A 144,179-nucleotide genomic window follows, 5' to 3' on the forward strand; every position below is an offset into this window, starting at 1 on the left:
CCAATCACCCACTTTGCTGCTGTCAAGAACATGCAGACGAGGTAAAGGGGGAGGGCGGTTTTTCATGCTCCCGCTCTTTCCACCTTGAGCTGCCCACGCTTAGGAATTCTATCAGCTCTGTAATGACTCCATTTTAACACTGAGCCAGGTATGTGCGGCTGCTGCAGGAGAGAACGAGGAAAGCCAAGGGGGAACTTTTGTTCCCCTCTGGGCTAGAATAGTCAGCAATTCAAACCACCCACATAATGCCCTGTCCAGGCCTCGCAACAAGTCCAATACTGACAGAGCAGTATTCGCAATTCTGGCACACTTGGCAAGAAACTCTGTCTCCCCTGGGCTGCTGGACAGGGGTGGGGAATAGAGGGACAAAATTGAGGGGACCCTGATTAACCTGGGGAGATCTGGAGCCATGCAAGTCATGGGCCATTTATGCAGGGTCAATTTTGATGGTCGTTCAAAGCTTTTTTTTTAAATGTGACCTTTATAATGCCTATTCACGGTCCCGATGCAAAAGGAGAAATTACACCCACCCACCCCCACTCGCCTGCTCCTTTGTTCCTGTTTGCATAGCCATTAGCAACCCCCATGTGCATAGCTAAAGTGCGGCTGTAATTTTGCATGGTTCCTTGAGGGGATTCTTCGTTGCGAGGGCGGAGCAAACACAAAAGGTTGCGTTAAAGGGGCTCTTAAGAAATGCAAAGCAGGTATGCGCCAGCTTCGCAGTCACTTCCTGAGTGACAGTTCAGCGTGAAAAACTCAAAAAAATATGCAGGGCAATTCAACCTGGAATGCGCTGCAAATTATCAAGCATAAATGGTCATGAGGTTGTGGCTTTCTTATGAAGTATGGGTTGACTGCCCTGACCTGGATAGCCCATCAGATCAGGCTAAGCAGGGTCGACCCTGGTTAGTACTTGGATGGGAGACCACCAAGGAAGTCCAGTGTCATGACACAGAGACAAGCAATGGCTAGGGCTGCCAGGTTCTCTCAGCTACTGGCATGGGGTGGCGGGGGGTGGGGGGTGTTGCCAGATCCAGGTTGGGAAACTCCTGGATTTGGGGATGGAGCCTGGGGAGGACAGGGACCTCGGCAGGGTACAGTGCCACAGAGTCCACCCTCCAAAGCATCCATTTTCTCCAGGGGAACTGACCTCTGTGGCCTGGAGATGAGGTGCAATTCGGGGGGTTCCCCAGGTTCCACCTGGAAGCTGGCATCCCTAGCAAAGAAAACCACCTCTGAATGTCTCTTACCTGGAAAACCCTACAGGGTTGCCAGAAGTCAGCTGTGACTTGATGGCACACAGAAAAGGGTTGACTCTGAGAATTATGAGGGATCTATGGGCCTATGACGGTGCTCAGCAACCTTAGCTCTGACGTTGCCAACTCTGGGTTGGGAAATTCCTGGGTATTTGGGGGTGGAGCCTGGGGAGAGGAGGGAACTCAGCAGGTGATCCCATAGAGTCTACCGTCGGGAGCTGACATTTTGTCTCTGGAGATCAGTTGCAATGCCGGGAGAGCTCCAAGCCACACGTGTAGCATGGCAGCCCCACCTGCCCCCCTCCCAGATAACTTGTGTATGTGTGTAAAGTGCCGTCAAGTCGCAGCCATCTCATGGCGACCCCTTTTTGGGGTTTTCATGGCAAGAGACTAACAGAGGTGGTTTGCCAGTGCCTTCCTCTGCACAGCAACCATGGTATTCCTTGGTGGTCTCCCATCCAAATACTAACCAGGGCTGACCCTGCTTAGCTTCTGAGATCTGACAATCAGGCTAGCCTGGGCCATCCAGGTCAGGGCCCCAGATAACTTACGGAGGATAAATTATTCCTGAGGAGCACGTATGTCTGCAGATGGTTCATTGGCTCTGCACTACGATCACAACGAAGGTTCCCACACTCTTCAATTTTCCTGCACCTCTGAAGAACCTTAGTGTCTGGCAGAGGATTTAGTTTAATCCAGTGGTAGTGGAGAGGAGCGGCTAGAATGGAGTACAGTGTCTGGCATAGAACTAATAGTTATTATCTACATTAAACACCACAGCTGACAGGTCGGAATTAATTTCGGTGCTGCAAGAGATGAAAGTCCCCCATTTTTCAGGGACATCTACACCATGCAAGCTGGCTAAAGAAAAATAACTTAAACGTGATTAAAAATGATCTCCATTTTATTAAAAATAATTCTAATTTATCTTCTCTACCAGCCCCTCCTCTTTCCTAGGAATAAATCCTAGGAATTGGAAGCAAAGACAACTCGCCGCGAAGCGGAGTGGATCCGCTGTCTTGGGACACAGTTAATCATGTTTAATAACCAGCCTGTACCAGTTTGTGGCACAGACAGAGATGTGCAATGCTTTCCTGCAGTGTCAAAAATCATGCCATAAAGCTGAAATGCGCTAAACACACCATAGAGGGAAGGGGTAAAAGTTCCGTGGCAGGGCATATTCTTTGCACGTGAAAAATCCCAACGTTAAACACCTGACATCTCCCATTACAGAGTCTATCTAGCTTCATAACCACCCTGTGGAGCAGGTTAGGTGGGGAAAGACTGGTTGGTTCCAGTTGGGATTTGAAGCTGGTTCTCAGATCCTGGCCCAACACTCTAACCCAAGGGTGGGGAACAGGCCCGGGGGCCGTATAAGGCCCGCAAAATCATTTGGTCTGGCCCTTCGTGGGTCCTGGCAGATCTCTAGCTCAGAAGGATCTAAGACTGGCAATCCGCCCCCTCCCGCAGCCAGGAATAGCCTCTATTCAAGGAGGATGTTAGTTTGTTTTGCTGAGAAAAGGAACCTTCTTTCCCCCTTGCAGAAGAGTCATTAGCTATGAAGCTGTTAGGACCGCCCAAGAAACTATGTTAATCCTTTCCCACCTGGGCTGTGGAGAAATGTATTTCTTCTGCACTACAAGTGGGTTGGGGGCAGAAGTGGCAACAATGGAGGGGTTAAAGGGGGCAGGGCCAGATTGTGCGGCCCGCGAATGATGTTATAAATATTCAAATGGCCCTTGGCAGAAAAAAGGTTCCCCACCCCTGCTCTAACCAATACCAATACCTTTAATGGCATAAAAAACACTCTAACCACTATACCACACTGCCTCAGAGGTAGCAAGGCTGACAAGGACCTCCACTTGAGCCAGCTGGAGCAGACAGTAGTAGGCTTTGTGTAGGGTTGCCAATCTCCAGGTACTAGCTGGAGATCTCCTGCTATTACAACTGATCTCCAGCCGATAGAGATCAGTTCACTTGGGGAAAATGGCTGCTTTGGCAATTGGACTCTATGGCATTGAAGTCCCTCCCCTCTCCAAATCCCGCCCTTCTCAGGCTCCGCCCCAAAAACCTCCCGCCGGTGGCGAAGAGGGACCTGGCAACCCTAGTTATGTGGAATGTCTCAGTAGCAGCTTCATGTGTCCATGTATTGGTAGTATATGCACAAAGCATACACAAGTGTAGTGTCACACTGCGCCTCACAGATGTTTCCACATTTGTGGAAGCTCCTCCCCTTGAATCTAAATGCGAGGGTGCTACTTAGGGATTGTCTGTCGAGCAGCGGGAAAAACCACTTTGCAAATGCCCAGGGGCACCCTTCATACTCTGCATAGTCTAAGCCCAAGCCAAGCATGGAAAGAAGTTTCCAAGATTATGCTGATCTTCGAAATAAACCTCTGTCCAAAGGACAGCTCATACAGTAAGCATTATCAAGGGGTGAAGCCTTTCCAGGAATAGATCTGTGTGGGCAGGGATGGATCTGGTCAGGCAATGTCTGAATGCTTCCCCCATGAAATAAAATCTCTGCACGCAGAAAACTAGTGTGTCAACATGCTATCTGACTCTGGTCCTGATTCTGCTGGAGCTTCAACTTCTCACATGCTCATCTGCCTACAACTCAGCTTCTCTGATATTATTACAGAAAATAATTAGAAGTGCCTGCAGAAAGCAATGGCAGGGAACGAGGAACAGTCCTTTGCCAGACGGTCCCCTTACATATGCAAATACCTTTTTTATTTTTACGAATACGCTTCCTGTTATCCCTTGGGGTGGGACTCAATGGTAGAGCATCTGCTTGGCATGCAGAAGGTCCCCAGTTCAATCCTCAGCATCTCCAGGCAAAAGAACCAGGTAGCAAGTGAAATGTCTCTACCCAAGACTGTGGAGAGCTGCTGCCAGTCAGAAGATTCAATCCTGATCTAGATAGACCAAAGGCCTAACTCAGTAAAAGGAAGTTTTATGTGCTCATTTCCCTTGTAATTTTAGACAATATTCTAAAATTTATATTAGGCACATGTAACTTGGGGGGGGGGGCTGTATCCACCAACATGTACGTTAGCTAGGGTTGCCAGGTCCCTCTTTGCCATCGGTGGGAGGTTTTTGGGGTGGAGCCTGAGGAGGGCGGGGTTTGGGGAGGGGAGGGACTTCAACGCCATAGAGTCCAATTGCCAAAGCGGCCGTTTTCTCCAGGTGAACTGATCTCTATTGTCTAGAGATCAGTTTTCATAGTAGATCTCCAGCTAGTACCTGAAGGTTATCAAACAAGAGGCTGCAAGTGCTAAGCAGGAGTGTGGAATTCAAAGAAATAGCAGAAAGAATAATACAACCTAACAATAAGGCAATAAGATCACTATTAAATTGCTATTAGGAAAATATATTGAGGAAAAGACCTCACAAAAACAACCTCAGTTGTAAAGCAAATCAGACAGCAAGTCTGGTGTAAACCAAGTACAAAATCGCATGAGCGTTATCAAAATCAAGACGCAACACAGTGCGTTCACAGTATAAAAGTCCGTATATCAAAATTAACACAAAAAAGGAACAGAGATTCTCCGTTGCTTTATTATATTAATTTTGATATACGGACTTTTATACTGTGAACGCACTGTGTTGCACCTTGATTTTGATAACGCTCATGCGATTTTGTACTTGGTTTACACCAGACTTGCTGTCTGATTGCTTTACAACTGCGGTTGTTTTTGTGAGGTCTTTTCCTCAATATATTTTCCTAATAGCAATTTAATAGTGATCTTATTGCCTTATTGTTAGGTTGTATTATTCTTTCTGCTATTTCTTTGAATTCCAGTACCTGGAGGTTGGCAACCCTAAAGTTAGCTGCAAAAAGCAGCCATGCAGGTGGGGGAGGGGAGCAAAATGGTTTGGAGCCGTGGTCCTCGGGAGGGGGGAATTTAGCTAATCCTCCTGCACTGTTTTCCTGATCAAAAATGCTCCCACCCCAGACTGCTTTATGTTCTAGTAGGGGAAAAGGCAGGCTCTTGAGATCTTGTCAATACCAGAGATAACAGCATGCAGGGGGGAGGCTTAATACCACCTTGCCCACCCCTGATCCATATTACTTTCCTCCCTGCTAAATTAGATGTCAAGAGATCTCATCATGGATCCCCAGCATTGCATGCAATTTGGCCCTTTAAACTAACAAGCACAACCAATCCCGTTTTGTATCCAAGGAGGCTGCGTTACCTAATAGCCACCACTAGAGAGGGACAACGCACTACGTCCTCTTGGTTGCTTAGCAACCACCAATAGAAGAGGCTGTGTGTCGCCTAGCTACTCCCACTTTAGGGCAACAAAGTGCCCCTTGATATCCCACATCGTCACTGCAAAAGTACCCAACGCGAGAACCTTAGTCAACATTTTGGATGCAGATTATTTTTAGGCTGCCCAATATCTTAAAAAAAAAAAAAAAATCCACCTGCATTCTTAAGGGCTCTGCCTTTGAAATCCCAACTCCCTTGCTCTTTTGAAAGTATTAGTCCTTTGAAAACCAAAAGGAAGGAGTCTCTTAAAGTCTCTTGCCCATCAGAGAAAAGAGAGAGAGGAAAAGAAATCCTTAGGTCTGGGCGAGATGGAGTTACATGTGGGACCAATTTGACCCAGGGAGTTTAAAGGCCAAATCGACTTCACTCTCTTTTTGTGAAGTTAATGCACCGAGACCAAAAAAAACTGTATCTCTTTCCCCCCTCTTTGGCTTTCAGATGCAGAGATAGAAAAACCCCTTTTGCTGGAGCGGATAAGGCTTCTAACAAACTGCCACCAGCGACCCAATAGAAGCCCATGTGTCGCATCAAAGGCTCGGCAATGGCACAAACAGAAAGCGACACCCAGGTGTGACACCGAGGACGGATGCCGCAAATGATTCCCTCGAGTGACATCCTACACACACATACACACACACAGCTTCCCTGCTGTGCATGTGACTGTAATTCTGGGCGGTGCGCAGAGCTGGTAGTTCTGTCCAAACAAACAGAAAAGGTAACGGAGAAGGAAACAGGTTCATCATGTGGCAATATTGGGAGTCGCTAGACATCTAGAGCTGATTGGAACCGGAGCAGAAATCCATTTGCTTCCAGGGGGGAAAAAATCCTTTATGAATGCCGATGCCGAATTTGTGTGGGATTTTCATCCACTACTCACCAAAAGGATTGCTGTCGGTACTTGAACATCCGCTCATATTTGATTTCAATATTTGACGGTCGGTATTTGACAGCTGACATGCAGTAGCTTTTTGTCATTGACAACTGACAGATTTCACGTTGGACGCTTGCCACAAAAACAATCTAGAGATGCCAGCAAACAGTCCGAGGTTGAATTTCAGGAAGATTGCATTTTAATTTCACAGGACAAGGATAAATGGCAACATTTTGAAATTTTAGATAAATTTCAGACAAGCGCTTGCTTGGAGCTGTTTTGAATTGCAAAATGAAATTCAGCTCAGCTCCTACAGTTGCCAACCTCCAGGTGGCACCTGGAGCTCTCCCTCCAGGTGACCAAGATCAGTTCCCCTGGAGCAAATGACTGCTTTGGAGGGTGGACTTTATAGCATTATACCCTGCTAAGTTTCCTCCCCTCCCCTCCCCGCCCTGCCCAGGCTCCACCCCCAAAATCTCCAGGTATTATCCAACCCATAACTGGCAACCCTATCAGCTCCCCGCTCCGGGATGAGTCCACAGCCTCAACTGCTCAGGCCATTGCCAGCCATCAGGGACATGGGAGGGAAATGGTATCTCCTCCCAGGCCTGTTCCACTTGTGGCCTGGTCCCAGCCCAGGCCTCTGTGGCAACGCAGGTGCAATTTGCTCAGGTCAATAAGATACCTTGAAGCAGCCCCTGCTAGGGTTGCCAACCTCAAGGTACTAGCTGGAGTACTCCTCCTTACAACTGTCTCCAGGTCCCTTTTTGCCACTGGTGGGAGGTTTTTGGGGTGGTGCCTGAGGAGAGCGGGGTTTGGGGAAGGGAGGGACTTCAATGCCATAGAGTCCAATTGCCAAAACAGCCATTTTCTCCAGGTGAACTGATCTCTGTTGGCTGGAAATCAGTCGTAATAGCAGGAGATCTCCAGCTAGTACCTGGAGGTTGGCAACCCTAATCACACAAGCATGCCTAACTCTTTCCCGGGCTTCTCCTACATCTCCGTTCAGTGAGCTTGCTGCGTTCTGGCACCTCTTGGCAGGGTGGGATGCTAACGGACTGTGCCGCTCTCCCACCCCCTCCGTTCCCCATCTGTGGCCTCCCACGACTGATAGCGCCGATAAACTGAAGCGGCAATGAAAAAACAGGCCTGTCTCCCCCAATTAGTGGCACCAGGTAGAGATTCCACTGGAGTAAACTCCGGGGCAAAAGGCGATCGATGGCAACACATAGGAGAATGTGGGTATCTTCAAGAGCCTGCCAGTGACTTAAGAACAATTCTCTCTCTCTCTCTCTCTCTCTCTCTCTCATTCCCCCCCCCACACACACACACAACACATACAGCCTTCTTAATTCTTCTAGGTTCAGAGGAAAAACAAGGAGTCTAATCCATAGCGATGCTGAAGGATGTTGCACTGTTGGACTTCGGGCTTTGGTGCAAGTCCTGGATGGAGCCGAATCTGTTTGCAAAGAATGGTTCTCTCTGAACGTGCATGTCAAATGATCAACAGACAGCTTCTGCATTTTCAAATATTTGCAGAATCATATCGATCGCATTTGACATCCGGTTGTAGTTCACTTCTATATTGGATTTCGGTATGTGATATTTCATAGTATTTAAACACCTGAGAGGGCGACGGCATTTAGTTGGAGGAGAGAACATATGAAGGAGAAAATTGCCTTCAGACAAAAGTAGAAGAAGAAAACAGAAGAGTTGGTTTTTATATGATGACTTTCTCTACCACTTAAGGGAGACTCAAACCAGCTTACAATCACCTTCCCTTCCCCTCCCCACAGTAGACACCCTGGAGGTAGGTGGGGCTGAGAGAGCTCTAAAAGAGCTGTAACTAGCCCAAGGTTACCCTTCTGGCTTCGTGTGTAGGAGTGCGGAAACAAATCCAGTTCACCAGATTAGCCTCTGCCGCTCATGTGGAGGAGCGGGGAATCAAGCCTGGTTCTCCAGATCAGATTCCACCGCTCCCAACCACCGCTCTTAACCACTATACCATGCTGGCTCTCCAGTAGCAGCAGCCAGCCAAGAGGCTCATGGGAAGCTCAAAGGCAGCTCTTATGACCCCCAGGTCCCAGGTCCCATTGTACCTCCCAGTGTACCTCTGGCACTCAGAGGTACACTGCCTTTAATCATGGAGGCTTCATCTGGCTGAACTTTCCCATCACTGTACCTGGCAGTTCACACCCGTTGAATTTCAGCCTGACAGGCAGCTGTTCATGCTGTTTATGTAGTGCTTTTCCAAAATGGTCCAAGCATTTCGTACACATCATTACCCCTCTATCACAAGCACATAGCGAGGGTTGGGAGAGTCTTGCCTAAAGCAGAGGTGTCCTGCCAGACTTGGCAGACTTGAAATGGGAACAGGAACGAATGGTCCTTTCCTTCCCCGCCCCCCCCCCCGCCCCCCAGCCAGATAAATATTTCAAAAGCCAGGCAGACGGGTTAGGGGCTGGTATTTGAAGGCTCAGCTGGTCAATAGAAATGCAGTTTTCCTCTGCTGAAGGCAGGGCCCCCTGGAAAAGGTCATTCCGCCGGATAGCTTGTGAGTTTATTGACTCCCGCTCGAAACAGCAAAATAATTGAAAGGCTTAATATCTCAAATCAATATGAGGTAGGAAAAGAGGGCAAGCCAGGGAGATAAGAGAGGCCTCAGGTGACATGCGTAGGGTTGCCAATCTCCAGGTACTAGCTGGAGATCTCCTGCTATTACAACTGATCTCCAGCCAATAGAGATGAATTCCCCAGGAGAAAATGGCTGCTTTTGGCCATTGGACTCTATGGCATTGAAGTCCCTCCCTTCCCCAAACCCCTCTCTTCTCAGGCTCCGCCCCAAAAACCTCCAGGTATTTGCCAACGCAGAGCTGGCAACCCTAGACGGACGGCATCCTCTGGAGACTCCCATGCCACAGCAGGGCTGGCAAAAGCCCAGCCTCACCTGGAAAGCATTTTGGGTGTCTTACTGTGACCCAATTTGGGTTGATGACGTTTGTATAAGACGGATTCCAGAGACACAGCCGTGTTGCGGTAAAAACAAAAAGACTTTTAGTACCTCAAAAATTGCCTGTGGGCAAAGCCTACATTTCCAGCTGGTGGATTATATACGTGGGTACACACACACACACACACACACCATCAAAAACAAAGCAGCCCAAAGGCCATGAAGCACAAACGGCCTACAATTTCTTGCAACTGTACCGGAGATGTGAAGGGAACACTGGAGGGAAACCTTCTTTTCCATTTTTCCATGATGCTGCCAAACGGCTTTGCCGCTTCGACACTTGGTGTCGGGTTCACAAATATGTGGCTCCCGGTTTCCTTGTGCGGAGAGAGCGTTGGGGAGACTTAAAGCACTGGCTGATGTTTATTTCTTCACAAATATATACCCTGAGCACTGAGAACCAAAGCACTCGGGGAGGCGGGGGGGGGGGGGGCGCGAAGCAAAATCAATTCTCAAAAAGCCACAGGTTGCTTGCCGGCCGGCCGTTTCGTTCACCAGCCACACCGCGACTGCTCCCACTCACGTCTGCGTGGCCTGTTGCGCTTTAATAGCCAACCACCTCATGGCCACAGAATAGAAATGGCCAGCTGGCCACCGGTGTGCATTAAAAAGACTCTGCATTCTTAGAGGCCCCTCGGTTTTCCATACTTTGATCCTGCAGGCAGAAGCTCATTTTGCCTCACATGTAGGTAGGGTTGCCAACTGCCAGGTAGTAGCAGGAGATCTCCTGCTAATTCAACTGATCTCCAGCTGATAGAGATCAGATCACCTGGCCACTGTGTGAACAGACTGCTGGACTTGATGGGCCTTGGTCTGATCCAGCAGGGCCTTTCTTATGTTCTTATGTTCACCTGGAGAAAAACGGCTGCTTTGGCAATTGAACTCTATGGCATTGAAGTCCCTCCCCTCCCCAAACCCCACCCTTCTCAGGCTCCGCCCCAAAAATCTCCCACCGGTGGCGAAGAGGGACCTGGCAACCCTACATGTAGGGTTGCCAACTTCCAGGTACTAGCTGGCGATCTCCCACTATTACAGCTGATAGAGATCAGTTCACCTAGAGTTCACCTAGGGTAAATGGCTGCTTTGGCTATTGGACTCCATGGCATTGAAGTCCCTCTGCTGCCCAAACCCCACCCTCCTCAGGCACCGCCTCCCAAATATCCAGGTATTTCCCAACCTGGAGCTGGAAACCCTACTCACATGCTTCCCTGTGGCCATTCCAAATAGCTTTCCCAGCCCTCAGACTTGAAGGGGACTCCCCTTTTCAACCCTCACCTACCCCAGCATTTAACTTCTTCCTTGGAGCAAGGTGGTAAAGGGCTATCCTCCCTGGCCACCCTTCCTACCCCTCTGAACACCAGGCCACGCTCGCTCCTCCGCTTGCTTGCAGAATGCCCAGGCTTCTCTCCAGAGAGGTGCAGCTTCCCCAACATCTTGGCATCTGTGATGTGTCCCTTGCCTATCACAGTAGGCCCAGCCACTAGGGTTGCCAACTCCGAGCTGGGCAATTCATGGAGATTTGTGGTTGAAGCTTGGGGAGGGTGGGGTTTGGGGAGAGAAGGGATCTCAGTGTGGGGTAATGACCAAGGCTCCACCCTCCAAAGCAGCCACTTCCTCCAGAACTGATCTCAGCAGTCTCAGTTGCAATTCCACGAGTTTTCCAGGCCCCACCTGGAGGTTGGCAACCCTACTAACCACCAACAGGCCTGATAGATGGAGGAACCCTGCAGGGTTCTCATCCCTTGGAGATGGAGGGATGGCTCAGGGACCCAAGCACTTGTTTCCTTGCAAACTGAAAGCGCTCTTCTCCTTACAAGTGAAACAGTGGGGAAGCTATTTACTATTCCTACATTAAAATTCAGAAGCGTCATCGGGGGCAGACAGAATTGCCCCGGGGAACCAGCTGTGACCTGCCAATTACCAGTTGGCCACCCTTGGACTACATGAAGGCTGGTTATGTCTTCACTTAATAAAATGCTCTAGCATTCTGGTTACAGAACTTGGGTCGTAGTTCAGAGTCGGGCTACTTATGGGGATTTCCTGCTGAATGGACAGCAGTGTGCCCCCATTTTTAAAGGGAGCATACACTTGCCATTGAGTTCCTTCCAAGCAGAACGTAGAGGACTCTGCAGCCTTCTACCATCTGAGCTAAATCAAAGGAGAACCTTCCTCAATCCAGCTCAAGGGAGGAAGTATGTTGTGGCTGTGAGCTCAGCATCACCATGGACACTCTGCCCATAGTCAATCTGGAGAGGATGCAGAGCATCCACACATCATTCCCGAATCACCGACTGTCCATTCCAGCCCCACTTTGCTGTGATCTTTCTCAAAATTGGTATGATCTTTTTGCAAAGATCGCAGTCAAAGCAAGTCTGTATGCCATTTTTATAAGCCCATTGGCCCACATTTTCTCCCATCATCAGACAGCTTTGCAAGCTTTGTTAAGGACAGCTGACATGTTGCTATAGTGTTATAGCATTCTAATGATCTAGGTCCTCCGAATTCTCATCTTTCTTTCTTTTTCGTCTCTACCCTTTAGATCAGGGCATTATGCCTTTCCCTTATATCTCTACAATGACAGGGGACAGAGACTTATTTTCTTTAAAAAATGAAAGCAGGAAATTCAGAGGACCAAGTAGGTAGATCATTATAATAATGCTATAGCAATTTGTCAATTGGCTTTAAAAAAAAAAGCCTCTGGTGGTTTGGGGGAATTGGCTATCACAGTAGTCTGAGGCAAAGACTGCTTTCACACATGTTGGATAATGCACTTAAGTGATTGCTTGCATTTTCCTGCATGAAATAAAATCCACTTGCAAACAATTGCCTAAGTCAGTGGTCGGCAAAATGTGACTCCAGAGCCGCATGCAGCTCTTTGGCAGGTTGAGTGCGGCTCTCAAGGAGGAGGAGGAGGCGGCACACTGCTCCCCCCTGGCTCACGGCCCTCCGCCAGGGGGCGGAGGTGCGGGGTCACGGCCCGGGCAGGCCGGGCAGGCTGGCTGGAGGAAGGGCTGGGGAAGCACGCCCCCTGGAGCCGGAGGGCGAGGAGCCGCGGGGAGTCGGCTGCGGCCGAGGTAGGTGCGGGGCAGGGAGGGGACGCGGGGAAGAGTGGGCCGGGGGCGCTGCCTTCTGCCCTGCCCTCCGCTTCGGAGTCTCCCTCGCCGCAGCCGGGCTGGCACTTAACACACACACACACACAGATGCACATTTCCCCCCAACCAAATTCTCAAAACTCTGCAGGGGGGCTTAATTTTGAGTTTGGAGGACGCGCATGGGGGAAGATGTGCACCTACGGAGCGGCAAAGCCAAGACAAAACCTCCCGTGCACTCGGTGAATAATTTTGGGTCTGAAACTTGTCAAAGTGTTGCGGGGTGTGGCAACGGAAACGATCCGTGAACACATAAAGGTGCCTTCTACTGAATCGGAAGTCAGTATTGTCTACTCAGACTGGCAGGATCTCAGGCTGAGGTCTTTCGCATCACCTACTTGCCTAATCCCTTTAACTGGGGATGCCGGGGATTGAACCTGGGACCTTCTGCATGCCAAGCAGATGCTCTACTGCTGAGCCACGGCCCCTCCCCTAAAAGGTCAGTGTTCTATGTTGAACATATAAACAGTGTACCTACCTATATAGTTTAAGTTTAAGAAATTTGGCTCTCAAAAAAAATCTCAATCATTGTACTGTTGATATTTGGCTCTGTTGACTAATGAGTTTGCCGACCACAGCCTAAGTGCATTGAAAGTACATTGCTTAACGTGTGTGAAAGCAGCCAAGGAAAGTCAAGGGGAAATCACCATGAGGATGTGCCACTGTGTCTGCAAATGACTCTGCCATTTCATTGCCATGGGCATTGGCAATGAAAGCGACATGGAGAATTGCCACCATGTGGAAGCATCTTATGTATAAGGCAGCTGCATGTGCATTATGTGAATGCAAGCTTCTTTGTAAAAAGCCTGTGTGCAAATGTGTTCAGGAGCGGTGGGGAGGAAAGAGACCAAGCCTCTGCTCATGTTCCCTTGTCAGTGTCAAAGTTCAGGTCTGTAACTCACAGGTTGCATCCTGGGAACCCTCACTCTAGATCCAGGAGGAAATGCATTCTCTGTATGCTCAGAGGAACACACATGTTCCAAGGCCAAGTGGTGGCACAAAGATCTGATCCCCAAACTGCACCCCCTGGTTTGTATTCTGCCCTACTTTATGCCTCCTTCCTTGCATGCCAAAACTTCTCAAATTCCAGGCTTGAAACCCCACCCCCTGCCACACACACACACACACCGCGTTGAACACTCTGTTGGAAAGCTGATGGGCGCCTACCAAAGTCAAATAAACACCAAATCCAAAAGATCCCTTCCTTGTTTCTTTTGCAGCATCCCCTGAAATGCTTCTGTACGACGCGAGAGTATGATATTAAGAAGAGTAAAATTGCCGCCCCCTCAGCGCGGCGGCAATGTTATTAAACCCCCACACAACCACTTCTGAGTTCAGGGTTTTGAAGACTGGTGTGTGCTTGTGCAGCTATAGAACGCCTTCACCCGCCGCCGCCCCCCCCCCCAACCCACAGAAATAACTGCTACTCAGTTGTTTTATGATTGTTAATTACACAACTCTTCTGTTTTGCCGGATTACGTTGCTCTTAATTCGCACTGCTTGCCGCAGGTGCTGAGTGGTATTATTAACTTTTTAATGTGGTGCATTTCGACTCCTCGGTTTGTTTTCCCGGCTGTTGATGGAGATTTAATTGGGGAGCCGTGGCTAGAGTGGAGGGGCTATCCAGGAGGGATCAGATGCAAATAGGATGTTTGAATGTGTGTCTGCTGACACTTGCCAAATCTTTTAAATAAACATCAAGAGCCTCCCCCTAGTTTTTCTTCTGAGGTTGCAAATGGCCCATCTTTACAGTGGGAGGGGGGGATTGAGTGTGGAAGGAGGCTTTTCACACAGATGGAGGAGGGGAATTGCAAATCGCTTGGCACAAAGATATACCACCACAAGCACCCAAGGAGCCCTGTGGCACAGTGGTAAGCTGCCATACTGCAGTCCAAGCTCTGTTCATGACCTGAGTTCGATCCCGACGGAAGTTGGTTTCAGGTAGCCGGCTCAAGGTTGAGTCAGCCTTCCATACTTCCAAGGTCAGTAAAATGAGTACCCAGCTTGCTGGGGGTAAAGTGCAGACGACTGGGGAAGGCATAGTCTGCCTAGGAAACATCGGGATGTGACATCACCCCATGGGTCAGTAATGACCCGGTGCTTGCACAGCAGACTACCTTTACCTTTTACCAAGCACACTGAAGAAAGCTGATAGGAAGAAAGTAGATTCCTTTGAAATGTGGTGTTGGAGGAGAGTGTTACGGATACCGTGGACTGCCAAAAAAACAAATCAGTGGGTTACAGATCAAATCAGGCCTGAACTGACCTTACAAGCTAAAATGACTAAACTGAAGCTATCATATTTTGGTCACATTATGAGAAGGCAAGAGTCACTAGAAAAGACAATCATGCTAGGAAAAGTTGAGGGCAGCAGGAAAAGAGGAAGACCCAACAAGAGATGGATTGACTCAATAAAGGAAGCCACAGCCCTCAATTTGCAAGATCTGAGCAAGGCTGTCAAAGATAGAACATTTTGGAGGACATTGATTCACAGGCTCGCCATGAGTCGGAAGCGACTTGATGGCACTTAACACACACAAGCACCCGGCATTGGAATTTGTTTCACTGTTAGAAGGGGGGCATATTTTCCCCATTGCAAGGTTGGCCCCAAGCCTCTCACTTGTATGGGAGAAAAGGATGAAACTGGTGGGATGTAGAGGGTAAACTAGGGACAGCGTTATGATTCTGGGGCACAGGAGGAAAGCCCATGATGGGGTCCCAGATTCACTGCTGCTGTCACCGCCGCCACTACTATCTTCCTCTCCAGGGCCAAGCCAGGAGTGGTCTTCACCACATACAGGGTGGGTGGGAACTGCTGCCACTGGAAACCAGTTGCTCAAGTGCCGGGGGGTGGGGGGATGTGAGTGGTGTCAGAAGGCTGCACATACCCTTTCCCCCCCTCCTTCAGGGGAGGCAGGGCCATGAGGGATCAGGGCCCCTCTCAGCATGGTGCCTGGACAGCTTTCCCAGGAGAGCCAGTGTGGTATGGTATAGCAGTTAAGAACAGCGGACTCTGGAGAACCAAGTTTGATTCCCCGCTCCTCCACATGAAGCCTGCTGGGTGACCTTGGGCCAGTCACAGTTCTCTCAGAACTCTCTCAACCCCACCTACCTCAGAAGGAGCCTGTTGCGGGGGGGAGGCGATCTAAGCCGCTTTAAGTCTCCTTACAATACAGAAAAGCGGGGTATAAAAACCAGCTCTTCTTCCCTCCCTGTCGTCCACTGGCAAAGCCCGCCACTGCTGGCGTGTGGAAAGAGGGATCCTCGCCTCACCCACCTCAATGATGTCCCGAATGACATACGTTCATTTTGTCCTAAAGAAACATTCAATGGGAACTATTCAGAACTGAACCAATCTTCATCTACATTGCTCCACCTCTTCATCTGCATATCCCCGCTCTGGATTCAGTTCCTTAGGTCCAGTTCTCACATGTATGGGTTAACCCTACTTCAGACTGCAGGTAAGGATTCACATGACTCCATACAAAAAAAACCAAAACCACACACACAAGAAACCGGAGAAGGTTTACGGCACAGCTTTCTCTTGAACATGCTAGATTTGTAGGGATCTTTTTTTGTGTGGGGAGGTTTGCCATTCTGTGAGCTTCCGCCTGCAGACTGAAGTAGTACAATGCTGAAAAACACTTCCCGTCTCATCAGACTTTATGTAGGCACAAGACATCGGTGTGATACTTGGAGTTGCCAAAACTTCAGCATGACAGAACGTTCAGAACCAGAAATGACATACAAGCTTTTAACAGTCGTACTGTGGAGCAGCGGGAGAATGGCATCAAAACCTGCGGCCAATTTTTCGGTATCAAACAGAATTGTCAAATGACCAGAACTAAAAAAAAAAAAAAAAAATCCTTGCCTGCTCATGTTCCTTTAGGCAGGACAATGCTGCTGCCATCGTCTGGATTGTGGGCTTCCTGGAGGCACCTAGTTGGCCACTGTGTGAGCAGACTGCCGGACTTGATGGGCCTTGGTCTTATCCAGCATGGACTTTCTTATGTTCTTATGTATCAGTTCCAACTGCAGGAAAAATCCAGAGGTGAAGCTTTCCATGACACCAATAAACATCGCCATCTGCTAATGTCCGCCCATCACATGGTGGTTTGAAGTACTGCTTCAGGAATAAGTACTATACTATTTTTGTGGCTATAACAATGATGTCTTACCTATGAAGGCCTTACTGACATGCAATAGGTTAGGAAGAGAAGCCAGAAATTGTGCTCCATATGATTCAACTGTCTAAATTTTCTAGGGACAGCCCCAGTTTGATGGTGCCTGCCCATATTTTCTTTTGGAAAGCCATGGCAATATGTCTTTAAAAGGAAACGCGATAGCACGCATCTGCAATGATTTCATTTTCCTTCCCTGGATCTCTAGAGGTCACCGTCTACTCTTAGCTGAATTTTTAGATGCACATCTAGTTGATGCCCACAGTTTCTGACCCAGTAAGTGATCCTCACACAGATATCATTAGTTGGACTGTGGACTCTCGGCTTGGGTCTCGGTACCACCTCCGTTCAGAATAAGGGCCATATGAGACTTTCACGTCTGGAGTTCTGACATCAGATTTAAGATATGTGATCCCTGATTGGCTGGGATCACCTATCCAGCAGGAAGAACATTGTTTTGAAAATGGCACTGAAGCAACTGCCAGGAGAGAACAAGCACTAAACAGGTATGATTTGGGGGGAAGGTGGGTTGTTGAAGATTTCTGAATGGTTGGAAGCCATTTTTTCATGCCAGAAGTGCTCATTTCCCCAAACCACAGGACTAGTTCTGAAGCTTTTCCCAGGCCAAGTTGCCTGGCATCCCCCCAAATTTAGAGGTAGCTTCGAGGGTTCCAGGGATTACCTTTGGTGAACCCCGTTGCATATTCAGCCCCCTTGATTCAAACGAAAGACAGGAATAACAGCCGAGAGGCTTTCCCAGCTCCACTCCCATTTACACAAATGTCCACCCCACCCTCCCCGATTTCCAACCCAGCCCACGGTCATTTTCCTGGTATCGCTGCTCTTCTCCGGGGAGCTGTTCAGAGTGAAACATATGAGGCCGTTTGTTTTAATTAGACAGACCTAATTGGCTGCATTCTAAGGGGGGGAAATGATTCTTGGGGATCGATACACCTCTTGTTCCTCTCAACAACATTGATCCAACTCAGATAACTCATGCTGGGCGAGGAAAGGTGTGGCGTGAGTACGGCAGTCTCAAGAATGGGATACGAGATGGACCCCTCACCACCATCCCCCCCTCCCCAGCTATCTCCTCAGGACAATTTTAGGTGAGTAGCCCCACTGGTCTGCAGTAGAAGAGCACAATTCAAGTCCGCGGCACCTTAAAGACCCAACAAGATCTCCAGGGTATAAGGCTTAAGCTTTCGAGAGCCAAAGCTCCCTTCTTCAGATCTGACAAAGGGAGTTCTGACTCTCAAAACCTTGCATCCTGGAAATCTTGTCAGTCTTTAAGGTGCCGCTGGACTTGAACACATGAACACATGAAGCTGCCTTATACTGAATCAGACCCTTGGTAAGTATTGTCTACTCAGACCGGCAGCAGTTCTCCAGGGTCTCAGGGAGGGGTCTTTCACATCACCTACTTGCCTAGTCCCTTTAACTGGAGATGCCGGGGATTGAACCTGGGACCTTCTGCATGCCAAGCAGATACTCTGTCACTGTGCCACGGCCCCTCCCCAAGACTTGAGTCTTGCTCTGCTCAGGACAAGATACCCCTTTCAAGTTTTCTATTAGGAGCCCCGTGGCGCAGAGTGTTAAGCTGCAGTACTGCAGTCAAAAGCTCTGCTCACGACCTGAGTTCGATCCCGACGGAAGTCGGTTTCAGGTAGCCGGCTCGAGGTCGACTCAGCCTTCCATCCTTCCGAGGTCAGTGAAATGAGTACCCAGCTTGCTGGGGGTAAAGGGAAGATGACTGGGGAAGGCACTGGCAAACCACCCCGCAAAGAAAGTCTGCCTTGGAAACTTCGGGATGTGACGTCACCCCATGGGTCAGGAATGACCCGGTGCTTGCACAGGGGACCTTTACCTTTTACTTAAGCTGGCCCCACCCAGTGGGAACGTCTTCTCTGCATGCTACATTAAAAAGAGTTACACAATAGCACATGTTTCTAGTCTTCATGGAGGCAGGGGAAAGTTTGAAAAGGTGGCATCAAACTGTTGGTATTATTAGAAGGGGAAATTAAATGTTCGCAAAAGGTCAGGAGGCCAAAGAGTTTTCAGATTTCACTATCCAAATGTTTTGCTCTTAAAACATTTGGGTTTAGGACTGAAATCCAACATCAAAGAAAAGTGGTTAATATAAAAAAACTGCTATATTCTGTTGCAAGTCTGCTGTCAAATACTCACTGCTGCTGCATGTGTATTCTCATGTAAGGGCAGGACCTGCCCTAGTCCAGGCTCAGTGTGGCAGGGGAAATACTCCTTGGAGGGAGAGGCTGGTTCAGGACTTGCTTTCACCCCTACAGTTGAATACTGAGTGCTATTGCATGTCATACCAGCTATTGTTAAATACTGACTGCTCCTACTGCAAACAATTTGGATGTCAAATGCAGGTGGTAAATCACAAATGTTCACCAAACAATTGTGTACCTACAGATGCCTTTGAACTGCAGATTCCAGGGACTGGAGCCCAGGACTTCAGCATCTTAAAATACAGAGGTAAAGGCCTTGCAACTTCTAATGCTTCAGAGTCAAAAGACGTACAAAACAAACCAACACTTCTTATATGTGCCACTTGTACAATTTCTGTGACCACCTCAAGATTTCTGAACAGATAACCCAAGGGAAGTCCCCATCTGTTCTAAGCAGATTGTCATCAAAGAGAAGATTCTTAAGGAAGCATATACTCCAAACTAGGGATGCTTAAACACTTGCCAGTTCAGCTCATATTCTGTTTGCCAGTGGTGAACAGGAAGCCAATTTTTCAAAAGACTGCTTCTCTATTCATTTGCCGGTTCAAGACTGTTTGGCAGGTTGCTCAACCCAGTTCCTTCCTAGCAGTGCAGTACAGCTCAATCAGCTTTTCACACATGCACATTCTCACACAGCTGAGTTCTACTCAGCCACCCCACACACCCCACAGCAGAGCTGCTCCACTCAGCAGGCAATTGTTTAACTAGTTAACATAGGGCGAAAACGCATGGTCGCTTTATCCTCCTTTAATCCCTGTTTCAGCCAGGATTCAGGCAGGATCAAACGCGTGCGTTTCGCCTAATGTGCGTTCGATCCTGGCTAAAACAGGGATTAAAGGAGGATAAAGCGACCATGCGTTTTCACCCATAGTCACATATCATATACATTAGTCCTAAATAAATGCTCTATTTTTCTAGAAAATCCTCTTGTTCAGTGATAGTCTAAGCAGTCCTTAGAAAGATTAATAGCTGCCAATCTGTTTGGGTCAACAGCGTTTTTGCGCAGGTGCAGTTTTGGAAAATCCCAATGCAAATCTGTTCAGCAGGCATTCGTCATTTGGTGCCAAACTGAACAGACCTGGTGCTTACCTCTGATTGTCGCAAACACGTGATGCAAAATTCACAACAAAATTTGCACTCAGAACACGTGCCTTAAGAGACCCTAAGTAGACACCTTTGTCTGCTAAATATAAACCACATCCTATAGAGAGATAAAGATATTTTTTTAAACTGACATTAACTTATTATCTGCACAGGTAGATTCGAATCCAGCAGCACCTCAGAGACCAAGTTATTACCTACACAAACCTCCAAGCAAGACTGAAGTTAGCTTGCTCTGGCTTACATGAAGGAAGAGTCACCAGGTGTTTCAAACTAATTCTACTTGCTTGCTATCAGAGGTCATTTACAGGTCACCTTATTCCTGTATAGAACACACCAGGGATCACAACCCAACCCTTGTTCATGTAAAACTACTTGCAAGAACACCTGATTTCACCAGGGGTTGATGACTCTCTCCAGCTGATGATTTATCCCATAGCCACGGAGACCTAGCCTGACTTAGTGGGCTAGCACAGCGCGGACACAAGAAATGTTGGTCCAAACCCCGGCTGAACCATGAAGCTCACCAGTCAGTCATTTCCTCTCAACCTCACCTTCGTTGCAGGATCGATTGGAGGATACAATAGGGGTGGAATCTATATGTGTAAGGTTGGATCCAGACAGTTATCGGAGGAGGCGGCCCAGAGTTGACCACAAATGCCCCTCCCTTCCCTGAAAATAGGAAGTGAGGGACACACATGACCCAACCATGAGCTGTGAGCATGGGCTGGACCTAGGGTTGCCAACCTCCATGTGGTGGCTGGACTCTGGAGATCTCTCGCTATTATAACTGATCTCTAGGCAACAGAGATCAGTTCACCAGGAGAAAACTGCCACTTTAGAAGTTGGACTCTATGGAAGTGTACCTCTGCCCTCCCCAAACCCCACCTCCCCCAGGCTCCACCCTCAAAATCTCCAGGTATTTCCCAACCTGGAGCTGGCATCCCAGCTGGACCCAAAAATGCTGCTAGACCAGTGTGCCCTCTGGGACATAACTGTGTGCTCTAGCTGCTGCGGTGGTTTTCACAGGCCACTGTGAAGCTTCATGGAGTTGCTTCCCTCCTGCGCCTTACTTTCTCGATGCTTCATTTGCCTGTGAAAACCCCCACATTCCTTCCACCTCTTCCTCTAGGGAAAAAAAATTCTTCTCCCAGAAGCACGTCGCTTCCAGCCTGGCCACATTTACTTTTGGCCAAGCCACAGAACCACCACACTGTCCACACCACAGTGGCCTAGGATTAAACCAGTAGGTTAAAGGCAACTCCATGGATCATCATAAAAAAATAGCCACCCGTGTGAACAAGAGGGCCTCACTGATATACACAAAAGAGATTATGTAAGAAGCAGTGGCATTTGGGAATCCTTATTACCTCTGTAGAGAAGAACAGCTTTTCTTAGGTCACCTACGGAGTTTGTTGCGGAGGTGAGATTTGACCCACACCAGCTCTCAGAGCCAGCATGGTGTAGGGGTTAAGAGCGGTGGACTCTAATCTGGTGAACCAGGTTGGTTTCCATACTCCTCCACATTCAGCCTGCTGGGTGACCTTGGGCTAGTCACAGTTCTCTCTGAACTCTATCAGCCCCACCTACCTCACAAGGTGTCTATTGTGGGGAGAGGAAGGGAAGGAGATTGTAAGCTGGTTTGATTCTCCTTAAAAGGTAGAGAAAGTCGACATATAAAAACCAACTCTTCTTCTTCTTCAGTTCCAGCATCCTCTAATCCTGGGGCACGCTCCTCCCTTTCTGCCACCCCACACAACCTGCTCTCTAGTGTCAGACTGCTGGGGCTTTCTGGCCAAGAACCCCAAGGTCAGGTACTAATTCCATGCGCTTGCGCCACTAGGACTTCTGGCCAGAGAAAGGAACTGCAGATAGTTCAAGGTGGCACACACAAGTACTCTAACCCAGAATCTTTCTGGAGTCAGGAATCAGATGCAGTCCTAACATAAGAACATAAGAAAGGCCCTGCTGGATCAGACCAAGGCCCATCGAGTCCAGCAGTCTGTTCACACATTAGCCAACCAGGTGCCTCTAGGAAGCCACAAACAAGACGACTGCAGCAGCACCATCCTGCCTGCGTTCCACCGCACCCAAAATAATAGGCATGCTCCTCTGATACTAGAGAGAACAGGTGTGCAGCATGACTAGTATCCATTCTAACCAATAGCCATGAATACCCCTCTCCTCCATGAATATGTCCACTCCCCTCTTAAAGCCCTCCAAGCTGGCAGCCATCACCACATCCTGGGGAAGTCCTGCTTCCCCGCTCCCTATAAAGTCCCTAGATCTGCTGTACTCCTGGTTCTGGGACAGCCTCACTGGGAACCCCAGCTAATCTCTCCTAAGGGAAAAGTCCCTGGACCCCTTGAGACCCCTCAAGACCTCTCAGCCTGCCTGCCTTCGAAAAGGCAACTACAACGGTATGAGGACCAGAAGCGAGAACAGCCCCCTCACACCACGAAACAGCCTGCTATCCAGTGGCCAGGAGCATCGACGCCCAATAAAAACAGAGCCAGAAAATCAATGGACAGCAATTCCCTCTCCCGACAGGGAAGGGGAGGACGTTTGATACCAAGCACGTCCCGGCCAGCGATCATCAGGTACGCGAGGGCAGCGGCGTGCCCCCAGCACAAGGCAGAGGAATCCATCAGCCGGCTTTGGTTTAATAAAGGAGCTGTCTCGTACGTTTCCAGAGCAGTCGATAGGCCTGCAATTTCCCATTTACTTCCTTGATGCTGTCAGCCTTCAAATACTCACCCAGAAGGGAGGCAAAAGAAAGAGCAGGAATGCTCGCAGGGGCACAACCTTCAGAGGTCATGCTCAGGGTTGGGCCTTTAGACCTTAGGGTTGCCAACTCCAGTTTAGGAAATTCCTGGATATTTCAGAGGGTGGCGCCTGGGGAGGACAGAGAAGGACCTCAGCGGGGTCCTCCGTCCTAAGCATCCATTTCCTTCAGGGGAACGGATTCCTGTACTCGGGAGATCAGTTGCAATTCTTAGGAGATTTCCAGGCCCCACCTGGAGGTTGGCAAGCCAACTCCCGACAGGCCACAAGGGGGGGGGCATTTTTGAGGCTCCAGGGCAGCTGGCTTTTTCCGGCTATATGGTTGGCTGGAAACTAGGATTGCCAACCTCCAGGTGGTGGCTGGAGATCTCCCACTATTACAACTGATCTCCAGTTGATAGAGAACAGTTCCCCTGGAGAAAATGGCCACTTTGACAATTGGGACTCTATGGCATTGAAGTCCCTCCGCTCTCTAAACCCCACCCTCCTCAGATTCCACCCCCTCAAAAAAAATCTCCAGGTATTTCCAAACCCGGAGCTGGCAACCCTACTAGAAACAGAGGGCTGCAGGGCTCCGTTGGAGCCTGGGCTTAGCCCTTGAATCTCTCCAGTGGTTACCCTGCATAGGCTTGAAGACACTCTTTTCTTCAAGTTACTACTTTGCATTTAGGGAGAGCCAGCCAGAAAGGGCAGCAGAGTCAGGGATGCGGCAGAACCTCCGAGACTAGCAAAGATCCTGCCCTCCCAGCTGCCATGCGTGCTTTGAGGCAGCAAGAGAGGACTCTCGGTATGCGCGCCTGTCTTCTTCTCAATGAACGGTGGCCCCTCTCCTACAATTGTCAACTCAAGGTTGGGAAATTCCTCAGGATTTGGGGGTGGAGCCAGGGGATAGTGGAGTTTAGGGAAGGGAGGGTGTCGGGGAGATGTAATTGGATAGAGCCCACCCTCCAAAGCAGCCACTTTCTTCAGGGGGACTGTTCTCTGTAGCCTTGAGATCAGTTGTAAGTCTGGGAGACCTCCATGTCCCTCCTGAAGGTTGGCAACCCTAGCAGTGGGAGGCTCAGCTTTTGCACTAAAACGGGTGCTGGAGCTAAGAACATAAGAAAAGCCATGCTGGATCAGACCACGGTCCATCAAGTCCAGCAGTCTGTTCACACAGTGGCCAAGCAGGTGCCTCTAGGAAGCCCCCAAACAAGACAACAGCAGCATTATCCTCCCTGTGTTCCACAGCCCCTAATATAATAGGCATGCTCCTCTGATACTGGAGAGAATGGATATGCCTCATGACTAGTATCCATTTTTACTAGTAGCCATGGATAGCCCTATCCCCCATGAACATATCCACCCCCCTCTTAAAGCCTTCCAAGTTGGCAGCCATCACCACATCCTGGGGCAGGGAGTTCCACAATTCCCTGCCTCGTGCACCCCTCTCTGATTTCTTCCAATCATCCACCCGCACAGTCACAAGATGTATTTGGGGTTTTACAGATTGTGCTCAACGTCAACCCAAATATACCTGGGCAGGGTTGCGCTTGCCAGCCTCTTTGCCCCCATGGAGAGAGATTGACAGCTGTCAGTGTTCTCCTCCTAGCCGCTCTGCCTCCCTCCCTGTGAATATTCATATGTTTGTGTCAGCACCGAGGAGGCTTGGAGGGGGTCTCTTGATGGGCACCCGGCCCATTAACTATTCATGGAATACACCAGGCTAACATGTAAATACTAATTACGTTGGCAGATCGCTGGCTTATTAAGTAGCGATTTCAAGCGTTTCTCAGACAATTATGGCCCGGCAGTGAACAGTCTGGCAGGCACATTTTGACGCCGACACAAAGCCACCTTCCTCCGTTCCCTTCCTCTCCCACGGATGCAATTTTCCCCCTTAGATCCAGAAGCAAGAATATGGCTCGCCACACATGCGCTGGTGGCACAGAAAGTTTACTTGGTACCTCACTTGACTTTAGCCTCACTTGACTTTGGGAGGGGCCGTGGCTCAGTGGTAGAGCATCTGCTTGGCAGGCAAAAGATCCCAGGTTCAATCCCCAGCATCTCCAGTTAAAGGGACTAGGCAAGTAGGTGATATGAAAGACCCTGGAGAGCCGCTGCCGGTCTGCGCAGACAATACTGACTTTGATGGACCAAGGGTCTGATTCAGTATAAGGCAGCTTCATGTGTTCAGCCTTGGGAAATGTACAGTAAGCATAAAAAAGAGGGGCCCCAAGCATGTAAAAGAGGGGCCCCAATCGCCTTTCTGATGCCACAGAGTTGGCCACAGCCACACACATCTAGAATTAGGGGTAAGGCGATTAGGGTGCAATTTCCAAGAAGTGTAAAGTCCCCAGGAGTCATATGAACACCCCTGTAAGAATTCCATTCTTGATCGTTTCAATGAATAGAGGCATGATCGTTTGAGAAAGCACGGATTGTAGTGGCATGGAAAAATCTTTGTTCACGGCATGCAGGGCTGACGGTGGAGAAACGTTGTTCACCTTGGTCTAAATCTGTGGTCTTGACTGATTTGTTTATCTGTTCCCAAATGAGCTCTGTCTCTGCCTACCCCTCCCTTAAGAACATAAGAAAAGCCCAGCTGGATCAGACCAAGGCCCATCAAGGCCAGCAGTCTGTTCACACAGTGGCCAGCCAGGTACCTCTAGGAAGCCCCCAAACAAGACGACTGAAGCAGCACCGTCCTGCCTGTGATTAATATAATAGGCATGCTCCTCTGATACTAGAGAGAATAGGGATGCATCATGACCAGTATCCATTTTAACTAGTAGCCATGAATACCCCTTTCCTCCATGAATATGTCCACTCCCCTCTTAAAGCCTTCCAAGTTGGCAGCCATCACCACATCCTGGGGCAGGGAGTTCCACAATTCAACTATGTGTTGTGTGGAAAAATACTTCCTTTTATCTGTTTTGAATCTGTCATCCTCCAGCTTCAGCAGATGACCCGCGTTCTAGTATTATGGGAGAGGGAGAAAAACCTCTCCCTGTCCACGCTCTCCAAACCATGCATAATTTTATAGACCTCTATCATGTCTCCCCTCAGCCGCCTTCTTTCCAAGCTGAACAGCCCTTCTTATATTATATTATTATCTTGTATAACAGAGACAAGGGAGGATAGGTGGCATGGTATAGCCCGCTCTGGTCAGTTCTTGGAAGTTAAGTAGGGCCAGTACTTGGAAGGGAGGCCACCAGGGAAGGCTCTGCAGAGGAAAGCCATGGCAAACCGCCTCTGCTTCTCACTTGCCCTGAAAGCCCCTTGCTGGGGTCACCATAAGTCGGCTCTGACTTGAAGGCACTTCACACACACGCATAACTGGGACAAACAAGAAGTGACTCAAGCGAGGGTTTGGGGAGGGGAGGGACTTCAATGCCATAGAGTCCAATTGCCAAAGCGGCCATTTTCTCTGTCAGCTGTAGATCAGTGTAATATCAGGAGATCTCCAGCTAGTAGCTGGAGGCTGGCTAATCTCCTATTAAGGAAAAATATCCCAACACGCAGCCACTTCCAATTCTTTTGTTATTTTTATATTTTTTCCATGCTTAGTATCTCTTTAAATACCAGTTCACAAAGTTTTCATAACACGATTATCAATACTAAACCACCATAGACAAAATAAATAAATGTCCACAATGTCCTGCAATCCAAGTCCTCAAAGAGAAATTACAGATGTCTTGCTGCATCTGTAATTTCTCTTTGAGGACTTGGATTGCAGGACATTGTGGACATTTATCTATTTTGTCTATGGTGGTTTAGTATTGATAATCGTGTTATGAAAACTTTGTGAACTGGTATTTAAAGAGATACTAAGCATGGAAAAAATATAAAAATAACAAAAGAATTGGAAGTGGCTGCGTGTTGGGATATTTTTCCTTAATAGGAGATTAGCCAGCCTCTATATACAACACGCTCTTATTTAGTAGCTGGAGGCTGGCAACCCCAACCCAAAGCCCCCAAGTTCTCTCTCAGCCACAGGAAACAGACCTAACACGGCTGCCTTGAAATCTTCGTCTACTGGCCAACTTCAAAGGGTAAACTGATCTGTTCTTCTGACTTTGCACCAAGGTGAACCTCTGCACGGCCAAAGAGATCAGCTGTCCTGGGCCAGGTGGTCAGATGGCCCGGCTGCTTTGGAGGGCGGGCTCTATGGCATCGTATCCTGCTGAGGCTCCATCCTCAAATTCTCCAGGTATTTCCCAACCTTGAGTTGGCAACCCTGCTCTCAAGCCTCCCTCCCACAAATGAAATGACTGGGGAGGGGGTATTTGTCCCACTGGGAAACTGTACATGCAGTCGATCAGTACCCATGTAGCCAATCGGTACACATGTGCTTTCCCGACAGGACAAATACAAGCTCTCCGGAGCTGTTTCAGCTCAGGAAAATGGTGTAGAGAAGCTTGGGCCTCCTATCCCTGCGTTCCGTGATCCCAACCCAAACCAGGTCCACATTTGCCTGGGAATTACATTCCGAGTATAGAACTTGCAGAGCCAGCGTGGTATAGTGGTTAAGAGTGGTGGTTTGGAGCGGTGGACTCTGATCTGGAGAACCGGGTTTGATTCCCCACTCCTCCACATGAGCGGCGGAGGCTAATCTGGTGAACTGGATTTGTTTCCCCACTCCTACACATGAAGCCAGCTGGGTGACCTTGGGCTAGTCACACTCTCTCAGCCCCACCAACCTCACAGGGTGTCTGTTGTGGGGAGGGGAGGGGGATTGTAGGCCAGTTTGATTCTTCCTTAAGTGGTAGAGAAAGTCGGCATATAAAAACCAACTCCTCTTCTTCTTCTGATCGCCAGGATCTGTGGAGGGTGCAAAGAAACTGTGATGGGTAATTATCCCCCAGTGGTCAGGCCACAAAGCTGGATGGGGTCTTCCATTCTAAGCTGAGTCACCAACCCAACGTCCCACATAATTTTGAGTGGGTGCCAATAAGCCTTAACTGACCACACAGGGCTGGGTATCACGAGGCTTAATTAACGTCGGGGAGGGGGGAATGTTTGGATAGCTTCGGCGGAGCAGTTCAGCAAAAATGCAAACAAAGAATTACTGTTAAATCAGCAAGAGAGGCCTCTTCAAAAGGGGTCCCCGGGGAGAAAATCCAGCTCACAAAGACAGCGGTTGCTTCAGTATGCAAAAGGTGACTTCAGAGAAGCGGCAAAAGGGGGGGGGATGAAGGAGGCCAATTCTTGGTCTCTAATATTCAAAATATTCAGCAGCATTCAAAGTCATTGAAAAACCAGGCAGTGGCTAAGTCTGCACAGCACTGCCCCCTAGTGCAACCTGACACTCCCTACAGGTTCAGGTGGCAACCCCCCTCCCCTTCCCCCCCCCCCATGCCAAGGGGCCTCCCACTTTCGGTCCTCTCTGCTCCACCCTCCTTTCACCTTCGTCAAACCAAAAGCATTTTTGGAAAGAGCCCCAGTATTGTAAAGGCCAAAACTAGGAGGGGGCTTCTGTGTCCCCCTCCCCGTCGCAGTAGGTGCTGACCCAGAAGCCTCTGCACACCAGCAGCCTTTGTCTGTGTGGCACGGATCAGGTCCTCCTTTCCTTCTCATATCTCCCCCCTGCGGTCACAATTTAGATTGTAAACTCCGTGGTTCAAGCACCCACTTTGACTTTGTTTTACTCGGTAAAGCACTTTGGTTCATGGCACTGTTGGGGTTACCAGTAGGGATGCCAGCCTCCTGGTAGGACCTGGGGATCGCCAGGAATTACAGCTCATTTCCAGACTACAGAGATTGGTTCCCCTGGAGAAAAATGGATGGATGTTGGTTCTTGTAGGTTATGCGGGCTGTTTAACCGTGGTCTTGGTATTTTCTTTCCTGACGTTTTGCCCGCAGCTGCGGCAGGCATCTTCAGAGGAGTAACACTGAAGGACAGTGTCTCTCAGTGTCAAGTGTGTAGGACACTGTCCTTCAGTGTGACTCCTCTGAAGATGCCTGCCACAGCTGCTGGCGAAACGTCAGGAAAGAAAATACCAAGACCACGGTTACACAGCCCGGATAACCTACAAGAACTAATGAACTCTGACCGTGAAAGCCTTCGACAATGGATGGATGTTTTGGAGGATAGACTCTATGGCATTGTACTCCACTCAGGTCCCTCTCCTCCCCATTCCCAAATCTCCTGGAGTTTACCAACCAGGATCAGGCAACCCTACCCCCCACCATCCCCCACCAGTGGCCAGGGGGCACACAGCAACCCTAGTAGGGCCTGGAGTTCCCTGGAATTACAACTGGTGTGTGGACTACAGACATTAATGCTCCTGGAGGAAATGACAGCTGCTGAAGACAGACTACCATAGAGTCTAGGAGAAATGCAAGTCCTAGAGTAACATCACATTCCCACTGAGCTCTCTCTCCAAACTCTGCTCTCTCTCTAGGCACCTCCTCCAAATCTCCAGGAATTTCTACAGTAGTGCCAACCTCCAGGTATTAGCTGGAGATCTCCTGCTATTACAACTGATCTCCAGCCAATAGCGATCAGTTCATCTGGGGAAAATGGCTGCTGTGGCAACTGGACCCCCATGGCATTGAAGCCCCTCCCCTCCCTAAACCCCGCCCTCCTCAGGCTCCACCCCAAAAACCTCCCGCCGGTGGCAAAGAGGGACCTGGACATCCTAGGAATTTCCCAAGGTGTGACCTTATATTTATTAACAACATGTCAGCAGTTGGTTGCAGGCAATCTGGACTGAAATCCAGGACAACGGTTGAGTGTTTAAGTCAAAGGAGTTGGCTTTGGTGGATAGCAAGAGCTGTCTCGTCACAGCCTACTTATGGCAACTTCAAAGGGTTTTCAAGGCAAGAGATGAACAGAGGTGGTTGGCCATGGCCTGCCTCTGTGTAGCAACCCTGGACATACTTGGTGGTTTCCCATCCAAGTACTAACCAGGGCCGACCACGCTTAGCTTGCAAGATCTGATGAGAGCAGGCCAGCCTGGGCCATCGAGGTCAGGAGTTTTGGCTTTAGTGGAACCTAAACTTGGGATTGCTGTTCTCCAGATCAGACTGTGCTCCTTACCTTTGCAGTCTCTCAACATGGAGGAAATTCCTCAAATTGTCCCCATCCCATCCTTCCCCCTCCCCCGCCCCCCGTCCCTCGCTCGTCTTGAGTAATTGCTAATCCCAAAGCAGGCCGATCCAAACAGACATTTTGGCGACCGCATCAGCAAAGAACGGCAGCTGCTTTTTAGACATTTCTCCCAGCGCACTAATGATGCGATGCCACGCGCATTTTGGAAACCCTTTGAATCGCATGCGACTCAAGGCCGCCGAGATTCCATTAACAAGCCTCGGCGAGATAATTAAACATCAGTTAGCGAAATGGTCGTTTAACGGGAGCGATAAAAGGAAGCTGTCAGCTGCAGTTCCCCCACTCCCAGCCCCCACCCCTTCAATGCGGAATCCCAGAATCCCTTAGAAAGGGTGCACTCAAAGGGAAGAAAATACCGGGGGAGGGCAGAAGGGATCTAAATTGGGTTACTGTTGCAGGCATCTCTGCAGATTTCCAGACTGTGTAACGTCTGCAGAATGAAAGCAGACTGAAGATAGGCCCGGCCCTTATCATAAGAGAACAGCCCTGCTGGATCAGACTCCGACCAACATGCTGTTTCCGGAACTGGTCAGCCAAGGGCTTTTGGGAAACTTAGAAGCCAAGTGTGAAATGCATCAGGCCATGCCATTCGTCCCCAGCTCAGTGGTACACTGCTTTGAAAACGGATGCTCCATTAAGGTATCATGACTTTGGGTCAAGTTAGCCGTGAACAAATCCCATTAAAAGGGGAACGGTAGTCACATGGGTCCCAGATTTGGAACGGGGAGGCAGGGCTGGAGGAGAGAGGATTTAATTCCAGCAGCAGCCTCTGTGCAGTTTCACCAGGGCAGACTGGGACATTCAAACAGGCCCGAAACAAGCGGCGTTAACCCATGCAGTGCTGGCTGTGCCACGGGGGCTGCTTGGCTCAGACCACGACTGCAGCAACCACGACGGTGGATCAAAGGCATCATCCCTGCAGCCCCTGGGGCACAATTAGCACCACTGGTAGGGTTGCCAACCTCCAGGTACTAGCTGGAGATCTCCTGCTATTACAACTGATCTCCAGCTAATAGAGATCAGTTCACCTGGAGAAAATGGCCACAATTGGACTCTATGGCATTGAAGTCCCTCCCTTCCCCAAACCCCGCCCTCCTCAAGCTCCACCCCAAAATTCTCCCACCTAATCATTGGAGCCACCTAATACTCTTTGCTCTTAGCCACCAGAGGTCTTCCAGGACAACAGCCTACCAGGAATGTTGCCTGTAAATTCAAGGCCCAGTCCTCCCCTGCGTTTCACCGACTAGGACAGATCCACATGCGCCCATGTAGCAATTAAGAGTGGCTGTTTATTGGTCCCTCTTTGTTAACCCGACAGAAATCCCTGCATGGAGTTCAGTAGAGAAAAGCAGAGCAAGTCGCAAAAATTCGTGTAAGCACGGTGTAGCGGTTAAGGGTGTCGGATTAGTATCTGGGAGACCGAGTTCAAATCCCCACTCGTGCCATGGAAGCTCGCTGGGTGACCTTGGGCCAGTCACACACTCTCTCGGCCTCACCTACCTCACAGGGTGGTTGTGAGGATAAAGTAGAGGAGAGGAGAAGGTTGTAAGGCGCTTTGGTTGCCCATTGGGGAAAATGGCCGGGTGCAAATCAATCCAACAAATAAATAAATGAACTTGTGCCAGTGTCAATAATTGCAGACCTGCCTCTTTTTAGCTGGCTTCCATCCAAGGAAACAAGTCATGTGTGAAGGAGGAGGGAGAAGACCCTCTTCATCCCCCTTAGTGGCTGGGACCTCTCAAGAGGCACAGTATGCACTTCTCCTAGGAAATCCTGGACAGCTGGGGGGTGGGGGATGCATGAATCTCCATACCTACAATCTGTAGTGGCCACCATCCTGGCCTCACCCCAGCTGATGACCCTCCCCTCCAGATGCCAACCGCCATTGATGAAGCAAACAAGAGGAATGTAGTAAGCAGACAGGGAGTAGCCAGTAGCTTCTCCATCATGCCTGCCCCCCCTCCAGCTGAGATCCTCTCCCTGTCAGGTTCCTACCACCACTGGTGGAGCAACCAAAGGGAAGCCAGGAAGCAGCAAGAGGGTAGCCAGGAAGCAGCCAGGTACCTCTCCATCTTGCCTGGCCCCTGCTCTAGCTGAGATCCCCTCCCCTCCACGTACCTACTACTATGGATGGAGCAATCGAAGGGAGGCAGCCAGGGAACCGCCAGGCCCCTTCCATCATGCTGGGCCCCAGCTCCAGCTGAGAATCCTCTCCCTGTTGTATTTAATGTTCATTGTATTTAATGTGCAATTCCTGTGAGCCTCTTTGGGAACAAATTTTGGCTGGAAAATGGGATCTCTCTCTCTGATAAAGTTGGTCTAGACTATATTTCCAGTGTTATTTAAAAAAACTATATAACGAGGGCTGAGTGGAACATTGTCCCATTACAACTTTGAGGCCAAAAGCTGTAATTTCATTGAGCGGCAGAATAAAATTGCCCTACAAAACACCTTGAGGGTGAAGACATTTGCCCTTTTTTTTTCTGGTCATGCCAAAAAAATGTCCCTGAAAGCCCATGAGTCAATTGAAGCCCAGCACTCCTGCAGAGAACATGTGGTTTTTAAAGCAACATAAAAAGGACGTCTCTGACATTCAGCACTCCATAGTTTAGTGCTGACAGATGCAGTTCAAGTGTCCACCGGCATCTCTGCCAATCCACCATCCGAGAGGAATCAGCTCTCCCTTGATGTCTCCTGCTGCCCCTCTTGAGGCCTTGAGAGCCGTGAGCCTCACTTTGTGGGATCTCATTCTTGCACTGGCGCTGACCCTCTCGGCTCCTTGTGGTGGCAAATGAGACCAGTCTCTTAGCAAGGGCAGTCCAAAACATCGGCTGCCCATCAAGCTTCTCAGAGCAACTCCCTTGACTGCCTCTTCCTCCCTGACAGCCAGCGTGGTGTAGTGTTTAAGAGCGGCGGACTCTAATCTGGAGAACTGGGTTGGTTTCCCCACTCCTCCACATGAGTGGCGGATACTAATCTGGTGAACTAGGTTTGTTTCCCCACTCCCACCCACATGAGCGGTGGACTCTAATCTGGAGAACCGGGTTTGATTCCCCACTTTTCCACATGAGCGGCGGAGGCTAATCTGGTGAACTGGATTTGTTTCCCCACTCCTACACATGAAGCCAGCTGGGTGACCTTGGCTACTCACACTCTCTCAGCCTCACCTACCTCATAGGGTGTCTGTTGTGGGGAGGGGAAGGAAGGCGATTGTAAACAGGTTTGATTCTTCCTTAAGTGATAAAGAAAGTCGACATATAAAAACCAACTCTTCCTCTTCTTCTCTGGGGTTTCCTCTGCCAATTGAGCTCTGGAGGTATGGTTGGAATGGACAGGCTTCCTTCCCTGAGTGTCTGCCAGCCAAAGAGAAATGTGTTTGCAAAAGTGGATCTCTCCCCCATCTCTTTATTCTTAACTTTACAGAAACCACGGAAGCAAGAGCACTGGGGCTACAGGATGCTTAACCCTTCGTTTTTGCAGGGGGTGGTGGATTTCAACTGGGGAAATGCCTCATTAGAAACGTGATCCACTACGTTTTTATCCCACCATTCCAGAAGGGAGTTCAAAGCAAGAAACACCATTCTCTCCTCTCCATTTTACCCTCACAACAACCCTAGGAAGTAGATGAGACTGGGTGAGTGACAGGCCCAAACTCCCACAGTGAGCTTCAAGGCACAGTGGGGAATTCAACCCACGTCTCCCCAGTCCAGGGGCAGCCTTCTAGCCACTGTACCTCACTGCCACCCAGTTATGCCCTCTTCTCTTCTCCTGCCACACCTTCAACCAAATATGGATCACACATATCAAACGTAAGATAATAATAAAGAAGAAATCTCGGGAGAGCCGCTGTGTGTGTCTCCCACCTCCTGTTTGGCTTGTTCCAGAACCAGTGCAGCAGCTACTCAGAGCTCTTTTCTCTCCACCTGGTCCCAGTCAGGAATGACAAGGGGCATTATGGAAGGCCGAGTGGTTTTCTGTTGCCCCAGAAGGTCGGACCAGAAACAACGAGTTGAAATTAAATCAAAAGAGTTTCCGTCTAGACATCAGGAAGAACCTTCTAACAGTGAGAGCGGTTCCTCAGTTAAACAGGCTTCCTCGGGAGGTGGTAAGCTCTCCTTCCCTGGAGGTTTTTAAGCAGAGTCTAGATTGCCATCTGTCAGCAATTCTGATTCTATGACCTTAGGCAGATCATGAGAGGGAGGGCATCTTGGCCATCTTCTGGGCATGGAGTAGGGGTCACTGGGGGTGTGGGGTGGGAGGTAGTTGTGGATATCCTGCATTGTGCAGGGAGTTGGACTAGATGCCCCTGGTGGTCCCTTCCAACTCGGAGTGGATGAAGACATCTGCTGTAAAGCTGCTAGTGTGACCCCTTTACCTTCATCTTGAAACCAAACGAAGCCAAAGCCTGTGTGACTGCTGGGGCTGCCATATTCTGCCCGTGGGTCCTCCCAGGTGTACACTCACTTGTCTGGGCTTCCTGTCAAGTTCACGGGCTCCTCTCTAGAGACGGTTGTTCGCTAGCTGAGCCATGGAATTCACAAACACTCCCCACACACACACACACACACAACCAGCACCACAATACTCTGGCAGCCTTCACTCTACCAACCAACCCTTCCTTGGTCCCTTCCAACTCTATGATTCTATGGGCGACAACGCACGTGTTCGATCCTGGCTGAATCCTGGCTGAAACAGGGAATAAAGGAGGTGAAAGCAAACATGTGTTTTCGCCCTATGATTCCAAGGCCATTAGGGGATGCCACAGGGCCACTCCTCAAAGTCACACGTACCCCCTGCATTCAATTCCCTGTCAAATCCGGCACACACAACTTGGTCTTCCTGTGGAAATCGCTGCACAACCCCGATCATCTCCAACTGACCTTCTCCGAACTCTTCCTAGTTCAGCTATATCATTTTTAAGACTGGCAGAAATGGAGACAGCAGGCAGAGTTTTTATTCCCCGAGGGGTGTTAAGTACAGACAGGAATTTTTCTATCTAGCGAGTTCTCTGTGCACCGAGTGGAAGAATGGGCCACCGCGAAGGCAGCCGTTGCTATAGAGATAACGGCAGGCTGCCGAGGAGACTCCAGAACCAGTCGAGGAGGAAAGTTGCCCAGCATTGAAATCAAACTATTACAATTATATGAAGACATGCTCAGTCACGGGGATTTCAAAATGGTTAAGGGGCTTCTCCGTGATCTTGAAATCTGAAATGCAGTGCACGCATCATGCAAGGCACCCCGGGTCCTTTTAAAAAAACTCATAAAATGGGGCACGTGTCCCTCCTCCTGTGAAACAGAGAAAGTACTGCCCATGCAGAAATTTCACACACACATAAGTCAAGAAGATTCATTGAAAATCGGGAGGGGGGGAGTTGGGGGGTGTTGGATGGGAAGGACTCAAACTGAAGAGAAAACCAGTGTTTTAAGAGTACTGGATTAGGACCAGGGAGACCCGAGTTCAGATCGTTAGTTGACATGAAATGTACTGGGTGATAGGGTTGCCAGGTCCCTCTTCGCCACCCGCGGGAGGTTTTGGGGGCAAAGCCTGAGGAGGGTGGGGTTTGGGGATGGGAGGGACTTCAATGCCATAGAATCCAATTGCCAAAGTGGCCATTTTCTCCAGGGGAACTGATCTCTATCGGCTGGAGATCAGTTGTAATAGCAGGAGATCTCCAGCTAGTACCTGGAGGTTGGCAACCCTACTTGGTGACCTTGGGTCAGTCGCTCTCTCTCAGCCTAACCTACCTCACAGGGTTGTTGTGAGGATAAAATGGAGGAGGGGGAGAACTATATACACTGCTCGGATGGAGCTCCTTGCAGGAGGGCTGGGATAGGAACGCATTGAGTAAATGCTACCAAACAGCTAAAGGGTTTCCACCCACACCTGCAAATTACAGATTTGGTGCACACACCATCCAAGACACCCCAGCTACAAGAGGAGCCTTGCACACGCTGGTCTCCAAAAAAGGGAACATGACGTTTACTTCCAAATGATTAAAATGCTTCCATGTGCCTTGGGAATGGCATAAGGGGCCTGGATGCAAATCCAGCCCAAGACGCACCAATTGTGAGACATGTCAGACCGGCATGCTCCAGACACACCTGAGGACCCAGAAGCCAGCACTCCCAGAGGGGTAGGGTTGCCAGGTCCTTCTTCGCCACCAGCAGGAGGTTTTAGGGGTGGAGCCTGAGGAGGGTGGGGTTTGGGGAGGGGAGGGACTTCAATGCCATGGAGTCCAATTGCCAAAGCGGCCATTTTCTTCAGGGGACCTAATCCCCATCGGCTGGAGATCAGTTGTAATAGCAGGAGATCTCCAGTTTGTACCTGGAGGTTGGCAACCCTACAGAGGGGACTGCTGGGCTGTTCTTCATTCCACACTGGAAATGAGAGACGGGACTTTCCACCAACATGTATATGCCCCCTGCGCTTGGAGCTACCATTCCAGCTAGAGTTGCTGACCTCCAGGCGGGGCCTAGAATTACACCTAATCTCCAGACTGCACAGATCAGTTCCCCAAGGGAAAATGATTGCTTTGGGGTGTAGATTCTATGGCATTATACCCTGCTGAGCTACCTCCCCAGGCTCCACCCCCAAATCTCCAGGAATTCCCCAGTCCAGAATTGGCAACCTTAATTCCAGCCAGCATAGAGCTTGACCGAAACGTGACAACTGGCCAGACCAACAGACTTATCCATGAGGTTCTGCCTTGCATGGCGCAGCGGAGCAGCTCAGTTTCACGGAGCTCCGCATCGCAGCTTTGTGTGGGCAGCGGCCCCGTTTTGACAAGACTCTGCGTGAAGGCAAAATCCAATGGTGGGGGGAGAGTGCTTTTGGGTCACCAACCAGCATCACGTCTAAATCAAGCTGCATTATCAGGCATCAAGGGAAGCATTCCATCGGAATTCAGCCACACAGAGCTCCAAAAGGAACAATACAATGGAGTGACAGCTAACTCCCTGGTGCTTACAGCCGCTATTCACCCCGTCGCCTGGTTTTGACAGCTGCGGCATCCCTTTCTCTGCAGGGTTGGGGGGAAAAGAGTACAGGCCATGGGAGAAGAGCTCCATTTCTACTGTGTGCTGTGTATAGTTTGCTGAGGGCTATTCCAGCTTTCAGGCCTGCCTCAAAGGTAAGGTTGCCAGCCTCCAGGTACTAGCTGGAGATCTCCTGCTATTACAATTGATTATGCATGACTTTTCCCCCCACCAGAGGTCGCCTTGCTTTCCCTGTACATTTTGACAGTGTTTTCCAGATTCTGGCTAAAACAGCTTCTGGTAAACACAGGCAAAACTTTTAAAGCGATCTCTGTTCTACAGAGGCCAGGCCTAAGCCATACTGAAATGGGTCAAGTGCAGATGAATTATCCAGAAAGGAATCCGTAGAGCTGTTCTACCACTGCCTGCTTGACTATTTTCTCCAGAACACGTGCAATCCCTGCTCCGAGCCAGCAACTGCCCACCAATCCAAGCAACTTGGCAACCCTAGTGTGACCCCTTTTGTGCATCAAGCAGAACACAACCCCAGGTGGCTATGGCAGCCAAAGAAAAAGCAACATAGGAAGCTCTGCATAGATATGGAGTAGGGGTCACTGGGTGTGTGGGGGGGTGGAGCAGTTGTGCATTTCCTGCATTGTGCAGAGGGTTGGATTGGATGACCCTGGTGGTCCCTTCCAACTCTATGATTCTATGATTCTATATCGCTGTCCTCCAGACCCACCATCTCAAGGGGGTTCCAGCACCAGGCTAGAGGCCACCCCCACAAGCCCTGACAGAGCTCTTGATGGAGAGTTAAGGCGATGCTGCTCCAGCAAGACATCCACTCTGTCCCTGGAACCCAGCAACAAGTAAAACAATAATAATTAAGTGCCGTCAAGTTGCAACTGACTTATGGCAATTTATCATGGAGTTTTTCAGGCAAGAGATAATTACGGATGATTTGTCATTGCCTTCCTTTGCACAGCAACCCTGGACTTCCTTGGTGGTCTCCCGTTCAAATGCCAACCATGGCTGACCCTGCTCAGCTTCTAAGCTCTGACAGGCTCGGCTTTCAATCATCTACACTGGGTTTCTGCAAAAAGAGGAAGATCCATGGAAGATTTTAGAAAACACCACCTCTTCATCCTCCAGTTTGGATCTGATGAAGGACCACACACCCAGCTCGGGCTATTTGTGATGGAATAACATCCGAATCCTCAAACCAGGTTTCGTCCATACATCCCAGGTCAGTCTTGTCCCACAGTAGCACAATACACCGGAGAGCAATCTCATTCCTTACAGGCCTGGTATTACGGCAACATCACAGTCAAAGTGATGTGTTCCCCGGAGTCAAAACACCATCAGGCTTGAGCTGCTGAGGCCCCGGGCATGGCCTTAATGCAAGACGCTTTACACTGCTTAAGTTCTTTCAATTCACACCCTAGCTTCCCTCCTCTGGTGGAGAACAACAAATGTAATACAGTGGCACTTAGCCTTGCCAGGGCCAGGACCCAAATATTTGACCCCAACTTATAACACAAGTCCCATTTTGCATTTGTTTACCTTATACATACATATTTGGGCCAGCACTGTATCCGTTTGTCTAGCGAGAACGGCCATTCGCTGCCTCTTCTTTTCCATCTCTCTCAACTCCCACCTTATTTCCACCGGCTGCTGCCTCCAAAAGATGGCTGCAAAACCACCTGTGGTAAGGTCATGACCCACCCATTGGTGGCCAGTGACTTAAAACACACACATTAAATTTGCACGTTGAATCAACGGCAAACAGATCCGGCCTCAAAGAATGAAACACCGCTCCTACAGTGGCTCCTGAAACCCCAGGTCAGTAACAAATACTTTCTGAAGAGGGTGAGACCCCATAAACAAAGTGCTACATAACTGAATTTTGAATGCATTTTGGAAAGTCGATGCTTTTTGTTGAAAAGAAACCAACAAACTGTGCATCCTTCCTCTGCTGCTTTTACAAACTCTTCCCTGGCCTCAGTTTGACCAACGCTTGGAACTTTATATAGAATGCTCTGTGTGAGACCAGAAAGAAAACTTGAGTGGTATGCAAGGGGACAGACAGCATATCTGAGAAGGTGCCCCCCCCCTCTGTTCAGCCCCACCGTTACCCATCATCTTAAGGATTCCTGACTACGATGTGGGTTGTATTTGCTTTAGAAAATAAAAAAATAAAAGGGAAGATGACTGGAGAAGGCACTGGCAAACCACCCCGTAAACAAAGTCTGCCTAGAAAACGTCGGGATATGACGTCTCCCCATGGGTCAGGAATGACCTGGTGCTTGCACAGGGGACCTTTACCTTTATACTAAGTTTACAGCAAACCAAGAGGTCCATCTGCTGGTGATTAAAAACCAACCTCATGCTCTTCACTGTACTTTGATGGCGTTCAATCAAATCCGCTGCATTTTCAGTGGAACCCCAGGCATAGGGAAATGGGAAAGGGAAAATAAGGTTTCCTAGTAAGGATGAGTTGTACCTCTGCAGGTAAATAGGGGCTCACAGTATCTACGGTTGCCAGCCTCCAGGTAGGGACTGGAGTTCTCCTGGATTTACAACTGATCTCCGGACTGCAGAGATCAATTCCCCCTGTAGAAAACGGTTGCTTTGGAGGGTGGACTCTCTGGCATCACATCCCCACTGAACTCCCTCTCCTCCCTAAAATCCACCTTTTCCAGGCACTGCCCCCAAATCTACAGGAATTTACCAAGCTAGAGTTGGCAACCCTTGTAAGCAAGCCCAAAATGGGTTACTAATTTGGCCATCCATATTTGCCTGCCGTATGTTAGTCTTCATGCAAAGCTGGAGCCAAGTTAAAGTACACCAGCATGGAGCTTCTTCACATGGTCTTTTCAATAGTTCTTGGTGTTTCCATGAGGCCAGGCTTCCCAAAGTGACCCTTGGGTTGAATATCTGTCTCCAGCCTCTTCAAACAGTGCTTTTCAAGAAAAAGATCAAAGCAAACTGAGCCTCCGCCTGACAGAAGGCTAGACTGGATCAATCAGGGACGCCGGCTGCCAAAGCAAATCTAGTCATTGAAAGATTCTTGGCCTTGAAATTGCTAAGAATGTCACTGCAAACCAGTCAAGGGTAGCCGGTGCCGCCCTGGCAAAAGTAAAAGGGGAAAAAAGGTCCCTCCTCCTTCAGCGCCAAGAGTTTCTTCACCCTGCCTGTATCTCCTTTCGGCAGCCCTATAAACCCGGTGATTTTCCATCCAATTAATCTTGCTTCTAATTTGATTTGGTGCATTAATTAGTCACAAGACAAAGGATCAGGCAAATGGGAGATTCCCCGAGCAAACACTAGGGCAATGATATGAGAGACTCATCCTGAGGCGGAAAAAATGAAACCTCGCAGATAGCCCTGTATTCTGAGCCCGGCAGTCTCCCTGTTCCACCAATAGCACGCCATCAACCAAAAAGTTCATAATGGGAAGTAAGGGTCACTACAATCTTTAATCGCTCTCCAGAACTGGCTGTTTAGAAATTTTAATTGGCTGTTCTTAACATGTTTTATCAGACTATAACCTTTAGCCAATGTCAGTTAATTTTCACTTTAACTATTTGCTTATGTGTTCCAGCCTGTGACCTTCCTCAACATCCGGTACGTGTAACTGCTAGTTCTATTGACATATGACAGGACTCATGCCTAACCTTTCCACATCAACCTTTTCTAGAGCCAGCATGGTGTGGTGGTTAAGAGCGGTGGATTCTAATCTGGAGAACCATTTTTGATTCCCCACTCCTCCAAATGAGCGGCGGAGGCTAAGCTGGTGGGCCTGGTTGGTTTCTCCACTCCTACACATAAAGCCAGCTGGGTGACCTTGGGCTAGTCACAGTTCTCCTTGAACTCTCTCTGTCTTACTCACCTCGCAAGGTGTCTGTTGTGGGGAGAGGAAGGGAAAGATTGTAAGCCCGGTTTGTTTCTCCTTAGAAAGGCAGAGAAAACCAGCATATAAAAACCAACTCCTCTTCTTCTTCCCATTGCATTGAGAATTTAACTCTTGAAAGACTCAGGGTGTAATTCACACCGAGTCTTGGCTCCTTCCCCACCCTGTAACTTTCCCCATACTAATTCTTCGTATGATTTCCCCTTCACATATCTATCTGAAGGAAAGAACGGCGCCTCAGGACAGTCATACTGAAATTAATGTTGTTAGTCTTCAAGGTGCCACTGGGTGTCTGTTTTATTTTGCTAAGGCAGACTTAACATGGCTATCTATTTGCAATCTCTTAGCATCTAAACTCTTTGTAACATTAGCTGTTGCAGACTTTAGAGAGCCAGAACACATGAGGCTGCCTTATACTGAACCGGTCCATCGAAGTCAGTATTGTCTACTCAGGCCGGCAGCGGCTCTCCAGGGTCTCAGGCAGAGGTCTTTCACATCACATACTTGCCCAGTCCCTTTAACTGGAGATGCCGGGGATTGAACCTGGGACCTTCTGCATGCCTAGAAGATGCTCTACAAACTGAGCCATGGCCCCTCCCATGTGCAAAGAGAGGCTGGAACAGCAAATGGGGAACTCCGCTGCCAACTCTGAGGTCTTCTCATGTAACAAAAACAGTAGCGACATTTGTTCTTCTTACAGGCTGTTTTTGGAGAATGGCTTCCCCCAGCTGAACACCAGGTAGATTCCTTCGGATCCTATTCTGTCCAACTGTCTCAGCAAAGCTTGGCTGGGTTTCCTGGAGTCCTGTGACTGGGGTTTCGCCTCCTTCAAGGCGCCATAGTTACACAACAATCCTAAACTGGTTAAGGAAATCCCACAGAGCACAACAGTCAGGATGCATTCCCAAGTGAGTGTGCAGAGGACTGCAACCTTGGGTTGCTTTCTATGGGGCTGCTACAGCCAGGGTCCCCTCACAATACAAGGGAGGATTCATACAGTGATGTTTCTATGTGCAACTAAAATGTATGCCAGAGCTATGCCGACAGCATACCAAGGACAAACACCAAGGACACAGAGCCATCCTCTTTCCCTGAGATCTCTCCAAACATGCACGGAAATCAGTGAAAAAATGTTTCTTTTGAAACATGCATTTGGTGCCAGAGTTAAACAAAAGGATTGGCTACGAACACATGTTTACGCTGCAGTTAATAACATGTTGTTACCCACTCTGATTCTCTGGAACAGGGCATGGTGTATGCTCAGCCACGTAAGGGAGTTTTGTGGCATCAAAGACTAACAAAGATATTGTGAAAAACGCTTTTGTGGACTACAGCTTTTTCCATCAGATGCAAGAAGGATATTTTCAGCTGGCAGACCTGCAGGGGTCAAACCACTTCCATGAACAGAGCTCCCAATGACAGCCAGCCTGGTGCAGGGGTTAACAGCGGTGGTTTGGAGTGGTGGACTGTCATCTGGAGCACTGGGTTTGATTCCCCACTCCTCCACATGAGCGACGGACACTAATCTGGTGAACCGGGTTGGTTTCCCCACTCCTACACATGAAGCCAGCTGGGTGATCTTGGGCTAGTCACAGTTCTCCTAGAGCTCTTGGCCCCACCTACCTCACAGGTTGTCTGTTGTGGGGAGAGGAAGGGAAGGTGATTGTAAGCTGGTTTGATTCTTCCTTAAGTGGTAGACAAAGTCAGCATATAAAAACCAACTCTTCTTCTTTGAAAAAAATATCAAATCACCATTTGCACAAATTCAGCTACCGATATCAGTGCCTGATGGTTTATCACAAGGGTGTTAGCAGAGACTCCCTGAAACCATTCCAGGTTGCGCAAAGGAAGCAGAGGGGCAGTTTCGCTCCCCTTTACCCTCCTGCCACAAACCCCATTGGAACTTGGCCCCAGTGTGTCTGATCAATGATCGGGGGGGGGGGGGGGACCACCATGAGGATCTCCATTCACCGTGCCTCCTCTGAGTTGGCCTATCAGATGCTTAAAGTGGGGTAAATGGAAACAGAAATATATAAAAAAAGGCACAACATGTAAAGGGTATAGCTGGTGATATTTCTATCTAAAGCTCACAACAACTGCCTGGTAAGTACAGTGACCGTTGTCAAAAGCAATAATTGGTGAGGGCAGAGTTTCTCTAGTTTTGCTGAACCGTTTATTCCTTTTGAAGGGGGTGCTCAGTTTCCGGTTTACATTTAGCAGTGCTGAATCAGCAAGATTAATGGCGGGGGGGGGGGTCCCTCTGGCAGGGCCAATGTCAGCATATCCTGAGGCGGGGCAGCTGCCAGGGCCCAGGTTTCTGACAGAGCCGCCCCCACCACCACCACATGCTGCCAGGGGTGTACAATCGCAGCACTCCCGATGGACACAGAGGTGGTGTTCCCATCTGCACACACCAGCCAGCACCACCAGGGAAAGGAACTACGGTCAAAGCGAAGAGATGGGGAAGGAAGGACACACAGGCATGTGGGGATGTGAGTGGGCTGGAAGACATGAGTGGGGGTCCTGGTGGGGTTCAGAGAAGGAAAGGGAGCCTCTAGGGCAGTGTTTTTCAACCAGGGTTCCCCGGAACCCTAGGGTTCCGTGAGAAACCGCTAGGGGTTCCACAAGAAATGATGATGAATAGGCTAATCATATGTAAATCATATGTAAACATATGTAGGGGTTCCCTTAGACATGAATGTTATTTCAAGGGTTCCACAAGGGTAAAAAGGTTGAGAAACGCTGCCCTAGGGACTCCCTGCCCAGGGCCCACCTAAACCTGGAACTGGCCCTGGGCTCTGGCAATTTTGAAAACCCGGGCCTTTGATGCATGGCTGTTTCCCTCGCGGCCACCACCACCCCACTACTTCAGGGCTTTGTTTTGATTATGCATGCATTTTCCGACCTTCAGAGGTCGCCTCGCTCTCCCAGCGCGTTCCCCCCCCCCCCCGCGCGTTTTCTGGATGCTGACAGCATCCAGAAAACACCGGGAAAACGCACTGAAATGCGCGGGGAGAGCAAGATGACCTCTGAAGAATGGGAAATGCATGCATGATCAAAACAAAGCGGAGATGTCGTGGGGGGGGGGGTGACTACGAGGGAAACAGCCATGCATAAAAGCCCCCAGTAAGTTAGTCCAAAACCTGCCACAGAGGGTATTCTGGGGAAGACCCTAAGTCTTTTGTTCCCAAGGCTTTAAAAAAAAATCAAACATCTGAATGTGCCCAAAGAAAACACTTGCTAGAAAAGCTAAGAGGAAATCTCTTGCTTGCCTGATCTCCTTCTCCCCCTGGCTCTAATTGCTTCGTTAGCGTTATTTGTGAGGTAATTGCAGTTTAATTAGCTGCAAAAACAAACATATTTGGAAAGCCATATTCATGAGGAGCCGTTTGGTCTGGAGAAACAATACACCTGCAGGTTCCTTCCTCATCGCCGAGTCCCCCGAGCCAGAGAGGAGGGTCCTTCCCGCTTTGTTCCAGTCACGCAGCAACTTGGCTCGGGGAATTCTCTGGCAGGCTGTGCCAACCTTGGAACTGGGCCGAAGAGAAATGCACTCTTTCTGCCCCCGTCTTTTAGTGCGCCTGAGTCTTTCGCACCACATCTTCTCCCTCTTCCAGTTCGCTTTTGGCAGCCAGCTCTCCCGGAGGTTCGTTCATGTTCTCTGCTGTGCATGTTCTCTGCCGCAGACTCAGCCGGGAAATATCCGTGCAGCGCAGTCTGCCATTTCCCAGGCAGCAGACTGTGAGACTAATAGGGTTGCCAGGTCCCCCTTCCCAATCGGCGGGAGGTTTTAGTGGGGGGGCCTGAAGTGGCAGCATGTGCGCGCCCCTGATGCCGGCATTTCTGGTTTTACTTCCAGAAGCGCCACATCACCATGACTGATTTAACACTCAAACCCCCAAATTTTGTGGATTCGAGTGCAAAAGTAGCCGCAGCAATGCAGCGCTTCCGGAAGTAAAACCAGAAGTGCCGACATCGCTTCTGCGTGCCCACACAGCTGCGGCCCCGGAGCGGCTAGGTGGATTGGTGGGCAATTACCCGCCAATACCAACCACCTGGCAACCCTAGAGACTAACTTTGAGCCGCAATGCACGATTCTGTATCCTAGGCTTCAGTCGCGGTGTGGAGGTCTTCAGCTCATGGGTCGAGAGCAGGGGTGTCGAACTGATTTGTAATGAGGGCCAGATATGACATAAATGTCACTTAGTCGGGCCGGGCCATATGTACCAAATCAAATAAACAAACAAATTAATTAATAAATACCATAAAATGTAATGCCAGGTATCGGAGATATGAACTTAATAGAAGACGCAGGCAAAGTCAATTAATGACATTATTTTTGTTACTGTTTTAAGCATGTTTGTATTTTAAGTAAAAAATAAAGTAAAAAATACTATCATTAATTGGCTTTGCCTGTGTCTTCTATTAAGTTCATATCTCCGATACCTGGCATTAAATTTGATCGGGACTGGAGGGTGTCTGCCTTGGCTGGCAGAACTGGATCTACATATTTTTTGAAGTGGGGCAAAAGTACAACATAATGTCCCCGTATATTATATACATATTTTTCTTTACATGTACATACATAATATACATATATAATCACCAACTCTTTTAAACAATAGAATAAATTGTGCTGACTTCCATGAATTGTTAATGAATAATTACACTTTTACATTATTTGAGAGGCTCTAGGATGGGATCAGAGTCTTGCTCCTGTAGGCTGGTTATGTGTTGTGCCACTGGAAGAAACGCTTTTATTGAAGGTGGCTGGTTAACCGAAAATGGAGAAAAAGCTGAAAAAGCCCCCCAAACAAGCCTTATTTTGAAAGATCAATACTAGCTCCAACCTACCATATCCCATTAAGGTCATCTGTAAAATGTGTTATTTACCATGCCTCCAAGAAAACCCCACTTCTGTGTGTATTTAACTCTGTAACACACACAGCATTCCAGTCATTTTTGCTTCCAAAAAGCAATAATTTCAATTTCTCTCAAGGGAATGTCTCTCAAGGCATGTGTCTGCACATATTCTGGACACCTGTATTAAAGTTTTTAACACACAAGCAAAAGCTTGCTTTATAAAGCCATCTCCATACGAGGCATTTGTGGGCTATTCTTTTTTTAAAATAGGTAAGGGGGTGCCCTATAAATATAGACGGCAGGTAGGCTGAACAATAGCAGTAGCAGCTTTCTATCCTCACAAACGGCAGGACGTGGTGATGTCTCCACCTCCCTTGCTCCTTGGCTAGGGGAGCGCGGGCCAGTAGCAAAACCTGTGTCAGTCGCAGAGTCGGCCAGCCTGCACCTCTCCCCAGACTTCACCCCCCTTCTCCTCCTCCCCGGTACCTTTCCAACAACAATCTATTCGTTCCAGTGTGTTCCTGTGTGAAAATGAAAAGGAAAGACGAAGGGAGAGAAGCCCCTCAGAGCGAGAGAAAGAGCAGGCAGGCTACAGCATGGGAGGGGAAAGGGGCGACTAAGTGTGATCTGTCAACCAATTACAGATCCACCTAACAGTAATAGGATCGAAACGACATTTTACCAACTTGTCAACAGGAATATTATGTGGAACCTTATCAAAAGCCTTACTGAAATCAAGAAAAACTATGTCCCCTGATCCAGAAAGTAGTAACTTTCTCAAAAAAAGGGGATAAGGTTAGTCTGACATGACTTTTTCTTGAGAAACCCATGCTGGCTCTTAGCAATCACAGCCATCCTTTCTAAATGCTCAAGGACTGACTGTCTGAGGACTTGTTCTAACACTTTTCCCGGTATAGACATCAAGCTGACAGGTCAGTAGTTACCCAGATCGTCCTTTTCCCCCTTCTGGAAGATGAAGACAACATTTGCCTGCCTCCAGTCTTCTGGCACCTCACCTGTTCTCCAAGAATTCTCAAAAATAAAGGACGGAGGCTCAGAAATTACATAGGTTCCGCTCAAAATTCACAACCCAGAGCTGGCAACCCTATAAAAATGCCACCTGTCTCCAGTATTGTCTCTTCACACGTAACCCAGACTCTGTAGCCCTTCTCAGACCTTTGATTTTGGTGCTCCAAAACTGTGTAACAGGATTGGAGCTGCATGTCATCCTGCCAATATTCATGATTACCATTTTGTGTGAATGGGGCAATGGGCATATTTGTTATGTGCACGTAGCTTTGGTATACACTAAGGCACTCCTTCAAATTTTTTAGGGTTCAGTTCAAGGGTACCAACGCTACTTGGAAAATATGCACATTGCTTCGTTCACACAAAATGCCAGCCACGTGTATCGGGAGGGTCATACATAGCAACCTTTACGCACCATCGGAGCACCAGCTTCAGACAGCTGAAAAGGGCTGTGTAACTTTACCCTGGACGTTTCTATTGTTCAGGGAAATAAGGAGTGAGAACCCATTTACTTAAAAAGGCAGCGGAATGGCTAATGACCCTTTCATAGAACAGCTAAGAGAACCAGAGAAATCCCTAGAGAGGTGGAGTGGCAGGTTTCTTCTTCAGAAGAAATTTCTAACTGCTTAGCATGTTTCTGTAAGTTAAAATCATTTTTAAAAAGAAACTTAGAGTTCTAGTCACACACAGCATGCTCAGAAAGCTACCGAGTTTAAAGCATTTCAAGTCTTATTTTGTTTTTTAAATTGTAACATGAAGAGAGTTTTTAAAAGTGATCTGTTAGGGCTGTGGAAGATGTTCAGGAATGAAGACTGCACGAAAGGGGAGGGGCTGTGGCCCAGTTTGTAGAGTACCTGTTTGGCATGCAGAAGGGTCCCAGGTTCAATCCCCGGCATCCCCAGTTAAAGGGACAAGGCAAGGAGGTGATGTGAAAGACCTCTGCCTGAGACCCTGGAGAGCCGCTGCCAGTCTGAGTAGACAATACTGACTTTGATGGGCTAAGGGTCTGATTCAGTATAAGGCAGCTTCATGTGAAATTCCTCAGCAGGCTGAGTCTGGGCCCCTCCTGTTCTCAATCCACTTGATGTCCATGGCACCTCATGAGGGCAATGAGGGACCAACAAGAAGAGGCATTCGACTTCCATCACTCCACCTCTCCTTCCCTGGAGTTGTTAAGCAGAGGCTAGATGGCCATCTGTCAGCAATGCTGATTCTAAGACCTTAGGCAGCTCATGAGAGGGAGGGCATCTTGGCCATCTTCTGGGCATGGAGTAGGGGTCACCGGGTGTGTGTGTGGGAGGTAGTTTGGAATTTCCTGCATTGTGCAGTGGGTTGGACTAGATGACCCTTGGTGGTCCCTTCCAACTCTATGATTCTATGAAACCCGGTTCTCCAGATTAGAGTCTGCCACTCTTAATCACTACACTACGCTGGCTCTCTCATAAAGGGGCAACTAGAAGGACCACTTTTGAACGTTGGCAATCCTAGTCCTATATCTGTAGGGTGCCAAACTCACGGAAAAGAAGCCCTGCTTGCTTCTGTGTCTTTAAAAGCAGCAAAATAAAATCAGCAGGAGAAGCTTTTCACGGGTGAAAAATAAACTAGGAAACGTCTACTTATGGAACGGTTGTTAAAACACCACAGCAACCCTGGCCTGTGGAACAGCTGGCAACCCAACGGATCAGGGGGAGCAGAATAAACGATGCCCAGCCAGGCGCCTTCAAGAAATAAATTTGCATAATTAATTCCGATCGAAGGCGATGGGTTTCCTGGCCCCAGTAATCTGGCTGGTTTATGGGAAATCTTCCCTCTGCATCCCCTGCTGTTACCAGAATACACCCACATACACACACAGCCCCATTGATCATAATGTTTGTGACCCAGATGCCCACTTCCCAAGTCGGTGACAGCGCTTTCCATCTGCCTTGCGTACACAGCGCGCTTTCTGCCTTCAGAGTGCCCTGCACACGTCTGGCGTCGCCCCGTTGAATTACTGGCCCAGATGATCCCTTCCCTAATTGTTTTGCTCAGGTGTGTCAGGGCTGCCACTGCAGCTGCTGCCACTCAAGCGGGCCTAATCAATTACCCACCCAATAAAACCATGTCGGTTTCATTACCGCTCCTCCCCACCAGGAGCATCAGAAGGAGGCAGCAGGTGTTCCCTGTAAATCAGGCCATTAAGAAGAAGGACCACTGGCTCAAGGCAGGGATGAAATCCCTCTGGAAGGCTTTGAAGACCTGCCCAACTCCCTGTAACAGCACCCATGTAGCAGCACCCCCTTCTGCTTCACCTTGGGCAGGTCCCCCGAGAGCCAGCCTGGTGTAATGGTTAAGAGCGGTGGTTTGGAGCGGTGGAGTCTGATCTGGAGAACCGGGTTCGATTCCCCCACTCCTCCAAATGAGCGGAGGATGGCAATCTGGTGAATCAGGTTGTTTCCCCACTCCTATACATGAAGCCAGCTGGGTAACCTTGGGCTACTCACAGTTTTATTAAGAGCTCTCTCAGCCCCACCTATCTCACAGGGTGTCTGCTGTGGGGAGGGGAAGGGAAGGTGACTGTAAACCAGTTTGATTCTTCTTTGAGTGGTAGAGAAAGTCGGTATATAAAAAACAACTCTTTTTCTTTGACCTAAAATTATTACTTGGGAAGCTTCGGGGAGGATGAATCCTGTGGGGCTGAGCAGAGGGTCCTTCTGGGATTAGAACCACGGCATGCAATTGGATTGCCCGAACACACCTCAGTTACATAGGGCTATCAGTCTCCAGGTGAGGCCTGGAAATCTCCTGGAATTGCAACTGATCTCCAGTCTACAGAGATCAGTTCCCCTGGAGAAAATGGATGCTTTGGAGGGTGGACTCTATGGCCTGATACCCTGCTGAGGCCCTTCCTTTCCACCAAATTCTACTTTCCTCAGTTACTGCCCCCAAATCTCCAGGAATTTCCCAAGCCAGAGTTGATAACCCTTCTGGCAGCTGTAGGGTTGCCAGGCCCCTCTTCGCTACCGGTGGGAGGTTTTGGGGGCAGAGCCTGAAGAGGGTGGGGTTTGGGGAGGGACTTCAATGCCACAGAATCCTATTGCCAAAGTGGCCATTTTCTCCAGGTGAACTGATCTCTATCAGCTGGAGATCAGTTGTACTAGCAGGAGATCTCCAGCTAGTACCTGGAGGTTGGCAACCCTAGGCAGATGGCACAAGTGAAGCCACCTGGGTACAGAGCCAGAGTGGAGCACGGTTGGCCATATAAACAGAGCTTACTATTAAACAGACCACACTGAGGGTCAGCCTTGGAAAATGTCGGCAGCATCAGGACTTGTCCCTGAAAATATCAGGCTTGGGAAGGAAGAGTGCCTCTGAGCATGTACACAGATGTCAAAGAAGAGCAACAAAAAACCCTGGCAAAAGTAAGATACAATTGTTCAAGGAATGTTATTTAAAAAAAAAACACTGATTCACCAGCAATTCCCTTGAGGTTTATATCCTTGTAACAAGCTGCCACTTGGCACTTTTTGAAAAGCAAATCTTTGAAGCCGAAAGCAAAGAAGGTTTACGATGCTAATATCTGTTTTGAAGTACTGCCACGCTTTACTCTCTGTTCTAACCATTACACCCCCTGTTTTTTTTTTATGCAAGATTTAAAGGATCAATAGGGACTGCTTCCTCTGGCTTCTGTCTCCTGCCCCATGTTTTCATTTCAGTATAATTGGCAGGGTGGGGGGTGTTTGTTTGCCCTCCTCGTCCTTTTTTAAAAAACTCTGAGTCCTAACCTTCCACTAGATCAACTAGAAGAGGGCAGGTTTTTGTGGCAAGTCCAGAGATTGAATTTTCCGCTAACAGCTGCCTACAGGAGTCTAAGTGGATCAAAACCAGGAGGGGGTTGCCCAGACAGTTTTCAAAGGAACCGTTGCAGGCTGGATGATGAGACCTTCATTGAATCAAGAAGACTCTCTGTTTTGCAGCTCACTCTTCAGGCTGTATCGTTGCAGTAGGATCTTCAGCTTGCCGGGAGCACAAGCGCTTTCTCTCCAAGTTTCCATTCATGCAAAAATCCTAAATGCTGGCTATTGACAAACGTGTTTCTGTGGTTCCATTTGCACCTTTGCCCTCTCCAGGACTGATCTACTAGGGCAGATTTGCAAGTTGCTCACTGCCTGGACAGTAACGCTGGCAAAACATTCTCCCTAGGGTTGCCAACCTCCAGGTACTAGCTGGAGATCTCCTGCTATTACAACATATCTCCAGCCGACAGAGATCAGTTCACCTGGAGAAAATGGCCACTTTGGCCATTGGACTCTATTGCATTGAAGTCCCTCCCCTCCCCAAACCCCACCCTCCTCAGGCTCCGCCCCAAAAACCTCCCGCCGGTGGCAAAGAGGGACCTGGCAACCCTAATTCTCCCCCTTTAACTTCTTATATATATATATGTATGTACTTTGCCATCAAGTCACAGCTGACTTATGGCAAACTTATGGGTTTTGCCATTGATTGCCTCCATGTCATGACCCTGGTATTCCTTGGAGGTCTTGGAGGTCACCTACCTCACAGGGTGTCTGTTGTGGGAAGAGGAAGGGAAGGAGATTGTAAGCCAGTTTGATTTTTCCTTAAGTGGTAGAGAAAGACAGCATATAAAAACCAACTCTTCTTTTTCTCCCATTCAAATTCTAGCCAGGGTCAGAGCTGAGAGTGTGTGACTGGCCCAAGGTCACCCAGCAAGCTTCCATGGTGCCAGCGGGGATTTGAACCTGGGTTTCCCAGCTCCTAGTCTGACACCTTAACCACCGCACCATGTTGGCTCTCCTTTGGGGAAGACAGTATTCTTCCATTCCCAAATCTGCTGGAATATGATAATAAAGCTACCAAAGTAATTTTTTTGCCTTGAACTTTACAGCAGGAAGTATCTTTTTTAAATCAGTAGGAAAACAATAGGTGTTTTTGTTGTTGCTGTTGGTTTAATTGTAGCCCATGTGACTAATATTGGTAGTGTTGCCAGGTCCCTCCGCCACCGGCAGGAAGTTTTTGGGATGGAGCCTGAGGAGGGTGGGGTTGGGAAAGGGGAGGGACTTAGATGCCATAGAGTCCAATGGCCAAATTGGCCATTTTCTCCAGGTGAACTGATCTCTATCAGCTGGAGATCAGTTGTAATAGCAGGAAATCTCCAGCTAGTACCTGGAAGTTTGGAAAAGATAAAGGCTCAGCGCTGTATGGATAATGGGAAAGATCCAGACAGCACTCACAAATTGTAATACAAAAGTAAGCTTTATCAAAGTGTGAAATAGTGCAAAAGGTGCAAAATATATATACAAGGATGACGAAGATACACATACAAAATAAATAATGGAAGTCCAATATGATATCAAGTTCAAATGTCCAAAGACACAAAGTAGGTAAATATCCTGAAAACAGGTAAGTCAATATTTATAATCCAGTATGGACTTCTGTTGTACTTATAGACAGCTGAAGGAGCAGATGTCCCAGGCGAGAGCCACAAAGGAAAGGTGACCGGACGTGTTGTCTAGATTCAAATCACGTTTCGCACATGGCTTCATCAGCAACATGTATCAAAAGGATGCACAGCAAAATTTCATTAAAGTCTCTAACAGGACTGGAGCAAATGATAGGTCTCAAGCTAGACTGGTGCAACCTTTTGCACTATTTCACACTTTGATGAAGCTTACGGTACTTTTGTATTACAATTTGTGAGTGCTGTCTGGATCTTTCCCAGTACCTGGAAGTTGGCAGCCCTAAATATTGGGAATTATGGGGATAATAAAAATATTAGTTGTGGGAACACATTTGCAAGGCAGCCTAGGAAAAGGCAGAAGTAATATAATATCCACCTTACCAACAAGCTAGAGGGGAAAAAATGCCCTTCCCCTTTAATAGAGCCTCAATGGGATATTATTTACCAGGTGGGGTTATTTACCTCCAGGCTGTGAAAAGTTTCGACTGCCTATTTCCACGCATTGAGCTTCTATTAAAGGGGTGGGACTTTTTTCTCCAGGATGTTGGCAACTCCTCTGTGATTTGCACCATTACTGTATCACCCACCCCACCCCTCCTTTGGGCAAGACAGTATTCTTCCATTCCCAAATCTGCTGGAATATGATAATCTCTATCACTTCTTTGGTCAACCTGCTGTCTTCATCTTCAATTTCTTTGGCCCCTGACTGATCACACAGAATCGATATGCAGCCTTCCCTCCGCCCTTCCTGTTTCTGATCCTTTTTGCATTTCAATCTGGATCGTGTGCTTTGTTTCCTGTCGCCTCCTGCAATCCACGCTCTGGAATTTCAGTAGGGGGAAGGGGGGGTCACAGCTGTTACAGTCCCTACCACACATAATAATTATATTTTCCAATCTGTTGCTATGCAATAAGAAATCATTTTCTGCCATCTGTCCGTGTCCACTTCTTCACAGTAAACAGGAAGGAAAGCAGATGATCTGGACTGGCTCCGCTCCCAAGTGCAGAATCTGGCTTTACCTGGGTCCAGTCTGGGCACAGCTCAGACCAAGAGCCTATTTTATTTAGATATTTATACCCCACTTTTCTCCCCACTGGGGACCCAAAGTTACTAACAACATTGTCATCCCCTCCTCCATGTTATCTTTACAACAACAGTACGAGTAGGGTTGCCAACCTCCAGGTACAAGCTGGAGATCTCCTGCTATTACAACTATCTCCAGCCAATAGAGATCAGTTCACCTGGAAAAAATGGCCACTTTGGCAATTGGACTCTATGGCATCGAAGTCCCTCCTCTCCCTAAACCATGCCCTCCTCAGGCTCCGCCCCAAAAACCTCCCACCGGTGGCCAAGAGGGACCTGGCAACCCTACCTACGAGGTAGGTTAGGCTGAAAGAGAGTGACTGGTATGGTAGATCTCTATCGGCTGGAGATCAGTTGTAGTAGCAGGAGATCTCCAGCTTGTACCTGGAGGTTGGCAACCCTACTCATAGGGTTGTTGTAAAGATAACATGGAGGAGGGGATGGCAATGTTGTTAGTAAATTTGGGTCCCCAGTGGGGAGAAAAGTGGGGTATAAATATCTAAATAAAATAGGCTCTTGGTCTGAGCTGTGCCCAGACTGGACCCAGGTAAAGCCAGATTCTGCACTTAGGGACTTCAATGCCATAGAGTCCATATAGCCAAAGCAGCTGTTTTGTCCAGGTTAACTGATCTCTATTAGCTGGAGATCAATTGTAATAGTAGGAGATCTCCAGCTAGTACCTGGAGGTTGGCAACCCTAGTGACTGGCCTAATATCACCCAGCAAGTTTTTATGGTAGAATGGGGATCTGAATCCTGGTCTCCCAGATCCTAGTCCAACACTCTAAACTCCACGCCGCACTGGCTCTTAGTCTTGTCAAATACGAATATTGCTTTATGATCTACACAGCATTTGGGGGTATTAAAAATGCTTCATTTTGTCCTGCTGCATGCCTTACAACGAGCCTGTAACGTATGCTGATGTTGTTATCCTCAACCCCAGATGGGGTCTGTGTCTTGCTTACTGAGTTCATGCCATCAGGAACTGACACACAACTCACAGGGCAGTCACTGGACAGAGTTACTCCAGCGAATTCACTTTGATTAGTTTGGGCCAACCCAACTCTGCATAGGATTGGGTGAGCTGCTATGGAAAACTAAGACAGGAGGGGAAAGATGGATCTCCTGAGTAACATCATCATCATTAAAATAAATAGCAGCTATGGTAGAGGGAAGGTGGAGGGGTCAGTTACCAGCTCCAGGTTGGGAAATTCCTGGAGATTTGGGGGGGGGGGGTAGAGCCTGGGGAAGGTAGGGGCTGGGGAGGAGAGGGACCTCAGCAGAGTATAGTGTCATAGAGTCCACTCTCCGAAGCAGCCTTTTTCTCCAGGGGAACTGATCTCTATAGGCTGGAAATAAATTGTAATTCTAGGAGATCTCCAGGCCACTCATCTAGCTTCAGATAACAGGGGAAACAAAAGCAGAGGCCCCAAGGATAACCATAACAGTTGGGTAAGTTGAAGAAGAAGAAGTGTTGGTTTTTATATGCCGACTTTCTCTACCACTTAAGGGAGACTCAAACCGGCTTACAATCATCTTCCCTTCCCCTCCCCACAACAGACCCTCTGTGAGGTGAGTGAGGATGAGAGAATGTGACTTGCCCAAGGTCACCCAGCTAGCTTCATGTGTAAGAGTGGGGAAACAAATCCAGCACTCCAGATTAGCCTCCGCCGCTCATGAGGAGGAGTGGGGAATCAAACCCGGTTCTCCAGATTAGAGTCCACCGCTCTTAACCACTACACCACGCTGGCTGGGTGGAAGAAGTGGTTAACCCTTCCATGCCAATGCAGTTCCCCCAACAGGCAGGCTGAACTTGCCTGCAAGGGCCCAAACGCCATTTAATGCTCGAGCTCTGGATGTTTGTAAGAAGTTGCTATGGAGGAGCCACAGTGCTAGAAAAGGGGAGTTAGTTTCCCTCCAGCTGGAAATTCCCCCTCCTCTAGGCTGCTTTAAGCTTTGAAAGAATCACACAAGAAAGGGCGCTATAGGAGAATGGGGGTGGGGGAGCCTTGCTATCAAATGAGGCATCTGGAGAGATTTGGTCCTAGAACTCCCAAGGTCATGGGTGTGGTTCGGCCCTCCTTCTCCCCCACTTGGGCAAATAGCTAGTGGGCGAAGGCAGGACAAAAGTGTATCCCATACACACACCCTACAGCCCCAATCCATGCCTTGATCCCTAATTGGGGCAGCAAGACGAGGAGGGTATCAGCGCATGAGAGAGTGGCCCAGAAAGGGGAAGAAGAAGAAGCGTTGGTTTTTACATGCCAACTTTCTCTACTGAAGGGAAGGCACCCCAAAAGTGCCTTGGGGAAAGCACACACGGTGCTTTGAGGGAAGACGATTACAGTGTCTTGAGTTCCAGAGATCAATCTGAATTGCCCCAGTGATCTCTTAGTTTTATTAAGGAATATTACAATGGATAGCAAAGGTCAGTCAGTGATCACACAATGGAACTTAGGCAAGGCATACCACAATTAATGATTAATGAGATCAAAGCATAGTGAAGACAATGATACATTCTATCTTGAAGCCAGCATCCTTTGAGCAAACATTGGCTGTCTGTTACATAGAATGATGAGATTACCCGAAGCTAATCCCTTTAAGGTTACTGAGATAAGGAGGTCACTATACAGTCAGTGAACTTTGGCCAGGAGCATTCCATAGACCCAGAATTTGTTATGACCAATATTTCAATATGGCAAGAATCAGGGTTCTGTGGAACAAATATTAACATGGCGAGGGTGTGCCCAGCCGCCAGTAATTAATTAAGTTTCATAAATCTCTACACTCTACCACTTAAGGAAGAATCAAATTGGCTTACAATCACCTTCCCCTCCCCTCCCCCCAACAGACACCCTGGGAGGTAGGTGAGGCTGAGAGAGTGTGCCTAGCCCAAGGTCACCCAGCTGGCTTCATGTGGTGGCGTGGGGAAAAAAATCCAGTTCACCAGATTAGCGTCCACCGCTCACGTGGAGGAGTGGGGAATCAAACCAGGTTCTCCAGATCAGAGTCCACCACTCCAAACCACTGCTCTTAACCACTATACCACACTGGACTGACAGTGCCTCCTCTCTCTTCCCCATCATCAGAGAAGACAGACTGCTCATGGCGTCTCTCAGAATTTCCAAGTGCCCAAGAGCCAATGGCTAGCAAGAGAACCCTCTAACCTTAAAACTCACTCGCAGAGAGGATTTTCCCAAGCAAAGTTAGTTAAAGAAAACAATTTGTTGACAGTTAAGCTGAAAGGGGGAGCTAACATTGTTTTATTCTCTTCCTTCAGAATATCTGGAGTTCAGAAGCAGAGCGTGGAGTGGTGGAGGGGAGGGGGCTGGCCTAAGACTCTCCCCCCCCCATTCTTCTTTCCACTTGGCTGACGCTCAGCTGCACCCAAAGTGCTCCCCCCCCCCCCACAACATACTTGCACAGGTCCCCTCCTGTTTGATACCTTTAAGCACAGAGAGGCATGCAAAAGAAATGTTACTGGAAAGAGACAGCCGCGGAGGGCTGGGAAGCAATTAGCAGGCAGAGAAGCATAATTAGTGCTCAGAATGCGAGCAGCCACAAAAGAAATAAAGTAGCATTCGAATGCAATCAGGGGTCGTGCCTGAATTACAAACCGTTAGCTGAATCGCTAATTAAGCTCAAGGAGTGAATCACATCTTATTAAGGGCCCAACGCAAACGTCTCTTGACTCACCCTTATAGAGGCAGGAGAGTAAAGGGGGCGGGGGGGGGAGCGAAGGTGTGGCGGAGGGAGGAATGTGGGTGGAGAGACCTGTGGGATGACTGTGGTCTGGCAGTAGGGTTGCCAGGTCCCTCTTCGCCACCGGAGGTTTTTGGGGCGGAGACTGAGGAGGGCGGGGTTTTGCCATAAAGTCCTGTTGCCAAAGCGGCCATTTTCCCCAGGTGAACTGATCTCTATCGGCTGGAGATCAGTTGTAATAGCAGGAAATCTCCAGCTAGTACCTGGAGGTTGGCAACCCTATCTGGCAGTATGAATGTCCCTCAGCATGGCCAATCTTCCACCTCTCTCATAGCAGCTGCACTCTGCGTCAGCTTTCCGTGACTGTCCCTGCGGCAGTGAGGACGTATGAACGTTTCATGGGCCAGGCGACAGTTCAGCCGAATGCACCAGGAAGTCCTGTGGAGCCGAGGATTCAAATCTGATGTCACCACATACTCAAGACTACCCGCTTGCACTCCATGGTAACTAAGATTAATATCCCTGAGGTCAGTACACGTAGTCTCAAAACATACATTGGAAAGAGGAAAACCCTCCCTCCCAGCACTTTGGTGTAAGGGCCAATCCAGATGTGCAAAGGGAGTGTTGTGTTTGGAACTCCTAGTGATTTTTGAATAGGGTTGCCAACTTCCAGGTACTAGCTGAGATCTCCCACTATTACAAAAAATCTCCAGCCGATATAGATCAGTTCCCCTGGAGAAAATGGCCGCTTTGTCCACTGCACTCTATGACATTGAAGTCCCTCCCCTCCCCAAACCCCACCCTCCTCAGACTCCGCCCCCAAAATCTCCAGGTGTTTCCCAACCAAAGCTGGCAAGCCTATTTCTGAAACAACTTTCAGAAGCGCAGAGGCCCCGGTTCAAATCAGCACAAGGAGGGGACTCGCGGTTTTCTCTGTACCGCTCCTTGTGATCCCAATCTGAATTAGATCCTTGTACGTCTAAAAATTGTTTCAAAATAAGCCTTAAAATTCACTGGGAGCTCCAGTTTGGCCTTGAATACAACAAGTTCTAGGGAGTTAAGAGGATCAGTATGGGCCCTCAACTGGGTGAAAAGTGACTCCCCAGGGCAATTCAGACAGGAAAGACAGCAGGTTTAACAACCCCACCGTGGTCCCCTTTGGGTCCCCGCAAGCCCGAGTGTTAGAGAAAAGAGCAACCGAGTGTTGGAGGACCGTGGTGAAATGCTCTGTCCATGGAACGTCCAGCATCTCATCTGCCTGAGCTTGGGTGACTCTGAGTCTTGGGATTCTGTTCTCAGCCCCAATAACAAATCGCTTCCCTTTCTTTCTTCCTTTTTTCAAATTCCAGAACAGTAGCCATGTTAGATCGCAATGCCAAAAATAACAAAAAAAAAGTTTTGTGGCCCCTTAACAAGCAAATCGTTTTGTGCTGCTAGCTTCCAAATGTCAAGAGCCTCCAAGAGCCTTTCCATCACTTTGAGCCACAGATATAACGTGATCAAATAGCCATTTCTGGAAAAAAAATCCTGGACAGTCATGACCATTAAATTGGTGCAAAAACACCATAATTTTGCTATGCAGATATGCTGAAGCAAAAAGTTGCTTCAATTAAATTTGTTTGTGTTAAGTGCCGTCAAGTCCCTTCCAACTCTTGGCGACCCTATTAATTAAATTTCTTTAGTCTTAAGAGAGATGTAACATGAATAGTGTGCTCAGAGGTTTATCCAGAAGGGTCTTACCTGTATTCAGTATCAACATACTTTTCTCGCTCCAGCTCTGGAATCAAAAACCCAGGTCTGCACATATGCAGCAGAAATCTCCAGGAATGTCCCAAGCTGGAGTTGGCAACCCTACATCCTTCAGGGCACTGATTGGCTGGGACCTGCAATGTCATCATGAAACCCCAAAGCAGGACAATCTGCCCTGAGATCCCTGCAGGAAGGGAGAAATACAAATATCATGAAACAACATGCCCTGAGTATTCCCGTGAATCAAAAAGGCAAACCCAACGCTGATTCCCTGTAAACCAGTTACCTTCTGCAGCAAGGTTACTAGTCCCTATTGATCATACAAGGAGAGGATCCTACACAATTAGCTCTGGGCTGGAACTAGTACTAACACAGTGCTTCTAAGTTGTGTCATCTGGAGAGATCCCATAAAGATGGCTTTAGGCATACGTGCCTGACTGTTCACTGCCCCATATCTTCAGCCCAAAGGTGGGATCTAGGTCCAAATGTTGGGCTTGATGTCTTTAAGAGGGGAGTGGACATGTTCAAGGAGGACAGGGCTATCCATGGCTTCTAGTAAAAATGGCTACTAGTCATGATGCATACCTATTCTCTCCAGGATCAGAGGAGCATGCCTATTTGCATTAGGTGCTGTGGAACACAGGCAGGACAATGCTGTTGCAGTTGTCTTGTTTGGGGGCTTCCTAGAGGCACCTGGTTGGCCACTGTGTGAACAGACTGATTGACTTGATGGGCCTTGGTCTGATCCAGCATGGCTTTTCTTATGTTCTTACGTCCTCTGTGCCTTTCTCTCCCTCCCCATCTTCTGTCCATCTCCCTCTGAGACGCTCTCTCTTCATTCGAAAGCCATTGTTCCTCTAGTGCTTGGGCTCTGTGACAGTCTCTATTGTCTCCTGGGAACAGAGACAAAGGTGGAGTTGAGCAACCCATTGTAGCAAAGGACGCTTTTCACGTGGCCAAGGGCAAGGAGCTGTCAGGCCGGCTCTGAAGGCTTGCCCATCCGTATCACAAACTCCCCAGCTAGCGTGGAACACCCTAGGTGAACTTTTCTGATGACAAAGAATAAGTGGGTCTTTAGCAACCAGATGGGGGTTGCTTCCTAAGTCCAGCTTCTTAGCCAAAAGGTAAATATCCTTTGCAGACAAGAGTGAACTCACTTACCCTCTCCTTTACAGGTCAAACTAGACATGACATATTTAAAGAGTCGGGTCCAGCTTCTCCAGATCTGACTCATTTCTCCCACAGTCACACAGCAGCTGCGGGAATGTCATTTTTAAAATCAGGTGGAAGCACAGTTCAACTTGACACTGAGGTGTGTGTGTGAGGGGGGGCTCCTGCCTCCCATGACTTTTTTTGAGCTGAAACAGCTACGGGGGGGGGGGGTAAGTTACTTCACCATTTTTGCAGCTGCACATGCACAAAACGTTATAGTTTTGCCTCTAAAACTAACTGAAATAGATGTTATCTGTATCAAAAAACGTCTTGCATGTAGTAAACAAGAGACTCAGGGATAGCTGATGCTGGAACTTTTCGCACTGAAGTGCTTGTTTTCTACCTGCAAAGGGTTTTGGTTTTTTTAATGTGGGGGAGCTTTCAAAAAGGTGACACACCTGCAGTGTGAATTGGTACAGTCCAGCAGGGGTCTTGTAACTCCATTGGAACAAGAGGATACTAAAGAGTCCCACAATGCAAGTTGGACAGCTGCTGCCCCTATTAGCTTTGTTGCTAAGGTGAGAGCCAAAGGAGAGGCGAAGTCCTTTCCTCCCCACATTCCTTTGCATTGTGTAAAAGGCAATGGATGGTGTAGCCTTTGAAAGGGGCACACTGCTCCTGCATGAACAGTTGGCACCTGGGGTGGTGGTGATAAGACACAAGTTCATCATGTTCCAGGATAGGGTTGCCAACCTCCAGGTGGGGCCTGGAGATCTCCCAGAGCAACAACTGATCTCCAGACAACAGAGATCTTTTCCCCTGGAAAAAATGGCTGCTCTGGAGGGTGGACTCTATGGCATTAATGCTCTGCCTGCAATGGGACAGGGTGGGTGCTGCAAAGGGGAGCGATGCTGGAGCGGGAACCTCTCAGCCTAGGGGGGAGCGGGGATGGCTGCCTCAGTTCGCGGGCCGGAGAAAAGCCCTTCGGGGGCCACATCTGGCCCGTGGGCTGCATGTTTGACACCCCTGGTCTAGGCAAGTAGGTGATGTGAAAGACCTCTGCCTGAGACCCTGGAGAACCACTGCCGGTTTGAGTAGACAATACTTTGATGGACCAAGGGTCTGATTTGGTATAAGGCAGTTTCATGTGTTCATGTGTTCAAATATCCTATTTGATCCACGGGAACTTATCTCTATTGTCTGGGTCTCTGGATCAACTGTAATCAATTGTAATTCTGGGGGACTTCCAGGCCTCACCTGGAGGTTGACAACCCCAGGGCCCAGATAGAATTTCTCCTCTCTTCCCTCCTGCCCCATCTCCCCATCCAGGGAGTAAAGGGGGTCTTGTCGTTTTGCTTTACAATTGCTCTGGCATAAGAAGCAGCATTACTGCGGGGGGAGACATCCAGCATATACGTCCTGAGAAACCCCCACCAAAGCAACAAGCGCGGCTTTTACAGGCAATCTGTCCAGATTTTTCAGAGCCCAAATGCCTCCAGAGCATAGCAGCCTGCAAGCTGAGCAGTCAATAAGCACGCAGTGGGGAGAATTCAGCTAATAAGCAGAGCTGTTTCTTTCCAAACTTCGGCTGCCGCACAGAGCCTTGGCAGCCTCTTCTCTCCCTTTAACATCTCCCTTCCGGGGTCAACAAGGCCTCCGGCAACAGAGACCTTCAAAGGAGAGAGAGAAAGACAAGGAACATCTTGCGGGCCTCGGTAACTCGGCTGCGTGCGTCTTGAGCATACCCCTTTTCTCTCCTAGGCCAGCGTGGGCTTTGTGGTGAACAAAAGCAACTGTCAAACAGAGAGCAATTGGGCTCCTTAATGCAGAGATCTTTCTGACTGCAGCAACCTGACCTTTGAACATCCCGGCTCAACCTTTCCCCTGGGGTAAAGAAAAAACAGTCTGCCTTCTGCAAGCGCCCACGTGCATTGATGTCTGTGGCAAACCAGCCTGATCAACACACGGCACCAGCAGTTCCTTAAAGACTGCAGCCTCCCTGGGGGGCAGGAGGCAGAAGACAGGGGGTGGGGCAGGGTTCCCAGATGTGCCAGGGACCTTAGCCCTGGACTTACACTGAGCCAGGATCCTGCAGGCAGGATCATCCCCAGAAACTTTTGATGGTAGGTTCACCCAGGCAGACAGCAGAAGAAGTGATACAAGTGTTCCTGGACTGCAGGAGTGGGCAGAGCATCACCATGACCCCCCCAAAAATCCCTGCACATAGAAAAGTAGCGTTATCAGGGAGATTCAGCAACGTGTCAGAGACCTGGGATTCTTCTCCCTGGTGTCTAGTTTTGGTATGTCTTAATATGGAGGTGCTTGTTCACGCTAGTAGGTTGCCATCTTCTCTGCCTACACTGTAATTAGAGTTTCCAGCATGGTATAGTGGTTAAGAGCATTGGTTTGGAGCAGTGGACTCTGATCTAGAGAACCGGGTTTGATTCCCCACTCTTCCACATGAGTGGCAGAGGCTAATGTGGTGAATTGGATTTGTTTCCCCACTCCTACACATGAAGCCAACTGGGTGACCTTGGGCTAGTCACACTCTCTCAGCCCCACCTACATCACAGGGTGTCTGTTCTGGGGAAAGGAAGGGGATTGTAAGCTGGTTTGATTCTTCCTTAAGTGGTAAGAGAAAGCTGGCATATAAAAAACAAATCTTCTTCTTCTTCTCTGGCTTGGGAAGTTCCTGAAGATTTGAGGATGGAGCCTGGGAAGACCGTGGTTTACAGACGAGAGGGGCATCAGCAGGGTATAATGCCATAGAGTCCATCCTCCAAAACAGCCATTTTCTCCAGGGGAACTGATCTCTGTTCTCTGGAGATCAGTTATCAGTCCAGGAGATCTCCCAGCCACATCTGGAGGGTGCCAACCCTAACTGTAAGTCATCTGGAGCAGAGATTTCTCTTTTTTCTTATTTATTTACTCATTAAGAGAATTTATATCCTGCCTTATCTATGTTCAGGCAGCTCTTGCCCCTCATCGAATACATTCCTGTACTGCAAATAACACAACAGAGCTGGACTATAGTGAATTATAATACAGTCCAGTGTAAAAGTCCTGCTGGAATCATCCATCCCCAAACACTTCTGTACTCCCTAAAAGGTTAAAAAAAAAAAAAAGTAAAGGTCCCCTGTGCAAGCACCGGGTCCCATGGGGTGACGTCACATGCGACGTTTACTAGGCAGACTTTGTTTACAGGGTGGTTTGCCAGTGCCTTCCCCAGTCATCTTCCCTTTACCCCCAGCAAGCTGGGTACTCATTTTACCGACCTCAGAAGGATGGAAGTCTGAGTCAACCTTGAGCCAGCTACCTGAAACCGACTTCTGGCGGGATCGAACTCAGGTCATGAGCAGAGCTTTTGACTGCAATACTGCAGCTTACTACTCCGCGCCACGGGGCTCCACTCTAAGACGGGTTACTTGGTTTACAATTGTTGCATTTGCATTGGCATGTATTTTTATTATATTGTGAGCTGTCTTGAGCAGGAGGAAAGGTGGTGTATAAACAATTAAACAGATCAGTGGTATTTCCTAAGGTTAAAACAATAAATAAAAGTGAACCTGAGTTGCAAACTCAGGCCTTAAAGCAGCTCTAACTTCCGGGAAGGTTTGTGGTTTTTAGAATGGAACATTTCTCTTTTAGAAACTCCTAAAACCTTTTCATGAACTCACCCCAAAATTCCAGTAACTGACACAAGCTCTTCTGAGTTAAAAATTGGAGACAAGCTTCCCTCTGACACGCTGAAAGGATTATTTTTAGAGATTATTCAAGTAAGAATTATCTGCCCTTGATAGCGGAGCAGCCTCCACCTTGTGTTTTGGCATGTGTCACTGATCTGCTTGTGCTCTATTAGTAGGTATGCCTAGCACAGGAAATCATGCAGAGACTCAACAAGATGCCTCCCATGACATGTGGGAACCTGATCCACGCACAACCAACAGCAAAGATGCAGCACTTCTAATTCCACTGATACAAAGAGGCAGGAGGCGAAGGCTGTTCGGTAGACAGGCTGGCCTCAAAGATACAGCCAGCAGCCACGCCTTCACAACCATTTGAAAATTACTGCCTGACGTTTTCACTCCAGCAGTTCAAAATTGAGACTCCTGAGTTCTGGCAAAGAGATGGTCTCATCGTCCCAGATGTTCACAGGTGTGCGTAGGCAGCAGAAGAGTAACACACCATCCCTTTAGCAACCGTGTCTGTTTTCTTCCGCTTACACCCTGACTGGAGTATGTTCCCTGCTGCTCCCAGTGTGGCAGGTTGAAAGCACCACCGCGAAGATGCCGACGCCTCTTGCAAGCAAATCTGATAGTATGTGGCCCCGAAATTGGTGCTCCACAAAGCAGCACACAGGGATAATGAGCAGCTCGCATGCCAAGTCACACTCCAATGTGCGCCGCATGCCCTTTCCAAGGGGAACCGGAAACCACAACCTTCCAACGGTTAATTATCTATAATTAGCCAGATTCACCTCCTTCTGACAATCTGGGCAAATATTTTCCCAGAGCGCCTTGGAATCTGGCCTCCGCTGGCAGCAGTGTTTCTTCACGCTTCCCCTTTGCTCAACGAGAGCAAACAGCTCAGAAACTTTTCCTTCTGGCTTACGTTCGCCGGCTGCCGCCTCTCCGGCCTCTTTGTTCCTCTTGCAAGAACCAGTTTACGTCTCAGCCTGGCTCAGTTCCTTCATAGGACAGGGCACTTCAACAGACGGATCTGGGCCCCAACACTTGCACCAACCCCAGGATCAGTGCCTTGAAGAGTGCCTTGAGCTACAGACATAAACGGGCACAACCGTTTCTCTCCAAAGCATTGGAGGGGTGGGGACTTCACCCAAATAAGGTTGCCATCTTGTTTCATTGCCTTGCTCCTGTGCCCTCTGCATAAATGTAGACATAAGTGAGCTGTTTTGGGGAGGGGCCGTGGCTCAGCAGTAGAGCCTCTGCTTGGCATGCAGAAGGTTCCAGGTTCAATCTCCCGGCATCTCCAGTTAAAGGGACCAGGCGAGTAGGTGATGTGAAAGACCTCCGCCTGAGACCCTGGAGAGCCGCTGCCGGTCTGAGCAGACAATACTGACTTTGATGGAGAAATAGAAAAGAGCAAGAGTCCAGTAGCACCTTAAAGACTAACAAAAATATTTTCTGGCAGGTTATGAGCTTTCGTGAGTCACAGCTCACTTCTTCAGATAGAGCTGAAGGCTGTGGCTCACGAAAGCTCAGACCCTGCCAGAAAACATTTTTGTTAGTCTTTAAGGTGCTGCTGGACTCTGGCTCTTTTCTACTACTGCAGACAGACTAACACGGCTACCCACTGTGAATTAATTATTCATGTTTTAGCACATTCAGATGCGTCGCGTTGGAAAGTCTAACAAGTTGTTCCCGTCCCCGGAGTCATAGATTTCCTCTCCGCAGGTTCTGTTCTCCCCCCGCCGGCTGCCATCCCCCTTTCAAAACCGTTTCATCTCCCCCTTTCAAGCTTTATTTTTCACCTTCAGCTTTCTAAAAAGTCTGCCTTTTTTTTCCATTCAAGAGCTGGCGTTACCAACAGGCTTGTATACAGTCTGCCCATTGAAGAAGTCAAAAGTATCCCCTTCTGTCGCGGTTGCGCCTGAAGACTTTCTCTGTTTCGTTTTCCGTAACTTCAATGATCCCTCCTTCCTAACCAATGTTTTGTATATAGTTTAAACGTTTTGTTTGCATCTTAACTCTGTTTTCAACTTTTTAAAGTTGTTTTAGTGAGGTATGTTTGGGCGAGGGGTTTGTTCCAATGGTTTTATAATGTATTTTATCATTTATGATAATTCTCAGTGGGTAGCCGTGTTAGTCTGTCTGCAGTAGTAGAAACGCAATTCAGCGTCGAAACAGCAGCAAATCTCCATGAAAAATTCCCCCAAGAGTCCAGTTGCACCTTAAAGACTAACAAAAATATTTTCTGGCAGGGTATGAGCTTTCGTGAGCTGCAGGGTATGAGCTTTCGTGAGCCACAGCTCACGAAAGCTCATACCCTGCCAGAAAATATTTTTGTTAGTCTTTAAGGTGCTACTGGACTCTTGCTCTTATCATTTATGTTTTAAATTGTTAGCTGTCTTGGCGGCCCTTCTAAGGACAGAAACGGTGGGATATAAATTTTGCGAATATGTAAAATTTTGAACCGGGCTAACACTAGGCTCTGCATGGAGAAAAAGCATGCAGATTAAACACGTATGCATATATTTGTGTGTTTCAGGGGGGTAGGTAACCATGCCAGAAGTAGGGTTGCCACGTCCCTCTTCGCTACTGGTGGAGGTTTTGGGGGCGGAGCCTTAGAAGGGCGGGGTTTGGGGAGGGGAGGGACTTCAATGCTGTGGAGTCCAATGGTCAAAGTGGCCATTTTCTCCAGGGTCTCAGGCAGAGGTTTTTCACGTCACTTACCTGCCTAGTCCTTTTAACTGGTGATGCTGGGGATTGAACCTGGGACTTTCTGCATGCCAAGCAGATGTTCTACCACTGAGCTACGGCACCTCCCCATGGCTCAAGAGGGTCAGTGGCATAGAATCCTACACTTTGCGTGGACTCTTGTGAAACAGAGCTTCTGTTCCTTTAACCAAAAGGATCTGGTCCTCACTGGAATACTATTTTTCCGTTCAATGGCCCCATCTGCCCCTGCATTCCCTTTGACTCAGCTTCACTTAATTCCCCCCATGCAATTCTTGGAGAGGGATAAGAACATAAGAAAGGCCATTCTGGATCAGACCAAGGCCCATCAAGTCCAGCAGTCTGTTCACACAGTGGCCAACCAGGGGCCTCTAGGAAGCCCACAAACAAGACGACTGCAGCAGCACCATCCTGCCTGTGTTCTACAGCACCTAATATAATAGGCCTGCTACTCTGATCCTGTAGAGATCTTGTACTCCTCGTGCTGGCTGAGAAAGCAGACCATTCATAGACACACGTGCAAACATACATGCACACACAGAACCCTCTGCCTAGGACTAAGCCCTGGGGTTGCCAACCTCCAGGCAGGGCATGGAGATCTCCTAGAACTGGGGTCTCAAAACTGCGGCTCCAGAGCCACATGCGGCTCTTTGGCCCGTTGAGTGCAGCTCTCCGAACTTGGTTCGGAGCCCCTGCTCTTGTGCCCGCTTGCGCCGGCAGCCGGGCTGCGGAGCTGGCATGCCTGAGAGCGGGCGAGCGGGTGGGCGCGCTGTCTCTCCCCCCCCCCCCACCGTGGAGAATGGCCGGGTCCCCCTTTCCCTTGCCCTCAATGTTTGGGAGGCTAAAGCCTCCCCTCCCCTCTAGCCGCGCGATTGCTGGGCGGGCGGCTCGGCGGTTCCTGGCCCCCCCGCCTATCAGCTGTTGGGCGGGGCAGGCTTCCTTTGGTAGACCTGGCCTCCGGCTGAGTCCCATTGGGAGGCCATGTCTACCCACTGGCTTTCTTGGCGGTAGACCCGGACTCTGAGGAGGGGAAGAAGTCCACCTTCAGAGGCCAGGTCTACCAATTGGCTTCTATGGGCCTCCGGAGGCCAGGTCTACTGCCAAGAAAGCCAATGGGTAGACCTGGCCTCCCAATGGGACTCAGCCGGAGGCCAGGTCCACCAATAGGCTTTTATGGCGGTAGACCAGGCCTCCAGACGAGGACTCCGGACGGGGAGGGGGAAATGGCAGGGACTTACACTTTAATTTTTATCAATAAATAAGATCACTATTAAGTATGATATCAAGTTTTATTCAGTGTACCTATAGTTTAATTAAGACTTAAAACTTTAATTAAAGTTTATTAAGTTAATAAACAGTGTACCTACCTATATAGTTTAAGTTTAAGAAATTTGGCTCTCAAAAGAAATCTCAATCGTTGTTCTGTTGATATTTGGTTCTTTTGACTAATGAGTTTGCCGACCCCTGTCCTAGAATTACATCTGATCTGCAGATGACACAGAACAGTTCCCCTTGAAAAATGGCTGCTTTGGAGGGTAGAGCATTACATCTTGTTGAGCGCCAACCCTTCCCCAAACCCGCATACCCCCGACTGCATTCAAATCTTGAGAAATTTCCCAACCTGAAGTTGGCAACTTTTATTTCCCTTATTTTGGGGGTGATGGGGATAACCAGAGTTTCTCCTGTATTCTGGCTGAGGGAAGGAAGGCAGGCAAGCCGGAGAGAGAGAGTCCCCTTTACACAGGCGTCCATGTGGGTTTCCCAGTGTGCATTTAGAAACATCCATCTTTAATGGAAACGTGACCTACTTCCTGTGCGTTCCGGCTCTCTTGCACTCAAGGACAGCTGCCTTCTTCACAGCGGGAGGAGGAAGCCGTTTGACTCAGTCTGCAGTCCGGCTGAGAGGAGGAAAAACCATTCAAGATGTCCAAAATCTGGAGGAGGCAGAAGGAAGCCTCTCTCTCCTCTTCCCCCTCCGTTGAGCCAAGGTCATCAACACCCCTCCCAACAGCTTCCTTTGCGCCTGTCCTTCAAAGCAGGTTTTCTTTTCCTGATTGGCACAAACACAAAGACCTGCCCAACTAGGTTTCCTGGTCTCAAGGTGGGGCCTTGAGTTCTCCCAGAATTCCAACTGATCTCCAGACTACAGAGATCAGTTCCCCTGGAGAAAATAACAGTTTGGAGGGTGGACTCTAGGGTATTATACCCTGTTGAGGTGACTCCCCTCCCCATGCTGGATCAGACCAAGGCCCATCAAGTCCAGCAGTCTGTTCACACAGTGGCCAACCAGGTGCCTCTAGGAAGCTACAAACAAGACAACTGCAGCAGCACCATCCTGCCTGTGTTCCACAGCACCTAATATATTAGGCATGCTCCTCTGATCCTGGAGAGAATAGGTATGCATCATGACTAGCATCCATTTTGACTAGTAGCCATGGATAGCCCTATCCTCCATGAACATGTCCACTCCCCTCTTAAAGCCTTCCAAGTTGGCAGCCATCACCACATCCTGGGGCAGGGAGTTCCACAATTCAGCTATGAGTTGTGTGAAGAAACACTTGCTTTTATCTGTTCTGATTCTCTCACCCTCCAGCTTCAGCAAATGACTGCGCCTTCTGGTATTATGAGAGAGGGAGAAAAGCTTTCCAGGCTCCACTCCCAAAACTCCAGGAGTTTTCCAACCTTGCGCTTCCACACCCATTCCCATGGCTTCACCTGAGCCAGAACCTGTTCTCAGTGCCAGGCTTGGAAGGTGAGAGTGCTTCTGAGTATGCACAGATTTCTTTCCAATCCACTCACTGTTGAGCAACTATACCCAAGGTGCATGAATCCAGATTAGGAGCCTGGGCTGCCAGTTTGGACAGCAACACTGTGGGGCTGATCTGAGCCCCACCAGGCATCTTCTTAACAGCTACCCTCATCCCCCAGTTCTGCAAGCCTCTCCCAACAGCCAGCGTGGTGTAGTGGTTAAAAGCGGTGGTTTGGAGTGGGGGAGTCTGATCTGGAGAACTGGGTTTGATTCCTCACTCCTCCACATGAGCGGCAAAGGCTAATCTGGTGAACTGGATTTGTTTCTTCACTCCTACACACAGAGCCAGCTGGGTGACCTTGGGCAAGTTACAGCTCTGTTAAAGCTCTCTCAGCCCCACCTACCTCACAGGGTATCTGTTGTGGGAAGGGGAAGGGAAGGTGAGTTTATAAACTGGTTTGATTCTCCCTTAAGTGGTACAGAAAGTCGGCATATAAAAAAACAACTCTTCTTTTCCCCAACAACAGCCAAAGGATCGACCATGGTACAGGGAGGAGGGTGGCCTGTGCTCAAAGCCTTACTGCAGGGGAAGGGCGAAGGAAGATCGAAGAGCAGCCTTCGAATAAGTAAGAGCCAAACTGAAGCAGGAAATTCTATGCGGGGAAGGGGTAAAAGCCCTACAAGAGCTGGGAGAAAGGGGAGAGAAGCAGGAAGGTGAATATGCAAGGAAAGGGAGAGCTGGCAGAAGGATGGTGATGTCGGGGTCACAGCACAGAGTGCCACTTCGAAGCCATGCTTCAGAGCCCAGCACAGCAACCTTCCAAGGCCGCAGATGAGAGGCAGCTGGAGAGCAGGCAGAGTCTGCTTTACGCCGTGCCCATCAGAAGAGTCTTTACAGGGAATCAAGCAAGTGCTGTTTTGATAACAGGCACGCATTTTGATCATATGCAAAGTATCCCTTTAGCAGCCTTTTCCCTCTCCCCAGGATGCCGTATTTGCGCCAACTAGCTCAGCATGTGCAAGGGAAGTGGGAGCGTACAGTTCCCCTGGACATGAGGACAAGCATTTCGAAAGCACTCATATAGAGGATGGTGCCTAGTTGTTTTCTGTTGCCCCAGAAGGTCGGACCAGAACCAACGGGGTTGAAATTAAATCAAAAGAGTTTCCGTCTAGACATTAGGAAGAATTTTCTAACAGTTAGAGCGGTTCCTCAGTGGAACAGGCTTCTTCGGGAGGTGGTGGGCTCTCCTTCTCTGGAGGTTTTTTAAACAGAGGCTAGATGGCCATCTGTCAGCAATGCTGATTCTATGACCTTAGGCAGCTCATGGGAGGGAGGGCATCTTGGCCATCTTCTGGGCATGGAGTGGGGGTCACTGGGGGTGTGAGGGGGGAGGTAGTTGTGAATTTCCTGCATTGTGCATGGGGTTGGACTAGATGACCCTGGTGACCCCTTCCAACACTATGATTCTATGAAAAGGGGGACACAAAACAAGACAAGACCAATTCAATGAAACCCTCTTTTGGTGGGAACACAAAAACTGAGGGTTTCCCGCTTTTTACCTGTCCACCCTGCTGCTCCTCTGCCTTTAACTACAGTTTGATTGGCAGGCATTCGCAGGTGGTAATGTTAGGGCTGCCAACTCTGAGTTGGGAAATTCCTGGAGATTAGGAAAGACAGAGTTTGGAGAGGGAAGGGTGCTCAGCAGGGATGGAAGGCCACAGAGTTCACACTCCAAAGCAGCCATTCTCTCCAGGTAGGGTTGCTAAGTCCCTCCTTGCTACTGGCGGGAGGTTTTGGGGGCGGAGCCTGAGGAGGGTGGGGGTTGGGGAGGGACTTCAGTGCCATAGAGTCCAATTGCCATAGTAGCCATTTTCTCCAGGGGAACTGATCTCTATCGGCTGGCGATCAGTTGTAATAGCAGGAGATCTCCAGCTAGTACCTGGAGGTTGGCAACCCTACCTCCAGGGGAACTGATCTCTGTAGTCTGGAGATTAGTTGTAATTCCAGGAGATCTCCAGGCCACACTTGGAGGTTAATGCAAAAACACGTTAGCCTGCTGCCAAAGTAGGCACTAACCAAAAAACAGCAGTACAAAACAAAACCACGTATATGCAAAAGGTGAGCGTTGTTCAGATGAATCAACAGCACACAGTCACACTTGGAGGTTGGCAACCTTTGTGTGTGTGCGTGTGCCGTCAAGTCACAGCTGATTTATGGTGACCCTGTAGGGTTTTCAAGCCAAGAGATAGTCGGAGATGGTTTGCCATTGCCTGGCTCTCTGTGGGCTGAGAGAGTTCAGAGAGAACTGTGACTGGCCCAAGGTCACCCAGCAGGCTTCATGTGCAGGAATGGGGAATCGAACCCGGATTGCCACATTAGAGTCCGCCGCTCTTAATCACTACACCACACTGGCTCTCTTACCCTCATACAGTTTTTTAATTAACTAATTCCTGCAGATGATGCCTTTGTGGCTTTTTCTAGTCAGTTGGGCACCCTTCTCCCCTGAGAATTTGTCATGTCCCCCCACCCCCCACCCTGTATATTATGTGAATGGAAGTGAAGACAAGATGAAATTAAGGACTGCAGCTCCTTCCTGAGGCAAGAGTTTGGGACACTTGGACAAAGTGGTTAGAGTGTCAGACCAGGATCTGGAAGATTCAGGTTCGAATCCTCACTCAGCCGTGGAAGGTCACGGGATGACCTTGGGCCAGTCCTTCTCAGCCCAACCTACCTCGCAAGGTTGGGGTTGTGAGGATGAAATGGAGGAAAGTAGAACGATGGAAGCCAGTTTAGGTTCTCACTGGGGAAGCGGGTGGGGTATAAATCAAGTAAACAAATAAATTTTCAGGCGGTGGCCACAGAGAGATTGTGAAGCGTCATTCTCTTTCCACTCCTCATCCTCCCCATAGTCAAAGTTGCTAAGCAACACAGAGACAATGTCCTCTTGCAGCAGTAGTTGCTAGAAGATTATTAAATTCATTTTATTAATCTTAATAAAAAAAACCCTAATATTATTACAAAATATTTTGGGTAGGCAAGATATTTCAGATATCCATTAAAAAAAGAATAATTGCTATGTTCTGGAAGCGCAGCACACTATGTTCCTGTCACACATATTGAATCCTCCGCAGGATGGAATTTGGGGGGGGGGGGAACCGCTTCTCCAGCGGAAACAACCATGTGGACAGAGTACTGGCTGGCTGGCACCTGTGGCACCATAGGGTTGCCAACTCCAGCTTGGGAAATTCCTGGGGATTTGGGGGCAGAGAATGAGGAAGGTGGAGTTTGGGGAGGGGTGTGTGATGCTATAGAGCCCTCCCTCCAAAGCTGCCCTGTTCTCCAAGGGAACTGATCTCTGTCGCCTGGCAATCAGTTGTTATTCCATGTGCTCTCCAGGCCGCACCTGGAAGTTGGAATCCTAACTCTTCATGACCAGGGACCCTCCGATCTGCTGGACTGCCTTTACTCACATGTGCCCGCCAGCCAGCTCCGATCACCATACCAGGGACTGTTAGTAGCTCCTCCACTTGGGGCAGTAAGACTAGGTTCTGTCTGAGTCTGGGTTTCTCAGTGTCTATGCCTTGGCTCCATCATCAACCAAAAGGGAAACTGCCACCAAGGAATCAGGAGGCGACTGAGACTGGGAAGGGCAGCCATGAAGGAGCTAGAAAAGATTCTTTACTGTAAAGAAGCATCACTGGAGACCAAGATCAAGTTAATTCATGCCATAGTATTCCTCATTTCTATGTATGGGTATGAAAGTTGGACAATGAAGAAAGCTGACAGGAAGAAAGTGGATTCATTTGAAATGTGGTGTTGGAAGAGAGTTTTATGCATACTGAAGACCGCCAAAAAGACAAATCAGTGGGTTCTAGATGAAATCAAGCCTGAACTGTCCCTAGAAGCTAAAATGACTAAACTGAGGCTATTGTACTTTGGTCACATTATGAGAAGACAAGAGTCACTAGAAAAGACAATAAAGGTAGGAAAAGTGGAAGGCAGCAGGGAAAGAGGAAGACTCAATATGAAATGGACATACATGAACACATGACACACATGAAGCTGCCTTATACTGAATCAGACCCTTGGTCCATCCAAGTCAGTATTGTCTACTCAGACCGGCAGCGGCTCTCCAGGGTCTCAGGCTGAGGTCTTTCACATCACCTCCTTGCCTAGTCCCTTTAACTGGAGAACCTGGGACCCTCTGCATGCCAAGCAGATGCTCTGCAACTGAGCCAGGCTCGCCTCCTATGGACTGACTTAATCAAAGAAGCCACAACCCTCAGTTTGCAAGATCTGCGTAAGGCTGTTAACAATAGGCTCATTTTGGAAGTTATTAATTCACAGGGTCACCATAGGTTGGAAGCAACCTGACAGCACTTAACACACACACATGCCTGTGCTAGGGAAACAGTCTCGTCTGGAAGCTGGAACACCTAGGTTTGGGAAAGGTTGGAGAAAATACAGGGAGACCCCAGGATGGGCACGGATGCACCTCAATGCTGTGAGGAAGTGTGGGGGGGATGCTTCCCAACAGCAGCAAACTTGGGACAAACAACCCATGCGGAAATGGCCCCTGCCCCCCCCCCCCGAGACCAATGCGTCGCTTGGCCACCAGGCGCATCCCACAGCTCTTTCCATTCATGGCCAAGACTGCCTGTTTTGATCAGAGAAATGTTGAAAGGGTCACATTTGTTTGTGTGTGTTAAGTGCCGTCAAGTCGCATCGACTCATGGCGACCCTATGAATCAATGTCCTCCAAAATGTCCTATCTTTGACAGCCTTGCTCAGATCTTGCAAACTGAGGGCTGTGGCTTCCTTTGTTGAGTCAATCCATCTCTTGTTGGGTCTTCCGCTTTTCCTGCTGCCCTCAACTTTCCCTAGCACTATTGTCTTTTCCAGTGACTCCTGTCTTCTCATAATGTGACCAAAATACAATAGCCTCAGTTTAGTCATTTTAGCTTCTAGGGTCAGTTCAGGCTTGATTTGATCTACATTTGTTTACATTTATTTAATTTATTGGTGAAAAAAATGATAACAGATTGGTTAAAGATTCTTTAGCCAATCATCCTGGTAATAAAATATTGCTGTAACTCTCATTTTACATGCAGGGCAAAAAGGAACTTGCCCCCCACCATCTGCTACAAAGCGAGGGCTGACCGTGGGACCAATTCTGGCCTCTCATCCAGATAGCTTTCTTTATAGGGCTGGGTTGCCACAGGAGGAGGAGATCCCACTTTGCTGATAGAAATGGCTTCTTTCAGCAGAGCTGTACTGTGGCATCCAAGCCAGTACTTAACATCTAGCAAGCGCTGTTTAGTGTTCTGTGCATTATTGCCTCTATAACCTTTCTGACAACCCTCTCCTCCGTTTTATCCTCATGACAACCCAGTGAGGAAAGCTAGACTAAGAGTATGTGACTGGCCCAAGATCAACCCGTAAACATCCCCGGCAGAGCAGGGATTTGAATCTGGGTCTCCCAGATCCCAGCCCGACACTCTAATCACGTCACCGCAAAGCATCCCATCACAGGCCATGTAAAAAGCTTCCTTTTTGGCATCCCATTTGACACATTCATTGATCTTCAGTGATCAAGAAGAGTTGGTTTTTATATTCTCTACCACTTAAGGCAGAATCAAACCGGCTTACAATCACCTTCTCTTCCCCTCCCCACAACAGACACCCTGTGAGATAGGTGGGGCTGGGAGAGCTCTTAATAGAGCTGTGACTAGCCCAAGGTCACCCAGCTGGTTTCATGTGGAGGAGTGGGGAAACCAACCCAGTTCACCAGGTTAGCGTCCGGAGCTCATGTCGAGGAGTGGGGAATCGTACCCGGTTCTCCAGATCAGACTCCACCACTCCAAACCACCGCTCTGAACCACTGCACCACGCTGGCTCTCTCAAGCAGTTGCATGCAGATGTCAACCAGCCAGCCCTGAGCGTGGGAGCATCTCTCTCCTGAAAGTCACCTAGAGAGATCGGCATGAGACCTCAGACAGAGGCTTTGTCTGCTAGTATACTTTCTCCGGACCTGACCTGGATAGCCCAGGCGAGCCCAATCTCATCAGATCCCAGAAGCTGAACAGAGTTAGTGCTTGAATGGGAGACCACCAAGGAAGTCCAGGGATGTAAAACAGAGGCAGGCAATGATAAACCATCTCTGTTCGTCTCTTGCATTGAAAATCCTACAGGGTCACCATAGGTCGGCCGCAACAGCACTTTACACATACACATCCTTTCTCCAAACATCAGGCAAAATGCAGGCCTTCATTCAGGCGTTCCAGAACGAGGGCGGCTTTTCTCACAAACGGCCGTCCCCTTATCATCCATTTCTCCTCCACAGGTCCATTACTCGCTCTCTGCAAACTCACTCCGACCCAATTTCATCTAGTTCCGCTCGCAATCCCCAACAAGCCATCTACAGACTGCAAAGCGACATCATTTTCGTGAGCCGGAGCTGACAGAGGCCATGATTGCTTTTGCTTCCCTTTATTCCTCCGCAGGCGGACGCAATGCCTCCCCATCCGAGAACCACGATAGCAACAGTGCTTGTTTGGAGACCAATTTCATGCAGATATCGCTGTTTTCAGGAGGCGAGGGAGCAGAAAAGTATATTGAAGTTAAGGGGCAAATCGAGGGCCGCAGGGACAGGAGGTATAAATCAAGATGTGATCCGAAGACCTTTTTATCCCTCATCAGTCAATAGAAAGGCGTGCTGGAAAAGAAAGAGCCATTTCTTCACACTCACAAAAAGACGCACCCGCTTCTTTTATTTCAAATATTGTCTCGAAAAATTGCATATTTGGAGAAACTTTGCACTGGAGCGATGCTCCAGCGTGAGACCTCTCGATGGCCTTAGAGAGGCAATAAGGACAGACCAAACTTTTGGGGGAAGAGCCCAATCAGGCCAAGCGACTTCTGGCTCAGTCTGCACACTAGATCGTAGACAGCAATCTCTGCCAGGACCTACAGACTGCTTGAAAAACCTCAGGAGCAGACAGGACATGGGTGATAGGGGCAGGGAGAGCAGAGGCATGATCACATGCCCTCAAAGCCATGTGTGAAAGACAGAGAAGCAGGGGTCCGCAGTAGGGTTGTCAAGTCCCTCTTTGCCACCAGCAGGAGGTTTTGGGGGCAGAGCCTGCGGAGGGCGGGGTTTGGGGAGGGGAGGGACTTCAATGCCATAGAGTCCAATGGGCAAAGTGGCTATTTTTTCCAGGGGAACTGATCTCTATCGGCTGGAGATCAGTTGTAATAGTGGGCGATAGCCAGCTAATACCTGGAGGTTGGCAACCCTAGTCCACAACATGGTGCCCATGGGTGCCTGGGCCCCTGCCAGCACCTTTGCTGGTGCCCACTAAATGTTTTTTAGGAAGTAAGCAGGGCCAGGTTGGGTTTTTACCCAGCATGGCTCCTGATTGACTATTGGAGATTTGATTGGCTGTGCAGATTGTTTTTAATGTTGCTTTGGCAGCAGGTGCCACCCCAACACAAGGACCTGCACTGTGTTACTGATGTTAAACTGTGGCAGTCATTTTGGGGGCTGCCCCCATGCCATGTCAGAATCCCAAATGGGCCCACAAGCTCAAAAAGGTTGGGGACCCCTAGGGTAGGGTCTTCGAAACAGAACACCTCTAGGCTGACCCTTTGGTAAGGAATCCCAACAGATAAAGGATGCGAGAGAGGCTGCCAGAATGGGAATGGCTCAAGACGGGAGGAAAAGCATTCGGTTCACGGTCTTGCCTCCGGAAAAAACCGGGCATGGTAAACAGCTGCCTCCCCTTTGCTTTCTAGGCCATTTCCATTCAAGATGCATCACTGAAGCTCGGTCTATGTGTTACCATGAGCACACATACCTCCTAACTGTACAAGTGTACATCTGTTTGTAAGAAAGAGCCAAAGACCAGGGACCAGTACCTGGGAAACCAGGTACCGGTACCTGGGGAAAATGTGGGGTTTCAATCAAAAGTTCACTGTATATGCATTGACTGGAACATGAGAATTACTCAACATGCATATAAAGAAAAATCCAGTGTACGCTATACACCAATTGGACATTCATTCACTGGGTTGCCAGCTCTGGGTTGGAAAATACCTGGAGATATGGGGGGGGGGGGGGTGAAGCCTGAAGAAGGTGGGGTTTGGGGTGGGGAGGGACTTCAGTGGGGTGTAATGCCACAGAGTCCATCTTCCAAAGCATCCATTTTCTCCAGGCAAACTGATCTCTTTCGCCTGGAGATCAGATGTAACAGCAGGCGATCTCCAGCCACCACCTGGAGTTTGGCAACCCTACTGAAATGTGTGAACAAGGCTACTGAAAGGCAAGTAAAGGGGGGGGGAGAATGCCTGCCATGGAGCCCACCCCCTATCCCATTCAGCTGGCCCCAAGACGTTCCCAGTCTTCCCTTAAGCAAGAAGTGGAGGGGTGGGGCGCGGGAACAGAATGGCCGCCTCAGCATGAGCCCAAGCGATCTGAGGGAATTCGATGAATGTCCACGCCTATCAAAAACAGGGTGGGAGGAGGGCCCCTGAAAGGGTCATTGCCTGGCTTCTTCATCAACTCAGCCAGCCTCAGCACTGCCAGGGGTCCGTGCCTGAGCAAGGGCCAAGCACGCCATGTTCCCTGTCAGACTTTGTCATTTTGGAGGCTAATTAGCCAGCGAGAGTTAAAGGTCAACGTCAAAAGGGAGACTCTTGTTTGCGTCTCTTGTCTGCCCTGTCAACGGGAGGACATCCCCTTCAGACATCCACACACACTCCCTTTCACTTTCTCTCATCTCCCGGACCGGTTTCTCCTTCCCCTCTCCTCTGAGTCGTACACTCAGGCAGTTTGGGCATCCCAGCTGCTAACAGCATCTTGAAACTATTCTCTCTGACCATCACCGAGCCAATTATTTTATTTCAGGGGAGGGAGGGAAATGGCCAGAATAAATTGCAAGGGGCTCGTCCAGGGAGAAGCAGATGCTTCTTCGCGCACTGCCTCAAGAGCAGCGCCTCAGAATTGCCCCTAATGAACTGTCTCAATCAGCCTGAAAAGCCGCCTCTCTACGGATTTTTCCGTAGGAAGAGAGGAAGGCTGGCAGGCCGCTCTGCCCAAGCGCGGGCCCGAACTCTCTTTTCGGTGGAAGCGGATTACCTCCGTTTTGAAAGGGAGGTCGGTTTGGTGTAAAGGGCCCCAGATAAGCCATTTAGGAAAGGAAGCACGGCACTCCTGTTTACGACAGGAGACGCTGGTCTGAAGGAGAGGATAGCAGAAGCAGCCCACTAGCCCCATGCAGAATTACGTGGCAAGGCCAGAACCTGGCATCAAGCAGGGTAGGTTCTTTTGGCCAGGGGCAATTTGTGTGAGACAGCAAATATCAATGGCAGGTCCCTTCCCCTCAGTAGGGTTGCCAACGTCCAGGTACTGTATAAAGTAATAGTTTGAGCCTCATACTATTACTTTATACAGCCTAGCCCTATAGTATTGGTGTTTACCTTCTCTAGCTAACTTCCAGGTACTAGCTGGAGATCTCCTGCTATTACAACTGATCTCCAGCCGATAGAGATCAGTTCCCCTGGAGAAAGTGACAGCTTTGGCAATTGAATTGTATGGCATTGAAGTCCCTCTCCTCCCCAAACCCCTCAAAACCTCCTGCTGGTGGCAAAGAGTGACCTGGCAACCCTACCCCTCAGTCAGCATTCAGCAGTGCTGCCTGCACCCCCCCCCCATGGTTTCCTTTTATGTTGGCTCAGATGGCACAAAGGTTGCATTTATGCCAGCAGGAAGGAGCCATCCTCGGCGAGAGACATTTCAGGTGTTCCCTCTGGTTGTTTGCCAGCCACAGCTTCCCAAAGGTGCCACTGATACAGTGCCCACTTGCCAGCCGTCACCCTGTTTGTTTCTTCAGTTATGCCTCACTTTTCTCCCCCAATGTAGCTTACAACATCAATCTTCCCTCTGTTTTACCCTCACAACAACAACCCTGTGAGTTAGGTTAGGCTGAGAATGACTAGCCCAAGATCACCCACCAAGCTTCTATGGTAAAGGGGGTTCGACTTGGGGCTCCCAGATCCTAGTCTGTCACTGGACTGAAGCCACTAGGATCCAGTGGGCACTGCCTTCGCAGAAGTAGCTGCCCATTGGCTGGGAAGTCCATGGTGGGATGGAGAAGGACAGAGGGAGGCTGGGAAGAGGATGGAGCCAAATAAGCTTGTATGGGTAGCTAATGCAAAATAAAGGGGGTGAGACGCTGGGGGGGAAGACTTGGAGACTTGGGAGGGTGTAATTTGAGGAGAGGAGCAGTCTCAGCAGGGAATAATGCCCAAGAGTCCACCCTCCGAAGCTGGCATTTTCTCCAGGGGAACTGATCTCTGTAGCCTGGAGATCAGATGTAATTCCAGGAGGTCCCCAGCCACCACCTGGAGGTTGGCAACCCTAGCAAAGAGTGTAAGCCACTCTGAGTCCTTTGGAGGAGATGGGGTTTTAAACATTGTATAAGTTACATTGTGGGAATACGTAACAAACTCTTGGCCACGCATCAAAGAAATTACTCAGGGAGGGGAGAGAAGTGCTGACAAAGATAGTTACTAGTATGTAAGGGCTTTTATACATGACTTTCCCCTCACCGTCACCCCTCCCATGACTTCGGGTCTTTGATTATGCATGCCGTATCTGACTGTCAGAGGTCTCCTCGCTCTCCCTTTGCGTTTCCCCGCGTTTTGCCCGCGTTTTCAGAGACCTGTTTTATCTCCAATTTGAAAACGAGGGCAAAACGCGGGGAAACGCAGGGGGAGAGCAAGGTGACCTCTGACAGTCGGAAACAGCATGCATAATCAAAACAAATACCCAAAGCCTTCGGCGGAGTTACAGCAAGGGAAACAGCCATGCATAAAAGACCTTAGTACTATCAAGACGAAGCACAGCAAGGTGAGCCCAGCAAGGGGCTTTCAAGGCAAGTGAGAAGCAGAGGTAGTTTGTCACGGCCTTCCTCTGCAGAGCCTTCCTTGGTGGTCTCCCTTCCAAGTACTGACCCTGCTTCGCTTCCAAGATCTGACGAGATCAGGCTATACCATGATGCCTTCCCTCCATCACTAGTATATAGTATTTCAAAAATAAATTAAGAGTCTCGTGGCTCTGACAAGTTTTTTATTTGGTCATGGGCTACAGCCCGCTTTGTCAAACGCTTGGAAACTTCTACTGAAAGACACGCTTCTGGGAGCCACAAGACTCCTGTTTATGTTTGCAGCAGCAAACTAACCCGGAGACCCCTCTGGAGTGAATGCAGCATGCCTGTAAGTGTCCTTTGTTGCGGCCAGAAGCATGTTGTGTAGACAGGAACAGGGACTGGGCAGGAGGGGTCATTTTACTCTCTGGCAGCAAATTGACTTGAGCCGACGGTGACCTCGAGAGCCCAGCTTTAAAGGGCAAACAGATATGAGAAGTCCCTCTTCCATCTCAGAGATGACGCAAGTGCAGCTGAACGAGCATCTTCCTGGGGAAACAATGGATATAGTTCTCTTCTTATATCAGATTTTCAATAATTAATGCTAGACCCTTTATCGGTAGGCATTCAGTTTCTAGATGGGGTCTGGATATCCAAGAATTACAACATCTTCAGAAAATAGAGATCAGTTCTCCTGGAGAAAATGGCTGCTTTGAAGAGTGGATTCTATGGCATTTCAGCCACCGGAGAGTCCTCCTCTCCTCAAACCACACCCTCCCAAGTCTCCACCCCCCCAAATACCTCCAGGTAGTCCCTGTTAGAAGAGTTGCAGTACTGTCATACAGAAGAAATTATTGCTGATGCATTCATCAAGCCCTTACCTGAAGACAAGTTTGAAAGTCTACATAAGAAGTTGAATCTTGTGGACTTTGCACACTAGACCTTGAGAAGGGGTGCTGGAAGAGTTGCAATGTCTAGTGTGCCAAGGAACTGAGAAAAAGACCCAGCAGGGGGTAGGAAAGTGGTCAGCTAGTTAGGGCTGTAAGGTTAGAGACCTTTCCACCCTTTTTTTCACACCTCTTGTCTGCCCTTAGACTGGTACTCTTAGGAGACAATTTCCTCCTTCTTCTGGAAAGTCTTTCTACCCTCTCTCTCCCTCCATAGCTAGATAGGCAGCTAGAGGCTGTCTGTTTTCCTATCCTAAAATGTAGTTCCCTCAATAAAGGCAACTTTATCTTTAATCAGTGAGTCTGACCCTTCTCTGAGTACTTAGCATACTTTGCCAACACTTCCCAACCCAGAGCTGACAACTCTATGCCCCTCCACCAAAACAATCCTGTGAAGTAGGTTAGGCTGCTAGAGAATGACTGGCCCAAAGTGGATGTGATGGAAGTAAAGGGGGAGGGGACTGCCTTTCCTGGAAGACAAAAATTTGAATCCCCACTCCACCATGGAAGCTTGCTGGATGATCTTGGACCTGTCACACCCACTCAGCTGTACCTACCTCACATGGTCGTTGTGAGGATAAAATGGAGGAAACAACAACGTAAGCCACTTTGGTTCCCCACTGGGGAGAAAGAGGGGGTATAAATGAAGTACATAAATGGTGTGAAAGTATGTACAGAGGCCTCCAGTTCTTTCTGCCTACGGCCTGGATCAAGACGGTACCTATTTTAGATTCACTCCAGATGAGTCAAAGAACAACTGCCGTTTTCTCCATGGTGTCAGACTTCCTGGAGAGATGTGTCAGTTATCCAACGCAGAAGGTGTTATCCCAGGCTGAGAAAAGAGAGTCCCCCTGGGAAGCAGATTCTGGAAGGGTTGGCCGTTACCGTAGAGTGAAGGCTGCCAGAAGGTTGCGGTGGGGTGTGTGTGTGTGGGGGGGGTATATTCCATGGTTCAGCTAGTGAACAATCGTCTCTAGAGAGAAGCCCGTAAACTTGACAGGAAGCCCAGACAAGTGAGCATACACCTGGGACTCGACCCACGAGCAGAATATGGAAGTCCTGAGCAGTCACACCGGCTTTGGCTTCGTTTGGTTTCAAGATGAAGGCAAAGGGGTCACGCTACCAGCTTCAGAGCAGATGTCTTCATCCACTCCAAGTTTTGACTGATTCATAGAGTTGGAAGGGACCACCAGGGTCATCTAGTCCAACCCCTTGCACAATGCAGGAAATTCACAACTACCTCCCCCCCCCACACACACACACACAGTGACCCCTACTCCATGCCCAGAAGATGGCCAAGATGCCCTCCCTCTCATGATCCGCCTAAGGTCAGCATTGCTGACAGATGGCCATCTAGCCTCTGCTTAAAAACATCTAGGGAAGGAGAGCTCACCACCTCCCGAGGAAGCCTGTTCAACTGAGGATATTGTTTTAAACTCTCCTCTCTCTGGAACATCCCTCGCCACCACCATTCCCTTTCTGTTGTCTGCAGCTCTAAATACAAATACTTCTGCCTAATAGATTAACATTCCAGTGCACCTGAGGAAGAGAGATCTGACTCACAAAAGTTTCTGCTAGAATAAAGTTTGTTAGTCTTTTAACATGCCACTGGTAGGACTGCCAGCTCTGGGCTGTGAAATTCCTGGAGATTTTTTTGGGGGGAGAGAACCTGGAGAGGGAGGGTTTAGGGAGTGGAGGGCCTCAGTGGGGTATAGAGCCATACAGTCCACCTCTCAAAGAAGCCATTTACTCCAGGAGAACTGGTCTCTGTAGCCTGCAGATCAGTTGTACTTCTGGGAGATCTCCAGGCCACGCCTGAAGGTTGGCAAGCCGAGACCAGACACCATTTTTATTTTACAGCAGCAGTTTTGAGCTGGGGTTGGAAAGTGGATAGAGAGGAGGCGCCATGTCATGTTCCGGGCCTTGCCTAAAGGGCAGTAAAGGAGAACGGGTGAGGCCATTTCACAGAGCGGGACCCCTGCTTGTGGCAGCGTTGAAGAAGCTAACTCAATGGTAAAGATATACAGGGCCAGAGATACGGAAAAAGGTGGCATCACAAAAAAGCTGCAGAGGCACGCAGAGGCACGGTGTCCTGCTTCCAATGAGGTACTTGCGTTTCTTCCCCACCTCCTCCCAAGGGTTGCCAACCTCCAGGTGGTAGCTGGAGATCTCCCACTATTACAACTGATCTCCAGCCAATAGTGATCAGGTCGCCTGGAGAAAATGGACGCTTTGGCAATTGGACTCTATGGCATTGAAGCCCCTCCCTTCCCCAAACCCTGCCCTCCTCAGGCTCCACCCAAAAAACCTCCTGCCAGTGGCGAAGAGGGACCTGGCAACCCTACTCCTCCCTGTCAGGCCCTCCAGCTGCCAAAATTTGGTGCCCAAATCCCATGGTTGCTTGTCTGTGGCCCTTCTTGATACCCGGTCTCATTTCTTGCTTTCTGCCTTGTTAATTTTGGGCTCCTTTCAGAAGCTTCCATTTCACTTTGTTTTTTTGTTTGGTCCCCACAGTCCCTTCTGCCAGATCTTCATGCTCTCCGAAGAACAAAAGATGCCTTTTTCTTCCCCCTAATGTTTCCTTTCTTTGATGAAGGCACGCTTACCCAAATCAGACCCGGCAAGGCCTATAATTACCTGCCTGCTTCCAAGAGTTCTCTCTGTTCCTTTGTTTCCATCAAATTGTCTCTTTTGAGGGGTGGAGGGAAGAAAAAAAGGGGGGAAACGCAGGGCATTCTTCCTCCTCCCCCGTTTATATTTTCAAATCCATTATTGAGACGTCGGCGAACAATCTCCTGTGCTGTCCCCTCCACTCCTCTAAACAAATTCATCCAGGCAGCCTGTGCACACGCAGCCTTTTCTTCTTCCCGCACAGAAATCCCTGGGTAACCCATTTCGGTTGCAGTTCTTCAGCAGAGATCGCACTATCCGCAGGTCTCTTTCTTGGGCAAGATGCGGCTGGGGTTGAAGGTGTGGGGGAGGTGCTTGAACACATCATTGTTTCAGATGTTGCGATCCCACCCACCAGTTTAAAGGGGGAGGACGGAATAGGAACAGTACTAGATGATGAGAACTGGCAATGTACTCAATGTACTCACACACGTACGCCGAAAGGAGATGTTTCGGAATCGGCAAAGAAGGCTTTGATTTCTCCTCTAGCGTGCAAGTGCATGCAACATATGGAGATGTGGGGCTGGTTTGGAAGCAGGGTCACTGTTTTCCTTTCAGACTTACACTTTGCTTCCCCCCCCCCCCCCCGGTCAAACTCTAAGAAAGCGTTTAGTAAGTTTGCAGTGGAAGCCATGCTTGGATTGGCAAGTGAGGTCCTACTCAGGGGGCTGGTGTTTTTAGAGGCAAGAAAGCCAGCCTCTTGCTGCAGGGCCTTCTCAGTAGCTGCTCTGTGTTGTAGTGGCGTACTTTTTCCCAAAAAGCCTTGCTTACCTCTGGAAAACATGCTTGTCATGGCAGGACTTTGGAGGTTTGAAATCTCCTCTGCTCCTGCTGTTTTTCCACCATTGATTGATTATTGCTTGGACTTTTAATTGAAAGGACTTTTTAATATTTCATGAACTGCTTTGGAAATGTATTATAAGGCAGGATAGATGGAAAGGGGGAGCATAGATCCATCAGTGACTACCAGCCATGATGACTAATGGGAACCTCCATGTTCAGAGGTAGTCAACCTCTGAAGCCCATTCCCAGTGCCAAGAGTTAGGGGCACTTCCATCAGGGGAAAGCCTTGGCCTAGGGTTGCCAACCTCCAGATAATAGCTGGAGATCTCCTGCTATTACAGCTGATCTCCAGCCGATAGAGATCAATTCACCTGGAGAAAATGGCCGTTTTGGCCATTGGACTCTATGGCATTGAAGTCCCTCCCCTCCCCAAACCCCATCTTCTTCAGGCTCCACCCCAAAAACCTCCCACCAGTGGCGAAGAGGGACCTGGCAACCCTACTTTGGCCTCTTGCCCTATATTGTTGGCCCTCCAAAGCAGCTGGTTGGCCACTGTGTGAGACAGGATGCTGGTTTAGATGGACCACTAGTCAGATCTAGTAGGGCTTATGTTCTTATAACAATGTTTATCCCTGCTATGACTTCCTCGCTGAACTCCCAGCTCCACATGAACATATGGAGGAGGAGGAGGAGGAGTTGGTTTTTATACGCAGACTTTCTCTGCCACTCAAGGAAGAATCAAACTGGTTTACAATCACCTCCTCTTCCCCTCCCCACAACAGACACCCTGTGAAGTAGGTGGGGCTGAGAGAGTGTGACCAGCCCAAGGTCACCCAGCTGCCTTCATGTGGAGGAGTGGGGATTACCAGATTAGCCTCCGCCGCTCATGTGGAGGAGTGGGGAATCAAACCCGCTTCTCCAGATTATAGTCCAAAACTCCAAACCACTGCTTTTAACCACTACACCACGCTGGCAAATAAGCCCAGCCACACCCTGCAGGTGAAGACACATGCGTGCACACACACCCCTCTCCAAAAACACAAGGGTTATTAACAAGACAGACTAGAGGGATTCTTTCCAGACTCCCCCCCTTTCCAGCAACCAGACTCCGATCATGAAAACAGACCGGGGATCTGTGAATGGATCTTCCCAGAGATCTTTAAAACTGAACGACAGTGTGGGGGACCCTGTCCCAAGGAGGGTTGTATGGGGAGGAAGGGGAGAATTATTTTATTGAAATGGCTAATAGTGTGTGTGTGGGGGTGCAAAATCTGGACTGGCAAAAACATGCAAGGGTGGAAGAGTTAACCCTTTCCTTCCCCGTGCAGCTGTAATTCAACTTAGAAAGACACTGGCAGACTGGAGATTTCCACCCCATTGAGCCTGACTCTGTGGGTAAACACACACACAAAAAAACCCTTCCCAATACCTGGGTTTTCATGCCCCTTTTCTGTGTGCCCTTTTCTCATCGCCACAGAAAAAGGAGAGGTGATGATTCAAGGAGGCAGATGCTTCAGCTCTGCCGTCACGCCATCCCTTCTGCACATCCATCTCGACAGTGCCCGCCGGCCACAAAGTTTTCCCAGCAAACTCAGACCTAGAGGAAATGCCAGCATCCCCTGAGCGCTGAAATCTTCTCCTTCCCCCTGCTGATGGCTCAATTATCAGCATTCAGCTCCTGTTTGCCCGCAGATCCCATAATCAACGTCTGCGTGTGTATTCTGGCAAAATTAATCATAATTGCTGAAAGCAAGACACACTGCACTTGTAACTTTGGTCCTTTAATTAGGATTCCGTAATTGGATACAGCACTCCCTGTAAATCCAATTACTCAAGATTAGAAAAACGGCAGCTAGTCGGACAGAAGCTGGCTGGGGATGGGCTAGTCACTGACTTTGAGGGCTTGGAACCCAGAAGCCCAAGGCCAGGGCCAAAGAGAGCCATCCCAGAACCCAGAACTGGATGGTGCAGCCTCCGAGACAAGTACCCTGCGAGGGAGAGCTGGATGTTGCTTCTCCCTTGGCTTTTCTGTGCTTGACACAGGCTCGGTAGTGTCAGGTAGGGTTGCCAGGGCCCTCTTCACCACCGGCGGGAGGTTTTGGGGTGGAGGCTGAAGAGGGTGGGGTTTGAGGAGAAGGACTTCAATGCCATAGAGTCCAATTGCCAAAGCGGCCATTTTCCCCAGGTGAACTGATCTCTATCGGCTGGAGATCAGTTGTAATAGCAGGAGATCTCCAGCTAATACCTGGAGGTTGGTAACCCTAGTGTCAGGCCACAAGGGCCCAACTAGGGTTGCCAGCTCTGGGTTGGGAAATTCCTGGAGATTCATGGGTGGAGCCTGGGGAGAGGAGGGACCTTAGTGGGATATAATGCCATAAATTCTACTCTCTGAAGCTGCCATTTTCCACCAGGGGAAACAGTAATTCTGGAAGATCTCCAGGCCCCACCTGGAGAATGGGCAACCAAAGGCTACATCATCACATCCAGTGCTCCACACACAAGGGACATTTATGCATGGCTGCTTCCTCGCAGTCACCCTGCCGACTACTTCGGAGTGTTGCTTTGATTATGTTTGCATTTTCCAACCGTCAGAGGTCGCCTCGCTCTCCCTGCGCATTTCTGTGCGTTTTCCAGCAGACGCGGGCAAAACACGTGGAAACACACGGGGAAAGCGAGGCGACCTCTGATGGTCGGCAAATGCAAACATAATCAAAGAAAGCCCTGAAGTGGTCAGCGGGATGACCGCGAGGAAACAGCCATGCATAAATAGCCATTGACTGGTAGGCTGGATCAGTATTGGCTGCACTGTTCCCCAAAACCACCCTGATCTATTCACTGGAGCATTTGTTCTCCTGTTCCTCCCACTCTTCCTTTCTTTTCCATAGGTGCTTCTGCTCCATCTCCATCTCCTCAGTGGTCCCACCTTGGTCCTAAGGCCTGCCTGATTCTCCCCAATCCCCCTGTGTATCATGAGTACCCTTCTGAGGCCTCAACAGGCAATAATCTTGGTCCATTCCAAGCGTCCTCTGTTATTTTGCAAGAGATCCTGTCCAGATTTCATGCATCAAAGGTTACTGCTTTCTAAACGGCCGCCTGGGTTGCTTGCACTGGGGAACAGTTTAATAGTTTATGATCCAAATCAGGAAATCTCCGTCTTGAACCTTCTCCCTGCCACACACACTCTCTCTCAGTAGGGTTGCCAACCTCCAGGTACTAGCTGGAGATCTCCCGCTATTCCAACTGATCTCCAGCCGATAGAGATCAGTTCCCCTGGAGAAAATGGCCACTTTGCCAATTGGACTCTATGGCATTGAAGTCCGTCCCCTCCTCAAACCCTGCCCTCCTCAGGCTCTGCCCCAAAAATATCCCGCCGGTGACAAAGAGACCCCTGGCAACCCTATCTCTCAGCCCCGCCCCACCCCTGAAGGATGGGGAAAATAATGCTAACCAACCTGCCTAAAAGGGTTGAATTAGGAGGGGGTGAATAAGGGTTCCATGAAATAAGGTTCCTTATTCCATGAATAAGGGTTCAGAAAGCCCCCCCTCTCCCCCAGTTTGAACCTCATCTCTGCCCTCAGCTCAGCAGATGAACCATTCTGCCTTAAACCCCGCTCCCTCCCCACAGAGGTGGGTGAAGATTAAAACTGGTGAGGCAGCTGTTGAAAAGATGGCAAATCAATGTCTGCAAAACGCTACATAATTGATCAATTGAATGAGTTCTGCCTGGTTCCCCTTTTGGCCCAACTCCCTGGCCCAATGCACGTGCCACTAAAGTTTGCCAGGGATTGTGGGAGGGTATCGACATTCTCTGTCATGCAACAATGTTCTCCTCCCCACCCCGCTATAAAAATTAAAGTGAGGCTTTTTCTAAGCATATAAGCTTTAAAAAAAAAAAAAAACTACAACGAACAATCTTTTTTTTTTAATACCCAAAGATAAAAACCGTAATTGTTTTAAATGAGCTCTAGGTAATTTGGAGGACGTTATATGGGGTTTTGGACTATAAAGTCCTTCTCCTACTGAAATCTCTTGGCAATGTGTTCAGAAGGCTGGTATGGGGTTGAGGGAGGGTTCACTTGTATGTAAAGTTATGTTGGGAGAGGGGAAGCACTTGCGTCCTTAATTTATAGCATCCGGAGGGTTTATTTTCCTTGCTCGCAATTACTTCCCACTAATTTAAAAAGAGCAGAGGGAGGGAACCGGTTTCATAAATGCCACACTTCTCAGAAAGCTGCCGCGGGTTTCCAGGTTGAAGACAGCAGCTCAGAAGCCTGCAGTGATATTATGCCAGTGTTTGGGAGAGCTGCTAGTTTGACCTCTTTGGCTATTTAGATTATGTCCGTGTTTAGCTACCAGCCCAGTATAGGTGGTGCCTCATTACTGGTTTCATGGCCATTTCGTTTAAATTGCTGTGAAGCAAATGAACCCCTCACTGAAGATTTATGAACTAATCAGACAAGCGGTGGACATGTTCATGGAGGGGAGTGGACATGTTCATGGAGGAGAAGGGTATTCATGGCTGCTAGTTAAAATGGATACTAGTCATGACGCATACCTATTCTCTCCAGGATCAGAGAAGCATGTCTATTATCTTAGGTGGTGTGGAACACGGGCAGGATGGTGCTGCTGTAGTTGTCTTGTTTGGGGGCTTCCTGGAGGCACCTGGTTGGCCACTGTGTGAACAGACTGCTGGACTTGATGGGCCTTGGTCTGATCCAGCAGGGCTTTTCTTATGTTCTAAGCAACTCAAGGTTTGGAAGATCAGTGCTGCAAGAGTGGAACTGCTGAAAATCTGCGATTCAAAACAGGGTTCCTATCTGTTCTATTTGGCCAATGACAGTTTCCAAAGTTCATGGTAAAAATTGGTGGACGATAGACTATTAAAACTGGGCCTCCTCTGGAAACCCTTAATCAGATAGATTTTCGATCTGCATGCAGGCAAATTAAATCTAAGGTACTACAACTTGATAGTTGGAGCACGCTCTGTAGAACGCGAAGAGTATTCTCCCTATACTATTTGGGCCTCCCAGTCCCGAAGTCTTTACCTACTGTAAGTGTCTAATGGTTCCCAAATACAGGATTTGATTCTCCAGGGCAAGATTAAATGCTTTGCCATTAGGGGAACTAACAGGTAGACTTCAAGAGATCCCCTTCTCAAGCTGTTTTTTGTGATTGAACTCAGGGGACCTAGATACCATTTGGCACTTTTTCATCATTTGTAAGAAATACAAAGTGGCCCATGAGAAATGGATCTATAGGTATATTAAAAAATGGAGCCCTGATACAAAGCAAGAGCTTGTAGGTAAGTTATTAGCAGATGTTGATCCAAATGTGTCCTTGGCAGTTGCAAAATACTTGTCTATGGCATTAAATGGTATTACCTTTTGAAAAAAAAATTAATTTGTATTCTCATATAGTTAAAATGAGAAATTTGAAATGAAATGTTACATATGATTTTAGTTATTGAGCTGTTAATTTGTATACTATTTTTCTTTTTGCTTGTGACCTGTTGGTCTTTGAGCAGTAAATAAATGATGATGAAGAGCGGAGCTGCAACCAAGGTAAGCTTTGCAAGAGGCAAGTGGCCCGGTTAAATTTTGAACACCCCTGTCCAGCAGTAGCCAAGCACACCCTGCATCAGACAGCATGATGGACATATACTTTTAAAATCTCTGTTGAGTTTCAAAATTTGACTCTGTTCAGTATTTCAGGGCCCTTCTGCTCTGAAAAACAAAGCCAGGTGTGATCCACTGTCCCAAATCATCCACGGGCTAAACCACAGGGATGGCTATGATTATCGTGCTCAATCTTGACCTTCCCAAGAGGAGAGGCTGTAGCTCGTCAGCAGCACATGTGCTTTGAACCCAGAAGATCCTGGTTTCAACCCCTCACATCTCCACCATAAAGGACCATGGGTTACCCAACAGGAAAACACTTTCGTTTGCCCAAGTCTCTAGAGCAGGGGTGGGGAACGTCAGGCCCGGGGGCCGTTTAAGGCCCGTGAAATCATTTGGTCTGGCCCTTTGTGGGTCCTGGCAGATCTCTAGCTCAGAAGGATCTAAGACTGGTGATCCGCCCCCTCCTGCGGACAGGAATAACCTGTATTCAAGGTGAATGTTTGTTTTGCCGAGAAAAGGAACCTTTTCCCCTCTTGCAGAAGAGTCATTAGCTATGGAGCTGCTAGGACCACCCAAGAAACTGTGTTAACCCTTTCCCACCTGGGCCATGGAGAAACATATTCCCTCTATACTACAAGAGGGCTGGGGGCGGAAGTGGCGACAATGGAGGGGTTAAAGGGGGCAGGGCCAGAATGCACGGGGGGGGGGGGTTCTTAGCCAGGCAGAGGTAGCAGGAGCCGGCTGTAGAATCCGGCCCCGACCATGCGGAGCAGGAGCACCTCCAGCGTGTGGCTGGACGGCTATGCCCGGCTGGTGCAACAGACCATCCTGTGCCACCAGGTGGGTGGGTGCACCACCAGTTGGATGCCTGCCTGCTTGCCCATGCCAGGGGGGGGTCATCTGGGGCAGCTGCCTGCTTGGGGCTTGGTCAGCTAATTTTTAAGTTGATAATTTTGTATGGCCCGCGAATGATGTTATAAATATCCAAATGGCCCTTGGCGGAAAAAAGGTTCCCCACCCCTGCTCTAGAAGTCCTCTGTCAGATGTAGGTGGACAAACATCCTCACTCAGTGCAAGACATAAGAACATCTGGCTAGCACCTTATGAGAAAAGAATGCTAGCGAGAGAGCCTGCTCCAACCAGGGGCTTCCTCTTACAGTTAGGAAGTTCCAGCAAGTGAGCCAAGCTCTGTATTCCAAACAAGACCCCCCCCCCCAAAAAAAGCATGGAGCACAGTGATTCATTTTCTGCAAGACATGAACACATGAAGCTGCCTTATACTGAGTCAGACCCTCGGTCCATCAAAGTCAGTATTGTCTACTCAGACCGGCAGCGGCTCTCCAGGGTCTCAGGCAAAGGTCTTTGACATCACCTACTTGCCTGGGCCCTTTAACTGGAGATGCCGGGAATTGAACCTGGGACCTTCTGCATGCCAAGCAGATGCTCTGCCACTGAGCCACGACCCCTCCCCAAATCAGTATTGTCTACTCAGACTGGCAGCAGCTCTCCAGGATCTCAGACAGAGGTCTTTCACATCACCTACTTGCCTACTCCTTTTAACTGGAGATGCCGGGGATTGAACCTGGGACCTTCTGCATGCCAAGCAGATGCTCTACCACTGAGCCACAGCCCCTCTCCCACAGAGAAGACACTCTTCTCCGAAGTTAGCCTTGCAGCAGGGTCCACCACTCTGTCTCTCCCCTCCCCCACTCCATCCACCTCCCTCTCAAGCGGTTACGGCTCAGCTAGAAGGATAATGATTTTGACATTTACATTTTAAAGGGAGGAAGGGAAGCATGGGCCGCCTTCTGCTTGCGAAGGATTTGTTTCACATTTTCATGATGAGACACCACTGCCATTTGCTGTCTGCAGGCAAAAGGAGGGGGGAGCCCACCCCTCTCTCCCTCTGCCCCCCAGCAAAAGCAATTCTCTACGCGGAGCTGCCCCCATTAGGGAGAAAGAGAAGACGGAGAGGTCCACCCTCCCCTGAGAGCATCTCCTTTCCCAGGGTGCTTTGTTTCCCCCCCACTCCTTGGTCTATCTCCCATACTGGCAGGGACTTCGGCTGAGCGGAAAGTGCTCGGGGTAAAGAAGGGGCTGGGAAGACAGTGATAGTTCCAAGGAGGGCGGGGCAACGCTCACTCTGACGCCTGAGAGCCAGCGTGGTGCAGTGGTTAAGAGCAGTGGTTTGGAGCAGTAGACTCTGATCTGGAGGACCGGGTTTGATTCCCCTCTCCTCCACATGAGCGGCGGACGCTAATCTGGTGAACTGGGTTGGTTTCCCCACTCCTATGCATGAAGCCAGCTGGGTGACCTTGGGCTAGTCACAGCTCTCTCAGCCCCACCTACCTCACAGGGTGCCTGTTGTGAGGAGGGGAAGGAAAGGCGATTGTAAGCCGGTTTGATTCCTCCTTAAGTGGTAGAGAATGTTGGCGTATAAAAAACAACCTTAACTTCCTACTACTACTACGCCCAGGTCAGATGCACACACCCATACCAGTCCCTTCTTTCTATATGAGTGGGGCAGTTCCATGTTCAGCATATGGAACGGTCACCATTCTGCCTAGCCAGGCTCTTGAAGTGAGTAGCGGCTCAGGCTCCATACTGGTTGTAAATACCAGGACCCCAGCTCAATATCTGAACCAGTAAGTTTCTGAGCATATACAGAGTGAACTGGAAATGTTCTTGGTGGGTCTGCACTGTGCATTCTTGGCCTGGGGATGTAGATTGCTTGGTATAGTATAGCCTAATCTCATCGGATCTCGGAGGCTAAGCAGGGTCAGTAGTTGGATGTGAGACCACCAAGGAAACACACCTGTTCTGGAGGCCTGACCTCACAGAGTCCCTAGAGGGAGAGTTCCCTTGGCCAGACTCTGAAACACAAATCCAGGATCGTGGAAGCTAGGGGACAAACTCACATGGGATGCTGGGGATTCCCTAACCATGTAAAAGAAGTGGGGGGAGGGGGAACAAGTAGAATAGTGCCCTTGCCCTGTTCCCCCAATTACTAATTCTACCCCAAGGGGGGGGAATCTTTTGCTGGGGGACAGTGCAGACCCCTGCCCTTTTTCCTTACCAGAGCTAAAAGCAAATTGGAGAGGAGCAGCATTTTCAATCAAGGAAATGGAGCAAAACCAAAGAGAAGACGAAGAAAAGCTAGTTTTTATATGCCAACTTTCTGTATCACTTAAGGCAGAATCAAACTGGCTTACAATCACTTTCCCTTCCCCTCCCCACAACAGACACCCTGTGAGGTGGGTGGGGCTGAGAGAGCTGTGACTAGCCCAAGGCCACCCAGCTGGCTTCATGTGGAGGAGTGGGGAAACAAATCCAGCTCACCAGATCAGACTCCACTGCTCCAAACACTGCTTTTGACCACTATACCACACTGGCTCTCTTTTCTGCCCCTCCTGTCCTAGCAGTGTGGTCCTGATCCATACCCCCCCCCCTTGCAGCAGCTGGTTTTTGTGACCAAATTCCCATCACAGATCCCGAATGTCACTTAGGCCCTCTGCCCAGCAAGCCTTTCCAAAGCACCTGCGCTATGCGTGGACTGTCTGTGCTTTTACTCAGTTATGACAAGAAAGCAGTCTGTGCATGCTCGGAGGCATTCTCCACTGCAGAACACTCATCCTTAAAGCAGACAGAAGCACGCTGCCTTCTCTCTCTCTCTCTCTCATATATAGGAGTCCAGTAGCACCTTAGAGACGAACAAAATTTCTGGCAGGGTCTGAGCTTTCGTGAGCCACAGCTCACTTCTTCAGGTATTGCCATTGCGTGTCTAATTCACTCCTCTCTATTTAAGGATAGATGGAATCACATTCTAGCTGTATCTGAAGAAGTGAGCTGTGGCTCACGAAAGCTCAGACCCTGCCAGAAATTTCATTAGTCTCTAAGGTGCTACTGGACTCCCAACTCTTTTCTACTGCTAGTGACAGACTAACACGGCTTCCCATTGTGATCTCTGTCTCTCTTTCATATACGCACAATATAAGCACGTAAGAATATAAGAACGGCCCTGCTGGATCAGACCCAGGCCCATCAAGTCCAGCAGTCTGTTCAAATTTATTAAGATGGTCAACTGACCAATCACGTGCCAGTACATCAACATTTCCAGACTCGATAGTTTTGCACCGCAGAATCGCAGACTGCCCGTACATATAAAGGTGTAAGATCAATAAAAGCAACCCTTGGTTAAAACTTTCATCTTAAAATTGATAAAATTATTAGAAAATGATTGTTAGAATATTTTACAAAGTTCTGCATATTTTAATAGCAGCGGCTCAGAACTTGGCAGTTTGGAGCGTAAGCTGAGGGTCTTCTCCTAATAGGAGCTTCTTCGCCAAAAGCTCAGCTGACTCTTCAGGGAATTTACCAGGTAGGGGGGAAATAAGCTTTGATCTAACTTCGTGGTAGAATGGGCAACATATCAGTGCATGTTCGATGGCTTCAATGTCCCCTGTTACACACGGACATAACCTCTCTATGATCTAGGGATCTTCTTATATTTCCCTTCTAAAACAGCCAATGGTAGGGTAGTCTGTTCACACAGGGGCCCAAGAAGGTGCCTCTGGGAAGCCCACAAACAAGATAACCTGCTACAAGCCCTCCCTTTCTCCCCCCACCCTGCCATTAGTCATCACAAGGGAGGGGAATGTTGCCCATTCACACCAAATGCCTTGAAACCCTGCGGACATTCCCTCTTTCTTCCCTGCCCCCTGCAGGGTGTCTCTGGCCATTTATTCATGGGAGGGTTTGCCTTGGATTTGCCGCTTTGTAGATGCACATTTTCCCCATCCAAATTCTCAAAACTTAAAAATAAGCCTCCATGCAGTGTTGAGAATTTGGATGGGGGAAATGTGCATCTAGAGAGAGGCAAACCCAAGGCAAAACCTCCCGTGCATAAATGGCCTCTGGCCTCCGCAGAGCGGAGCAGACTGTTCAAACACCCTCCTCCAGCGTTTCTGTCAACCTCTGCCATAACACAGGGCACGTGCTATTGATTTAATGGCGACTATTACCTCCAGGAATTGATCTGATGTTTTCATTAGGCTAAACAAATTTTTAACACAGGTCCACCACACCAGATTAGCTCGCTGGAGATCACCTTCCCCGCTTCCTTGTTGAAGGATGATTTATTCCGGGGGCCAAGCTACCGATTGCCGGCAGGAGATGAGATGAGAGGGGCCTTGAGAATGCTCAGCTGCCTTCGGGGGCCAGGCATGAGAGAAAGCCTCACCCAGCAACCCAGGAGGGCTGCGAGAAAGGAAGGAGAAAGGATAGGCAGCTGATGGCCCAGGGGTTCAAGCTAGGGTTGACAGGTCCCACCGGGCGGGAGGTTTTTTGGGCGGAGCCTGAGGAGGGCAGGGTTTGGGGAGGGGAGGGACTTCGATGCCATAGAGTCCAGTGGCCAAAACAAGCCATTTTCTCCAGGGGAATTTATCGGCTGGAGATCAGTTGTAATAGCAGGAGATCTCCAGCTAGTACCTGGAGGTTGGCAACACTAGTTCAATCCCACCTCCACAGTCTTCCCTCCAGGCCCTCTGCAAAGCTGTCAGACACTAAGGGACCCCCTCTCCAGTAAGAAAGACTGCCAATCTCCAGGTAAAGCTTGGCGATCTCCTGGAATTACCAGTGATCTCCAGGCTACCGAGATCAGTTCTCCTGGACAGAATGGCTGCTTTGGAGGGTGGACTATGGCATTATACCCTGCTGATGCTCCTCCCCTCCCCAAACCCCACCTCCTCCAGGCTCCACCCCCATATTACCCAGCCCAGAGTTGGCAATCCTAACAGTGTGACTGTTTTTTTTACCCCCTCCCAGAGTAAGATTCAGCAAATCAACAAGAATTCACCCTGAGCCATTTCCCTGGCCCTGGATCCTGGTCTATATATATTTTTAAATATCAGGTGACAAAGCCTACCTGTCTTGCTACAGTTGGGGGGGGGAGCAGGTTGCATGTTTGACCTGGAGTCAAATCTCCACTTAGCCATGAAAGTCACTGAGTGACTCTCTCTCTCTCAGGCTAACCTGCCTCACAGAGTTGTTGTGAAGAAAAACAGGAGAGATCCTCAGGCACCACCACCCTGGACCGACCAAAGAAGGCAGCATCATTAAGGATGTGGCCACACACCCATTCCCCATCCACCAATGCCCAGAAATCTCTTGGGCTACTGACTGCCCTCCCTGGGATGAGCAGTGACACCCCCTTCCTAGCCATTGCAGACACGGTGACTTTAATCAAGCAAGGATGTCCTAAAGATGCCGTCCTTTCCCTTCTCTCCATGGCACAAACCTTGCCTAAAAGGTTGTTTTGTGAAGTTCACTGTGGGGCAGGAAACCTTTTCTGTCTCCTGCTCAATACAGGTGACCATGCGGTTTGCCTGGTCAGACAAAGGGACTCAATCTCTCCCCACCTTGTCCCTGGGATTGGTAGCAGCCTGTTGTTTTGACACACCTTGACATCTCTCAGCCCCTCTGTCCCAGTATTCTGCACCCTCAGGAGACAAGCCACACCACCTGTCTGCTCCTACCTGGGTGCCATTTGTCCTGCATGCCTGGGGGAGTTACCTGCCCTGTCCTGCACAGCACTCAGGAAGAAGAGTTGGTTTTTCTACCTTAAGGTTTCTCTACCTTAAGGAGCGTCAAAGCAGCTTACAATCACCTTCCCCTCCCCACAAAAGACACCCTGCGAGGTAGGTAGGGCTGAGGGAGCGTGACTAGCCCAAGGTCACCCAGCTGGCTTCATGTGTAGGAGTGGGGAAACAAATCCAGCTCACCAGATTAGCCTCCGCCGCTCATGTGGAGGAGTGGGGAATCAAACCCGGTTCTCCAGACCAGAGTCCACCGCTCTTAACCACCACACCGGCTCGGGACTCAAGGCTAGGGTATTCTCCCTGACATTTCCCTTTTGAAAGGGTACCCACCGATGCCCAAACTTGCATCCAAAGTAGTGCAGTTCGGCAGCACCAGGTACATCCTGAGAGGCAGCTGGCCGGCCACGAATTTCCATCCAAGGAAAGAGCGGGGCAGGGAAACCTGCTTTGAGATCCATGTCTGCCAGCAGGAAAGTCAGTTGCGAGAAGCATCGCTCCGCCTCTCCTCCCCGCCGCCCCTCCCCGAGGCTGGGGCGCTGCGAACCCCCCTCCCACCCCATGGAACTAGTCTCCAGGAAAGGAAAAAAGAATTAGCAGGCGCCCTATTGACATCCTGCTCACCTGCTCTGATTCTCCTCTAATTATCAGGCAGCTCTCCTTGCCAGCCATCGAGCACAGCTCAATAACTGGCCACCGCTTGGGCGCTGTCCACGGTGCTAATTAAATGCAGGCTGCTGCGGATGGTCGGCACCACCTCTCGGTTCTGGCGCTGGGGGTGGGGGGAGAGAAGGTCCAAAGGGCTGCCAGGTCCCAGTCCAAGGGTGGTGCTTGCAGCTCAGAAGGTTCTCGGACCGGCAAACACAGGCTGAAGTTGGCAGCGGCCCTTTGGGTGCCGAAGTATAATCCCCCAAACCAGAACACAATCCCCATTAAGAACTTTTATTAAAGGTGAAAGTAGTCCCCTGTGCAAGCACTGGGTCATTCCTGACCCATGGGGTGACGTCACATCCCGACGTTTACTAGGCAGACTACATTTATGGGGTGGTTTGCCATTGCCTTCCCCTGTCGTCTACGCTTTACCCCCAGCAAGCTGGGTACTCATTTTACCGACCTCGGAAGGATGAAAGGCTGAGTCAACCTTGAGCCGGCGACCAGAAACCGACTTCCGTTGGGATTAAACTCAGGTCGTGAGCAGAGCTTGGACTTCAGTACTGCAGCTTACCACTCTGTGCCACGGGGCTCCTTTTATTAGTACCCACCAAATGACACATAACAGTGTGCCAGCTTTCAGGTTCACCAGGACTCTTCATCAGGCTGGATTTTACAATAAGAAATTTAAAAGAAATGCAGGCCACCGATGACTCCAGCGCTGCCTTTGTCTCCAAGGGCTGTCAGGGATAAGGAGACTTCCCCTTTAGGGCTGCCTTTCTTTTCTTTTTTAACTACTCCACTTCACCTTGCTTGACCGAGATGTGCTAGGATAGCCTGATCTTGTCAGACCCCAGAAGCCAAGCAGGGTTGGCCCTAGTTAGTCCTTGGATGGGAGACCACCAAGGAATACCAGGGTTGCTACGCAGAGGCAAGTAATGGCAAACCACTTCTGTTCATCTCTTGGCTTGAAAACCCTAAGGGGGTCACCATGAATCAGCTGCAACCTAAGAGCACTTTCCACCCCTTCACCTTACATGGATGGTTTTCAACAGCAACCCCCAACTTGCAGAAATCTAACATGTCAAGCTTTTTCCTTCTCCGAGATTAAAGCAATGGGGGGGAAAGCTTTACCGGATGGATACCTGCATGTCAGGCTACTCATAAAAGACTTGGGGCCAGCTAAAGGTCAGCAACTTCTCCTGCCTCTGGAGCGATGCAGTCCAACAACAGAAACATTGCAAGAGGTTGTTTTTCGTGGAAAAGGTGAGGCTGGAGAATGAGCCTCTGAAGGGAAAAGACAAAGGGGGAGAAAGCAGGGCAGGAAAATAGGCATTCCAGTCCCAGTATGGGAGACACAATTGCACGGGGGGGGGGAGAGAGAGAGATAGCTGCATTGATCTGTAATTAAGGTTCATAGAACAGAGCTGATCGTTTTGAAGCTCCGTCGGAAGGAGCTTTCCTCTTGCACGGGAGCCGTCTCCTCCACCTGGAGAGGTTATTCCACCAAAGGAAGACCCCACACTGGCATGCGTGAAGTCTTAAAATACAATCCTCTACCGGCAGAGCAAAGGCAGACCGAAATTCAGATTTCAACAGATTCGTTTCCTCCCTTGTTCCTTTTAGTTCCAACCAGTCTTCTTTCCTTGCTACGAGGGGTGTCACCCGGCCCACAGCCCCCACCAAGCACGTATCCTTCTACATACGTAAGTGTTGTCAAGTCACAACCAACTTCTGGTGACCCCAACGAGGGGCTTTCAAGGCAAGGGAGAAGCAGGCGTGGCTTGCCATGGTGTTCCCCTGCAGAGCTTGCCTTGATGGTCTCCAGTCCAAGTACTGACCCTGCTTAGCTCCTAAGAGCTGATAAGCGGGGTTGCCTTCCCAACCAAAAGAGCAACCAAAATGACCAGGGGACTAGAGCAACTGCCCTATGAGGAATGGTTAAAACACTTAGGGTTGTTTAGTTTGGAAACAAGGCGGATAAGGGGAGACATGATAGAGGTCTATAAAATTATGCATGGTCTGGAGAAAGTGGATAGGGAGAAGCTTTTCTCCCTCTCTCATAATACTAGAACGCAGGGTCATCTGCTGAAACTGGAGGGTGACAGATTCAAAACTGATAGTATTTCTTCACACAACACGTAATTAAATTGTGGAACTCCCTGCCCCAGGATGTGGTGATGGCTGCCAACTTGGAAGACTTTAAGAGGGGAGTGGACATGTTCATGGAGAATAGGGAGGGCTATCCATGGCTACTAGTCAAAATGGATATTAGTCATGCTCTAAAGTATCAAAGGAGCATGCCTATGATATTAGATGCTTTGGAACACAGGCAGGATAATGCTGCTGCAGCCGTCTTGTTTGGGGGCTTCCTAGAGGCACCAGGTTGGCCACTGTGTGAACAGACTTGTGGACTTGATGGGCCTTGGTCTGATCCAGCATGGCCTTTCTTATGTTCTCCCAGATTTCCTTCTACTGCCCATGTGGTCCTCTGTGAAGCAGAAGCAGCTGCAGTGAAGAGGGAAGAGTCTTGGACAGCCAACTGGGAGGTCTTGGCAAGCGTCTAGGGCAAAGAACAAGGGTGGGAGCTAAGAGCAGGCCTGTCAGCCCGGGCACACACAGCGCCCTAGAGAGAATTCTCCCAGGATGAGATTTCTCCTTGGCCTGAGCTGTCGTTTTTAACAATAGATCTTGTCACTGTAAACAAACTCGGGAGCCCTTTCTCACTCAGCGGCTGCCCACGTCCACACAGCGTTGGACATTGTGCTACAGCAATCATTCACAACTGGATTGTCTTGTCCACACAGGAAAAATCCAATTACACATGATTGCCGCAGCCCAGCGATAATGCGATATCCAACAATATCCTCCGGACCAGCAGCAAACACGTCTGTGGCCTCCTCTGTGTGACAGCCCGTCAAAGTGTCGGAAGAGCACAATCTTGCGTTTCCTCCGCTGCAGACAAAACATGCCCGCTTCCTTCCACCTTCCCTCACAGGACTTGTTTTCCAGACACCTGTCAGTCTTCGTTGCCCTCCTCTGAAGCCTTTTGTCTGCATTCTTCTGAAACTGCGGTGCCCAGAAGAGGACGGAGGACTCCAGAAGTGGTCTCACTGGCATGGAGTATTGCTCCCCATGACTTGGGCACAATGCTTCTGGTAACGCAGCCTCGGAATACGTCAGCCTTTTTTGCAGCCACGTCACAATGCTGACTTGAGGTCAACTTGTGGTTATCTACAGTTCCAAGATTCTTTCCATTTGCCCTCACTAAATCGAAAGCAGCAAGAGCCAATCCCCTTGGTTTTTATTGTTCCTCCTTCTGTGCCTTTATTTATTCACTCCCCGCCATTGTCCTCAATGGGGACCCAAAGCAGCATACGTTGTTCTCCCCTCTTTTTTATGCTCACAAACACCCAGTGAGGCGGGTGAAGCTGAGAATTTTGTGAATGGCCCAAGGTCATCCAGGAAGCTTTCAGGGCAGAGATTCAAACCTGGATCATTACGGCAGGAAAAGGGAAATGGTGTCTTTCCTTGCTGGGAAACTCCCTTAGACCAAGGTTACCCTGGAAAATACACTGATAGTCTCACTGCCACCAGCCAGGGCTTCCTGAGAACATCTAGACTGACCCACTGAGAAAGCACCTTTCCAGTGCAGTATTAGAAGAAAAACAAAGTGATGGTAGAAACCACAGAAAATACCTTATAACCAGTTTAGCACATGGGGAAGAGATAAAAAGAAATATTTCAGAGCAATACATTGTACTAAGTGAAGCCAAAAAAAAGTTTTTTATAAAAAATGGTTTATTATGAGGGGGGGTAAAAGGTGGGGAGGGGCTGTGGCTTAGTGGCTACTATTTATTGTTCCTCCTTCTGTGCCTTTATTTATCCACTCCCCGCCATTCTCCTCAATAGTAGCCAAATAGTTACAAAAATTAAGTGGCATCTTTTCCTGCCATTTATTCCCAGGAAATAAGAGCTCAGAATCTGCAAGTATGATTGCAGTTAAAGACAAAAGAGTAGGACCAGCTTTCAAAAGATGACCTGCTCTAAAACAGCCCTTAGCCAATAAACCCAGAAAAGGTTCTAAGGCCCAGGCCAGCCCAAGTCCTCTTGAACAGGGCCAACACCACAACGCCTTGACATTCTCATTTCTCTGAGGCCTTTTCCGCATACTCTTTTTTGCTTCTCTTGAAGTTCCTGTTCTTCGGTGTGTTTTTAAAGTTCCACATGTGTTCGATGGAGAACAGACCCCTCTAGTGGTCGATTCGATACAGCAGAAGATTAAATCTACCTTATTTCCTTGCTGATTTAAGCAGCCGTTTTTTACTCTTGATAAAATCAAGAATGATATCTTTCTTCCCGTTGTATCTGAAAAGAAGTGAGCTCAGGCTCACAAAAAGCTCTTACTGGAATGAACGTTGTTCATATTTAAAGATGCCGCTGGACTTCTGTTTTGCTTTGCTATGACAGCTACCACACTAAAATCATCAGCTCCCTACCAGCCATAGATGGCACAGCAGGAGAGTGGCATCTTCTCCTGGGCCCATGTTGCCACCAGCTGGGTTCAAGCAAAGACCCTTGACAGGCTCTCGCCCAAACAGGGATTCAGGTCACTTCCTAGGCATTGCGCAGGGTTTGCCGAATCGTCTCCAGTGACGTTTAGATAGGCTTCGCTTTCTTGCCAGGCCAGCGAGATTATTCCGATCACGTCCATGCAGGCCAACAGATTTATTGACCAGTCTCTTCTCCATCACAATCCAGGCAGAATTTCTCCCAAGTTTCTCGGCACAGAAGTGGCAGAGAAGAAGAGAGATGAGGCAAAAAGAGGGAGAGAGGGAAAAAGAGACGCCTTCAATCGTCTCATAGTTAAGTGTCTGGAATTGGCCCTGACTCTGTGCGGCATAAATGGGGGCATCAGAGGGCAAGAGAAGGAATGGATTTTGTGCAGGTTTTGTCTGGAGGTTGCACGCAGTGAGCGGCCCTCTTGTATCTCACTACCTGCTCCTCCCTCCTTCCAGTCTCTGGGATGACAATCAAAGGGCCAAGCAACATCAATCAGCAGACAGATTTGGCCCCGGGGGACTACGTAGCTGATACCTGCACAACCCACGGCACCAAGATTCAGAGATTTCCAACAGCACCTAGATAGGAATTGTTACCCTAATTTTGCTTTCTGCAGAGATTTACCCAATCTGGAGCTTCTATCAGGAAAGCTGCAAAACATTTCTGCTTGGCAGATAGGGTGAAGTTTTTAACTGCGTCAAGGCTACATTTAATTTTATTTGGAGTGTGTTTTTTTAACAGCAACTAATTGCTGAGAGCAGATCTGCCTGGAAGCCACAGTCCTCTTACCTGAAAAGCCTGTCCCCTAATCTCACACATTGGGGCAGATTGATGGTGGAGGTTGTTACATCCTGAAGGAAGGGTATTTGTTCCTGTTTTTATTCCTAGAGATGGTGTGTGTGGCTTTCTCAAATGGAAAGGACCGTCCATTTGGTGAGGGGTCTGGAGACCAAGTCCTATGAGGAAAGGCTGAAGGAGCTGGGTATGTTTAGCCTGAAGAGGAGAAGACTGAGCGGGGATATGATAACCATCTTCAAGTACTTGAAGGGCTTTCATATAGAGGAGGGTGCTGAGTAGTTTTCTGTTGCCCCAGAAGATCAGAACTAACAGGTTGAAATTAAAGAGTTTCTATCTAGGCATTAAGAAGAATTTTCTAACCGTTACAGCGGTCCCTCAGTGGAACAGGCTTCCTCGGGAGGTGGTGGGCTCTCCTTCCCTGGAGGTTTTTAAGAAGAGGTTAGATGGCCATCTGTCAGAAATGCTGATTCTATGACCTTAAGCAGATGATGGCCTTGGCCATCTTCTGGGCATGGAGTAGGGGTCACTGGGGGTGTGGGGGGTAGTTGTGAATTTCCTGCATTGTGCAGGGGGTTGGACTAGATGTCCCTGGTGGCCCCTTTCAACTCTATGATTCTCTTTCATGTGTATCTCCATGCCTGCGATACAGGTTCTGTTCACACATCTCCAGCTGTAAGACCATGGACAGGAAAGGACTTGGTTAGCTGCTACTAGCCACAATAGACAGTAGCAGGTTTAATAGACTAAGCACTCCGCAAGAGGCAGCTGTCAAAGACCCTTCAGGGAGTTTCATAGTTCAGCAAGGAGGTGCATGCTTTGCACATACTCTGTTCAGGATCAACCTCTGGCTTTCAAGGACCTCGGTAAACAGGGCTAGGAAAGAGAAATGCCAGCGCTCGGCACACTAGTCTTGAGAGAGCAAACGCTACCAGGCAAAACATGGGCCAGAAATTAATATAACTTATACCCTTAGTTTACCAATATAATTTATATCCTTAAAATGTCCCGTGCTGAAGAATTGAGCCTACTTACACATGAACACACGAGCCTGCCTTCTACTGAATCAGACCCTTGGTCCAACAAGGTCAGTATTGTCTACTCAGACAGGCAGCGGCTCTCCAGGGTCTCAGGCGGAGGTCTTTCACATCACCTACTTGCCTGGTCCCTTTAACTGGAGATGCTGGGGATTGAACCTGGGACCTTCTGCATGCCAAGCAGATGCTCTACCACTGAGCCACAGCCCCTCCCCTCAATACTTAGCTATCTGCCAGGCTCTCTGCACTGAAAACCCCAGGCTAGTTGGTGGCACTGACGATTCCTTGGCCCTCCGCATGTTCCTTTCTTTCCTTCCTGCTTCACAGCAACGGGAATTTAGCCCCAGGATTTCCATGGCTTAAGCACAGTGCTCAAATTAAGTAGCATAAATAAACCTTTCCGGATGGCTATGTGCAAAAAGACCCAAATAGGGTTTGTTAGGGTTTTTTGCCCACCATCTGCAACAATCACAAATGCAGCGTTATCTTTCCGTAAGGCAGCAGTCACTTGGATTTTAAAGGAAACAAGATTCAAGGACTCTCTTTGGATGCCAGGCTAAATATCGTGAGCGCTTTATACTGGAGAATTCATCCTCTACAAATCCCTCTGGCATTGCTTTCACGTTTTGGGCTTTGGAACAGGGATGGGGGTGGGGGGAAGCCTGGCTATTACACCTTAAAATGTTTGTTTTCCTGCCCTACACCCAATACATGCCCCCCAAAAAGGGTTTTGGATCTGCAAGCCATTGTACAGGCACTAGATGTTTTACTGGAGCTGTGCTGCCCCCTGTTGGTCTACAGGGAGAAAGACATGTGGCTTTAAAAGAACCCCCAAAATCTTAAAGGCACCTAGATAAAAACCATGAAAGCTGTTGCTTCAGTAACTGTTAACCTTTAAGGTGCCACAAGATTCCTTGTTTTCGGTGCAACAGACTAAGACAGCCATACAGCTGGGATTTGGGGACTTCAGCCAGCAAGAAAGCTACAAGAATAACTGCCGCCGCCACGGCCCACAATTTGGGTTGGTGTCTTCAGGTGCAGTTCCTTGTTTCACCAAGGTGTGGGGGAATCGGAGGTGATAAACCCATTCTCACTAAGCCCCAGGGGAGAAAGACCACGAGGAAGCTCTCCTACAGATTGCCCAGTGGATTGCTGCCCCTTGGGTGAGATCTGCCTGCCTTCCCTCTTTATAATTCACCCAGTGCTTCCCCCTGGAGGCACATGATAGCGCTGCACCTGTGGTTCTGGGAAAACCCAGCAAAGGGCCTGGGGCCATGAGAGGCCCTCCTGTGCAGACCTCTTTGAAAGGAGGGGCCGTGGCTCAGTGGTAGAGCATCTACTTAGCATGCAGAAGGTCCCAGGTTCAATCCCCAGCATCTCCAGTTAAAGGGACTAGGCAAGTAGGTGATGTGAAAGACCCCTGCCTGAGACCCTGGAGAGCCACTGCCGGTCTGAGTAGACAAGACTGACTTTGATGGACCAAGGGTCTGATTCAGGATAAGGCAGGTTCATGTGAACAAGCAGAGCAGCTGAGACTATGTCCTTAACATGGGAATGGCGCCTTTCTGCCTGTGGCCGCCCCCCTCCCCCCCCTCCCAACATTAATCACAGATACATTTTTCCTCCATGGCAGCTGCCAGATGCATTAACACAATTAATTATATTAGGGGCTGGTGGATTAGCTAATTATGAATGCGCCGATGTTTTGATTTTCCTTTAATTAATTTGTTTTGTTTACAATGCAGCAACATCTGCCTCGGGGCCCCACTGGACTGCATCAGGAATAAGACAAAATGCGTCCCTGGGGGGGAATGGGGAATTCTTCCGCAAGAAGCAACCGTCATGTAAGTGCATCTTGCTTTTCTTTTCTTTTTCTTCCCCCAGCCTGGTGTTTAAATACAGATTTGGAGGGACCAAGCAGCGCCGGTACACAGAAGCTCTCTCTTCTACCCATCAATACTTCCCTCGTAGGCACTTTCTGGCCTAAGAAAATTTACTGAGAGTCAGCAGCAAATGTCGCTTTAAGCCGCTGTCCATAAAACCCATTAATGCAGCGGAGAGGCTCGAGTATCCTGCAATCAAAAAAGACGATGTTCTCCATAACCTTAGTAAGGTCAGGGCAGCAATAAAGCTGATGGCAGAGAGGCAAAGGCAGGTTGAAAGAGGAATGCCATCCCACATCAGCTTTCGGAAAACAGGGTTGCTTCCACAAAGGAGGGAAAAAATGTATCCCTGCCAAGGCTGCAGCAAGCACATCCCTCCTCTGCTCCCCCACCCCGTGTGTCCTCACAAAAGCAGAGGTACAATTGTGCTGCCCCCCACCCCGTCCAGAATTCCCCCTTTCCTTTCTATTCAGAGCCATGCTATCACACAGCCACTCCCCACACACAGTCCCCCGAGAATGTTATGCTCAGAATAAGCATGACATTGGGCCGTTAAATTCGAGGGCTCCCCGCAGTCCATGGAAGTTCTAATCCCGTTTCAACAACCTGCAAAGCCTATTTGACCAGCGGCGACCAAAGAAATGTGCATACACACAAGACAAATTGACGGTGGGTGCAATCCTAAAACCAGTCTGCAGACTGTTTAGGATAGGCACTAAACTGGCATAACTGGGAGATATGAACATATGAAGCTGCCTTATTCTGAATCAGACCCTGGGTCCATCAAAGTCAGTCTTGTCTACTCAGACCGGCAGCAGCTCTCCGGGGTCTCAGTCTTTCACATCACCTACTTGCCCTTTAACTGGAGATGCCAGGGATTGAACCTGGGACCTTCTGCATGCCAAGCAGATGCTCTACCACTGAGCCACAGCCCCTCCACCAAATGACTGCAGGGCATTTAATTATTGTGAAATAGTGGCTGGATTAGGACTGGGGAGATCTGAGTTTAGAACCCAGCCCTGGCCACAGCTCACTGAATTACTTTGGACCAGTCGTCAGTCTAACCTGGTATCTGATGGAGTTTTGACTCTTGAAGGTTTATACCCTGGAAATCTTGTTGGCCTCTAAGCTGCTACTGAACTCAAATCTAGCTGTTCTGCTGCAGACCAACACAGTTACCCACCTACAACTATGATAAGTATATATAAAGCGGCTCCCTGTAGCCCTTTCACTTCAGGAAATTAGGGTGGGGACTTAAATCCCATCTGCTTGCACTGCAGTCCTGGTCCAAACTGGGGAGGGGCATGCACCTGATCTTTAGAGGGGGAAATTCTGGGAAACTCCATTCATAGAACACCCTGTGTCTCATATTCCATCCCTCGGATGAAAGAGCAGAGGGTGTGGGGTACATCTCTTTAGCCTCATGTTGTGCACACCTCAAATGTACATGGGGGACTTAAAAGGGGGACATGGGGGACTTAAAAGGGGAGAGAGACCCAGATATGGCCCCTAAACTGCCCATCCCTATTTTAGGGCTGTGATGTGACATGGGTAGTAGATTGGCTTGTGGGTCCATCGAATGAAAGACTCGGTCCTGGGCTGTTGTAGGCAGCGGTTTATGTCAAGATCCAAGGAGGTAGCCGTATGGATTAACTGCTCCAAACAGAACCTCGCACCCTCTGACGGTCACGAAGAGTTGGAATGTGTGTGTTTCATGCTGCTCTTCACCCAAGACTCAGGGAAGACAAGACTCGCTGGAAACGTTTAAAAAAATGCTAGGAAAAGTTGAAGGCAGTAGGAAAAGAGGAAGATCGAACACGAGATGGGATTGACTCAATAAAGGCCTTCAGTCTGCAAGGTTGCCATAAATTGACAGCACTTAGCACACATACTTCAATCTCAGGAGCATTGTTCGCCTCTCCTCCATTTTATCCTCTTATCCTTACAGCAACTCTGCGAGATAAGAGAATGAGCCTGGTCCAAGATCACCCAATGCACTTCGTGACTATGTGGAAACTTGAACCCAGGTCTTTCAGATTCTAATCCCACACTACACCAACAATTCCGAATGACCTAGATGGGAGTACAAAGCTTCCTTCAAGTCCTCCAAGGGAGAATCGTCCTTCCCTCTAGAGAAAGAGGAGAGTGAAAAGCATCTCTTTGATAACTGCTGCTCTTGAGAGGCTATTGGGTTTGATGCTGGAGGCTGGCCTTGCGTTGACAGAAACTGAGCTTTGAGTTTGGAGCCCGGTCATTGGAGTGTTTGGGTTGGCCCCAGGGGTCCTGAAACAGGCAGTACCAACGTCTCTGAAGTTGTTGATAAAATTGAGAAAGCCGTTCCCTCAGAGGTGGCCGCCTGACACAGGCTGCCCCATAGCCAGCGGGAAATGGTTTAATATCTGGAAACAATGGCTGTCATTCTCAAGGGCTGGGTCCAGCCCTCAGGTTCAGTGAACCCACTGACCTGGAAGAAAAACATACTTGGAACAAGGCGAGTGAACTCTGGAAGAGATGGACGAGTAGCAGCCCCAGTCCAAAAAATAACATCTGTCTTTATCCCATCATTGGTTGGGAGCAGTGAGAACAGGAGCAGCAACAATCTGAACCATTTACATGCGTAGGTCTGCATCCCATCTTGAACACATGAAGCTGCCTTATACTGAATCAGACTCTTGGTCCATCAAAGTCAGTATTGTCTACTCAGACCAGCAGCGGCTCTCCAGGGTCTCAGGCAGAGGTCTTTCACACCACCTACTTGCCTAGTCCCTTTAACTGGAGATGCTGGGGGTTGAACCTGGGACCTTCTGCATGCCAAGCAGATGCTCTACCACTGAGCCACGGCCCCTCCCCAGGAATATCCCAGGATATTCATCCCTGCTTGGGTACCATGAAACTCAGTACTGATCTGAGTGATACGCCATAGCCCTGGGTCAAGAAAGGACTCAGGGTAGCTAGAGTAAAATGGGTGCTGGCGCCTTGATGATTGTCAAGCAAACCAACCCTCGAAGATTTCTGTGCTCTGGGACTTATGCACACATCCTACTCTGCATTGTATAATCGTACCTCAGGGGATGTTTCCTGGTCTATGCCAGGTGTCCCTGGGAATTAGTGTCAAACATTGGCTCTTGTTCAACACTGGGAAACAGTATCGGGGCTTAGAATGGAAGGATCTTGAACACATGAAGCTGCCTTATACTGAATCAGGCCCTTGGTCCATCAAAGTCAGTATTGTCTACTCAGACCGGCAGTGGCTCTCCAGGGTCTCAGGCAGAGGAAGGTCTTTCACATCACCTACTTGCCTGGTCCCTTTAACTGGAGATGCCGGGGATTGAACCTGGTACCTTCTGCATGCCAAGCAGATGCTCTACCACTGAACCACAGCCCCTCCCCAACTTGGGCAACATCCAAAGTCCTGCACTTTCAGTAATGGTATTAGAGGCAGATTCAGTCTCCTGACTTGGCATTCTGCTATTAACCTTTCAGTTCCAAAGGTGAATGTACCAGATGTTTCTATTTCCACACCATCAGTTCCTGGGTGAGATGCTACCTGGGAGCCAAGACCTTGGTATCAGGCAGGTCTGGTGAGAGCAGCAGTTATCAAGGGGACCAAGACTGGACAGATCGGTTTGATTACTGCCAATGTTGACAGAAGCGGCGCCATCGAACTCAACACCAACACAGTAAAGTGGTTCTCAGATGGTTCTCAGCAGTTGCAACGCGCCCGTTTTGTGAACCTCTGGCAACGAGAGCAGGATCCGACATTATGTTCCTTGCCCAAACAGAACGAGCAATTATCACGGCCATCTGCAAACAGAATTTTGCTGCCACACTGTAAACACTTTTTAAAGATAGTCTCTTGCACCACAAATGCGCCGCTGAGCTTGAAAAATGACACCCGTAAGATAACAATGGAAAACTGAAGAAGATTAATAAGAAACCTTAGCTGAATATTCATCGATACAAGGGGGAAAATTTTCAAATGATGCTACTGCTGCACTAGTCTGAAAAAATGGAGTGGGAAAGTACCTGTCTGTCCTCTGGACACGCACTCCAGTCTCAGGGTTGGGGAACTGAAGCCAGAACCTCGACAGTCTGAGCTCTAAAAGATTCTGGGCAGTGAAGGTATGCCCTCACTAAAACCACAAAAGAAAATAATTGGCTCACTCAAATTAGCTGGAAAAATCTAACTGAAGCCAGTTTAGCTCAGCTGGCTACAACCAGATGTAATGGGTAAGGATCAGACCCACAAATGACTGGCTGAATACCTCTCCACATTTGCAAGCCTAACGCAACTCATGCAAGTAACTGTGACCGATGGGAGGGTGCCGTCCCCTGTAAGGTTCTGGAAGCTTCACGCACCGGATACACACTCAGTGCGGTATCCACGCCAGAATGGACGCTCGAGGTTTCATCCACAAAGCGCTCAGCAAACAGATTCCATTTGATCACCCTTAAGAATCGGGTTGCCAACCTCCAGGTGGTAGCAAAAAAGGTTAGCCTGTTGTCCACCGTAGTGGAAGTCAAATAACAACAGTAAGCCAAAATACAACAGGTAAATGCAAAAGTGTACAGTTCATTTACCAAATATGCACAAATGCATATTTGGCAAATGAACTCTACATTTTTGCATTTACCTGTCGTATTTTGGCTTACTGTTGTTATTTGACTTCAACCTCCAGGTGGTGGCTGGAGATCTCCCGCTATTACAACTGATCTCCAGCCGATAGAGACGGGTTCACCTGGAGAAAACGGCCGCTTTGGCCATTGGACTCTATGGCATTGACGTCCCTCCCCTCTCCAAACCCTGCCCCCCTCAGGCTCTGCCCCAAAAACCTCTCACCGGTGGCGAAGAGGAACCTGGCAACCTACTTAAGAACATGTTGTACTAGACCTTAATCCTACCTTAAAGTTCATCTTGGGCGGAATGAGCCATGCTCTGCATTCAAGTTCCTTTCCACCACCCTCTATAGCAGGCCACTTAGCGTTCTTTTTAAGGCTTCAGCTCTGGAAAGGGGAGGGTTTTGAGATTTACCCCTATCATCCTTCTCCCTCCCCCAAGGGCCAAACCCAGTCTGTCCTCTAAAGCCTCTCCCTGACTTTTAAGAGCCAACCTAAAGAGGAGGCGGGTCTACCCACAGCTTGCTGGCTCCCACAGGAAGGTGGGCTGGAGTGCTGATTGGATGGTAGCTCCAGCCTTATAAAATCCCTATATTAACTCCTCCCTTAACCCTATAATTGCCCTCCTGATCCCTCTCCCTCGGCTAAGCAATGTCTGTGTTGCTGGTCCCTGGACGAGTAGCCAATGGGGTTCCTGCCAAGGCTGGAACACTGCCACCTAGTGGAGAGACCAGCTGCCCCCCCATGACTCAGTCCTGCCGTTAGTTAGGGTTGCCAACCTCCAGGTACTAGCTGGAGGTCTCCCGCTATTACAACTGATCTCCAGCCGATAGAGATCAGTTCACCTGGAGAAAATGGCCCCTTTGGCAATTGGACTCTATGGCACTGAAGTCCCTCCCCTCCCCAAACCCCGCCCTCCTCAGGCTCTGCCCCAAAAATCTCTGGGTATTTCCCAACCTGGAGCTGGCAACCCTACCCTTCGTGGAAGTTGGGGTTACTCGTGATACAATGGTGGAAAAGATTTCTTCACTACCATCTCATACGTTTTCAAATACACTTGGCTGAACCCATTGCGAGCTTTCTGCCTATAGCATTGCAGTTATTGGCCTTGCTTTTCATTCTCTGCAACTCCATGGAGCCATAGACGCAGTGCCTTACAGCTACTGGGCTGGATTCAGACTAATTTTTCCACTAGCACAGCAGTATTTTCCCCCCTTCCCCCTCCCGCTGTAGCCCTCTGACCTCCATGAAATGCTGCTCCTAGGGAATGGGGGACCCTGAGGAATGACATGGTGGGGGGTCTGCAGCAAGAAGAGGGAATCAGTGGAAATTTCCAGTACAGCATGGATCCAACCTACTGAATCAGCCACCCAAGTCAGTATTCAGGATGTCAAGTGAGACTTGCTTATTTAAAACATTTATATCATGAACACTCAATAAAATTATTTCCATGGTGACTTTAGACACCATTAAAACAATGGTGCAACAATAAAAATGTTATCACTGTAGCCCACTTCAGCAGCCTGAACCGCCCAGACTCACCCTAGCTTATCAGAGTTTGGAAGCTAAGCAGGATTAGCCATGGTTAGTACTTGGATGGGAGACTACCAAGAAAGACCAGGGTTGCTATGCAGAGGCAGGCAACAGCAAACCACCTCTGTTCATCTCTTGCCTTGAAAAACCCCTAAGGGGTCGCTATAAGTCTTTTGTGGCTTGACAGCAGTTTGTTATTATTATCATAACCAACTGGATCCAACCACTATTAAAGGTGGGTCATCTTTACTGATCAACTACTCCTTGCTGGGGCTACCTGCCCTCATTCACCAGGTAGTCACTCATCTGTCACTAGCAGGGTTGGCCCTGGTTACTACTTGGATGGGAGACCACCAAGGAAATCCAGGGTTGCTGCGCAGAGGCAAACAACAGCAAACCACCTCTGCTCATCTCGCTTCAAAACCCTGTGGGGGTGGCCATAAGTTGCCTTGACAGCACTTCCCACTACCACAGAGAAATGTGCAGTGACGTAAGATTTAAAGGCTGCACCCCATAAGTCTGTGCCAGTGCCAGAAACCCTGGGGCGCACCTCGCAGATTGCGCTTTGCTGTTTCATTGGGAGCCCTCAAAACATTTGATGCTCCAAGCAATTCTTGGATCGCTTGTGGAGTCAGCCTGGTTCTGATGGACAGGCTCAGGACAGGCTGGGTACCTGCACTGTACACCCTTCGAGACCCCCGGTCCTGTTCTAAAATATTGGAGTCAACGGAACCCAATCCATGAGCAACACACCCAAGCTCAGCGTTACCCTGCCCCTCCTCCGACAAGCTCTATGCCAGTCACAGGAAAGGTCCTGTTTAGCTTCAGCCACACAACTAACCCAAAGTGCCTCCAGAACATGGTCCTCTCATGCAACTCACACGTGGACAGGAGTGAGAAGCGGGGGTGGGGTGGGGGAAAAAGCACTGCTCAGCTTGAAAACCATTAACTGCAAATCAAATTTTGGATTTCTTGTAATAAGTTGATTTTTTTGAACACAAAATCTTTCCATTGTATTGTTTCAAAGGCATTGTGTTAAAAATAACCTTATTAGATAGCTGACGTTTGTCATTACGGATATCAAGCCGGAAGAGGATTATAAACGTCTGTGCTTTTTTTGTTACCAGATGAATAAATTCATGCTGTAAAATTGCAGGACTGCGTGCGTTTTTTAAAGTTATGTTTAAACAATTCCAGCAAATGGGTTGTTTACATTACGAGAAGAAACCAACAGCTATAAGATGTGTCTGTTTCTTCTGTTCACCATTTAAATTCTGCCCCTCCATCTTCATTTCTGTGTATCAAAAACAAGTATAAGCTGAGGTTATCCCTTGTCCCCCCGCCTACCTTTTGGTACTTTTCTTATAAACATTCTATGACATCATAGCAGCTTAGCCAATGGTTTCAGGAGCCAGAAGGGAATAGCAAACAACTGACAGGACACTTCCTGCGGCTTCTCCGTATACTTCCTTCCAGTCTCCATCCATTATTTCTGTGGCCTCCTGCTCTTATTCACAGGCTCCCCTTCCCACATCTATGAATTGCAGCCACCTGGTGACCCATAGGCATCAGTCTTCCACCCCCTACCCCACCAAATGTTTAACCCTTCTTCTGGGATCTCCCAAGAGTACTCCAAATAGGAAGGTGATGGGAAGTTAGAAGTACGGCTCCCTTCCCTTTTGAAATTTCCATTTGGGAGAAGTGGTTTTGCTCATATTTAGGATCTGTCATAGTTGGGGTTGGTAAAGTATTTTCCGACTGGATGGCTTGGTGATTTGACCCGGCAGCATCTAGTTCAAGGCATCCACGGTTCTTTACTAAGCAGGTAACTTTCTTTGGTGCATTCATGCTTCTTCTGTGACCTGCCCAGGGTCTGGTTTACATAGGATGATCGTGCGAATGAGCTTGCTACTAGGCAAGATGGCTGGCCTTCCTCCCCACATACACCACGCTAATGCTACGCTGCTTAACTAACGTAATGCTATTGCCCAACTTGAAGGATGTAATGTAATGGAAAAATCGTTTTTCCAAACTTCACTCAAGCTCCAGGTGTGCCCAGAGCCTTTTAATAATACAGTATGTCTGGACAAGATCCGAACTTTGTAAAAGAACAATAAAAGCTTTATTACAGTGAACTCTTTAAAACTGTTTGACAAAAAAAAAAAAAAAAAACACCAAAAAAATCTGCTGCAAAGGCATCTTCCATTCAGACAACAAAACTAGCACCAATCATCTCAATTCAAGTTTTCCTGTTGGGCCTCTCTCTCTCTCTCTCTCTCTCTCTCGTGCCCACACCTGAATTCAGCTTCCAGAACTGTAAAATACAAAAAAAAAAAGCTACACATCTACTATACATACCTCTCCCAGTGAACACGTTTAAGCTCAGGAAGATATAAGCCCTACTAAGTGCCAATTTCCATCGCCACCGTGGAGAACGACTCTTTTCAACTGAAGCGGGAAATGTGCTTGTGCTGAACAGATTGGATGAGTGGTTAGTCGCAGAGGCTGACTAACTAGACCTAACCAGATGTGACGGCAGCAGAGCCCTGCTTTTAAACCTAGAGCTGCCTGTATCACATAAGCAGTGGGGGATGGAGCTCGAGTGCTTGTTATAACCATCCATCCACAGCTTACCCCCCTGCAGCCCTTTGTTCCCCTAGGTCACCCCCCCCCATCCAAAACACCCCTCTTGCTCTGTAAACCATACACAAACACACTTCCTCCTTTCTGTGTGATTGGGGCAGCTCCATATTTATCTCTCTCGATTACCGGCCTCAGCAGTGTGCCGAATTAAGTTCCATATCGTACTGTCCGCTCCTGAGGACAGGTCAACTCCCCTCCCGAGCCATTCTGCTCTCCATTATTTGCAGCGCTTGAGCATTTCGTAACCAATGTTTAGACAATGCATTCCCAAAGCTCATGTAGCTTATGCAAAGGTTTAGAGAGCTGCTCAGAGGACAGACAGATCAAGAAGCAGGGGGCTGGGTCTGTCCCCCCAAGGAGGACAGGAGCAGCTGAAGCTGGGCATACATGTCATCATCACTCTGCTGAACTGCTGGGAACTCTACCCCAGCTACGGCTGGGGAGAACATGGAGGTAGTTTCCGGTGGCATTACAGGAAAGATGACTGCAAGGGATGGGTAAGGCTCCTGGTTTGGGGTCGTATGGGACTGCAACTGGGTCACATACTGAATGAGAGACAAAGTTTCCTCCACAAGTGAGCTGGTGTCTCCAGCAACAGGTGTGGCACTAGAGATCTGGAGCAGCGATGGAACCTCAGATGCATTGGCAGGCGGCATGGCTTCAGGGTACCGCAAGAGGGAGGTGTCCAAGAGGTTTGCCCCGGGCGCACCATCTACTCCACCATGACTCGGGCCAACAGTCTCAGACGGCGGAAGAAGACCAAGAGGGTTCCCTAATGGGTCATGATCGGCGCAAATCCCAGCCTGCTGGGATGGCGCTCCCAAGGTTTCCTGTGTCAGGCCGCCCAACTGTCCCTCGATCCAAGGGGAATCAAGTTGCAATTGGAGAAGGACGTCGTTAAACGAAAGGATGGTTCCACCTCCACCTGTTTCATGGTGCAAAGAGGAAAGTGCTCCGTGGACTGTCTCGCTGCCCAGCTTTTCACTGAGAGGTGGCTCATACCTCGGAACAACCGCTGCGGGGCAATCAGGTCCCCAGAGAGGCTCACTTAGGGACAGGGGTTGTGGTGGCTGGGTCTGACGAGTGTCTAAAAATTGGATTTCAATGGTGTCCTTAAAAGTGACACTCTTTCCTTTGGTTTTTGGTAAGGAGTGAGGCCTAGCGGGAGGCCTCTTGGGTAGAATTAATCCCAGCAACAAGGAACAGTGGCCCGGCTCAACCCCTATGGAAACAAAGCAAAGGAGGAAAAAGACCTCTTTGATCATTTATGCATGGGTACTTTCACACAATTTCACGCCCCCGCCCCCATCTGTCTCAGTTGTCCTTGATGTTATGCATGAGTTTTCCCTCCATTAGAGATGAGCTTGCTGCCAGCCCTCACAAATCCTTGGACTTCCTGTCCCTCTATTACCCCAATTCTTCCTTCTCCCCTGAGCTCAGCCTGCTTGAAATCCCCATGAATAACGCAAAGTGCGGGTCACAGAAGCTTGGTTTCTTTCACAGCAGACAGCCAATTACAAAGCAGCATGTCAAGGGGCAGGGATTCAAATGTTTCCTGCTTTCTCTGCATTCTGAGCAGAAGGCTTTTAAAAATGAGGCTTGGGTCCCCCAGCCCTCCTTTCAAATAGGTCCGTTTTTTGTTTTTGTTCTTAAAATTCTTTTTTATGCAGCAGTTGGGTTTGGGGGGGAGGAACTTTTCTCTCACTACAGCCAATTACAAAGCAGCATTTCAAGGGGCAGGGATTCTAATACTTCCTGATTTGAGCTTGGAGACTGCTGATACATGGACTCCCAACAGGAAAGAGTGGGTCCAGCAAGCAACGAACCTCAGGTAAAACTCCCATGCATAAACTACCTTTGTCTCATTTTTGGATAAGTTTGTTAGCTGCCTTGGTGGCCCAATAAAGGTGGAACAGTGGGGTAATAATCTTGTTAATTATTATATATAAGAATAATAATACCCAGAAATTTCAGCGGTTTTTAAAATGCATGCTGTGGTGTAGTGGTAAGAGCGGTGGTTTGGAACGGTGGACTGATCTGAAGAACCGGATTTGATTCCCGACTCCTCCACATGAGGAGGCTAATCTGGTGAACAGGATTTGTTTCCCCACTCCTACACATGAAGTCAGTTGGGTGACCTTGGGCTAGTCAAGCTCTCTGAGCCCCACCTACCTCACAGGGTGTCTGTTGTGGGGAGGGGAAGGGAAGGTGAGTACGCTGGTTTGATTCTTCCTTAAGAACATTTATTTCCTTAAGTAATAAATGTTGCTAGTCTTTTGTTTAATAGCGCTTCCGCAGAACAGGGAAAGACAGCTAACCTCTGGGGGAAATCCAGGGGACTAAGGGCAAGGAGTAAAACTCCTATGGCCAGAGAGAAACCCGCAGTCATGTGGCTCTGACATTTTTTTGCAAGGCAAACTGAGGGGGAAAACTAAACTTTTCTGAACGTTTATATCTCAGAACTTTTAAAGATCATCTTGAAGTGGAGCGGCAACTATCACGTTTCCACCTGAGGAGGAGAAAAAAACCCATAAATGGCACACACGGCTTTAGAAAATGTAACTCGTACTGGGCTTGCTCCTCAGTTCTTTTTTTCCCCCTTGAGGTGAAAAACAGACCAGCAAACACGAAGCACAGTAAATCGTCCTCACGAAACTCCACTTATATGAAAGACCAATTTGTTGCTCTCCACCGCCTGGCCTGCCCGCTCCCAGAATAACCCTGTGTAAACAGCGTGCTCCACAGATGTCGGGCGTACTACTTCTGCAAGGGGCAATAAAAGGAAGTCGCCAACTGCCAAATGTTGACAGAGATGTTTTAATACCCTGCCCCAGCAGGACAATACAATTCTGTCTGACTCAAACGGACACACCGAGGTCACCTTGAAAAAGTTGTGACGAAAACAGACGGCTGGGCCTACTGTGAACACGGTCCCTCTTATTGGGGTCCGGAAGGCATCCTGGTGCCAGTGCGGTGTGAGAGCCAGCGTGGTGGTGTAGTAGTTAAGAGTGGTGGTTTGGAGCGGTGGACTCTGATCTGGAGGACCAGGTTCGACTCCCCACTCCTCCACATGAGCGCCGGAGGCTCATCTGGTGAACCGGACTTGTTTTCCCCACTCCTACCCACGAAGCCAGCTGGGTGACCTAGTCACACTCTCTCGGCCCCACCTACCTCACAGGGTGATTGCAAGCCAATTTGAGTCTCCTTTAAGTGGTAGAGAAAATCGGCATATAAAAACCAACTGCTTCTTCTTCATCCTGCAGGGTGTCCTCCCTCTTGCTCTGAGCAGGCAGGGCTAATTTAAATTACCCTGCAGGCTACCTGTTGCAGATAGGGTTGCCAACCTCCAGCTGGTTAAGGAAACAAGAAACCTATGCTGAAATAGTGTAGACTAATGAAAGAAGCAGCACGAGGCTCAAATATGCAAATGAAAAAGCAAAATTGACTATTAGAATAATAATTGTAATTTTTCAAACAATTAGCAAATGCAACACCAAAGGGAAACAAACTATATATACTGGCGTGTTGCTGGACACACCTGCCAGAAAAAGCAAAGCTGCCACACAGGGCTTAAAGCCAAAATGCTAACTAGAGGCAATTAACTGATAACAGCTTCAAACGGGCTTGTAATTTATGAGCTGCTGCACAGGGCTAGAACTATAAATAATAAAACTTGTAACAAGTAACTAAGAAATAGATCTCTAGCTGGTGGCTGGAGATCTCCCGCTACTACAACTGTCCTCCAGACAACAGAGATCAGCTCACCTGGAAAAAATGGCCACTTTGGAAGGTGGACTCTATGGCATTTCCACTGAAGTCCCTCCCCTCCCCAAACCACGCCCTCCTCAGGTTCCACCCCCTCCCCAAATCTCCAGGTATTTCCCAACCCAGAACTGGCAACTCTAATTAAATAAATATAAATGAAACCTCTTTCCCTCTTTTCTTAAATTCCTGAGATTTTAGATGAGACCTTTGGAACCACAGAGAAAAAAATCAGGGTAAAGAGATCATTCATTTGTAGTGGTGGGCAAGGGGGGTGAATAGAAATTTGCTCTGCCTTGCAGAAATAGATTGGTAAGAAGAGGAAGAAGAAGAACAAGAAGAGGAAGAAGAGTTGGTTTTTATATGCCAACTTTCACTACCACTTAAGGAAGAATCAACCCGGCTTACAATCACCTTCCCTTCCCCTCCCAACAACAGACACCCTGTGGGTAGGTGGGGCTGAGAGAGCTGTGACTAGCCCGAGGTCACCCAGCTGGCTTCATGTGGAGGACTGGGGAAACCAACCCGGTTCACCAGATTAGCGTCTGCTGCTCAGATGGAGGAGTGGGGAATCAAGCCCGGTTCTCCAGATCAGAGTCCACTGCTCCTAACCACCGCTCTTAACCACTATACCACACTGGCTCTCAAGGCATGAAAGAGAGGGGATATGCGAGCAACTTCTTCCCTGAAAGCGGCCGCTGCCACCTGGGGCACCCAGGCCCACTCTTCTGCTGCGGGCCAAGGCAAAATATCCAGCAAGAGTGATCCTATGGAAGTCAAGCCAGAGGAATCTATCTTGCCTGATGTGTTTTGACCTGGGAATTGTTGGGAGCAGATCCATGGTTGTGGCAGACAGACCAAGGTGTGTGGGGGGGGAGGCAGCCACTGGCACCACTTCTGCAATCTCCCCCCCCCCCCCGCCGCCCCCATGAGTGGGATGGAACTTGCTGAGCCCCTCAGGCACTTCCCTGTCCTGGTGCATTTTTTCTTTGATGAAGACACTAACTGAAGTCGCTGCTATGGGAGCAGATGGCTTAGTGGCGGCAGATGGCCTAGATGCCACTTTAACTTTTCCTTTCTTAGCTGCTTGCTAGTAGAAAGGAAAGAGAAGGAAGGAAGGGGGCAAGAAAGCCAAGGGGAAAATTGTTGTTAAGTCTAAGAAAGGAAGAAAATCAGGGATTTGAATAAGAGAAAACAAAGCAGATTGAAATACAAGAAAATTTCAGACCAAGGGGGGGAAATCTGAGGTAACTAGAGCAAAGCAATGTGGGGGGGGGAAGCCCTACTATTGGTGCTAGATAGGGAAGGAGAGCGTTGTGCAGTGGTGAGAGTGTAGGGAGACACTACTCTGCCATGGAAGCATGCTGGGTGATCTTGGGCCAATGAAACTCTCAGCCTAACCTACCTCACAGGGTTGCGAGAATGAAATGGAGAGGAAGAAAATGTTGTAAGCCACTTTGGATCCCAATTGGGAAGAAGTGTGGGATAGAAATAAAATAAATACATAGACAGACGAACTGGAAGGGGGTTCCTCCCACTGAAAGGTAATTTGAATTAGTCCAGTGAGCTCAGAGCATTCTGGACCTTCCACCACGAAGGAGGAGAGTTGGTTTTTATACGCCGACTTCCTCTACCATTAAAGGAAGAATCAAACTGGCTTAAAATCTCCTTCCCTTCCCCTCCTCACAACAGACACCCTGCGAAGAAGGCGAGGCTAAGAGAGCTCTAAGAGAGCTGTGACTAGCCCAAGGTCACCCAGCTGGCTTCACGTGGAGGAGTGAGGAAACAAATCCAGTTCACCAGATTAGAGTCCACTGCTTATGTGGAGGAGTGGGGAATCGAACCCGGTTCTCCAGATCAGAGTCCACCTCGCCAAACCACAGTTCTTAACCACTACACCAAAAAAAATAACTGAGGGAGAAGGAAGAAGACGACATTCTAGGATGGCCAGTCATTGATGGATACTGCCAGAGCTCAAAATAAATTCTGCCCAGAGTTCAGCTAAAGATCAAGGGTGATATTTGTCCCATAAACCCAATTTTATCTTTAACGTTCCTAGCCCTTGAGCTTGCAGGAAAGAGAATAAGAATATATGGATAATAACTCCAACCCCCTGAGCTCCAATACACACAAGGGGATTTCAGTGTGGGCACACGGAGTTCCAGACCATCAGGAATAATCCCAGTTGCTTCACTGACAAATGCCATTCCACATATGCACATGCACACATGCCCACCAAACCAAGGACAAGAGGACTTGGAAACCCGGGGCTCCTTCAGTCCACTCCTTATCCTCTTCCCAGTGTTAACATTTTTTGCCAGATTACATCATGCAAAATTAAGCCATCAGCACACACAGCCGATTTTCTAGACCCACAAGAAATTGTTCCAGAGCCCGGCTCACAGTCCGCAAACAGGCCAAGGACATTTTTGGCTCAGCCACGCCAACGGAAATTTCATTCTCTGCAGACAGCGGCATGGTGAAAAGGTTCCCCTTTTGTGCGTCTTGTGCATTCTGCCTATTGGGGTCGTCCGATGGCTACTAGTATGCTGAAAGCTGAGTTTTCCTTTGTTTACTTCCTTTCCAAGTATTGGTACTAACCATCTCAGAAATGTCCAGCATGCCTTCCCCTCTTCAATCTTCCTTCTCCTAATCTACCAAAAGAGTTTCCGTCTAGACATTAGGAAGAATTTTCTAACAGTTAGAGCAGTTCCTCAGTGGAACAGACTTCCTCGAGAGGTGGTAAGCTCTCCTTTCCTGGAGATTTTTAAGCAGAGGCTAGATGGCCATCTGTCAGCAATGCTGATTCTATGACCTTAGGCAGTTAATGAGAGGGAGGGCATCTTGGCCATCTTCTGGGCATGGAGTAGGGGTCACTGGGGGTATGTGGGGGAGGTAGTTTGGAATTTCCTGCATTGTGCAGGGGGTTGGACTAGATGACCCTGGTGGTCCCTTCCAACTCTTATGATTCTATTCATACCTTTCACGAGGAAGACAAGAACTGGTACGGAACAGCAGTAGGCAAGAAACATTGCTATAGCAACAAAAGGAACACAGTGTACGGAACAATGGTGTATTGCTTCCTGATGTGTATGTCTCAGAACGGTATCCCTGATAGTTACCTCAAAGATTCTACCCTGCCAAAAGAAACCTTGAGAATGGAAGAAAGATTTGTACCTGGGCCACCCAGTGGGTGGAGTTTGGAAGGTACCGGCTGGTAAGCTGCTAAGGGCACCATGAACATGTCCATTTGGTCGTTGTGCACAATGCCGTATCTCTGTTTATTGTTCAGATAAGAATAGAGCTTGCTGTAAGGGTAGCAGCTTTTTGTCAAGCTAGGGTGGAACCGTATCAAGGCCATCTCCTAGAACAGCAAAGGGAAGAAGAGGAGGGAGGCAGTTGATGATTGGAAGAGAGCTCTTCGGGAAAGGAAATCGTCCCCTACTTGACTGGCTGCCACTCACACACTGTTACAGCCTCAATCGATGCCACGGGTCACGATGAAAGCTTATCCACCATCAGGGAAGAGAATATCTCACTGGGTCTGGGGGCTTGATGGATCTCGCCAGCCATGTGGTCACCAAGCTGGAGGGCAAGACGGAACATCTTGCCTGACAACTTGCTGCTTCTCCATAAGAACATAAGAAAGGCCATGCTGGATCGGACCAAGGCCCATCAAGCCCAGCAGTCTGTTCACACAGTGGCCAACCAGGTGCCTCTAGGAAGCCCACAAACAAGATGACTGCAGCAGCACCATCCTGCCTGTGTTCCAAAGCACCTAATATAATAGGCATGCTACTCTGATCCTGGTGAGAAGGGTGGCTGGCTTCGAAGTGGGCTGAAGACAAATGCTGTGTCCCCTTGGCCAACAGCAATGGAGGGGGAAATTCAAGTTTTGCACAACACAAGCGAAACACTTGCCCCATCTATGACCTCCCTGTCCCTCTCCTGATGGACTAGGGCACCAAGGGACAAGGAAAAATAGCATCTAGTTGATGTGACACTTGTAAAACCCTCTTCCACATTTAGTGTTGTTTTCTCTTTCTTTCTTTCGATTTTTGTGCGGGTTTTGTTATGCAGCTGTTAGTTCCTTCAGGGAGCTCTGAGAAAGACCTGCTTTCTCTAACCAAGACAAGAAGAAGACTGGGGATCTAAGGAGAGGTCCTGCTTCCTCAGAATGTGCTCATTAGCACTACCTACCCAGTCCCAGAGGCGGGAGCTTCTAAAGCTGAATGCTCTCCTAAGGGAGAAATGCAACACTAAATAAATCCACATGCCAAGGGGAAAAAATCATGGAGAGGTATCACTACACTTTGCGTGCGTGTAAAGTGCCATCAAGTCAGTGCTGGCTTATGGCGACCCCAGCAAGGGGCTTTCAAGGCACGAGATTAAGCAGAGGTGGTTTGCCATGGCCTTCCTCTGCAGAGTCTTCCTTCGAGGTCTCCCTGCCAAGTACCACCCTGCTTAGCTTCCAAGATCTGATGAGATCGGGCTGTATCACACTGCCTTTCCTCCCATCACTACACATAGAAACAGGGATATCTAATACAAGGGAATCAGTATTGGAGCCTGTGGCTGCCATTAGCAGGGGCTACCCGGGCCCAGCAATTGAGTAGAAACAACAAAAGATCAAGTCCCTCTTGCCATTTTTCTATAGCAAATTGTCTCCCTCTCTCCGTACCACTTCAACAGCGACTTTTACTCATTCCGGGGAAAGGATCTGGGTATCAGTACAGGTTAAAGTAGCGAGTTGGGTAGGTAGATGGTGGGAAAACAGCATGAGGAGGAAGGATTAAGAAAAAATCCCCCATGCTAGTTTTTCCTATCTAATCACAGCCTCAGAGGTTAGACTGTATCAAGAAAAAACACCTCTAAAAGGAATCACGGAACTGCCTGTCACCTGAAGTCCCAACTTAGATTCCGTTCTTCACAAAGGAGTTCACTGCTACATGAACCCCCACCGGAAGTTAGTTAGGGCCTCAGCCTACCTGACGAAAGGGCTTCAATATGCAAAAGCAGCAGAGCCTGAAGAAAATAAGGGCCTTTTAGAAAGGGGTACCTTGGTGTTTGCTGGCCATACGCTGTCCAAATAGGTCCAGACGTCCTCTGGGAGAATACAGCCCCTTGCTTGAAGCACGTCAGGTAGAGCCTGGAGGAATCACGAGAGCAAGAGGCAGAGAAACCTGCATCCCTATACATATTTTTTTTACAATATAACCATAGCAGTTGCATATATGTACAGTGCCAGCAACAACAAAAAGGGGGGGGGGGAGAAAACCCTTAACCCTATAAAACTAGAATAAGGTGCCCAAAAGATAAGGAATCACCATGAAATCATGGGCTAATATTGATTTTGTGAATAGTATATAATAATTGTAATGCAAACACAAAATATAAATATGAACGACTTGTAGATAGCCCTGTTGTAGCCTCGATGTATCTGTGCTGAACATGCCAAACAAACATAAAAACACACAATTACAACAGTGCGACAATGTACCCAAACCGTATCACAGCTCGGACCATACGTGTTTCGGCTGCGAAGCCTTCTTCAGTGGCCTAAATAATACAATTCTATGCCATTTTGAAAGCGCACGAGTGTATAAGAAAACTGCAATCCTTCGACTGAGTAAGCTGACATTTGTAAAGTGTAAAGTCTAAAATGTGTTTTATGTATATTTCATCCAGAGTTGCCTTTATAATCTTAGGCTCTTATAGAAGTATTCCTTTCAGAGTACTCAGTCATCAAGATATATTGAAAAAATGGGACCCGTTTTTCATCACTTGTTATCAATATTAGCCCATGGTTTCATGTTGTTTCCTTACCCTTTTGGGTACCTTATATATGTACAGTGCCACCATATATATTATTGCAGCAACCCTTACTGAGTTATCACACAGAGCTCCCAGGATTGGGCCTGCGAGAAAACGAAGATCTCTGGCAATTTCACAGTTGAGGCGACATATGAATGGGGGATTTATTGCCTCAGCGCTTACACTCTTGGCTACTATAGGGCACTGGCACTTTACAATACAACGGCAACATCAGAGTACTTGGGAGTTCAGCTTTCGTATGCTGAAAGGCAAACACACACACACAAAACCCAAGCACCTGCTGCAGGGAACGGCAGGAAAGAATCTGAGGTTTGCTCCTTTTGTTTCCCGGAACATAAAAAAAGCCATGCTGGATCAGACCAAGGTCCATCAAGTCCAGCCTTTTCACTCCTTTTCACACCAGCCACACACTGGGTTGACATCGTCACCGAGCTATCCACTACCATCCCGAGATCCCTTTCTTGGTCTATCGCTGCCAGCACAGATCCCATCAGTGTATATATGAACTTGGGGTTTTTTTTGCCCCAATATGCATCACTTTACATTTGCTCACATTGAACCTCATTTGCCATTTTAATGCCCGTTCCTCCAGTTTGTAGAGATCCTTTTGGAACTCTTCACAGTCGGTCTTGATGTGTTTAGCAATATGTCCCTCAAAATCTTCACATTTTACATCTCCTCCATCAGACCAGAGGTAGCAGCCAGGGACCCTCCACTCTGCTGGGGGGGGGGTCTGGTCTGAGCAGACCGCCCCCCCTCCTGCCAGCTACCAACTGCTGCTGCTGAGGCCAGAGAGGGAGAAGGCTGCAGTCAGGCATTCCAACATCATGCTTGGACGGAGGCGCCACTAAAATTACATTTCGATTGATATTTGAATTAGGTTTTAACTGTTATCGGCTGCTCCGCGAGCCGGCTTTCGGTGCTTATTTAGCAGCTGCTTATCCCACTGGCACCCGCTCCACCCCTCCATCTACCTGGTTTCATTCGGAGTGCACGGAAATTAACTCAGCAGCACAGGCTGAAGTATACCATCTTGATGAGTTCCTCAACAGTTTTATGCTGCTTGGCAGAAAAGAGCGATCCGGTTGAAGAAACAGTGAAGTTGCAGCTATCGTAGGCAAAGGCCCCCAAATGAAAGCAGGGGGAGGGGGGGAGAAAATGTTGCTTCTGTAGCCAAGCCTCTGCTCATACCTCAAGGAGATGATAGCTGCAGCCAGAAACAGGATATGCTTTTGCTGCAAACTGCTTCACACTGAACATCTGAATATGTCCTGTCCAGATGACCGAAGTTTTAGACTGATTCCCGACCCGCAGTTTCTTGGGAAAGCTGGCTGAGGCAGAACTAAAGTGCAGATGAGAAAAGAAGTAGATCCTCGTCAGAAGATTAGGTACACCTGTTCACCTAAGATTTTTCTTTTTACTCTTTGCATAACTGCACCATTGTGTCCTCCCCATGTTTGTTTATTGAATGATTTATGTCATTTACCCCACTTTTCTCCCCAAAGGGGACCCAGAGTGGCTTACATCATTCCCACCTCCCCCGTTTTATCCTCCTCACAACAACCCAGTGAGGTAGGTGAGGCTGAGCGTGTGTGGCTGGCCTAAGGTCACCCCGTCAGCTTCCATGTTTAAGGTAGAGAGGACAGGAGGGTGACATTCAATATGATGATCGTTTCAGAGGGGAGCTGTGTTGGTTCTGCAGCAGAACAGCTAGATTTGAGTTCAGTAACATCTCGGAGACCGACAAGATTTTCAGGGTACGAGCTTTTGAGAGTTAAAGCTCCTTCTGACAGATACCACACGATATGACCAAAAGAGCCACACTGCCTGTGACTCTGGTTTTCTTGTCAAGTGTTGTTTTGGCAGGTAACGTGTGAACAGTTCTCTTGTAAAAAACAATTACCCAGGATGGAGTGATCATATGAATGCTAAGCAACTTCAACAGGTCACAGGCAAGGGCCCAATTAGGTATATACAGCCAATCACACTTCTGCTTTCAAGAAACTGGCTTTTAAAATTTCAGAGCTCTGTTTGCGCAATGAGTAAATAGCTGCGTTGGTCTGCAGTAGAAGAGTGTGATTCGAGTTCAACAGTACCTTAAAAACCAACGATATTTCCAGGGTGTAAGCTTTCGAGAGTCAATGCCTCTGTCAGTTACTGCAAACTTGCAAAGGGAACCATATCAGACAAAGGGAGAGTTGATTCTCAAAAGCTTACACCCTGGAAATCTTGTTGGTCTTCCAAGTGCTACTGGACTCATATCTCGTCCTCACAATGAGTTGCAATGTAGGCAGAAGAGGCAGCAGCAAGCAGACCTCTGACCCCATCGTCCTGCTTATGACGCCCACTTGCTCACAAGACGACAAACCACTAAAGAGGCTAAGTTTGCCATGCTGTACCCATTTCACACCGATTTTGCAGTCAGCACCCTGAGCCCCTGGATGCTGCTGTCTTTAGCTAGCGACGCTGCTTGTTATTCAAAATCTGCTAGAAGCCAATTACAAAGCAGCATGTAGAGAGGCAGGGATTCAAAAGCTTCCTGCTTCCTCGGAGCTCTTTCTGAGGCGAAGAAAGGCTTTTTAAAACTGAGGCTTGGATTTCTTCCCCCCTCCTTTCAGACTGCTCCGTTTTTTGTATTTTGTTCTTAAAATGCTTTTTTATGCAGGGGAGGAATTTTCTCTCACAGTAAGCTCTACAAAGTAAGCCAATTACAAAGCAGCATTTAAAGGGGCGGGGACCTGATTTGAGCTTGGAGACTGCTGGTGCAGATTCCCAACAGGAAAGTGTGGGTCCAGCCAGCAACAAACCTCAGGTAAAACTCCCATGCATAAATGACCAAAGATCACAAACTCCATTTACTTGTGGTCTTTTGTTGGCTTTCTTTTCCCAAGTTTTTCTGATTTTGAAGGGAAATGGAAAAAATCACTATTATTCTGTAAATCTAAATGTTCTGTGCCTTGATGGGATGCCTCATTTGTTTCTTTTCTTCTAAAGTAAGCATACAGTAAGAGATCTCCCAATCCTAATGTTTCCCCAGCACTGCATGGACTAAAGATCTCAGAGCTAGCGGTGGCCATCTTCAGGCACCTTGTGCTAGCTAGTTTTGTGTGTATGTGTTTAAAAGTTCATTTTTAAAGAGCCTTGTTATTTTAAGAGATTCCGTCTTCTATGCTAAAGTTCACAGAGTTGAGAGGTATAAACCAGACAGACCTCTCTTCCTGCAACCGCCTTCCTCCTCTGCGTGAGTAGACGGCGTTTGACTGCAAACATTTGGAGACATTTGTTTTTGGTTTTAAAATATTCTTGTCTGTAGGTGGCTTAAATCCTCCCTCACTGCCATCAGCCATCTGTCCTGTAAAGCCAGAAGGAACAGGTCTTATTTATATTTCATTGCCACTTTAAAAGAGTCTAGATCAACTATGCAGAAACCGTGCTGTCAATCAAATCCAAGTGTTTTTTTTTATTGGCAAGGTGTAATGCCTTAGACTCAGCCAAGAGGCAAGGGAGATAAAATAAAATTATTGCAGAAGAATGCAAATGCCCATTTTGTCTGGATCAAGCAGACTCCCTGGTCCACACTGTTTTAGCACGTTCACAAAATAACATTGCACGAAATAAATATATCACTCCCTGGATAAAACAGCTAATGACACTTTCTTTTTTTAAATTTCTTTTATATAAAAGAAATAAAAGCTAATTACACTTTCTGAGAAGGGGATACTGCGTTATCTGCTATTAAAGAGATCGGTGAACTGCATGAGAGATATGATAACTTTTCTCATTATAGTGTCAAGAAAAAATTAATCTTCATTTCCCCCTTTTTAAAAGTGTGAAATAGCAGATGAATAGCTAATGGCTGTTAAATCTAGGGAAAGGGGGGAGAACCAAGTGACAGCTCTTGGGTTTAAGTATAGACCCTCCCACTTGGGATTAAATTTTTATTTTTTCCACAGTCAAGATTCTGAAACTGAAAGCCTCTTTGGCTAAGTGTGGATCATTGTCCAGAGTTTTCAACTATTCCTACCATCCCCACCAGCAACACCTGCTCGCTCCAGAAAAGATGCTCAAAGCAGTGCAGCTTCTCCCGCCAAAAGCTCTTGCTAAAAGCAAAATAGCATCACGTCTGGATGAATACAGACACAACCCCTCTGGCAGCCTCTCTGGCATAACACCCCACTGAAATGAACAACAGGGAGCTGGGCCAAAGCCCAAGGATCTCTCGTTCATTTAAGCGAGTGTTCACTGGTAAAAAATCCCACTGCACTGTGCCTGCTAAAACCCTTATCACAAGAACCTGAAGCTTCTTACTCAAGACTCTCTTGGTACAAAATTCACTTGGCCTTGGAGAGACAAGAAACAACATAACTTGGGTCTCTAAACAAAGCATCCAAATCATCTTTGTCATCTCTATTCTTTCACATCGATCTATCTAGGCTCAATATCTTCTTGTGAATGCATGAAGCTGCCTTATGTCGAGTGAGATCATTCATTGATCTAGTTTGGTCCTGTCCACAATGGGAAGAGCTCCCCAGGGTCACAGGAAAAGGACACCTACGACCTGAAATCCTTTAATGGGTGATGCCGGGGATTGACTCCGGGACCTTCTGCAGGTAAATGCTGTGCTCTGTCATCCCACTGCATCCCTCTTTCTCCAGTCCACAGGCAACATTATTTCAGTAGTGATGATTTACTCTAACCTGAAATACGTTGTCGTGACAAAGCTGCTAACTGTATTCCTCGTCCTCACATACACCTTTTGCTAAATCTACGCTGGACAATACCGATTATTTCCACAAGGCACTGGGAGGGATTTTGAGAAATGAGGGAAAGGATCAATATGCTTAAGGATTAGCCACCATGGGCCTTGCCCAAGCTAGCTTACCAGCATCACTGAAGCAGTCAAAATCCGACATGTGACTTTTGGGGTTATCTCTAGAGTAACTCCCAGATGCTGCAGGAGCTTCACGATGAGAGTTTTCGTCCTCAAGCGACTTGAAAAAACAAAGGCAAGGTAATAAGCTACTGTACCCTTAACATTCATCTCGGTTGATTAAAATTGACCCACCAATTAATTAATCTTTGCTTTAGTTGATTAGGTTACCAATGCAACAAATTAAGGCTTGCGACCAGTAGCTTTACTTCTAGTGCCTACGCTACCGTCTTTTAGGCGCCATGCCAAACAATTTCCTTTCACCCAGGCTTTTAATTAAGAGGTTGACTTGGTTTTTTAATGGTTGGTTTTTTTAAAGCAGGGTGCTCATTTTTAATGGTTTTCATGCTGTTTTATGATTTTATCATGCTTTATTTGTAAGCTGCCTTGAGCAGGTCCTCTGGAGAGGTGGCAGACACGTTTTTTAAATAAATAAATTGCATAGGCCCCATTCCCAGGTTCTGGCCAACGTATACTGGTATGTTCTGCGGCCCTCATAGCCAGTCCAGCAGCAGATCTTGTCCAAAGTAGTGATGAAATCAATGTGAACGCCAAAAGAGAGCGATATGTTACACACCATTAGCCTTCATGCCCCTTAGCCCAGAGTTCCTGGATCTACAGTACAGGGATAGCCTTTTCTTTACTCTTTGCCATTTAGCACAATTAAGGAAAACAAGTGGGGGCCAGAGAACACATGACACATGAAGCTGCCTTATACTGAATCAGACCCTTGGTCCATCAAAGTCAGCATTGTCTACTCAGACCGGCAGCAGCTCTCCAGGCTCTCAGGCAGGGGTCTTTCACATCACCCACTTTCCTGGTCCCTTTAACTGGAGATGCCAGGGATTGAACCTGGGACCTTCTGTATGCCAAGCAGATGCTCTACCACTGAGTTATGACCCTTTCCCAGAACACATGAAGCTGCCTCATACTGAATCAGACCATCAAGGTCCATCAAAGTCAGTATTGTCTACTCTGACCGGCAGGGGCTCTCCAGGCTCTCAGGCTGGGGTCTTTCACATCACAGAGGGGGGAATCTCATCTCCCTTTCGCTGGAAGGGAGAAATCTCATCTCTCCCCCATCATGGCTCCAGGCCTCCTCCCCCTTCAGCCCCATCCGCTTGCCAGCTCGCCTGGAGTCCCTCGCCCACAGCCAGATGGGGAGTCCCACAAAACTTGCAGGGGGGGATCCCAATTCTCCTTCCCCCCTGCTCATCTTCCAGCCCAGCTGCAGCCAGACAGGCCCCCCCCCAAGGGCTCCCAGGTGCTGCCACCACAACAGATGGGCCTTGCACGCGGCATGGCCTTGCGCACTTGTGCTGCTGCTGGGTCTAAAACAGCCAGCTGGGTTTAGGTGGGAGGGAACAGTTATCTCATTGTCTCCGCTCCTCACCAGCTCACTGCGCAGAACTCCAGCGAGTGCCAAAGATTCACCACTATGGCATTTGATTGACACCTCCCAGTAAATCAGCTGATCTCAGGAGCCGACAAAACGTTCACCTTGAGCACTAAGAGATCTGTATACAGTTGGTCTGTGGCCTGCTTGAATGTTGAGCCTACTCACAAATGTTTCTTGGAACATCAAGTCCTCGTCTGTTTCTCTGGGTATCTCTATGATTCCTTTGTGAGTGAATTTTGTGAGGCAACACCTCGGCGCTTCTCGTTCTTCTTTCTCTATAACTTCTAGCGCCTGCAAGGAGAATGGTACAATGTCAGAGCTGCTCCGAGCAGTTGCCTCGCAGGTTATGTTTGCAGGTGTTCATCTAAGATTTCTCAGGGTACCCCTAAAAATGTGTCATGCCAATGTGATATTTATTTCCTTCATTTATACCCCTCCTTTCTCCCCGATGGGGACCCACAGCGGCTTATTATCATTCTCCTCTCCTCCATGTTATCCTCGCGACACCCTGTGAGGTAGGTGAGGTGGACAGGGTGCGAGTGGCCCAAGGTCACCCAGCGAGCTTCCGTGGCAGAATGGGGATTTGGGCCTGGATCTCCCAGATCCCAATCTGACACTCCAACCACTACACCACACTCTTTATCCCTAAATACTTGTCAGGGAAGACAGGATAAGCTGCGGCCCAACAAGTAACACGCTCAGTGGCAAACCTGAATTTGGTACCTCTTAACATGTGAAGCAGTTCTAAAATAAGGATACGCTCTTTAAAAAACGACATGTCAAGGACTTTGCAGAAGAAGAGTTGGTTTTTATACCCTGCTTTTTCACTACCTTTAAGGAGTATCAAAGTGGCTTACCATCGTCTTCCTTCCCCTCCCCACAACAGACACCTTGTGAGGTAGGTGGGGCTGAGAGAGGTCTGAGAGAACTATGACTGGCCCAAGGTCACCCAGCAGGCTTCATGTGGAGGAGTGGAGAATCAAATCCGGTTCTCCAGATTGGAGTCCGCTGCTCTTAACCACTACACCACGCCGGCTCTCAAGCCAAAAATCCCATGGCTGCTAAGTTCTATTATATTTATATCCCACCATCACGACACCCAAGGCATTGCATATCTCCCCTTCCAATCACTGATCAGACCCAGGCCTGTTTACTTTCAACAAGGCGGTTGCATTCTGTGCCTTCCAAACATAGCCTAGGAAATATTTTCCCCCTTCCCTTAGTAAGACAACCGCCCTGAGGTCTACTTGTCCAAGCACAGGAAGAGCAGCAGGGTGGGAGGTGATTTCAGAAATCAAGAAGTCTTTCTACATTGCCTTTCCCTAGGTACAAAAAGGTGACTTACGTGCTTCCTCTCTCTAGCCCTCGACTCTGCTAGGTCCTCAGGGGCCAGGTCTAAAGCGTTCATCTGAACCAGCCTCTTTGGAGAGATCGCCCCAAGTATCACCTTGCAGAAAAGCTGCTAGAATAAAAGAAAAGTCCTCACAAATAATCCGAAGCAGCCTTTTGCACATCTGTTTCCTTGTGAGAAGACAGTATGGAAGAAGAGTGCAAGAAAACGGTATATTTAACCAGAGGAAAGAACGCATGCATAGGGTCACCAAATCAATGTCACTCTGGCCATTTATGCTTGGTAATTCGCAGTGCATTCCAGGCTGAATTGCCCCGCATATTTTTTTTTACTTTTTCATGGTGAACTGTCATTCAGGAAGTGACTGCGAAGCCGGCACATACCTGCCTCGCATTATGTAACAGCCCCTTTAACGTGGCCTTTTGTGTTTGTTCTGCCCTGCCGGGAAAAATCCCCTCAAAGAAACATGCAAAATCATAGCTGTGCGTTAGCTATGCAAATGGAGGTGGCTAATGGCTCTGAAAACAAGAAGCAGGCAAGTGGGGGGGATGTGGAATTTCTCCTTTTGCGCCGGGACCGTGAATAGTCATTTTAAAGGTCGTATTTTAAAAAAGAGCTTTGAGCGAGCTTCAAAATTTGACCCTACATAAATGGCCTCTGACATCTGTATACTGTGCCTGCCAGAAACCCTCTCCGGCCACCTCCAAACTTAAAACTCTTCTCTTTCTGACAAACATTGGACAGCAAAAAAAAAAAATCCTTTTCACTCTCATCCTGGCATGTGAAGTTGTGACATTAATTCCAGCAGACTGGAGAGGCAAACAGACATCAAATCCAGATTTTATTGCTACACAACAAGCATCATACCCAACAAAAACTCTGAGGAGCATTCTGCATACTCAAGGATCCCAGCTAGTGCAGCTGCTAAAGAAACCGATTCATGCAGCTAGCAAAGAAATTCATGGTGCAGTCCTAAGTAGAACTACGCCCTTCCAAGCCATTGACTTCAATGGGCTTAGAAAGGTGCAAGTTTGAAATGCGCCATGACGAAACACAGCTGTAACGTCTAAAAAAGGAACTAACGGACAGTAACTTTGGTAAAACTGCACAGATTTTTTTAAAATTAGCCCTTCATCACAATTTAGTCTTTGCTTACTGAAGAGGATCATTAATGAAGTCATAAAGCACTATTACTATGTATGGGTGTGAAAGCTGGACAATGAAGAAAGCTGATAGGAAGAAAGTAGATGCCTTTGAAATGTGGTGAGGGAGGCGAGTGTTACGGATACCGTGGACCGCCAAAAAAACAAATCAGTGGTTATACATCAAATCAAGCCTGAACTGACCCTAGAAGCTTAAAATGACTAAACTGAGCCTGTCGTACTTTGGTCATATTATGAGAAGACAAGAGTCACTGGAAAAGACAATCATGCTAGGAAAAGTGGAAGGCAGCAGGAAAAGAGGCAGACTCAACAAGGGTTGGATTGACTCAATGAAGGAAGCCACAGCCCTCAGTTTGCAAGATCTGAGCAAGGCTGTTAAGGATAGGACGTTTTGGAGGACATTGATTCATAGGGTCGCCATGAGTCGGAAGCGACTTGACGGCACTTAACAGACTTAACAATACACAATGCAAACAGTGGGAAACTGATTCACTTCTCCATTTATGCCTGCTATATCTGACCTGGTTTTTTGCAGACTTCAGGTTGAAGAGCAAGCTGCGATACTTGTTCTTGTAATGTTGGTCAACACGGTCAGAAAGGCAGAAGAGGGCCTTCTCCACCTTCTTTGCTATCCTCAGAACAGTCTCTTTCGGCACACTGAGGTCAGGAGAATCATCCAACCTGGTGAGGGACATGTTGTTATCAAGAAAAGTAGCTTCACGGACAGGCCAGTTGGCGAGATGCTTATTCTGTTCGGTTTAGCTCACAGATGAAGAAGCCAGAGATGCTTATCTACAGCAATCGAATTCAAAGCACCGGCGCTTAAGTTCCAAGCCCTAAATGGTGAGGGACCGAGGGACCTCCTGTATTGGACAGCCACCTCCTGCACTGTTCCACTAGCTAGTTAGGATATTTACATATTGGAAATATAATACAATTCCCAACATCAAAGAGTGGAATCATAAACTCTCCGATTTTGCACTGACGGCCAAACTAACGCAACTGGTTAATATGAAATCAACAGATGCATTTGTGTTGAGATGGCAGCCTTTTTACAATTATTATTTCAGTGGTAAATAAATTATTCAACAAGGCTGGATGAAATTTAAAAGAGAATTCATAGAGGTATATAAGATATACAGATATTTAATAGAAGATATGGTATTAGATTTTCTTAAGTTTAGCAGATGTGGAGGCTCAGTGGATTAAACATACTTCTGTTCATTTTAGAGAACCTTGAGACAGAGTAATGTTTTGAATGATATAACATTTGGTAATATCTTTTCTTGGTGTAGTGGTTAAGAGCAGTGGTTTGGAGCAATGGACTCTGATCTGGAGAGCTGGGTTTGATTCACCAGTCCTCCACATGAGTGGTGGAGGCTAATCTGATGAACTGGATTTGTTTCCCCGCTCCTACACACAAAGCCAGATGAGCGACCTTGGGCAAGTCACTCTCTCTCAGCCCCACCTACCTCACAGGGTGTCTGCTGTGGGGAGGAGAAGGGAAGGTTGATTTGTAAGCTGGTTTGAGTCTCCCTTAAGTGGTAGAGAAACTCAGCATATAAAAACCAACTCTTCATCTTCTTCTTCCTTTTAAATTTAATCTATGTGGAAGCTTGGAGGATGACGTATCTTTTGTTCTTATTTTTCCCCTCCCTTTATTTTTCCTTTTTTTATCCCTCTTATATAAAAAAATTTTAAAAAATTTAAAAGGATATTTACATATCTATTATAGAACGTTTTTAAACTGCCTTTCTTCCACCGCAGGACTCAAGGTAGAAGAGGCAGGCAGACACCTTACCTTTTCTGTAGGACCTCCCTCAAGGAATCAACAACTTTAATGCGACTCTCTTCTTGAGAAAGTTTAGAGCTGCGAATCAGAGCTACTCTCCTGTTGGGTCTCTGACTACTCCTGTTATCTGTTCTGGTGTCATCTTAGAATAAAAAAAGAAGGAAGGAACTTTACAGAAGTAAAATTGCCGTGATGACCTAGGGGCCAATCTATGAAGAGATTAGGACTCTTGTTGCATGTGTGACTACATTTCTCAGTCACAAAATTGAAAAGTCTCCTTAAAAATAAAACTCCACAATACATTCTCTCATCCAAGTATGTGCACTGGATGTTCCATCTCAATAAGATTGTCCGGTTGTTTCAGAATATTTAACCCTCCAATTACAGCCTCAAAGACAAAAAAGAGATTTCAGCATGAAGATAATTAGGTGAGCAATCCTAAGGTGGTTTACTCAGAAGTAAGTCCCGTATTATTCAATGGGGGTGACTCAGATTCCCAGGAAAGTGTCCTTAGGACTGTGGCCTAGGTCTTGTTCCAAAGTAACAGATCCACGATTACAATTCTTTTGTAACCCTTCCCAGGTTACAAACCCATTTTCTTAAGGCTTGCACTACAAAATGGTGTTGCTGGTTGAATGTGATTTGTTTCCTTCCATTCTCACAGAGATGCTGTAAGATGATTATATCATGGTCAAAGGCACTGACTGGACAGCGTCTGTGTAATCACATGGGACAACAGGTCAACCCTTTGGAGAGAAATGAGAGCCACGCACTTTAAGCCTCCCTTTCAAGGGTGTAGCAGAAGTCCCTAAGGAGAGGACAGACATGGCTTGTGGAGCCCCATCTCCTACTGATAGTAGGTGCTGGACCGCTAGTTCTGACATCCAGTGAGAAATTGTATGGAAAAAATCTAACCCAGTATGTGGTACCTGGGCTCAATCTGGGAGTAGGGTGGAGTGTAAGTCACCTAAATACAGCACCATGTGAATGCTGATGGTTAGAATACACTGAGTTTATAGGGTGATTGTATCAAGACAGATTTGCCTCTCCCAGCTATCCATCTGAATTGTTGTTGTTTTTACTGTTGAAAGCTGCTTTGAGTGCCTTTGAGGGTCAAAGTGGCTAACAAATATTTAAGTAAAGTACAGCAACAGTCAATAAATGGAAAAATATCTGTCTTCCAAAATTCGGCCGGGGATGGTGGGATAGAAATTGATCATCATCATCAACATAAACAATTTAACTCTGGATGAGCAAGGGGACCTGGCATGTGTTACTGAGGAGCATTCATAAAGGTAAAGGTAGTCCCCTGTGCAAGCACCAGGTCATTACTGACCCATGGGATGATGTCACATACCGACGTTTACTAGGCAGACTAGGTTTACAGGGTGGTTTGCCATTGCCTTCCCCAGTCATCAATGCTTTACTTTCAGCAAGCTGAATACTCATTTTACTGACCTCGGAAGGACGGAAGGCTGAGTCAACCTCGAGCCGGCTACCTGAAACCGACTTCTGTCGGGATCGAACTCAGGTCGTGAGCAGAGCTTTTGACTGCAGTACTGCAGCTTACCACTCTGCGCCACAGGGCATTCATATGTGTGTGTGTGTGTGTGTGTGTGCGTGCGTGTGTGTGTGTGAAGTGCCGTCAAGTCGCAGCCGACTTATGGCGACCCCTTTTGGGGGTTTTCATGGATGGCAAGGGACTAACAGAGGTGGCTTGCCAGTGCCTTCCTCTGCACAGCAACCCTGGTATTCCTTGCTGGTCTCCCATCTAAATACTAACCAGGGCTGACCCTGCTTAACTTCTGAGATCTGATGAGATTAGGCTAGCCTGGGCCATCCAGGTCAGGGCCATTCATACAGCATATTAAAAGAGGAGGGCAAAGGGGTGGCCAGGATGCAGAAGTCTACCAACCGTTGCTCTCAGCAGTTTTGTTCTAGGATTATAAAATACTGCTGCTTTCACTCCCCAATATGGAAACCACTGGAATATTTTTTTTTTAAGAAAGTCCTTTGCTGCTGCAGCAAAATGCAAATTCACTACCTAGTTTCCCTAAGATATTCCACCAGCTGAACTGGAGTATAGAATTTAGGATTCCTCCCTCTTTCTCTGCAGAATCCCAGCCCCTTCAGAAATAAAACGTAAGATCCGAAAAGAGTCGCTGAATGAAAAGCAGGTAGCCACAACGTGCCTTGACAGCTGTTCTTCTGAGTATAGGCTGGCGTTCAACAGTTTAGTAACTGTGATGGGCATCTTTAGCTTACTGCTAGCATGGTGATGATAAAGTGTTCAAACAAATATGTCTCTCTCGCACTCCTTTCCCCAGGGAAACTATAGTTGCTAGTAGCTCTTCTTCACTTGGAAAACCATGACAGCTGGGATCATTTTAAGCACAGAAACCTTAACTGCCTCAGACAAAGTACAGTGTTTTGTCTGCTGCTTTTTTTAAAAATGCAAATTCTGCCCCAATAAAATCCTCTATCCGTTATTTCTGATCGCAGGCCACAAAGAGGTGGCTTCGTACCAGTAGGCTGGAGAGTCAGCTGGCCAAGCAAGAGGATTCTCATTCAGGCCAAAGAAGCCAAATGCCAAAAAATAAATCAATTCTGGAATATGACTCCCAGGGCTTAGAGAACCAGATATAGCTATTTTTCAAATCTATGTTGCTTCCTGCATATATAAAATAATTCAAAATAATTAAATACATTGTCTGGTTTCTAAAGCTTTATGTCCTCACATATTGGAGAGTCACACTGGAAATAATGGTCTATGCTGACCACACCCAGGATTTTTTTAGCTACTCAGGATGGGGGGCAGGAGAAAAGGACAGAGAGAGACGTGTGTCACAGGCCACCATGAGTTCTAATTGATGATTAAAAGGCCATTTATTTGAGTGTTCTACAGGTGGCACATGAACACATGAAGCTGCCTTATACTGAATCAGACCCTTGGTCCATCAAAGTCTTACAGAGTAAGAGTAAGAACAAGGACAAGATAAGCCCAGTGCGCAGACCGGAAAGTGAAATTGTAACAGGAAATGAAGAGAGGGCAGAACTCCTCAATTCCTACTTTTCCTCAGTTTTTTCTCGTGAGGGAAGTGGTGCTCAACATGGCATAAACAGAACATGTGATGAGGGAAGGGATTTGCAGCCTAGAATTGGCATTGGGGTAGTGCACAAACACCTGGTTTCTTTAAATGAAACAAAATCCTCTGGGCCAGATGAATTGCACCCAAGGGTACTCAAAGAACTTGCAGATGTAATTTCGGAACCTCTGTCCATTATTTTTGAAGTCTTGGCAAACAGGTGAGGTGCCAGAAGATTGAAGGCGGGCAAATGTTGTCCCCATCTTCAAAAAGGGGGAAAAGGAGGATCCAGGTAACTACCGACCCATCAGCTTGACTTCTATACCAGGAAAAGTGTTCAAACAAATCATCAAACAGTCCGTCCTTGAGCATTTAGAAAGGATGGATCTGATCACTAAGAGCCAGCATGGGTTTCTCAAGAATAAGTCATGTCAGACTAATCTTATCTCCTTTTTTGAGAAAGTTGCTACCTTGCTGGATTAGGGGAATGCTGTAGACATAGTTTATCTAGATTTCAATAAGGCTTTGGAAAGGTTCCACATAGTATTCTAGTTCACAAATTGGGAAAATGTGGTTTAGATCCTATTATTGTTAGATGGATCTGCAACTGGTTGACAGATCGTACCCAAAGAGTGCTAGTTAATGGTTCCTCGTCCACTTGGAAAGAAGTGACTAGTGGAGTTCCTCAGGGATCTGTGCTGGGCCCTGTGTTGTTCAACATCTTTATAAATGATTTGGATGAAGGAATAGAGGGGATGCTTATTAAATTTGCAGATGATACTAAATTGGTAGGGGTAGCAAATATGGTAGAAGACAGAGCCAAGATGCAGGATGATCTTGACAGGCTGGAGAAGTGGGCTAGAACTAATAAAATGCACTTCAACAAAGACAAATGTAAAGTTCTGCATTTAGGTAGGAAAAATCAAATGCATAATTATAGGATGGGGGAGACTTGTTTGAGCAGTAGTGTGTGTGAAAAGGATCTTGGGGTCTTAGTAGACCAAACACTGAACCTGAGTCAGCAGTGTGATGCTGTAACTAAAAAGGCAAATGCAGTCTTGGGCTGCATCAACAGAAGTATAGTGTCCAGATCACGCGAAGTGATGGTATCGCTTTACTCTGCTCTGGTTAGACCTCAACTAGAGAACTGTGTTCAGTTTTGGGCACCACAATTTAAGAAAGATGTAGACAAGCTGGAACATGTCCAGAGAAGGGCAACAAAGATGGTGAGGGGTCTGGAGACTAAGTCCTATGAGGAAAGGTTGAAGGAGCTGGGTATGTTTAGCCTGAAGAGAAGACGACTGAGACGGGATATGATAACCATCTTCAAGTACTTGAAGGGCTGTCATATAGAGGAGGGTGCCGAGTTGTTTACTGTTGCTCAAGAAGGTCGGACCAGAACCAACGGGTTGAAATTAAATCAAAAGAGTATCCGTCTAGACATTAGGAAGAATTTCCTAACTGTTAGAGCGGTTCCTCAGTGGAACGGGCTTCCTCGGGAGGTGGTAAGCTCCTTCCCTGGAGGTTTTTAAGAAGAAGTTAGATGGCCATCTGTCAGCAATGCTGATTCTGTGACCTTAGGCAGATGATGAGAGGGAGGGCATCTTGGCCATCTTCTGGTCACTAGGGGTGTGGAGGGGGGAGGTAGTTGTGAATTTCCTGCATTGTGCAGGGGGTTGGACTTGATGACCCTGGTGGTCCCTTCCAACTCTATGATTCTATGAAAATCAGTATTGTCTACTCAGACCAGCAGCAGCTCTCCAGGGTCTCAGGCAGAGAGGTCTTTCACATCACCTACTTGCCTAGTCCCTCTTAACTGGAGACGCCGGGGATTGAACCTGGGACCTGCATGCTAAGCACATGCTCTACCACTGAGCTACAGCCCTTCCCCTAAATGGTCCTCAGCAGTTTTGGTTCTGGATCAGCAAGACCTTTCTTTCTGTGGCCTCCACACTTAGCCATCTCACCAGCAACTTCTTAAAATGTCTCCATTTTACGATGTGCACCGTGCACTTTAGTACTTAAGTAGTGTTGGTGTCCCCTGTTTGATGTAACACAGTCACACACGAGTTGTGGATTCGCCTCAGTTCTTGCCTGTGTGGTGCCCGATTAGGAACAGGATTGCGGTGCATGTGGAGAAGGGGCTTCAGCCTTGTCTCTGAGCCATTTTCCCAGCCTGAAACAGTCCTGGAAGGTATTAATTGGGGAAACCCATGTGCTCCCAGGGATAACTTCAGTATCCCACTGGCTCAAAAGCAGATGCCGACCAGTGTGGTGTAACAGACACACTTGTATCAGGGAGAACTGGGTTCAAATCCTCACTCAAGTCATGAAGCCCACGGGTGACTTTGGGGCCCATCACTGCCTTTCAGCCTGACCTACCTCGTAAAAATGTTTCTGTGAGGATAAACAAGACAAACCTCATGTGCTGAGCAGCCTAAAAAAAGAAGCGCTAAGCATGAACTAGCAGAGGTTTGACAGCTGAAAATCTAGGGCATCTTCAGCAATTTACCTGAATCTAAAGGCTGGTGCCAGGTCACCTCTGTTGAATACGGGATGCTTTCATTATCTTCATTCAGCGATGGGCTGTGGCCTTGACTTTCCTGGTATTGCAAGATTTGCATAAGGACAGGTAGATGGGGAGAGAAAATGGGAAGAAGTGAGTGGTTTCATAAGGCCTTCAGTTGGTTCATTTCATTCTGACTCTCCTGCAAGGTTTCTGAGTTGCCAGAAATGGCCCCTTGATCTATTCATTGCCTAATTTTCCTCTTCCAGATGGGAAAAGCACCACATATTTTGCTTTTTTTGTTTCACCCTTAAGTCAGTATGGCCAGGGCCGTGTGCTCTACACTAAACCTAAACAGTTAGAACTAGCAGTGCTCTGCTACAGTAACCCAAATTCGACAACAGAAATGCTAAAATCTGCAACACTGATAAATTATGCAAATACTTTTAATTACTTCTTCAAGTAGTGGGGTGGGGAGCAATGCATGACACCCAAGTCCCACCTGTTGGCTAGTATACTTAGTACTCAATAAGAACCATGCCCCAAAGCCTTGTAACACTGCGTGCTCTTTACAGGACAAATCTTCTGGTTCTTGAGGTCATAAACCTTATAATAAGAGGGTTTGCTGCATCCAAGGCACAGCCAAAGATGGATGCCCCTGAGTGCAAAAAAAGTGAGCCAGCCATCCTATATAAGGACTTAAACATCATGCATCCAAAATTTAAAAACCAACTATACTAGCAGATTTTGCCACCACATTGGGGAGGGGCCGTGGCTCAGTGGTAGAGCATCTGCTTGGCATGCAGAAGGTCCCAGGTTCAATTGCCGGCATCTCCAGTTAAAGGAACCAGGCAAGTAGGTGATGTGAAAGACCCGTCTGAGACCCTGGAGAGCCGCTGCCAGTCTGAGTAGACAATACTGACTTTGATGGGTCTGATTCAGTATAAGGCAGCTTCATGCATTCATGTGTTCACATATTCAAACAATGAAGGGCCAGAACGTGAACTGCAGCGAAAACGTCTTCTCATATGTCACATCCACTTTGATGGATTCCACCACTATTCAGTAGGACCATCCAGTCATACCAAAAGGCAAGGTGAATGTGTGAATAGAAACAAATGAGTGACAAACGTTCTTTTTTTATGTCGTGGCATCCAAGGCAGAAAAGCGTCATACGTTGCCTCCTTTCCAGTAGAGGTCCCCAACCTTTTTGAGCCTGCGGGCACCTTTGGAATTCTGACGCAGCGTGGTGGGCACAGCCACAAAATGGGTGCCACAAAATGGCTGATGCAGGAGGTGGAGCTAGCCACAAAATGGCTGCCACCGCTTACCTTCAGTCACACAGTGAAGATCTTTCTGCTTTGGTGGCAGCTGCTGCCAAAGCAATATATTTTTTTAAAATCTGAACAGCCAATCGTATCTCCAATGGCCTTGCTGGGGAAAAGCCCCACCTGGCCCCACCCACTTTCTAAACATATTTGGCGGACACCACGATAGGGACCTCTGCTTTACAGCATCACTGGCAGTAGCTCTATATTTGTCTGACCTTTTCTTGCAAGTTCGTCTTGTGCTCTAAAAGATCTGTGTACCCAAACTTGACGTTGTACAGTTCTAATGGCTAATCCTTCCATTCGGTTACCTCAGAAACTAAAGACTCCTCCAGTTCGATAAGCCTGTCCAAAACAAGCACTTCAGAGCTATCTCTGGGAGTTCCAAGGAGTTTGACTGTTGATTCAGACAATTCCTGAAGGAGAATGGAAAATCAGTTTCAGAATAAAGCAAACACTGGAAAATATCAGTCTATCAGAGGGGTGGGGTACTGAAATACCCTCCATGATCTTATAGGAGTCTCGGGGATCTAATGGGCTAAAATCCTGCAAAGGATTCTACGTTTGGCACAAAGAGCTTTGTCATGCTAGCTCAGGAAGTTGCCACACACGAGAATTAAAGCAATTCTTGTTTCATCTGGGGCCGTAGTTGCTAACCCTGCCCAGAATGCTCAAATGCCTTCCTTCTGTTTTTTCTTTGGACATCAACAGAAGGAGAATGGCTCAAAGGTAACCTAAGATTCATGGGTGCAAATGCTCAGAAAACGGCTTTTGCTTTTCCCTTGACTGCAGGACATACGTACAATCTACATCAGACAGAATGTGCACTTAATTTAAAGCCTCTTCCACTCACTACCACAATATCTGCATGTTCACAGGAGTAGTAAGACTGAGGTGGGATGGATGTTTCGTGCCATAAACAAAAATGTCCTTTGATACAAAATAGTTGGGCAGTCTAAGGGCATTCAGAATCTTCAGTTAATTAATCTCATGTGTTTTTATCCACTGACAACTGTGCCTTTCACTCAGAGACCTGCCAATTAAAACAGGTCTCCACCAGTTAATCCACTACAGCTTTATTTGATTGCCAGTTAAATCAATTAAAGCTTGCGGACTGTCGAAATAGGTACAGTAAAGGCTTTCATTCTCTTGCACATCTTTTTTCCTGCGCATAGCAAAAGCCTTGGCTACCTTCCTGTTTCACTTAATGAACTATACTGTGCGTAACTCACAGCTCGATTCTAAACCCCAAGATTCTAACACCCTGCCGATGCCAGCGTGGCAACAGGTCCATGCTCTTTCAGCAGAGAAAAAGCCACCGAAGATCCAACTCCAAGGAGCAGAGAGCACTGCCAACGCACTCAAGTTCAGAGACACTGCCAAAATGCACCAAGCTCAAAGCAGCACGGCAACACCTTCCCTACCTTGCACCAGCAATATGTAGAAGCAGCACACATTGACAAGTGGTATATAGAGATTTCATAGAATCAGAGTTGGAAGGGACCACCAGCGTCATCTAGTCCAACCCCCTGCACAATGCAGGAAATTCACAACTACCTCCCACCCCCCACCCCCCTAGTGACCAGAAGATGGCCAACATGCCTTCCCTCTCATCATTTGCCTAAGGTCACAGGATCAGCATTGCTGACAGATGGCCATCTAACCTCTTCTTAAAAACCTCCAGGGAAGGAGAGCTCACCACCTCCCGAGGTGACAGGCAGTTGACTGGCATTCGGCTTTCCCCACCCACCCACCAACCCTGTTGCTGCCACCCCCACTTCTTCCTCTTCCCATTGCCTTTAGCAGATCCGAAGCCAGCTAGAGCAGTGGCGTGGGGTAGTGGGTTAAGGAAGCAGAAGCTCAAGAGGCAGAGGGGAACAGAAACATGGAAAAGAAAGAATATGAAAGATGACAAAGAAGAGTAGAAAAGGAAGTTGTACATTGTAGGGCAAAGGAGGGCGAAGAGAAAAAAGAAACTTGAAAGGGGATAAGAAAGGATCCTGGAAGGGTTGACTAGGTTGATGCTTGCACACAGCTTATATGGGAGATATATACAGCCCAGCATAAAAACTTAAAACAATCTTACCACATGTTGGTGTAATTGGTAATATAGACAACCTATTACATGCCTGGTCTGTTTTATATTGCCTGTATAAGTAAATATATTTGTAATATGTGTGCATGTTTTACATGGGTTTCAAATAGACCATTGAGGAAGGCCATATAGGCCGAAATGCGTTTGGCACGATCAGGAAATGGCATTGTGCAGTTTTAACGTTTTTTAAATAATTTTAATCTTGACATAGCGCTTCTAGTAAATTATATATTTCCACTATTTATATTTTTTTCATCCCACCCAACCTTGGGTACGCAACTTCTGTTTTCTATATTGGGTTCTATTCCCCTCTTTTTTCTTCTACTATAGGGGTCAGACAGAGGAAGGCACTGGCAAACCACCTCTATTAGTCTCTTGCCATGAAAACCCCAAAAGGGGTCACCATAAGTCAGCTGTGACTTGACGGCACTTTACACACACACACAGGGGTCAGAAAGCAGGCCAAGGAAACAGGGCACCAAGAAACACATCAGATTTGGGGGCTGCTGCTGCTGCTGGAGGACTGTGGCTGGCAAAATCAGCCACCAGGACCAAAGCAGGGCAGACTGCAGATGAAGGTCTAGTGTGCTGGGATAGCATTAGGCT

The sequence above is a fragment of the Euleptes europaea genome, chromosome 3 (assembly GCF_029931775.1).
Source record: "Euleptes europaea isolate rEulEur1 chromosome 3, rEulEur1.hap1, whole genome shotgun sequence".
Taxonomy (NCBI): domain Eukaryota; kingdom Metazoa; phylum Chordata; class Lepidosauria; order Squamata; family Sphaerodactylidae; genus Euleptes; species Euleptes europaea.